This window comes from Elaeis guineensis, chromosome 13, assembly GCF_000442705.2.
Source record: "Elaeis guineensis isolate ETL-2024a chromosome 13, EG11, whole genome shotgun sequence".
Lineage (NCBI taxonomy): Eukaryota > Viridiplantae > Streptophyta > Magnoliopsida > Arecales > Arecaceae > Elaeis > Elaeis guineensis.
This window is the reverse complement of record NC_026005.2, coordinates 44,953,842-45,098,020: the sequence shown is the minus strand read 5'-3', so window position 1 is coordinate 45,098,020 and position 144,179 is coordinate 44,953,842.

Sequence of the window (144,179 nt, the reverse complement as noted above, 5' to 3'; positions counted from 1 at the left end):
TCTCATTTTGTTCTAACCCAATTTTTTATAAATTTAAGGTCTAAAACTTATCATAACACTTTCAAACGCTCTCAAGTGGATTCAAATCAATTTGGACACACTCAAAAACTTTCAAAAACTTCTCCAACTTGCTGAAACTTCAACTTTTGGCATACTTGATAAAGCTTTTCAAACCTAATCTCTTAGACTATCTGAAACATCACAAAAATAATCTCTAAAGATAGAAAATATATTAGTAGTCTCCTCAAATGATTTGTGATCATTAAAATCAATTCTTGGAGCAACAATAAAAAAAGATACATAATCATACTAACAAAAAAAATACAATGTGTAAAATCCCAATCCAGCAATTGCACGAATCCTAAATCATCTCAAGAAAAATTAAGGCCAACACATGCGGATGTTCTCTGCATGTGTTGGAAAACCTGACCATGATCAAACTCCCGAAGGAGTCTTTCTCCCCTCTTCGAATGAGACTTCGATTCCTTATGGGAATCGAAGTTTTATTGACTTCCACCATCTTGATTGGTCTTCTATTTAAAGGATGGACCTCTCTTGAAGTAGCCACTAGAAAGCACGCCGACCAACCTTTCTTTCTTGTTTCTCCTCTCAAAAAAGCCATTATTCCTGTTCCTTTTTGCTGTCGGCTGAAAATCAAAGTCACCAACTGCCAAAATTAAGGTAAAAACCATTAGTTATTTAATTGATCCTTTTTTCTATCTTTCCAAACCTAACAATCATGAATTAAGGCTGGACAATCACTGGATTTGATTGAAAATTTGGATGCCCTACTTAATTTGCCTATTTTCTTTGATTTTCTTATTATTTTCTTGTTATTTCTGGCCATCTTTGCTGTCGATCATTGGTAGCAGATTATCAATGGCACCACCATCACTCCAGTCACTATCGGCCATATCCATGATCGATGGGAGGTCCTCTATCTGGATAAGGAATGGGGGAATGTGAGTCCCCTATTTCGCCAAGAAGGAAATCAGAAGAAGAGGGAAAAAGAAAGAAAAAAAATTAAAGAAAAGAAAAAAGAGAAGAGAAGAAAAGAGAAAAAAAAAGGTGAGAGAGAGAGAAAGATTCTCTCTCCCTTCTCTCTCTTCACATGCTTCCACTATTTTCTCTCTCTAATTTCTCTCTCTAAAAAATTTTGCTTTCTCTCTTCAGAATTATTTCTCTCTCTATGAAATTTATCTCTCTAAGATTAATCAAGTAAAGTGCATTCTTTTGATGATTTTATTCATGCTTAGTGAAGGATCTTGATTCTCAATCACTGAATAGCATGCTGGCATCCATGTTGATCGGATCCGAGTACCATTAGATTTGATCTATTGGATCTCTATGGAGTCAATTATATCTTAATCTAATCTTGATTAAATAATATTATTTGATTAAATTGATCTTTGATCGTCGAGCACCATACTACCCTCCACCATGCCTCGACTCTTATGGGATACTATCGATTTGATCATCTTTGATTTCTGTTGAGCTATCTATATCTTAGTATGATCATTGATTAGATGAAGTTAGATGACCAACCAATCTAGACTGTTAGATGTGACTATCTATGAATTCTATCTTTTTTGATTATTCATATCTTTTCTAATTATTAGACTTAATTATGTATAGAAATGTAGTTGTCTTGATAAAAAGATATGAGCAGTAGGATACTGTGATATAATTTATGAATTAAAGATTTTGAAAAAAAATTTAAAGTTATATGAATTTATTGGAGTACATGTGAGATAAGTAATGTTTCACTTTTCTAGATTTATCGATAAATTATAAAATATTTTTTATATTAGATTATTCATAATTTATGGATCTGATACATGTATTTTGAATTACTGAATATATCATTTTTTTTAAATATTAGGTGATTTATGATTGAATGTATTGAATTTAATATGGATCATAGTGATTGATTTTGATGTCACATAACTTTATGAATTATTCAATTTGGAATCTAATTTATACATATATATATATATATATTAAAATGAAGGCATCTGCATTGGCAAAGCCTCTGTTCCCCTTATGTCCCTAAAAAACAAAGATCATGGGCTTCAAGTAGTGCACCCCACTGATGATCGCCATCCTTTACAGCAGCCCCACCATGCTCGCCTACATCCTGTCAGCTTGCCCCACCATGGCCCCTCACCACTCCCCCTCCAATGGCACCACCCCCTCCATTGTGCCACCTTTGGCAGCTCCCCTTTCTCCATTGAAATCATCAAGATGCTAATGGATGCCGCTACCAATGTCGATACTATCAATGCTATCAGGAATCACCTTGGCGACATCATCGCCTGCCACTTCTTCACCTTGACCATCCGATCCCTTAAAGTCATCCTCAAAGCCTCTTGCCCTAGGGTTTCATCCCTCAGAGGAGCAAAAGGAGAAGAGATGAAGTCCAATGAGAAGAAATACCCTTCTTGCATCACCCTCTCCGATATCAATAATGGGATATACGGCATGAACGAGTTCTGAACGTATAGCTTCAAGGTCAAACTTTGCTCTAGGGCCTATTCCCATGACTGGATGGAGTGCTCCTTCATCGACCTGGGAGAGAATGCCTGGCATCTCGACCCCTGGAAGTACCTCTATAGTTGCATCCCCCATCTAGAGTTTTGGAAGGGGTTGGGCTAGAATGGGGATGCCTGTGAGTATGCCCATGGGGCATTCAAGAGCTGATTTCTATCTGTTCTCTTTTTTTGGTTCGAGTGGAGCTTGCATTTAATCTTTTATTTTTAGAAATGCCTTCAAAATTATTATATTTATTTATCAAAAAAATCTATTTTTAAATATTAAGAAATAATTTTAATTAATATCAACTTAAATATTATTCTATTAATATTTATTCCATTAATGTCATCTTTCAAAAATAGGTCCATCTTAAATGCTAAAAAATAATTTTGATAAATGCTAGCTTAAATACTATTATATTAATATCTATTCCATGCATGCATTGTTTTTTTGGCTAGCCCAACCATCTGTCATAATCGTCACATTCTTGGGCCCTTTATTAGTTATTGACCATTAAGATTCTAATTAAGTTGATTCTTGATAAATCGAGAGTATTGATTATCATTTTCCTTTTAAAGTTATTGTGCTTCGATTATAGAAAATAATTTTAATTAATATCAACTTAAATATTATTATATTAATGTTTATTCCATTAATATCAATTTTCAAAAATAGGTTCATCTTAAATGCTAAGAAATAATTTTTACTAATGACAACTTAAATACTATTCTATTCATGCATTGTTTGTTTGGCTAGCCCAACCATTTCTCCTAATCCTCATATTTTCAAGCTCTTGATTAATTATTGATCATTAAGATTCTAATCAAGTCAATTTTTGATAAATTGAGAGCCTTCATTGTCGCTTTCCTTTTAATGTTATTATGCTTGGATTATGGGCCATCATTCTTAATGATGGTGTTTAGTCACTATAATATAGACTTAACCTTGATCCATGTGTACACATGATTAATTTTTATTTCTAAAGTTTAGAAAGCTTGAAATCACAAATCTGAATATTTTTTAATTATAAAAATACTTTTTTTGTTACAACCAATCACTGACATCATTGGAACTTCCTAGAAAAGAGAGCGGGCCAAGTCTCTCCATCTATCATATATATACATATATATAAAGTATTTAATTATATATAGAAATTTTCTTAGATGGAAAAAAATTTAAGGGAGCATATATACATATACACATGCCTTTGACAAAGCATTAGCATTTACTGCTACTTATTAGCATTAAATATTATTTTTTTAAAAAACCAACATTAATAGGTTAGAAATTAGAATAAAAAAATATTAACATTGAACTAGAAAAGATTTTGAACTCATCAAATTTGGTGGGCTATGGGTAAATATATTATGGCATTTTACAACAATAATTAAGATTAATGTGTTAATTTGGTGAACATCATGTTGCATGAAATATCAATAATAAAATTTTTTAAAATTTAAACTAATTTTATATGAAAAAATTATGCATATATGATAATTAAACAAATTAATCAACCATCGTGGATATATTTTTTTAAAGAAAAAGATAAATGAAAGAAAAGCAAGAATAGATAGATATGAATCTAAATGAGTCCAATGCAAATCAATTGAGTTCGAGTATTTCTCTAACTTTTTAATAATAATATATAAAAATATTAAAAAATAAAAATAATACTTGTTGTCTACAAAAAAATAAAGGTCTGTAAAAGAAACAAGGCCGGAGAACCCCAAATTTAGAAAAAAAATAAAATAGCTTATAAATAGCTTATAATCCACACCATATATAAAATATATTTTTAATTATTTTAATTATTTTTAAAGTATATATATAATAGATATTAATAAATCAATAAAATAAAATATTTTTTAAAAAAAAATCGCATCTCGTGCATGGCATAAGGTTATAAGCTAGTATAAAGTATATTTTGAGAAAAATGTATTGATTTAAGATAAATTTTGACTCACAGCTTGATTATATATGAATTAAATCCTACTAGTGAGGGTTAAATTCTAGTACTTATTCACTATTCTACTAGTAGAGTTTGTACATTGGCACTTCGATATCCTACCAATGAGGTGGTTAAATACTGGTACTTTGATATCCCACCAGTAGAGTGGTTAAAGGTTGTGTTGGTGTAAAAATCCGCCTGCACCGGAGAAGCTGGAGTTGAGGAGGCCGCGGTCGCCGCCGGGACCTGCAAGGAAAGTCTAAACCGGAGGTGGGGTTGCTCCGGCAAGACCCTCCGACGCTCAAGTCAGTTCTCTGCCTCAACAAGAATGGAGTGCTCGAACGGAGAATTTAGCAGAGTTTTGAGATAAGAGAAATGAGCTTAAAAAAATAACGTATCTGAGTCCCCCCTTTTTATAGGCGGGGGAGGCAACGGACTGATGGCGACGTGTGTAACCGTCTGGTAGTGGGCCGCCCACGGTCAGGGAAATTAATTGTGGAGAGTGGTGGGGTAGACTCGTGGCTGTTGTCATAGTCTGCCACGTATGGCCTGTTGCGGATAGTGGGGCGGCGTCCGTTGCCGCTAGCTGTCAGTGAGTAGTGGGATCGTGCAGCACCTGCCGCAGGGAGTGGGACAGAATCGTGGCCGTTTGCTACAGCCTGTCAGGGAGTAATGGGTCCGTTGCTGGAGCCGCGTAGAATCCGCTGTAGGACTTGGAACAGGATCATGATTGTTGTCGCGATCTGCCGAGGGGGTGCGGATCTGTCGATTGAGGTTCGGCTGCGGTTGGAGTCTGGCCTCCGTAGGAGCCCGGGCGAAACCGCTCTGATGTCGAAGGTGGAGCCCGGCTCCCATAGGAGTCCGGGCGGAGCCGCTCTGATGTCGAAGGTGGAGCCCGGCTCCCGTAGGAGTCCGGGCGGAGCCGTTCTGATGTCAGAGGTGGAGCCCGGCTCCCGTAGGAGTCCGGGCGGAGCCGTTCTGGTGTCGGAGGTGGAGTCCGGCTCCCGTAGGAGTTCGGGCGGAGCCGCTCTGATGTCGAAGGTGGAGCCCGGCTCCCGTAGGAGTCTGGGCGGAGCCGTTCTAATGTCGGAGGTGGAGCCCGGCTCCCGTAGGAGTCCGGGCGGAGCCGTTCTGGTGTCGGAGGTGGAGTCCGGCTCCCGTAGGAGTCTGGGAGGAGCTGCTGCAAACAAAGTCAAGGGTGAAGTCCGGCTCTGATAGGAGTCCGGATTGAGCTTACCAGCGATTGATATTGAGAGCGGAGCCCGGCTCCCGTAGGAGTCCGGGCGGAGCTGTTTTGATGTTGGCGGCGGAGCCCGGCTCCCGTAGGAGTCCGGGCGGAGCAGCGCTTGCTGATGGCGGTGGAGCCCGGCTCCCGTAGGAGTCCAGGCGGAGCTGTTTTTGCTGATGGCGGTGGAGCCCGGCTCCCGTAGGAGTCCGAGCGGAGCTGCACTTGCTGATGGCGGTGGAGCCCGGCTCCCGTAGGAGTCCGGGCGGAGCTGTGCTGATGCCGTCGGTGGAGTCCGGCTCCCGTAGGAGTCCGGGCTGAGCCTTTCTGATGTCGGAGGTGGAGCCCGGCTCCCGTAGGAGTTCGGGCGGAGCCGTTCTGATGGGAATTTCGGCCGCGGGTATTTTATACCCAACAGGTTGATACTTTGATATCCTGCTAGCGAGGATTGTGTGTTGGTATTTTGACATCCCATCAGTAGGATGGTTAAATACTAATAATTTGATATCTTATCAATGGAGATTATATGCTAGTACTTTGATTTAGTTCATAGCTATTGAGATTATGGTAATGTCATGAAAGAAATTGATTTGTGTATGAAAATAAATTTGTACGAATCTTATTTGATTAGTATTATATATTTTGAATTGATACATCTAATATACTTATTTTTAGTATATTATTATTACTAAATTTATCTAGCTAAAGTATATATTGCTTACTGGATTGTCTAGCTTATTATTTTATATTTATTATTTTACAGATTCAAAAGACTAGCTTGATTTGGATATATGAGAGAGTGAATTAGAAGCAAAATTTGATATATTTATTTTAGATTAAAATTTATTGAAGTTAATAAAAAATTATAAAATATTATTTTATAAAATTTTTGATTTAGTTATTTGAATTAAAGTTGAACATTAGTTATTTGAAATTTATTCCGCTACTACTTTATAATATTGTGATAAGATGCTGTCCATACTTATAGAAAGAGTTCTCCATAAATATGTGGCGATTGCTATGACCCCTAGCTTGTGATCTCAGATCAAAAGTATGATAAATTATGACATATAGAATCTAATATAGGGTGAGTATAGATGGTAGATATTAGAGATATTGGAAAGTATATCTATGATGATTGTAATATAATTTATCTTCATAATTTTTGGTTAAGCCTTCTGAGTATATATGAAAAGATCACTGAAGAATTATGATTCATATGGTTTGATATATGATGAATAATTTATGGATCGTGTTATGATTAGATGGATTTTGATCTAAAGTAATTGTAAGAGGATTAATCATTATGCAATGTTATTATTAATTTGATCATTAGTTGTTTAAGTGAATTGCAAGCTCAAATTTGATAAAGAATATTGTGATATTATTTTTGATTTTGAAGTTAATTATTTTGTGGCAAAATAAAAGTTCACTCACAAAATATTGTTTAAAGTTGGACTAAAAATATCTTTTATAATATTTGATTAGAATATTTTTCGAAGTTGAACCTAGTATGTAGATCATATATAAACCAGCATGTAGGAGAAAAGTATATTTAGGAATGTTACAAATAAGTCTATTTGTAATAAAGTATTAATTTTAGTAGAACCATTAATTATTATATTTAGATCCAAATGATAGATCTTATTATGTCTATCAAAGATTATATGGTATATATATGAAATTTCAATTCAAAGATTATATATCTAAGTTGATTGAGAAATTTTCTATCATTATTGTTAAGGTTGCTAGCAAAATCCTTGATTGTTATCTTTAAATCAAGATAAAAGATCGTATTTATATCTATTTGAGATTTTAGGACACGTGAAATTATAATTCAAAATTTTGGATTTAGAAACTGACCTGGGGAGTTTCTTTGCCATTGTTATTGAGATTGGTGTTAAAATCTAGTGTGGCATAAAGAATTTTATTTTAAAAGATTTGCATAATTATTGTAGAAAGTATTCAATAGATGTTAAAAGTCTTGAGGAAAGAAACTCTAGAAAAGATGATATAATTGGTTTTGCTTATATGTTTTGATTTAAATCTTAACTTGGTGGAGCAATCAAAAGATTTTTTTATTGATTTTACTTACAAAATTTTGTTTTAGAATTATCTAATTGAATTGACAAGAGAATTAAGATTTGTATGATAGTTTGAATGTGTTAAACTCAAGTGATGTGTTCGATGCATATAAGGATGATAACTTATATTGATTGTGATATAACTTAAAAATCTATATTTGACATCAATGTGTTGATGGATTTGAATCAGAGTTGCAATGAAAGCATAATAGTTTGAATTATTTTTAAGCTAATCAAAACAAGAATTTGGTTTGAAAGATATTATGATAAAAGATTCGATTTTGAAATTAGAGGATGACTATGACTTGGGGTAAAAGTAATTCTAAATTTTTGAGAACTTAAGTAAGAAAATTTTGAGGATGAAAATTATTTTTAGGGGGGAGGAATGTAATAACCCAATCTAGCAACTACATAAATCTTAAAGCAGCCCAAAAAAATTAAGGCCAGCATGTGCTCTACGTGTGCTAGGGAACCTAACCACAATCAGACTCCCAAAAGAGTCTTTCTTCCCTCTTCGATCAAGACTTCGATTCTGTATGGGAATTGAAGTTTTGAAGCTTCCACCACCTTGATTGGTCTTCTATTTAAAGGATCAACCTTTCCCTTGAAGCAGCCATCGAAAAGCACATTGATTGACTTTTCTTTCATTTTTTTTCCTCTCAAAAAAGCCATTGTTCCCATTCCTTTTTGCTATTAGAAATAGGGGTCGTGGCCGAAATTAAGGTAAGGACCACTAGTTATTTAATTAATATTTTTTTCTATCTTTCTAAGTCCTAGAATCATGAATTAAGGCTGGATAATCATTAGATTTGATCGAAAATTTGGATGCTCTGCTTAATTCCCCTATTCTTTGATTTTCCTATTATTTTCTAGATATTTTGGCCATCTTCACGATCAATCATTGGTGGCAAATTCTTGACGACATCACTGTCACCCTAGTAACTACCAGCCATATCCACGATCGACAAGAGGCCTCTATCCGGAGAAGGAAAGAGGGAACATGAGTCCCCTATTTCACCAAGAAGAAAATAAGAAGAGAGAAACAGAAAGAAAAAAAAAAGAAAAGAAAAGAAAAAAAGAGTAGAAAAGGAAAAAAAGTGAGAGAGAGAAAGATTCTCTCTTCCCTCTCTCCCTTCTCTCTCTTCGTGTGCTTCCACTATTTTCTCTCTACTTTCTCTCTCAAAAATTTTACTTTCTCTCTATGACTTTCTCTCTCTAAAATTATTTTTCTTTCTATAAAATTTATCTCTCTAAGATTGATCGAGTAAAAAATTTTCTTTTGATCATTCTAATACGTGATCATCGGACAATGTGCCGACATCCATCTTAGTCAAATTCAGATATCATCAGATTTGACCTATTTGATCTCTATGAAGTGAATTGTATCTTAATCTGCTCTTGATTAAATAAGATTATTTGATCAAACTAACCTCTAATCATCGAGCATTGTACTAGTCTCCATCTGACTCTTGTCAGATACTATTGGTTCAATCATCCTTGATCTCTATTGAACTACCTATATCTTTGTATGATCCTTGATTAGATGAAGTTAGATGACCAACCCACCTAGATTGTTTGATGCGACTACCTATGAATCTTGTCTTTCTTGATTATTTATATCTTTTCTAATTATTGAACTTAATTATATATAGGGGTATAGTTGTTTTAATAAGAAGATATTTAATAGTAGGATTATATAATATAATCTATGAATTGAAGATTTTGAAAAGAAAATTTTGAAATTATATGGATTTTTTGAAGTACGGTGAGGTAAGTAATATTTCACTATTCTAGATTTATCGATAAATTATAAAATATTTTTTATATCAAATTATTCATGATTTATGAATCTGATGCATGTATTTTGAATTATTGAATATATTGTTCTTCAAAATATTAAGTGATTTATGATCAAATATATTGAATTTAATATGAATTATATTGATTGAATTCGATGTCACATGGCTTTATGAATTATTTGATTTGGAATATGAAAAAAATTTTGAGGAAAGTATATTGGTTTGAGACAAATTTAGATTCACAGTCTGACAATATATCGAATCTCACCAGTGGGGGTTAAACATTGATAATACCCTACCAATGAGGGTTGTGTGTTGATACTTTGATATCATGCTAGTGAGATAATTAAATACTGATATTTTAATACATTACTAGTGAGAGTTATATGCTGGTACTTTAATATTCTATTAATGAGATGGTTAAATACTGATACTTTGATACTTTATTAGTAGGGGTTATACATTGGTACTTTGATATCTTACCAGTGGAATGGTTAAATACTGATAATTTGATATCTTGTTAGTGGGGATTATATGTTGGTACTTTAATTTAGTTTATAGTTATCGAGATTAGTATGATATTTTGAAAGAAATCAATTTATGAATGAAAATGAATTTGCACGAATCTTGTTTGATTAGTATTGTATATTTTGAATTGATATATTTTGCATACTTATTTTCAATATATTATTATTGCTGAATTTCTTTAGCTAATATGTATATTGCTTATTGGGCTGTCTAACTTATTACTCTATATTTTATTATTTTTACATATTCAAAGGATTAGTCTGATTTGAGAATTCTATATGGAAGAGTGAATTAGAAGTAGAATTATATATATATATATATTAAATTAAAATTTATTGAAGTTGATGAAAAACTATATAATATTATTTTATAAAATATTTGATTTAGTTATTTGAAATAAAATTGAATATTAGTTATTTGAATTTTATTTCGCTGTTACTTTATGATATCATGATAAGATACCTTGCGTGTATATGAGGAGAGTTCTCTATTAGTATGCGACGGTTATCATAACCTCTGACTCGTGATATCATATTGGAGGCATCACATAATGGGAACATATTTAAAAAAAAATATTATAGGTTGATATGTGATTCCTAAAATCATGCTAACAGGTTGAGCAATGGAATAGGCAATAAGTAATGGATTTTAAGTGTTAAAGGCCATAAAAATGTATATTACTTAACAAAGTGACCAAACAAATACATATAAACACAATCTTTATTAATAGTAGTAGTATGTGTTCAGAACATAGATTATGCCACTGTTCTTCTAACTACAAAATGTATTATAGAAAAGCGACCATCAAACGGTCATTAGTTATTGATACTCATTGGTTCATTTATGGATGAATATGAATAGGGGCTCAACATTGCAAATAGATATAACCAAATCCCATGGCTTAAAATAACAGCCATTCAGGGAGTGCTGATATGTTATAACCATGTATTAAAATAATGGCCATTCTATAACAGAAATAATGGCCATTTATATTTCTTGATGTCATATATGCCATTTTTATAGATAGATAAAATTATGTTTATATTCATTTTTTTAGCTGGAAGAGAATTTTTATTCAGTTAATAGCTTAAAAAATTCATTTCAACAGGAATTTTGGGGCAAAAGCAATGTTATTTCTCGGTTGTTGACAGTAATATTTTATTACAAGGATGAATAATAACCATTATAGTGATTAATTTTTAAACTTGAAAGATCCTAAACTAGTCTCTTGGAGTAATAATATCCATTATAAGTGTTATAGCAGTGATGGTAGACCAACAACATTACTGAAACCTTGGGAAGTGCATACAAAAGTCACACAATTGCCGGGATGTCTACAGCTTTGCTCCTACAAAAATGAATTGAATAATATCTATTTAGAACCATTTTCATATCCAAGTCTACCGAGATAAAGATACAAATTTTAGCATTCAACTGGCATCCATATCTTTAGTTATCCATTAGAGAGAACCAGAAATGGCAATGGATCCATGAACATCCAATCTGTTTCCACTTGTAGTCTTATTTACTCTCATCTTGCTTCCGTAATCCCCGAAAGGAAGTAAGTCACAGTATCTATATATCTAGATTTTTTGGATGATAAAAGTTTAGTTATATTATTTGTTATATTACAAATAGGTGTCATATGATAATAATACATTAATAATATATTACAATATTTTTTTTTTTGTATTATCATATTTTAATGATATAACATATATATAATAAACTATAAAACTATTATCTTATTAATTCTAAAATTCTATTTAGTATAGTTATCAAAAGAAGAAAAAAATATATTTCTGAAATATGTTTCTGAAAAAGCTATCTATGACAAAATTTGCTTCCATTTTCTTGAGAGAGAGAACAAAGTTTGCTTCAATGGGTCAAGATTATCTGTACTTGTTCAAGTATAGGAAATAAAATCAAAAACAGTTATTTGTAGTGATCCTAGAATGTTATCTTGGGAAGAGAAAACCCACTTAAGATTTTAATTCCTCGCAACCAGACATAGCCTAACAGAATTGAACTCTCACCTTTTAAATTCACTCTTAAGAGAGGATTGAATTAAAGACTTATTTAGTTAAACCATTATCCACTACAAGAAAAAGATGTTTTTGCAACGGACTTCTTTGCGACGGTTGATTTACCATCGCAAAAAATTTATTTGTGATGGCAAAAAACTTTCGTAAATAAGATATAAATTTTAATTACTATTTGCAACGGCAATCAAATTTTGTAGTAAAAAGTAGAGTTTTTACGACGGTAATACACCATGATAAATAATCTACGATTTTTACCACGACAGTAGACCGTGGTAAATAATTTATAATTTATATATATATATATATATATATATATATTTTTTTTTTTTTTTTTTTTTTTTTTTTTGAGATGGTATTTTACAGTAGTAAAAAATCAAACCATAATTTTTATATTTTTTTTGCGACGGCATTTTGTCGTGATAAAAAACCTCCCGCCTACACTTTTTAACATCGCGCCTAATTTTCTTTTTTGCGACGGCATTGCACCGTGGTAAAAAAATAAAAATAAAAACCAATCCCACTGCCCGCGCTCAACTCTCAGTTTCCCCTCTCCTACCGCAGTCTCCTCTTCTCCTCTCCAAACCCTACTGCGCCTCCTCCCCCTCTTCCGCTCCAAACCTCGGCGTGCCCCCCGATCTCTCCATCGTGCCGCTCCAAACCTCAGCGTGCCCCCCAATCTCTCCATCGTGCCCCTTTCCACGACGTGGCCCCCAATCTCTTCGGCGTGCCCCAGCTCGGTCAAGTACGATCCCTCCCTCTCCTTCTCGATCTCTCCATCTTCGATGTCAACCGAATAGAGAGAACAAATTAATGGGAAATATATAGTTTGTTCCATCTTCCAGTCTTGGTCTCCATTTAACCCTTAATTTTTCTATATATGGGTTATCCAGCACCTGTGGTTGCGGTATCTGTGTTGGATCAACAGAGATTAATTTGCTAGGTGGACATCAAATTTAACTTCGATCATGGTTTTGTCTTCTTCAATATGATTGGACTTGGGAATTCTGGATTTGAGTTTAGTGTGTCAAATTTCTCCCCTCTTTTTTCTTCGGTTGAAGTGTTGATTTGTTCTTGAAAGCAAAAGAGGCAGAGTGGAATGTTCATAATTAGCTGCCACCTCTTTGCTTATCATTGGGATTCATTTTTAAGATCTTTCTGTTGAAGAGGTAGGTAATTATACTCATATAACGAGGTACTGCTTGGTTGCTTGCATCTCAAAATGCTGTCCTTGGACCAGGGAAGTTGTACCATAGGTCATGGGGAATAGACTTCTGGCCTTCAATGTCCTCGTTTTTTCCTGGCGTCTTGTTTGAGACCTTCAGCTTAATGGGATTAAGTGGTAGAGTTAGGATGATGATTTCATTAGTTGGTGTAGTGAAGGTGGTTATAACATTCTTACATTTACTGACCCTGCAATGGAAGATGTTTCCATCCAGAAGCTTAAGCCAAAAATAGGTTTAGCAAATCGTTTGTTAAAAGTTGTTTAGTTTCAGACCTTATATTAATTGTCTATTAAAGCATAAGTATTTTCCTGTGTCACCCAATCTTTCACACTTTTGGGAGGGGGTAAACTATTGCTCCAGAATTGAACAAAAGAAAAACAAAGAGCAACTACACTTTTGTGGCTTATTCACTAAAGGTCATTCTGTGTTTCAGCTTTTGGTGCCACTTGTAATGTCAAGGTTCTTTTTATTATGCTAGTATGTGAAAGAGATTTACTAGTATATATTTTTTTTCTTTTGAAAGGTCTAAAATTAGACCCTCCTGCTTAAAGTTTACTTAGTATTTTATTCTTCTTTTATTTTAAGAGATCATCTTCATATTACTAAGAAGTTTGTATCTGTTTCGATATGTATCCTCGTAAATTTTATTTTTTTTATAAATTTTATTTTTTTTATATTTATAAAGAAATTATTGTATATGGTTTTCAGGGAATACATAACGATAACAGTATCAGTGGATAGTAGTTATGGATAAAAGTTGGATTGATTTGCGAGAAAGGACTTCACCTACATACATTGAGCAGGTCAATAAATTTTTAAACTTTGCATATGTTAATCAGACAGACGATGCAAAGATTTATTGTCCGTGTAAGAAGTGTAAAAATTATTTTCTTGAGAACCGATATGTAGTGAAACAACATATTATTACAAAAGGTTGCTTGACGACATATAAGATTTGGACTTATCATGGAGAGACGTACTATTCTACTAGGTCTAAACAAGACTGTGAAAGTAGAGATTTTTTTGATACGAAAGATGATATGGTTGGAATGATACAAGAGGCAACTGGAATCTTAATGTCAAATGTCAATATGAAATTTAATCATTTAATGGAGAATGAGGGTCACGAGGGGTCTAATCAAGAAATAAAAGATTTTTTTAGACTTCTTGAAGATGCAGAACGTCCACTTTATCCAAATTGCATGAAATTCACCTCACTGTCATTTATTGTTCGATTACTGCATTTGAAAGTGCTAAGTGGATGGACAGATAAGTCATTTATATTGTTACTAGAATTGTTGAATGATGCATTTCTAGAAGGAGTATGCTTGCCAAATTCATATTATCAAGCAAACAAAATCATCACGGATTTGGGTTTCACTTATGAGACATGGGATGCATGTCCCAATAATTGCATGTTGTTTAGAGGCAAAGATGAAGGACATGATAAATGTCAAATATATCAGAGCTCTAGATACAAACAATTTACAGAAGATTCAAATGATGATACTACTAAGAATAATCAGATTGCTGCAAAACAAGTGCGGTACTTTCCATTGAAGCTGAGGTTGCAGAAGTTCTTTATGTCGTCAAAAACTGCAGAGTTAATGAGATGGCATGAGGAGGAACGAACAAAAGATGGTGTTCAAAGACATCCTGCAGACTCAATTGCTTGGAGAACTTTTGATGAACGGAATCCATCTTTTGCTGCAGATTGTCGAAATATTAGACTTGGTTTAGCAGCTGATGGATTTAATCCATTTAGATCAATGTCTATAGCTCATAGCACTTGGCCTGTTGTTCTAATACCATATAATTTACCACCGTGGATATCTATGAAACAACCTTTCTTTATTCTTTTTGTGCTTATTGATGGACCAAAAGGATCGGGCAATAAGATTGATGTTTATCTACAACCATTGATTGAAGAACTAAATGAATTATGGGAGAGAGGGGTACTTACGTATGATGCATCAAAAAAAGAGATGTTTCAACATCATGCTGCATTATTATGAACAATCAGTGATTTTCCTGCATATGCAAATTTGTCTGGATGGAGTACAAAAGGTGAACTTGCATGTCCTTCTTGTTACAATCAAACAGAATCAACATGGTTGTCACATGGTAGAAAATTTTGTTATAAAGGGCATCGACGGTTCTTATCGAATACCCATAGATTTCAAAGAGATAGAATATCTTTTAATGGTCAAGGAGAATACAGAAAGAAACCTGTTAAATTATCAGGTTGTAATATACTAAATCAATTGAATGGAGTATTCACAGAATATAAAAAGAATGACCTCGTAAAGAGAAAAATTGAAGAAAATCAAAAAGACACTTCAGGTGGAAAAAAGTCTGGATGGAAAAAGGGTATATTTTTTGATTTACCATATTGGGAGCATAATTTGATTTGGCATAATCTTGATGTCATGCACATTGAGAAGAATGTATGTGACAATATACTTTGGACAATATTGGGGGTTACGAGAAAATCCAAGGATAATTTAAATTCTCGATATGATATGCAAGAAATGGGTATAAGAAAAGCATTACATCCACAACAACGAGTGTCTGGTAAGGCTTATTTGCCTCCAGCTTGTTTTACAATGTCCAAAGATGACAAAGATATCTTCCTAAAAGTGCTAAAAAATGTCAGAGTCCCTGATGGTTATGCATCTAATATCAGTCACTGCGTACATTTAAAGGAACGTAGTATTTGGGGATTAAAAAGTCATGACAATCATATTTTGATGCAACAGTTACTTCCTATAGCTGTATGCAAAGCATTAGCTAAGGATGTGATTGAGGCATTGATTGAGTTAACAAATTTCTTTAGACAATTATGCTCAAAGGTGAACAAGATGGCTGACCTAGATATTCAAGGTCGTATTGCTTTAACACTTTGCCAGCTTGAGAAGATCTTTCCACCTTCATTTTTTGATATAATGGAGTATTTACCTATACATTTAGCAGAAGAGGCACTCATTGCTGGAGCAGTGCAATTTAGGTGGATGTATCCTATTGAAAGGTAATATTATTTATATAAAATGAAGCACGTCATACTCTTTCAATTTCAATTTGTTGTTATATAAATTTTATTTAATTTATATCTATATAGGTATCTACTTACGCTCAAACTTTATGTGCGTAATCGAGCTCATCATGAAGGCTCAATTGCCAAAGGATACCTGATGGAAGAGTGTATGAATTTTTGTTCAAGATATTTACAGGATGGTGAAACTAGATCAAATCGATCGATTCGGAATAATGATGATGGAAATAATTCAGGTCGTCCCATTGGAAAGGGAGCCAAAATATATATTGATGAAGTCACATGGGAGCAAGCTCATCATTATGTGCTGCAAAATATTGATGCTATAACTCCTATTCGAATGTAAGTTTTATAATCAACTTGTAAGATATACTAACAAATTTATACTTATTCAAGGTATTGTTTATAATATTTATAAGAAGCACATTGAATATTTAAGAAGACAAATGCCTCATTCATCAGATGATCAAATTGAAAAGATCCATGTATCAACTTTCACACATGGTTGATGGAGCATGTAAGTAATCATATTTAATTTTTCTAACAATTCAAATTCAAAACTTTTATTTATCATTTAATTTTTATATAATTTGAAAGTTTAAAATATTATATTGAATATAGGTAAGAACATCTGAAATTCAGTACTCAGATGAAATTCAGCATTTTGCTAGAGGTCCAGATCAATTTGTACGACGTTATGGTGGATATATATCAACGGCTTTCGATTTAGCAAACTTGATAAGGATAACAAGAGAACCACTCAAAGCCATGGTATTGTTGTCAAGGCGCATACAAGTATTGGAGATATAACCTATTATGGAAGATTGATAGATATTATCAAGATTCGATATACCAATGATATGCAATTTGTGCTATTTAAATGTGATTGGATTGATGATATCAAAGGGAAGAAGATAGATGAGTTTAAGATGACACTTGTCAATTTTAGTCATCTTTTATATAATGACAGTGATGTTTCAAATGAATCATTCATTCTAGCAAGTAAAGCAGAACAAGTATGCTATATTCCAGATCCTGTAGAATCAGGATAGAGTGTTGTTCTCAAGATGACAGTTAGAGATTTGTTTGATATGTATTCAAAAGATGGTTCAAATAATGTTAAATCAGTACCTCAAGCAGAGCCTTTTAACGAGCAACATTTAGATGAGACAATATATACTCATGATGATGATGTTCATTGGATGAGAGAAGGTGTAGATGGAACAACTGTAGATGATATGAGATCCATCGAAGATGATGTTGAGATGGATGAAGATGAATGACCATTGTTAATTATGAAAATTTGTATGTAAGTTATTATTATTCATTTGTTAGTTATATTCTGTATATTTATTTTTTGTTAGTTATTATTGTTCATTTGTTAGTTAAGATGAAGATGATGCTTACTTTTTATATTTTATATATAGGATGGCTCCAAAGAGGAAACGTGGTGTATCCATGTTGGATAGATTATAGGCTTATTCATCATCTTAGTCCAATCATGATGAGCCACAGCAACAATCATTTTCAGCATATAATACTCAGCCACATAGACAGCGATTAGAGACCACATTATCTCAGCCACAGTCATTAGATGTTGCAGGTAAAATCACTTATTCTACTTATGTAAAGTTAAAATTATTGTACTATCTTATCTGATTATTGTATTTGGATACTAATTAGATATTTTGAGTCGGTCAACTTCTAGACGAAGAGGTCGAGGCACGGCTCATGGTATTGAGTTTTGGGGCACGGGTCAGAAAGTTTCTTTGGTATTTGATGCTCATATGCAACCTTGTGGGTCCAATGCAAGTAAGTTCAAGAGTCAATTAGGGGTAATAGCGAAAAATGGGACATATATCCCATTGACATATGCATCTTGGACAAAAATACCCCAATATATTCTAGACCACATTTGGAAAGAGATGCAGGTAAAATATATTTATAAATTTTATTTTATAATTATGTATTTAGTTGTAGATTATATTTGGAAGGAGATGCGAAATAAGTACTCTTATCCTTTATATTCATACATTTTATATGATTACTAATTTTGTTAAATTTTAATTTTGTAGGATAACACAGATGCCCCTAGTGAATATAGAGAAAATTGTTTAAGGTCGGTTGGTGAGATGTGGAGGAATTGAAAGTCTTATATCAAGCATCATTACTATGATGAGCACCAGAGGAAAGAAAATCTTATCTCTAGACCTCCTCCGCGTGTGAAAGCTGATCAGTGGGAGATACTTGTTCGTTATTGGGGACAAGAAGATGTCCAGGTACTTATTCTTTTATGATTAGTTTCTTTTTATATAATAAAATTATATATTATATTTTTAATTACATTAATAACTTTTGTAGGCACAGTGTGCACGAAACAAAAATAACAGGAAGATGTTGGGAGGCTTGCATAAGACAGGGAGAACTTCATTTTCTGTTATTAGAGCAAATGTATATTTAAAATATTATAAGTTTATACTAAATATAATTTTAGTATAAATTTTTATATATATTTGGATTATTTATGTTAATAGATGGAAGCAGAGGGATTAGAAACAGATCGACTAAGCGTGTTTATTAGAACACGTACTTCAAAGTAGGGTGTCATCGATGCGGATGCACAAGAGTGTATAGTAAGTACATAATTTAAATTCTCATTACATATAGTATATTTTATATATTAATGTCAATATTATAATTTTTTATTATAGGAGGAGATGAAACGATGACTTGAGGAGGTACCTGAGGATGAGCGCACACCAGAACTAAAAGATCGTATCTTTGTAGAGGTGATGGGAGAAGATGGACATGGACGGATGCGTACTTGGAGTTCAAGCATGACAAAGCGACGTTTGTATCAGCAATCTAATCAGGCACCATCAGAGGAGACCATTAGGAGGATTCAAGATGAGCTTCGAACTGAGTTTGATGATAAGATTTTCTACTTGGAGGCACAGCTCCATCAGATGCGTGCTCAGATGGCGAGTGGATCTTTTGCGCATAGCCCAGTAGGTACTCCTCGTTCGGTGCCATCCAGTAGTGGACAGGTATGATTTATTTATTTAGTTAGATTTATATTATATATTAATTGATTATTATTTATAATTAATTTTATATCTTTCAACTTTTTATAATATATAGGTTCCAGATGCATCTAGTGCTCATCAAACACATGCATCGGAAAATGAGAGATTCACTCAGGTGCCTGATGAAGTTTGTGATGATATTCTTGTTGTCTGGATTCTCTTTTCTTTCAGTGTGATGGTATTAAATTGTTTCTGCAGACTGGCAAACAGATACATACGCATACATATAACTTATTAGATTCATTTGTATTCATCCAGTGTGAAGGGGCCTTTCACCTTGGTGGATAGCTTGGTTACAATGGACGTGATGACAATTAATCTTGGGCCTTTTTGTGGCTGAAGTCATTTTGTGCTACCATTACCTACTATTTGTTATCTTCCATCAGCAAAACTATCCTCTTGACTCCATTGGCCATCAAAAGTGACAGGAGGTCTGCCATAACCCCACATTTGTGGCTCTTTTTATCTATATATAGATAAAAACAGAGACCAATTGTGCGGTGAATTTTGGTTATGTTGATTTACCTTGGTATGATATTCCAGTGTGGCCTTTGTTTTGTTTTGTCTGTTTGTTTCTTTTTAATTTTGCTTCTTTAGGGCTTAGGATTCATAGATCGCCAGATTAAAGTTTGGTTTCAAACTGTACTTCTAATTTATTGGTCCATGTTTTGGGTCTTTTGCTTGTTGACTTGGATTGATGTGAAGATTGGATCTTCAAAGTAATTTCTATCTATTGCGAGGGCTATGATTTTTGGAAAGCCTTTGCTTGGCCTGTGGCAGTATATAAGCTACAGTTACAGTTTGTCTTAAAATTTTCAGTTGGTACATCAACTAGTATGTCTTTATTAATTTAAATTTTACCTCAAAATTCAATTCTACTTTTGTTCATCATTGCTGCCCTTTTTATAAAACCTAAGATGCAGGTTCATTTCCAAATAGGAATCATATAGCAATTATGTCAAATTATAATTTCAGTATAGTTGTTGGTAATTTGCTGAGAAATCCCTGCTGATTGGCTGGATTTATCTTTTTCCATAGTTCACAATACCTGTCCTTTTTATAGGATATAGTCTCAGGTTCAATCAAGTGAAATGCCTTTGTCTAGCTCTACCATATGCAGAAAAGCCAAGCATCTGCACCTTTTATCGATTTTCTTTTATTCTATTTTGACAGTTGTGTGATTGAAATGTCACAATAGTAAGATTTTATAGTGCAACCATTGTTCTATCAACACTCCATAGCAGTTCAGATAACTATCAACACCATTCTTAAACTGAAAAAGCATGCATAACAGTAAGGTTTTATAGTGCTACCGACTTTGGTGTCGGCAGGGGGTACAAGATGATACTCGAATAGTTGTAGCCATTTTAATGAGGAAGATAATAAAAACTGAAATGTTATGCATGATTGGTAGCTTCAAGCTGGCTGCTAGTTTTAAAGTAAATCTGACCATTGTGTAGTATAAAAAACAATAATTTCTTGCATTAGACCTTTGTGCCAACAATATGAACATGTTCATATTGTTGGCACATCCTTTGGTACAGGAAGTTGGAAACTTTTGTTCTAAAAAATTTATTTTTGTTGATGATCTCATTTTATATTTTTTTTGTAATAATTTATTAAATTAATATATATTATTTATTTATTTTCAGGTTTAGGTACAAGTCCATGAAGACGAAGCAAGCGAATTTCTTGTTCTGTTTTGCTTTTTATTGTATTTTGGACAATGGATATGTACTTGAATATTTATGTTATGTTTGAGTAAAATCTGGATGAATTTTTAATATTGGGTAATGCATTTCAAGTTATTTTTGGTTGAATAGATTTATTTTTAATATTTGAGTATTATGCTTTATTTTCTTTCTAATTGATAAGCAGGTGTATCAATAATGGTTACAAGTTCATAGGCACATTTATATAAAAAGAATAAAAAAATAAATATAATTAATAAAAATATAATTTATATTTTTTGCGACGGTATTTGCTATCGTAAATAATGTATCGAAGATAATAAAAAAAGTTTTTTGCTATCACTATTTGCGACGGTAAAGTACTGTAAAGAAAAAAAAATTTTTGCTACCACTATTTGTGACGGCAAAATGCTGTAAAAAATAATTTTTTTTTGCTACCACTATTTGCGACAGTAGATTGCTATAATAAAAAAATTTTTACTACCACTATTTGCGATGGCTATAGTTGTCGTAAAAATAAAATACTTATTTGCGACGGCAAAATACGGTGGCAAAAAGTTATCTACAACGGTATCTTCTATCACAAATAAATGTCACAAATACATCTTATATGACGCTTTTTTATGACGCAAGCATTTACCATCGTAAAAAGTTGTCGCAAAAATTTTTTGCGATGGTATTCCACCATCGTGAAGTTTTTACTGCAGTCAAAACGACGACAGTTAAAATATCGTCGCAAGACCGTCGCAAATACGCTTTTGTGACGGTAAGTCATTATTAGCGACGGCAAAATACCATCGCAAAAAATACATTTTCCTGTAGTGATCCTAATCTAAAATACTATGTGAATTGCATGTGGTAGGATCAAAACAATGGATGGAATCATGTCTAACAATATTCATGTAAAAAGAAAACAATAGAAAATACTCTTTAATTAGATACATGGCATTTGATGAAATCATAATGTGCATATATATATATATATAAAGCCAATTGCAAATCTAGTTGCACAAGAAAAGCAATGCCAAAAGGTAACAAAGTTAGGATTAGCATGATTCACATCTAAAAATTGTTGTTTATTATGTCATAATCGAGCCTCCAACTTTTTCAATCAAATCACTAATTATGACCGAGATAACCCCATCTTTTATCCTATGTTTGGTTGAGATCATGAGAGAATGGATGGTTAAGGTTAAAAGGATAGATGGCCTTCATCTACCATTTGATTCAAAAAATTATAGAAAAGATAGATGAAAAAGAAAAGTTATCCATTCATTCTTTGTGTCCTCCTAAATTGGAAAGATAAAAGGAAAGATGGATGGAGCATTAATAGATGAATTTTTGTGTACAAAATTATCCCTCATTAAATTTTTAACAAAACTATAATATTTCTTCATTTTTTTCATTCATATTATTTATATATACTTTTATATATACTATTAAATTTTATTATTAGTTATTTTAATTTTAGTATATAACTTTAATAATTATAATTAAATAATTAGAATTATGTTCTATTTCTCTAGTTTTATTTCTTATTTTTAATTAACTCTTTGTATAATATTAATTAACTATTCAAACTAAATTTTAAATTTTAGCTCTTTGTATAATTAATACAAATATTTAATTCATTAATAATTAATTTATAAGATTATTTATTAAATTAAATTAAATATTTATTTAATTTTCATATAATTGTAGATTATAATGATTATAAGTTTATATATTGTTTATTTTTTTAGTATAAATAAGTGTTATAAATTGATAGTAGTAATATTTTTATCAAATTATAGTTTTATAAAAATATTATATAAATATCATCCTTTCTTTCTTTTATTTCTCCTATATCAAATAAAGGGAAGAATCATTTCTATTCATCCTTTTATTTTTCATCAAATATATGAAAGGATGGATCGATGGATGGAAGATCCATCTATTCTCTCCCTCATCTATCCTTTCTTCAATCTATCCTTCGTACCAAATAAAAAGTTAGTTACTGATCAAATAGAAGCACCATATACTCTAGCTTCTACAAAAAAGCCAACCACGTCTCATATAGTATCTAGAAGCCAGAAATAATATTATGTACACTTTTAGGAAACCTTTAGTATTTCCAGTATTGTGAAGTTATACATTTGTAGTTTTTCATGAAATATAGATTTGCACCGGATTCGTTATATTCATCTATTCTCATCTTTTATAATTGTTATCATTAGCATGCTTCACAAGTGTGCAGATTTTAGGACAAATTTGAGAAATTTTACAAGAGCTGTGGGCCATCATATGATATTCCTCGTGGTGGAGATGCATCCAATGCTTATAACTACTCAAGTAATTTTTATTTGGTAAAATAACTTCTATAGTAATTAGAATCTACTTTCAGAATGTGTAAAAACAATAAAAAAAGAAAGTGTTTCTACGGCTACTAGAACCAAGGATATGATAAGCGGTAACCAAACAAAACTATGTCCTAGGCTAGAAGAATCATCAGATGATCAGCATTCGTAGAACTAGCATGATAATGACATTTACCTACCTGATGAAACTTTCATGTGTAAGATTCCCCAAGGTGTAGTATCTTCTAGCATATGTTTAAATTCTTCCTGTGTTATCACCCCCCCATATCCAACAGATAATGCTTGTGGAATCACCTACAATATTCACACCACTCTCTGAGAATGGCTACCTGCGGCTGCTTTATACCATGTGCCATACTTTAGAATGCTTTGCTCAATCTTGAATCAGCAATAACTACAGGCTAAAAGGATGCTCTGCAAGAAGTCTTTGTTCTATTACTTCATAACAAACCTTCTTTTCTCTGTCTCTCCTTTCTTGGAGGAGCTCTCTTTAGACACTCTCTCCCCCTCTTTATTTTGCCTCATTCTAGGATTTCTCTCACACAGCCCTACCAGAACCTTAGGGCATCTTCTTTAGGATTACATAGAGCAGCAAGGTGCCAGGGTTTTCTTGGGGTGCCTCTACTTGGACATCTTAGGGTCCTATTCAAACTTAAATAGAAGAAAAGGAGCGCATAGTCGTTGCTCGGAGAACTCACTCCCATATGATGTCACATATTCCAATAGGAAGTGCACCATCATATGAAACATTATAGAGTGAAAGAAAGGGATGGTGCTATGTGAGTGATCGACCACTACTTAGACCCAATCCAAGTTAGCCCAAGTAAAGGCCCAATCTAGTCATTCTTAATCTGACCGAGCCTAAACACACAATTAAGCTATTCCTTTAGTCCAATTAGAGCTTAATTAATTATCCCATCAAATATGCACCTTTTATGATCCAATTAAAGATTATTTGCACAGAGAATAATTAACTAGAATGTTATTCTAATTAAGTTAAAAAAAGATAGCACATGCTAGATGTGTGACCAAGGTTGGTAAACTCAAATCTTGCTCACCAATAAATGCCCCTCCTGGTTTACTGTTATCAAACTTTTGTAGCTTGGTTCAGTATGGGGATATGAGGCCCATATCTTATTACCAGACCTAATGAGTCACGATTAAGTCAGTTGGTCTCCCTATTCTTGCACAAACTTGCTTTTGCAATCACTCTCCCATTTTTCTAGTAACCTTGCATGGCCATTGAGAACTAATGCATTATCGAACCCTTAGCCATATGATATAATAAGTCATTAGAGTCTAGATCATGGCTATTAAGAAGTAATGCATTATCAAACCCTTAGTTGTATAATATTATACCTCAATATAGTTCAGATCATGTTATATACTGTTTACCCTATATCTCGATTGTCCAGGAGGCGGCCGAGGGAAAGCACCATATGGATCAAGCTCAACAGGATTAAAATAGATGAGAACCATGTGACCCTTGCTGGAAGGGCTAGAGTTTGGCTATGAAAATTATACTAAGGGTGGAAGCAAAGTAATTTGGGTGAGACCTATATGTGTGATTCATTTCGAATACGAATTGGATTTTAATCAATAAGTACCCCACTCAAAATAGAGACAACCTGAAACTAATATACTATATTTCATATTCCATAATAAATTTAAGAAATTAACTTCCTCTAATAATAACTTTTAGCTTCCAATGTGTGTTGCTTGTAATGAATTATCTGTAGTTCTCCATCAAACTTTGTGTAAAAATGTTTTTGATAATATTTACATACTATTTGATTGTTATTTTATTGCATAGCATGTTTATGATCGAGTTTCTTATGGTTCTAACTAAACTATTTTTTACTTAATTTAAAAAATAACTAAACTATTTTTGATAATATCAGTTTCTACTTGGCTTCAAGAAAGTTCGAGCTTCCATTGTTCCGGAACTTGTGACTGATAGTCACATACAAGCTAGAGCAGTAGGCAGAACATCCATGATTGTAATTTGAAAAAGTTTAAATCCATCTTTCAATGAATTGGTCCGGATGTATTACTAACAGGCAGAGTACTCAAATGGTTTGCCGGTTTCTACAAGAAGGGATGCATATATGCACTGCTTAAATCAAACCATAACTGGTGAATGTTAACATTGTGGGATAGAGCTAAAATGGATCTGTAAAATGGCATTCCTAAATAAAGATTAAGATGGAAATGAAGGCCAAATTAGTTTTGGAATAAACTATCTCATGTTGAACCAGTGCACATAGTGAAGGATATCGATACATACAGGGGATGATTTCAGATATATACCCAAAGCTAGTGCATATGGTCCCAGAATTTTAGCAGGGAAAGAAACCTCTTTCCCTCTATGTGAGAATAATAGGATCATGAAAACAAAGCGACAACAAATACCACAAAGCAACTAAATAACAAGAGGCTAATTATTTTTACATGGAAAAGCGCAATGGGGGATATGGGACCAAGTCCAGATCAAGGTTTCAATATCACCAATGATCGGATTACAATGGTTTTTTTCTTCTTGGCCAAGCCAAGGATCATAATATTATGAGACCCCTCTTCTAGACCACAACCTTCTCCAGATCAAATTAGAGGCTATCAACATCCAGAGACAATCACTCGTGGCCAACCAAATAAATCTTCTCATTAAGTAATAGTGGATGACAACATATGATAGAGAGGAACAGACTCATCCAGGTGGAGCACTCAAAACCCGTCCAAGATCTTAGACTTGGAGATACCGAGAATTACGGACATGGGCTTGTGGCCAGATCTTCACAAATTTGCAGCACATCTTAATTCTTCTCATCTTCTGCTTCGAAGAAAGCTCTTCCTAATTTATGGGTTGCTAGGGCTTCATCAACAAGGTCTCCTACAGCTCAAAGTCTCTTTAGAAAAAATAAAAAGCAACTCCTGCAGATCTTATGAAAACAACCAAGTCCAATACCATGGAGTGATCCAAGTTAGTGGACATGCATATAAACCCAATATTATTGGTGATCCGTGTGTTTTGAGCTATGGGGACTTATGTTGGATGATATGGTTAGAGTGGTACAGTGTAGGTCAGAATCTGACTTAAGTCCGTGATGGGAGGGCTTATTAGAGTTTGTTTCATATTTGACTAGATTTCCTCTTCATTTCTTATAAATACCATGAGATTAGTTCTCAGGCTTGCCCTATCGAATAGTTGTCTTTTGAGAGGAAGCTGAGAAGAAAGATTTGATCTTCGGTGTTCGTCTAAGTATCCAAGTTTTGAGAATCAATGACGAATACAGATATGCATTTATGATTTTATGTTCTAATCTTCTGTATATGATCTCGAAAAAAATCCTTACAATTGGTATTAGAGCTTAATATTTTTATAGGAGATTAAAATAAAAAAAAAAAAGAGATAGGAGGAGGGGGGAAGAAGAAGGTGGACGGTGGCCGAGCGATAATAAGTTCTGTCGAGTTTCTAGCGGGATCTATGGATCCAAACAAAAACAAAAAAAATAATAAATATAAGTGGTGGCAAAAGAAAGAAAGAGGGCCAGCGGTTCTTCCCTGCTGTGCTCTCCTTCTCTTTCTATGGTCGCTCCCACGTGCATTTGTCCGGAACACCACCTACGGCGACCAGCGTCGGTTCCTCCCCATCGAGCCTGATCTTCCCCTTCCTCACATCCAACAAAAAAAAAAGGAGAAAAGGGTCGCTAGCTCCTTCATGCCGTGCCTTCCTTCTTTTCTCTTGCTGCCACCTCAGGCCGCCATCCGGAGAGGCGGCGGCGACTCTGACAAGCGTCAATGCTAGATGGGACTAGCCAGCTGCCTATTATCCAAACAAACAAAAAAAAATATGGAGACCATCAGATCTCAATAGACCGGCGATTTTTTCTTGATTGCTAGTTGCTATCGGTGGCTGGCGTCAGGGAGACGAAAGCAGCCCGCTGATTGGCCAGTTTCCGACCACCATCAGTTGGATTTTGGGGAGGAGGGCACCATTTTTCGCCACCCCTCTTTCCATAGAACTGGCAATTCGTGTTCACGGATCATAAACAGATCGTGTCGACTTGAGAGTATAATACAGATTAGCTCAACCTGAACACGATCCATTTAATTGAATGGATTGACCTGTAGAATACGAACACGACACGAACATATATGGATTGACATGATACAACCCGTTTGACATGTTTAATAATCATATTGGCAGGTCAAATGGGTACACGACTTGTCTAATGACCCATTTAACTATTTGATTTATTTACAAAATTTAATTAAAATAATAAAAATTTAATCAAAAATTAAAATAATATAAAAATAATTTGGTTACTTGCTATGCTAATTCACAGCTCTGAATTCCATTGTTGTTTGTTTTAGGTTAGAATTATAATTTTTTGATTTTCTTCATTTGCGCTCAAGTAATCTTAAAATAAATATGTTAAACATGTTTAAATGTGTCATATAATCTGTTAACATGTTTAACCCATTTAGTTAAATGGGTCAAAATGGATTACACAGATCAACCTACTTAAGACATGAATTTATCATGTCATAATGGGTCAATCCATTTATGATCTAAATCCATTTATTAAAAATCCAAACCTGCCTAAGTACGTATCATGTCGTGTTGAAAATTGCCAACCCTATTTTTGCTGCCCATCATGAGGGAGGAGAAAACCCAATAACAGGTTTCGGGTTCAGATTTTGGGTTCAATCTGAAATCCGAACCCAATTTGATAATTTGGTTACATTGCACTTTTGCATTTTAGTCCTTGTAAATATAAAATTTGATTTCTATCCTCAGTTATTTGCATTCCAGTCCCTATGATGTAATTCATTGTATAAAGATCCTATGTTACAGTTTAGCCCCTGTTGAAGTTTATTATTTCATAGTAGTCCTTAAAAACTTCAGTTTAGTCTTTGAAAAAGGTTTATTTCTGATGATAATCTTTAAAAAATTAATTTTTTGATATTTCTTTAATTATGTGATATAATATGCCATTTTTTGAAATATTTTTTGAGATATAATAGCTTGAAAAATTATTTTGGCATGTGATGGATCCTCTGATAATATGTACTTTCTCCAATTGTATATATATGTTACACTCAGCTTTTCTTTAGGAAGTTAAATAGGTTAAAACCTCATTATTTATTTGAGTTGTATAAATCTATTACTGTGATCTTGAAATACGATATTATGCTGTAATATGATCAGTGGGGTGCATGTTGTTAAGTATCCTATTTTGAACTTGATCATTTGTAGGCATACATATGGTTAAAGTATATCTATTTGTATTTATTTGGATATTTTATTTTCTGTATGGATAATTTTGTGAGTTGATGTGATTAGTTATCACCAAAGTGGTTTATTTGTATTAGTCCATGAAATTTTTCATCATAAGAAGGATATTTTCTAGTTTTAACAAACAATCATCTGCCCAAAGGGGGTTATTGTGTCTTTAAACTGGGGATTGCATGGAGCATTGTGTTGCGAGGGTACTCTAGCTTTTAGAATCTGTCTGTCCAAAAGGGATAGACTTCTGAATGATAGGGTATTTCTTCTTATGGCTTTATGTGTGGAGCATTTATGCATATCATATATTCTGCCCAAAGGAGAATATGTGATATTGTGTTTGGATTTTTGTTTATCGCTTATGTTGTTTATACATATGCCCAATTCACTAGTGTTTAGTATTCCTGTTATTTGATTATACAATCTCATTCGGTATGAACAATACTAATGTTGTTGTTGAGGGCTTGACTAGATCAAATTATAAGAGGTGGAAGCCAGATATGAAATTTGCTCTTGGGATTGCTGATATTGATCTGACATTACGTGAGAATAAACCTGATAATCTCAATAATCAGAGTACATCTGTATAAAAGAATTATTTTGTCAAATGAAAAAAGTCTAACAGACTTAGCTTGATTGCTATTAAAAGGTTTGTTTCTGAGCATCTATTGAGTGGTCTACTAAAGACTAATAATGCTAAAGAACTATTTGATGCTATCGAATGAAGATATCTTGTGTTTGGGAATGTTGAGTTTGGATGCCTAATGAAAAAAACTGACAACCATGAGATATGACAATGTTGGGGGCATTAGGGATTATATTCTGAAAATAATTCATCTCCCAACCAAGCTTAAGGATCTCAAAATTGATCTACCTGATTCTTTTCTTGTGCCTTATGCTTTGAATTCCTTATCTGTTGAATTCTTTCAGATCAAAACTACCTATAATACTCTGAATGAAATTCAGAGTGTTAATGACTTAATCGCCAAATGTATTATTAATGAAGAAAAGTTTAAGAAAGAAAAGAGTGAGAGTGCCCTTCTTTCCTTCCAATCCAAACCCCATTTTGGTAAAGATTCTGTGAATTAGAAAAGACGTAAACCTACTACTCATAGACAATCTTAGGGTGTTAAAAGATATGGTAACAACCCTGATCAAAGTTGTTCTATAGGATGCTCCAAAGTTATCATTAAAAAAAATATTAGATATTTTTATTGTAAGAAGAAAGGACATATACAAAGTAAGTGCCATAAGTTCAAGTCTTAGATAGAAAAGAAAGAAAAATAGGAAGATAAGCCCCTAGCACTTATTTGTTATGAGTCAAACATAGTCAATATCTCTGTTCATTCATGGTGAATTGATAGTGGTACCATAACTCATGTTGTCATTTTTTTTACAAGGGTTCATAAGCAAGTGGAAACTAAGTCTGAAGAAGGTCAAATCGAAAGTAGGAAATAATCTTGAAATTGAAGTAAAATATATAAGAGTTGTCAAGTTGTCTTTAGAATCTGATTTTAAAATTTTCTTGGAGAACACCTTTCATATACTTTATAGATGGAATTTGATTTCTGTTTTCTCTTTAAATAGGCTTGGATTTGGTTTTGATTTTCGTGATGGAAAAATTAATTTAATGTTTAACTTTTAGATTATAATATTTTGAATGATGGATTATATAAGTCATGTTTAGCTTGTGATAATCCCTATGCTTCTTTAAATGTTAAGAATGTAGTTGCAAAGCATTTTAGGATTAAAGATAGATCCTCTATATTGTGGTACAAGTGCTTAGGGTACATATCTAAGAAAAGAATTGATAGATTGATTAAGAATGATATCCTATCCACCTTAGATTTTAGGGACATGAAGACTTACATTGATTATATTAGGGATAAATTGACTAAAGACTAAAAAGAAAGGGATAATTCGTAGTTCAGGTCTTTTGAAAATAATTTACACTGACATTAATAGACCTTATTCTTCTACAATCTATGGTAATATATATTTCATCATATTTATTGATGATTTTTTTCAATACAGTTATCTTTATTTAATTAAAAAAATCAGATGTTCTCAAAAAATTTAAAATTTTTAAAATAGAAGTTGAAAAATAATTGAAAAAGGTCATTAAGATCGTAAGATCTGATAATGGTGATGAGTATTATGGTAAACATGATGTAGCTGGATAGCATATGGGTCTGTTTGTCAAATACTTACAAAATTGTGAGATTGTTGTCTAATATACTATGCCTGATAGCCCTGAGCAAAATGGTATGGGTAAGAGATATAATTGCACCCTTAAGGATATGATGAGGAACATGATGGGTAGGTCTAATTTGCTAGAATATCTACGGAGTGAGGCTCATAAAACTATCTTATACATTTTTAATAGAGTTCTCAGTAAATCTGTGCCAAAATACCTTTCGAACTTTAGATGGATAGGAAACCTAGCTTAAACCATCTTCGGGTTTGGGGTTATCCTACAAAAGTAATAATACATAATCTGATAGAGAAAAAAATTTGCTAGAACCACTCATTATTATTTTATTAGGTATCCAGAACATGCTAAAGGATATAGGTTCTATAATTTTGGAGGTAACAAAATTATAGAGTCATTGACTGTCAAATTTTTAGAACTTGATGTGACTGATGTTGAATCTTCTCAGACTGTTAATCTTGAGAGTAGTTAGATTCAGACTGTTTCAATTTTTATGTCCATATCAAATGAGAATGTAGTTCCTGCACCCATTGATAGAGTAGATGTTCAAGCCCTGATCCTCTTGCTCCTGTTGAGAATTTTCAACCGGTTCAGCCTATTGAGGAGGTGCCATTAAGAAGATCTGTCAGACAAAGAAGGCCCGCTATTCCTGATGATTTTTTGTCTATCTTGAAAAAAATGACTATAACATTAGACATGTGGTTGATCCAGTAACATATCATGATGCTGTGAGCTATCCTCAATCTGATTTATGGAAAGATGCTATGAAAGTAGAAATACAACTATGGCTAATAATGAAGTATGGGAGCTTGTTGAGTCTCCTAATAATTGTAACCTATTAGATGCAAATGGGTGTATAAGATTAAGAAAGATTCTAAAGGAAGAATTGAGCGTTTCAAGGCAACATTGGTTACCAAAGACTTTACTTAGAGAGAAAGAATTGACTACACTAAAACTTTTTCTCCAATATCCTCAAAAGATTCTTTTAGAATCATCATGACTTTAATGGCCCATTATGACTTAGAGCTTCATCAGATGGATGTTAAAATTACTTATCTGAATGGTAATCTCAGTGAGAAAGTGTATATAAAATAGTCTGAGGGTCTTTTTAGAAAAGTGGAAGAGAGCATTTAGTTTGCAAATTGAAAAAATTCATCTACAGCTTAAAAACAAGCATCTCGATAATGGTACTTGAAATTTTATGAGGTGGTAACCTCTCTTGGCTTTGAGGAAAATAAGGTTGATCAATGCATCTATCTCAAAATCAGTGGAAGCAAGTTTATCTTTCTTGTTTTATATGTTGATGACATCTTGCTTGCTAGTAGTGATTTCGATTTACTTAATGAGACTAAACAAATACTATCTAAGACTTTCGATATGAAAGACCTTGGGGAGGCAACTTTTACCTTAGGTATTGAAATTAATAGGGATAGATCACATCATCAGTTGGGTTTGTCATAGAGGGCATACATTAATAGGATTCTTGAAAGATTTAATATGTAGAATTGCAAACCATGTGATTACACATGTTGCCAAGGATGATAAGTTCAGTAGAGATCAATGTCCGAAGAATAAGTTTAAGAAAGATGAGATGAAGTATGTGCCTTATGCCAGTGCTATAGGGAGTCTGATGTATGCTCAAGTTTGCACCAGACTTGATATTGCCTTCATAGTAGGAGTTCTTGGTAGATATCTATCAAACCCAGATTTTCAACATTGGATTGTTGGAAAGAGAGTGATGAGGTACTTACAAAAAATCAAAGACTATATGCTTGTGTATAGAAGATCTGATAGCCTAGATTTGATAGGCTATTCAAATTCAGATCTTGCTAGGTGCCCTGATAATTTTAAATCAGCTTCAAGGTATATTTTTTATATTGGCTGGGGGTACAGTATCCTGGATGGATGTTAAACAGATCCTAACTACTGCTTGCATTATACAAGCTGAGTTCATTACTTGCATGGGACTGCTACTCAAGCTGTTTGACCGAGAAACCTTATTGCAAGACTTCAGGTTGTTCATTCTACCACTAAACCATTATCAATCTATTATAATAATTGAGCTATTGCATTCTGTATAAAGAACAATAAATCTTCTAGTAGATCTAAACATTTGGAGCTGAAGTACATGACAATAAGAGATCTTATAAAGAAAGAGAACATAATTATTGAGCACATAGATATAGAGTCCATATTGGCTGAGCCTTTGACCAAGGCTTTGAGGCCTATATGCTTTATATGGCTTGTTGAAAATATAGACATATTGAGTTCTTTTAATATACTTGGCCAGTGGGTGTGACTTTGTATTTATGATTTATTAATATTTTTTTGTTGTGGACATTTTTCATCTCACACACCTAAGATAAATATTAATATACATTATTGATATGATAAATTGATGGTACATTTATGTTAGTTCTTTTGGTTATATGTATATATTTGTTTTAGTACACTTGGAGATATCCCTTGTTTATGTACCTATCATATGAAACCTGAGACCAGATGTCAAATCTCAGATATGTTGTAATATCTTATCATTAACACCATGTTGAGTATGTGAGACAGAATGGCTTGTTGTTGAAGCCGTTAAATTTTTTCTTGCTTATTTTGTATCAAGTATGTTGAAGAGAAATTGGAGGACCGATAATGAAAATAGCATGCATTAGGAGCACTTTTGGATGCTATTTTATTACTATACTAACACATCAAGACTCATGTCGATAGTGTTAGTGATGCTCATAACCATAGTGGGTCTTGTATTAAATAAAGGATGCAATGACTCCCATGATTCAGCATGATTGTTACTATTGGATCGAGTCAATTTTAAGGTACTGTCTATGGATCATATATTTTTCAAAAATCATAGCTACATATTGTGTTTTCTATTGTTCCACCTAAAAGTCATTTTCAAAATAAAATATTTTTAAAATTTTAAAATCATAATTAATATTGCCCAAGTGGAAGAATATGAGAATTTCTTAATTATGGGCTATCATTAATTATTTATTTTATTTATTAAAAATAGGTTGATTATATAATTCGGATTAGTGGACATACATGTAAGCCCAATATTATTGGTGATCTGTGTGCTTTGGGTTATGCAGACATTATGTTGGATGGTGTGGTTGGGGGGGCATAGTATATGCTAAAACCTGACTTAAGTCCATGATGGGATGATCTATTAGAGTTTGTTTCATATTTGGTTAGGTCTCCTCTTCACTTCTTGTAAATATTATGAGATTAGTTCTCAGACTTGTCCCATCGAATATCCATCTGTTGAGAGAAAATTGGGGAGAAGGATTTGGCCTTCAGTGTTTGTCTGAGCACCCAAGTTTTGAGAATCAATGGTGAATACAAGTACGCATCTATAATTTTATGTTTTAATCTTCTACATATAATCTTAAAAAAATCTTGACAAATCCGACACTAATATAACAGTGTAGTGTATCAATTGTTTATAGTTGTCTCTTTGACATACTGTAATATGGGGCTTCAAAGGAGCTAAGGCCCATAGCTAAAAGGTGAGAAATTCTTTGTGCACTACGAACGGTATAGAAAATCCGACATGGAGCATACCATTTTATGCAATTGGTCTACATAGCCACCACTTTCCGACGTACATTTAATGCTTGTAATTTTATTTTTTTATTTAAAAATTTTGTATGACGAAAATACCCCTACTCTTTGAAAAAAATTATAACGTCACGTGGCATATTATGACTTTCTACATATAGTATGTCATAATATGGCCTAGAAAATTATGACATACTGTGGTATATTATGATATCTTATGTCAAATTATAACTTTCTGCATGCAGTATGTCATAATATGGTCCAGGATGTCATAATATAGAAGAGGTATTTTTGTCTAACTACTTTTCAATGCATATTTAATGTCTGCAGTTCTATTTTTTTATTTAAAATTTTTGAGTGACGAAAATACTGCTGCTCTTTGAAAAAAATTATGACATCCTGTAATATATTATGATATCTTACGTCAAAATTATGACTTTCTGTATGCAGAATGTCATAATATAGACACAATATATCATAATTTTTTTTCAAAAAGCAAGGGTATTTTCATCATTCAAAATTTTCAAACAAAAAAATAGAACTGCAAGCATTAAATGTGCATTGGGAAGTGATAGCTATATGAACCAATCACATAAAGTGATATACTCTACGTCAGATTTTCTGCACCACCCGCGGTGCACAAAGAATTTCTCATTTGTTATGTTCTTTTTCATTAGATGGCTTGTTTGTATTTTTATGAGGCTTATATGTAAGATATCAACTATTGGTTTCTAGAGGATGAATACACAAAAGGCATGGATGGAGAGGCCATGAGTTAATATTTTAGGCCTCACAGTGGAACTTCCTTATTTGTCTCGACCAATGGATATAGCTATTAAGCCAAATCATGTAAATCTTTATGTTTTGCTTGAGTATAATATGTTTATCATTTTTGCTCTTTGCAAGAACTCTAGATGAAGGGATTTGTTGTAATCAGCAATCACTCCATGACAACCGCCTGCTTCGCCACCCCCAACATCCAAAAGGTTACTAAATCCCAATGATGATTCAATCATAACTAAAGTATCATTGAGCAATATTTTTATCCAATATAAATAGCAATAGGCCAATAAAAGCAGCATCTTGGCTCGCAAAGGCCATCCAAAAGAATCTACAGTCCAATTCTAGGTGAAAAGCATAACCCCTATGCCCCTAATCCTAAAAATTGTGTTGAGAGGTGCATTCTTCACGGAATTATATAGCTGTAGAAATTTGCTGCGAAGAGGATCTTATCTTCCTAAATCACTAGCAAATGTTAGACAACCAATCAAATGGTGCAAAGTGGGGGTAGAGGGAGGACAGGAGAGGCCAGAAATTGCATGAAGATTTTAAATTTGATGTGTGATCTATCGTTGGGCTCTTAACAAAATCTCCATTGCCTGCTCTTTTTATTTTTATTTTCTCTTTTAAGAACTAGTAAAAGAGAAGCCCTGTTGAGATGAGTTGAGGGAGGATGCTGACCCTAGCCTGGTATCAATATCAGGTGACTTTGCCAACCAAGCCAATGGTACCACTTATGTCATGGTCAAGGATTAGAATGATTGGAAAGACTGCATAGTAGTGGTTAAGAGAATCAATTGAATACATCAAAAAGAAAAAGTAAAGGAGGATATGATGTTCACCATTTATCATATTCACTATATCTTTTCTTCTTACTCTCTCACTTTGTGTGCCTGTCCAATCATAAATCCTTTTTGGCCTTTTTTTTTCATGATTAAGGTACATAGTTAGGCGGATTAGATAAGGTTTGAGTGTTTTGTTGTGACCCAAACCCACCCACCCAACCAACCTCATTTCAGTTCCATAGGCCTAGTAAGTATTGCAGGTGATCCCAAGTCCTACCAAGTAAACCACTGAGCCATTCTAAATTGATCTTGTGATATCTATTCTCATAGATCTTGCCTTTTGCATACACAACCTATTGTGAAGCTAATTATCTTTTTAGTGCTCTATGATGAACTCCATTATTTCCTTGAACCCACATTCTAGTGCATATAACTTTTAGTAGGCCCATGTGAGTCACCATTATGCCCAAACCTGCCTTAATATATCCAATTCTAGATTAAGCTTTGTTTTGTTCCTGACTTCATCATACATTGGGTTGCCTACAAGTTAGGTTTTTCTTTTAAAGAAAATAGATATTGTACTATGCAGCAAAAGATACATAGAATGCCTAGAAGTTAAATTTAAATTGCTTTAGGGCTTTTTGGGTCAAGAAAAAATATTGAGAGGAGCTCATTAGTGTTCATGGGAACCAACTAATCCGTAGTTGTGAATCGGCTTAAGCCATGAATTCTCACCTACAGCTCTCAATCAAATCTTGATGCCCCCCAACCTCTCAACAGATAATCATCTTAAATAATCAACAAATGGTTATTAGGATGGATGAAAGGGGAAATTATTGTCTACTAGAAGTATCTTGGTTCTTGTTAAGTTGGTGCAACTATGCTACTATGTCATTTCTTTCTCTAAAATTTGATTACGCGCTGAAGAAAGTGTATGAGATCCATAACAATTTTGTATTTAAGATACTTATCAACTAAATAATCCTGTTTGATTATTTGCATTAGTATGCATTTATATTTATATGTAAGATTCTAGGTTTCACGGGAAGGGATTTATTATCCCAAACATTTGGTTGTTTTGTGGGATCATAACTAGTGAGAAGTAGATCAGAGATGCAATTTAATAATCTAAAAGTACAGTTTTATTTTTTAGAAAAAAGGTTTGCAAGTTGGCTGATATGCAAATCTTAAAACTAATTAGCACCTTACAATTTTGTCCTAAAGATATGCATCACATCAATACTATAGGTACAATTATGAAGAAAGCATCAAATTCTAGCGATTAGACATTTTGAACATCTATTCACTCCGACACAGCCAAACATGGCCCCTTAGAATCTATGCTAACACAAACAAAAAAAAAAAAAAAAAAAAATCCTGGTCATGTCAAAATATTAGTAGTATGTTGTTATAATAATCCATTGACATTGTCTGATAAAGACTTCATTGTTTGACCAATTACAATTGCACTTGTTATAAATAGCTATAGATGACAACATAATATGATCCGGAAAGAGAATAATTTTCTTAGTACACCAACCAGTGTAGCAAAATGAAAAACAATAGGCACTATTTTTGATCTATGTCGATGCTAATAAGCATTGTAAAGCAGACACGTGAAGCATCGTGATAGTATCGGCTATGAAAGTATAAAAATATCGCTTGCCAACATTTTTAAAAAACATCCCCAAGTGACGAAACTTATAAGTGTCACTTAATGATGACAAATAACAATGCTTGATTGTGTTGCTAATTGACGGCGTAATAAGCATTATCATTTTGAAACTTAACGACACCTATAAGCGTCGTTAAGTTTCAATAGAAGCATCATTAAGTTTCAAAATTATCATTAAAAAATAATTAAATTATGATTAAAAAATTTATACAAAACTTGTATCACATCACATAAAAATTATATAATAAATCTGTATATCCAATAAAATTTATTTATATATAATAAATATTGAAAAACTCCAAAATTTCTTGTTATATAATAAGAAATCACAAAATAACATTTATATTACATATCAAAGTGATAAGTTTTTGCATTATCTAAGATGAATGAATGTCCATTATAACTGAAAGAATTTATAAAAAAATATAAAATGATACATCATATATAAAATATCGAAAAAGAAAGAGGGCTATCACTTGTGCATGATAGCATCATCGTCATCTCTATGGCTGCTGGAAGTATCGGGAGCCCGTAAAAGTAGAAATTTTTTATAAAGTATATATGATAATTATGTAAAATTTAAAAAGTATATGCAGCTAATTATCTGATGCAAACAAAATCATGTAAAAAAGATATAATTATAGGCCATGACTCTATCTCAACTCCTCTATCTATAGGCTATGATTCTATCTCAGCTCCTCTATCTATAAGTTATAGCTTTATCTTATCTCCTGTAACTATATCTCATGACTGTCTCATCTTCTATACCTCTATCTCTAACCTATGAACCTCTATAGTACTGCTACTCTATCTCCAATCTTGAGTATATCTATGCACTATAGATAACTGAGTAGGCATGACTCTAACTCTATAATCTTTTATTAAGTTATAACATTCCGATCCTATAAGCTCGGTGAAAATCTAAGCCTTAAGATGACTATATTCCATAAATGATGATGACTCACAAATATGCTCTGCAATTAAATTTATTACTCTATCCTGTATATTTAAGAAATGACCTGCATTTAATGATAAAAATTTGATATTATAAATCATTGAATAAATACATCAATATATACAATCAAATCTTTAGACTCTTCTCATACAAAGCCACCATCTCTGTCGATATGAGTCATCTTATAGAACTCAACCTCACCAGGCTCTCTCCTATGCTCTTCCATCGACAAAAAGGAAATTAGTTTATGTTGCATAATATATGGTCCATCATACATGATATATAATTCAATATACATGGTTCATGCATGATACACATTATATGAAGCATGAAATATAGTAGATATGTACCTGTCTGATCTAGTAGGTCAAGCACACACTTGGAAGACCTATCCAGCTTCGATGTCAATTCGTGTATGAGGATATTGAAGACATTCCTAGTGTGGTTGATGTTGCAAAAAGGCTATTCATACATGAGGTAAGGATTCAGGTGAACTATACATGCCCAAGCGACCTAAATGATGACTGCAGCTCTTCCCAAGGCGACGATCATTGTGTATTGGATGAAATATGAAGATGAGATGGACTTTTGGTTGTGATCAACAGGCCAAACTGTAGATCCTGGGAACCTTCACCAACACCAACACCTCTCCAGCAACATCTCGCCGAAGAGTAGAAACCCTTGCAACCGAGGAAACTTGGTCTTTGATGATTGTCGTCAGGCCATGTGTGCAAAGCCCCAACCCTCCCTAGCCCCCTATACGTGCCCAACTTCCTACACTCCCCAAGGCATAGACTCTCTATGGATCTTAAGGGAACCACTGCTACCCTACTACTACACATCACATCCCCCAGCTACTTCATCCCTCCAGTCGTCATATCCATGGCCCGTTATCCTACACCCACCCCAGCATCTCTCTTGGTTTCAAATTCAAATGTGGGCACTCTTCCACATTATGAGAAGTGTATAGCTCCAAATGTAACCCCTGATTTTAGATGGCCACCTACAGGTACCCTAACCATCACGATGTGATAGACAAATAATTTGCTAAACATCATAATTTAATGGCTATGAAGTAGGCTTTCGCCACCATATTAAACCACTTTAGCCCAGCAACACAACTTGACACCATTGTCCAAGATCAAAACCTCACTCCATACACTCCACCAACTAAAAGAAGCCCTAGACTTTGAAGGAAGAAGATCAAAGCGCTTGATTTAAAGGAACAAAATCTGAAAGAGGACATTTTGTTCATTAACTCCTTAATGGCTAGCGACTTCATCCAACTTGACTATAAGTGTGGCATTAAGATCTAACCATGAGCCTCGGCAAATCCCATTCTAAAGTTGAAGAATCTAGAACCTTAAAATGTAGGAAGTGAATTTGTACCACAATGACAACGACTGCAGCTTGAAGAACTCTGCACTTTCCTGATTGTTACCTTTTATAACCACTCTTTCTGGCTGGTTGAACAAAGTTTGCAGAATGATAATCACAAGGAGTTCTTTTTGTAATATGTTAGAGTTGGCTTCGTTGGCTAATGTCCTCTGCTTTCTACATGTGGTTGCTTCTGTAAGCTCTCTCACGAAGCATCAAAAGAAAAGTGTTGCTATCATTCAACATAACATCTTTATTGTTTCTCTCAATTCTGTCAACTGCCCCCCTCCATATAGTTGCTTACCATCAATGAAATGATTGTGCTTTGTTGGAATGTAAGAGGTTTAGGACAAGCATCCAAAAGAAGAGTAATCAAATAAATGATCAAAGAATCCAAATACTACATCACTTGAGTTAAGGACCATTGGTCATGAGCTTTTATTCTCGACCTGTGACACAAGTTTGGACAAATGGCAAATAAGAGAGACCAACAAATCTTCAAGAGACATATTTACATACTAGAACAGCTAAGCTTAAGTGAATTCTGCATTAGCACTAAGTTCATCTTACCAAGCAACAACTTTTAATGACTATTACAAACATTTATGGGCCGCATGATCAGCAGGACCATCGGGTGTTCTTTGAGGAAATCCAATCACCAAAACAGATTGTTAAGGAACCATGGCTAATTATAGTTGACTTCAATATCAATAGACGACCTTCAACAGATTGAGTAATGAACTTGAAGTTATTGAAATCAACCCATCTAGCAAAAGATTCACCTGGCCAAACTTCAAAGAGAAGGTGAGCTTAGCAAGACTGGATCAATGTTTTGTTGATACTAGATGGCATTGTCAATTCCCATTCACCTCCCTCTCCCTCCTGGTGAGGGTGACATTTGATCATATTGAAGGGAAGTGTGGTAGTTTTGTGCATGCATTACTAAAATTTTACAGCAGAACATACATAAATTATACAATTTAATCTACAATACATGCATAGATCAAATCTAAAATTACCATACAGAATCTACGACATAAACTGATATGTATGTATGTAAATCTGAAATCTAGAATATAGCAAACATAGATCACATCTATATCAAATTAGATCATATTTAAATTATAAATTGAGTTCAAAACTCTATATCTGAGCGTGGATAGCAGATCACCACAGTCGAAATCTATGGTAGTTGGATCTTTATGATGTTCAGCAACTGCATACGTGTCCGACCTCTACAGGTATCCACACAAAGTTCTTGTGCTGATCGATCTTTTTGGGAGTACTAGCTCACAAAGATATTTTTTATTGGCTGATCTAAAAGGAACATGAAGAAGATGAAGAGAAAGAAGATCCTCTCTTTTTTTTTCTGGATCCACATATCAGATCTCTATGATAGAGATCAAGAGAAGAATCCTTTCTTCTCAATCTTCCATGCACAAGAGAGAATATTTCTCTCTTCCTTTCATGCCTTTAAGAAAAATTTTTCTTCTCTGACTTTTCATGATAAAAATCAAATCTAATATGATTTCTCATATAAAAAATTACATAGAATCTTAAGCCATAAAAGAACCAAAAGAGAGACCCAAGAGAAGAATCATTTTTTTCTTTTCTTCTCCCTTTTTCTTTATGATCTAGAGCCCTAGGAAGCTCCAAATGCCCAATCAAATTTTTTTAATATTTCTTCTCTAAATTCTCATGCTAAAAATTAGATTTAATTTAATTTTTATATTAAAAAAATTTAAAAAAATCAGAGAGAAGAACTCCTTCTCCAAGGCTGCGCACTAGAAAGAAGATCTTTCTTCTTCCTTCTCTTCCTCTCGTTGGAAAGAACCTTTCTTTCTTATTTTTCTACTGTAAAACTAGCAAGAGAGGCTCTCTTTAATGCCTAAGAATCAGCAAGCAAAGCTCTCAAAAATTTCTTCCAAACAGGCATGAGATGAGAGCTTGGCATGTGGGATTTGGGGCGTCCAACTCTTGGACGCCCCCTTCCTTCCTTTTGGCCACTTAGAGAGGAGAAAGGGTGCCTTATTTTTCACAGAAGAGAGGAGAGGGGCGTGACATCTTGATTTGGGGTGTGGGTTCTCATGGTGAAAGGAGAGGAGGCGTGGACAATATATGATATATGAGATTTATGAGTTAGTTGTCCTATTCCAAATATGACTCATAATTTTTGATCAAATTCTAACTAATTCTTGGACCCAATTCTAACCAACTTAGGAATTAGTTATAACAAACTAACTAATTAGATCTTAGCCCAATTAGAAAATCAATTAGACCCTAATTCAATTAGAAAATTAGTTAAGTAAAAATTTCATCAATCTAGAGATTGATTCATGGATATAAGATCATATCATAATCAATAGGGCTGATCCAATCAAGTCTATTATCCAATAGGATTTGATCCAATCAAATCTAAATCAAATTAAATTGAATCATTTTCAATTAAATCTAATTTACATCCCCAAGATCAATTGGAATAAGTCTTTATTGGAAAATGTGTCCTAAAGTCAATCATTTGACGATTGTACTAATTATAAATATATATGAATTAATCAATAATAAAAAATATTTGATCTTTTTCATCATAAATTTACATCTTCTAATGAACTCCTATGTTATGATGAAATCCTTAGGACTACTTTGATCGATAAAAAAAGATTTATCGCATAGTCCTTAAACTTGTTCGCGATCAAACAATATGCTATTACTAGGATGATAGTGATATCAAGTGTAGATCATTGTATGCCATATGCATTGGTTGTCCTTATAACCAAATGATGTGGAGACACTGGTATGATATGCAGGTGAGATATAGGAGTACATCGTCATGGAACATGACTAACTGTGGAGTACTCTGCTGTCAAGAGTAGCTCCTGAAAGGTATGGGTATAAGTATCCCTTTGACCTGAGATCACCACGGTGACTTACAAGCAACTCACTGTACTTTGGTGCCAGACTAACTGAATTTTTAATTCGGTAATAAAATATTTTTGAGTACAGTCAAGTACTTATCAAGTCGGTGTGTGAGTCAAGATAGAATTGACCCCTCCGAATTAGTAAGAGTTAATGAATCAATGTGTTTTAATTTAGAAAAATATGAGCTTGGATAATCCATGTGATGGATTTGCAAAATTGAAATACAATGTGGATAACTTATCTAGGATTGACAGTTAAATCCTAAGTCTTTTTTAGCATTAGAGTCAAAAGAATGAATTATACGATAATCATATGCCAACAGGTTCTTGAATGTTACTTCATCATCATTCGACCTATCTAGATATCGGATCATCATTATTAGATCGTTATATCGATTAGTTCAAAAATTTATTTCTATGCTACTGACTTAGGTTTGAACCTATGGGGTTATACTCCAAAAAAAATTCTGACTGATTATGTGGTTGATCAATGATTGAGAATCATTCAAGGGTTTAATCGTCAATTCGATTAATGATTAACCTTGTGCAAAAGTTACAATAAATTTATTTACTAAGTGTTAGTGAATTAATAAAAAATTAATTAGCAATTAGATTGCTGATTAGCTTAATTTGATGGAGCAAAAAGATTAAATAAAATCTAATTGAATTAGATTCAATTAGGTTTGACCCGATTAGATTATGAGATGACCTAATTGCTAAAGGAGAGTTATCCTTGATTTGATCAAAACTTTGGTTCAATCAATTCTTAATTTGATTGAGATTTGATTAAGAATTTATGAGCCTAACTAGATTGAATTTTATCTATTTTATTTGAGCTAAACCAGATGTGATTTGGTTTGGATTTAAATAAAAAAATTAAGAGTCCATATTAGAATGGACTCTTCTCCCTTGCGCCATCAATTTTCAATGCCCACCTTTCTCTATGCCATAAAGCTTTTTGTGTGAGATTTTTTCATGCTAAAGAGTCTTTTTCTTTCTCTATCTCAAGTCCAAATTTGGCTAAAATCTAATTTTAAATGGTATGTTCAAATCTGATTTGAAATAGGATATCTTAAATGAAGGAAAAATGGATAGTTCAAAGCACGTATTTTTAAAATTTTATAGAGGAATAATAAAAGATTAAATACTTTAATCTTCTAAATATGTATTAAATCAGATCTAAATTATTATTAAATATCTATGATATAAAAAATTTATATATAAAATATGATATAAAATAAAAAACTACATCGATCACATCGATGCCCTGAATCTGATCTAACCTTTAGATCATATTGGTTGAGTTCAGAACTTATCACCTTTTTGTAGGTTGATGATCTCTACTATTGGTAGGCATGGTATGAAGCTCTCACTGATGTCGAGCAGCTGCACAGATTGTCTGACCTCTACAGATCATCCACTCAAAGCCCTGATCGGATCTTCCTTCGTAGGAGTACTAGCTCGCATCGAAGGCTCTGGATGGCTGATCCAAGCTTCTTTCTTTGGATCTTCCATATATTTTTAGATTAAAAAATGAAGATTTACAAGAAGATGATGGTGTGAAAGATTGAACAAGACTCACTCTTGTATTTTCTTCTCACAAAACCTAGAGTTGAAACCCTAGAACTCACAGCTCATGCCTGAGAGGAAGAATACTTCCTCTGTTTTTCACACACGAAAGTCCAACCCACTCTAAACTTTTCACGTCCCCACTCTCAGATTTCTCATGCCAAAAATTACTCTTAATCTCATACAAAACTAATCCTCTTTTAAGGTTGGTGTCCTATGGAAGATAAGGATAAGAAAAAGGTAGTTTCGGTTCAAATTCAAATATTGGTTGATCCTTATCACCAATTCAAATCAAATTTGAATTAGATTTTGGATCAAACTTTATCCTCATCTTATAAACCTAGAGAGAGATCGACTAATATCAAAATAGCATAAAAAATCGCATGCAAAAATACTTTATGCATGGAGAAAGGAGGTGGCATGAAGAGGAGAGTCCAACTCAATTTGGACTCTAAGTTTTCATTTAAATTCAAACCCATTTAAACTCAAATTTAAATCAACTAATTTTTAATTCAAAAAGAATCAGATGAGAATGTGAAAAAAACTTTTGAAAATGAGAAAAATCATATAAAAATATTTTTCATGTGAAGAATAAGAGGATGCAGAGAAAGGAGGTGCAAGGGATTCGAATTCGAATTATTTTCTCATCCAATTAGATTCTTGACTCAACCAAATTAGATTAAACCCAATTGAACCACAAACCTAATCTAATTAGGTAGCAAATAGCTTCAATTAAATTTTAATCAAATCAAAAATTAATCGAGCTCAAGTCTTGATCATATCAGGAATTGAACATCCTTAGTGATTAGGTCATCTCATAACCTAATATCGGATCAAACCAAATTGAATCTAATTCAATTAGATTTGATCCAAAACTCAATGCTCAATCAAATTTAGTTAATTAGCAATTAATTACTAATCAATCCTCCTACAATTCATCAATAATTAGTGAATTAATTTATTACAACTTTTGTATAGGATTAATCATCAATTGAATTGACTATTTTATCCTAGAACGATTCTTAATCGTTGATCAGCCATATGATCAATCAAAATTTTTTTTTGAGTGTGACCCCATAGGTTCGAACCCAAGCTGGTAGTATAAAAATAATCTTTCTATACCAATCAAAGTGACCATCTAGCAATGATACCTGACGTCCAGATAGGTCGAAAGATTGTAAAGCATCATTCAAAAACCTATTGGCATATGGTTACCGCATAATTCATCCTTTTGATCTAAATGCTCAAGGTGATCTAGGGTTTAACTGTCAACCCTGGTATGGTCATCCATATTATATTTTAATTTTTAAAATCTATCACATGGATTATCCCAGTCAAGATTTTATTGAATTGAAACACACTGATACATTAACTCTTACTTATTCGGAGGGGTCAATTCCATCTTGACTCATACACTGACTTCGCAAATACTTGACTGTGCTCAGAAATTTTTCATCATTGAATTAAAAATTTAGATAGTCCGACATCAAAGCACAGTGAGTAGCTTGCTAGTCACCATGGTGATCTCAGGTCGGAGGGACACTTATACCCATATCTTTTAAAAGCTACTCTTAACAATAGAGTGCTTAGCAATTGGTCACATTCAGTGAGATGTACTCCTACGTCTTACTTGCATACCATGCCAGTGTCTCTACACTTCTTGATTAAGAGGACAATCAATGTACATAGCACACAATGACCTATACTTGATATAGCTATCATCTTAATAATAGTATATCATTTGATCGTGAACTTAAAGTTTAAGGTCTAAACGATATATCCTCCTATATCGAATAAAATAGTCTTAAAGACTTCATCACATAACAGGAGTTCAAAATAAAATGTACACAGTGATGAAAAAATCAAATAATATTTTTTAATTTAATAATTTATATACAATTATAATAATAAGCTCAATCGTGAACAGACTGACGATTGACTTTGGGACATAATTTTTAACAACTTTCACTTGGACTAAAACCAATCGGTACAGTATCGTATATCCATCTTTGATTTGTAGTCTTTGAACTCCTTGACATCGAGGGCTTTAGCAAAAGGTCGGTCAAATTCTTCTTTCTGTCGATCTTCTAAAGCTTGATATCACCTTGATCCACGATCTACCAGGCCAGGTGGTAGCGACGTAGAATGTGCTTGGTCTGCTGATGTGACTTCAATTTCTTTGCTTGAGTAATGACACTAGTGTTGTCGTAGTACAACAAGATGGGGCCATCAAAAAAGGGTGCCACTTCAAGCTCATTGATTAACTTCTGTAACCACATAGCTTTCTTTGCAGCATCAAATGCTGCGATATATTCCACCTCGTAAGTAGAGTTGGCCACAGTGTGCTATTTGAAACTTTTTTAGTAGATTGCTCCACCATTCAGGATATAAATATATCCCGACATGCTCTTGCTGTCGTCATGATCCGACTAAAAATTAGAGCCTGTAAACCCTATAAGTTTTAAGTTAAATTCTCCATAGATAAGCCACTGATCCTTAATATTTCTCAAATACTTAAAGATGGTCTTTACGACCTTCTAGTGATTCTCATCTGGATCGAACTAGTATCTGCTCATTACTCCTAGTGAGTATGCCACATCCAATTGCGTACATGTCATGGCATACATAATAGATCTTACTATCGAAGCATATAAAATTCTACTCATACGCTCTCTCTCTCTTGAGGAGTTGTCAGACAATCACTCTTCAAGAGAGAAATTTTTTGGCCTATTGAAAGATAGCCTTTCTTAGAATTTTCTATGTTGAATATTTTCAACATAGTATCAATATATGTCGACTAGGATAATCTAAGCAGCCTTTTAAATCTATCTCTATAGATCTTCATCCCAAGGATGAAAGATGCCTCTCCTAGGTCTTTCATAGAGAATTATGATGACAATCAAACTTTTATTCCCTGTAATGCAGGGATGTCATTTCTGATTAAAAGAATATCATCGATATACAAAATAAGAAATACTATCACCTAGAAGTAGCTTAAATTGGGGCACCACATCTTATTTTAACACCAATTATGAAGAGTCCAAGTTGTGAAGGACTCTTGGCACAAAACAGGTTCTGCGTATAAGTGTTGGCATGGGCAGAAGAAAAGAGTCCTTCTGGCATGGGATTAAGATGTGTATGGTAGCCCATATCATCCTCCATCCTCTAGTTCATATCTCAAAGCATGAGATGTATTTTTTCTGAAATTTTGGGATGGATAAAAATTAGAAAAAGGAAGGAAGTCTCGCGCGCGTGCAGAAGCATCGCATCTCTCTAAGATTTGGAGAGTCTTTCTCCTCATCAAATGCTTTCAAAATAGAACAATTTTTGAAGATAATATTTCATATTTGATAATATATTTTTAATAATTTTTTTTGAAATTTTTTGAGACTTATCTGGATGCCAAACAGATGCCATAAGTTCCTCCTTATGCCAGCACGCGCGGTGATCAGACTTCACATAAAAGGATGTGAGAACACATCCATTTGTGAGAATTTTTATCTACTCATTATATGTTCTAGAATTAGGATTGAATTTGCTATCCAAATAGATTTTTGAAGATTTTTTTGATTTGATAAGGGACACGAAAACATCTCTTCTCTGATCGTGCACGCAGAGTAAGGTACTGATCGACGTATCATTGACAAGAGTCCTTCTGTTTGAAGGAACTCTTATCTTTAATAATTAGATTAGATAGGCTTCTTGGATGAGATGCATCCCTCTCTTTTGGCATCTCTCTAGTGGCTATAAATTAGCCGGGGCACTGTGAAGGAACTAGATCTAGGGTTTCAGGGTTAGATCTTGAAACTTTATCAAGATCAGGTAGCGGAAGATTAAAATAAATCAAAATTTATTTTATAAAATCAAAAAATTCTTAGATCTAAAATTATATTATATGATTATTACATAGCATTAAATTAAAAATTAAAATATATAGAGCATGAACTACATGTTGATCATATCAACATGTTTCTATACTACATCTAATGTATGTATTAAACAATAGATCAAGTCTATTACCTTGCAAGTTAGACATTCTAACCTTGCTGATCCAGGCTTGAGGATGATGTTGCAAACCACACATGCATCCAATCTCTAGGAGTTGTCCACACGCGCCCACGAATCTCGACCAGAAGTCTTGCTTCAGGAAATCAGCACAGTATGCTAGTACTACGCTGATCCTTCTTCGATGGTTGATCAGGTATCTCCTTCTTCTTAATTTGGACTCTTCTAAAGATGAAAAGTAGGACAAAGAGTTTTAGATCTGAGATACTCTTAGAAAACTCAAGATGGAGGAAGGAAAGAGATGAAACTAACAACCCTAGAAGAAGACCCTCTTCTTCTTCTCTTTACTCTCTCCTAGACATCCTGTCTTTTGTCTATTATATCTCCATGATCCAAAGGTATTTCTCTTCAATTTTTGGATGCCCTAAAGGTATCTTAGATCTCTATATTCTTTGAAAATTTCATGAAAAAACTCATTTTATAGAGAGAGATATGATAGAGTCCTTGTCTAGGTCAAATATCTAGTCAAGGCTTATCCAAACATGGCAAGATAAGGGGCACCCAACTCTTGGGTGCCTCCTCCTTATTTTCATGCATGGACCATCAGCAAAGGGTGCACAATGTGTGCCCTAAAAGCCATAAAAATTTTAAAAAAAATTCAGATAAATTCAGTGCAAAAAGGAAAGAGTTTTGAATTTCTAAAACTTTATCTCATAGAATTTGAAATCCAAACTTATTCCTACTTTGATTTGATCCACAACTACTTTCCATGTAAGAAAGAAGAGAGAAAACCTTTTGGATGTGGGAAAGATCTGGGAGAGGGCTTTTGTCGCACAAAATAAAAGAAAATTGATGTGGAATAAGAGAGAGGGTGTGGGGAGGGCTTATGTGGCGTAAGGTGGAATCCTAGTCTTACTAGGATTCTATCTTATGACTTGTTTTAATTTAGTTTCTCAAACCAAATCAAACCAAAATTAGATTAACCCAATTAAAATAGGTCTTAACCTAATTAAGAATCTAATTTAATCAGATTAAATTAGATTTAAATCTGATTTAATTTTTTAATTAAATTAAAAATTAGGTTGACCCAAGTCCTAATTGAACTAGGACTAGTTTTTTTTCTTGCACTTGGCTATCCAATAAACCAATTAGACTTGATCCAATCAAGTCCAAACTAAATCTAATTAAATCATATTCAATTAGACTTAATTTCAGTCCATTGGCTTAATCAAATTAAGTTAATTAGCAATCGAATTGCTAATCGATCCTCCTGCAACACTTGTACTAGGTTAAATATCAATCGTATTGATCATTTAACCCTAGAATGATTCTTAATCGTTGATCAACCATCCGATCGGATCATGAACTCTAATGTGTGAGACCTCATAGGTCTAAATCTAAACTGGTGGCACAAGAATAAATTTCTGTATCAATCAAAATGATCATCTAGCAATGGTACCCGATAATCGGATAGGCCGAATGTGTAGAACAACATCCTTAGAACCCATGCAGATATATAGTTTTCATATAATTCATCTCCTTGACCAAAATGATTATAGGACACCTCAGAGTTCAACTGTCAACTCTGATCAGGTTGTCCACATTATATTTCAAAATATTAAATCCATCTGATGGATTATCCTGGTCAAAGTTTTGCTAAATTGAAATACAGTGACTCATTCTTCTCCAACTCTTGAAGTGGTCAATCCCATCTCGATCACACTCTGACTTCACAAGTACTTGACTATGCCCAAAAGCCTTCCGTCACTGAATTAAAAATTTAGTTAGTCCAGTACCAAAGCACAGTGAGTTGCTTGCAAGTCACTGAGGTGATCTTAGGTCTAAAAGATACTTATACCTATATCCCATCAGAGACATTCTCGACAGCAGAATGCTCTGAAGTTGGTCACGTTCAATGACGATGGATCCTTACATCTCACCTGTATGCCATACCAGTGTATCCACACTCTTTGGTTAAGAGGACAACCAATCCATATGGCCTACAGTGACCTATACTCGATAGAAGCTGTCGTTCTTATTAACAGCCTATCATTTGATCGTGAACAGTTTTAAGGACTAATCGATAAATTCTCTCTTTATCAAATCTGAATAGTCCTAAGGACTTCATCATAACAACAGAGTTCATTAGAAGATGAAAGCTTATGATCAAAATACTAAATATATTTTATTTATTAACAAATCAATTACAATACTTGGTTGCTCAACCGTCAACTGTTTGACGATTGACTTTTGGGACATATTTTCCAACAACTCCCCCTTGTCCTAAAGTGACTCGGCACAGTATCTAATACCCATCTTCGACTTGTGGTTATCGAACTCCTTTATCTCTAGGGCTTTAGTGAAGGGGTCGGCCAGTTTCTCCTTTCCGTCGATCTTCTGAAGGTCGACATCACATCGATCCACGATCTCCCAGACCAGATGGAAGTGGCACAAAATATACTTCGTCTGTTGGTGTGCTTTGAGTTCCTTCGCCTGAGCTATGGCACCAGTGCTGTTGCAGTAGGGCAAGATCGGACCATCGAGGCAGGGTGTTAGTTCGAGCTCGATGATGAATTTCCTCAGCCACATAGCTTTTTTCGTGGCATCCGATGCTGCGATGTACTCTGCTTCACAAATAGAGTCTGCCACAGTATGCTGCTTGAAACTCTTCCAGAAGATAGCTCCACCATTCAGAGTAAAGATATAACCTGACATGCTTTTGCTGTCACCAGGGTCAGATTGAAAGATGGAGTCTGTGAACCCCACAAGTTTCAGATTTGACTCGCTATAAACCAACCATTGGTCCTTAGTATTTCTTAAATACTTAAGGATGGCTTTAACCACTTTTCAGTAGTTTTCTCCAGGATCAGATTGGTATCTACTCACTACTCCTAGTGAGTATGCCACATCTGATCTTGTACATGTCATGGCATATATGATAGATCCTACGATCGAAGCATATGGGACTTTACTCATACGCTCTCTCTCTTCAGGAGTTGTCGGACAATCCTTCTTAGAGAGAGAAATTACATGGCCTATCGATAAATAGCCCTTCTTGAAATTCTCCATACTGAACCTCTTCAGCACAGTGTCTATGTATGTGGATTGGGATAACCCAAGCATCTTTTTAGATCTATCCCTATAGATCTTCATCCCTAGGATGTAAGATGCTTCACCTAAGTCCTTCATGGAGAACTGTGATGACAACCAAACTTTTAATCCCTGTAGTGTGGGGATGTCATTCTCGATTAAGAGAATGTCATCCACGTACAAAATAAAAAGTACCACAACTGGATCATTTGCCCATTTATAGATGCAGGGCTCTTCTCCATTCTTGACGAAGCCATACGTTTTGATCATCTTATTAAAATGCATGTTCCAACTCCGAGAAGCTTGCTTCAATCCATAAATGGATCTCTGAAGCTTGCACACCTTGGACTCATCTGTGGATGTAAACTTCTCAAGTTGTATCATATACATCTCTTTGGTCAGCTCTCCATTCAGGAAAGCTGTCTTTACATCCATTTGCCAGATCTCAAAATTCAGATGGGCAGCTATTGCAAGCATTATCCGAATGGATTTGAGCATTGCCACAGGAGAAAATATCTCATCATAGTCAATACCATAACGCTGACGATACCCCTTGACAATCAGACGGACTTTATAGGTCTCCATCTTTTCGTCTGCATCCCTTTTTCTTTTGAACACCCATTTACACCCAATGGGTTTAACCCCTTCAGGTGAGTCAACCAATGTCCATACATCGTTGACCTTCATGGACTCTATTTTGGATTTCATGGCTTCAAATCATTTCTCGAAATCAGGTCTCTGCATTGCATCTATATAGGTGATTGGATCCTCATCGTTCTCATCGAGTTCGATGGGATCACCATCTCAGACCAAGAAACCATAGTATTTATCTGACTGATGCGGTACTCTATCAGATCGTCTTAATGGTGTAGGTACATTGAGTTCCTAATCTGATCTAATCAAATCCGACTCAGGTTCAGCTATTGGTGTCGATCCTTCTACCTGTTGAACTTCATCAAGTTCAATCTTAGAGGCAACGATTCCTTCACCAAGAAACTTCTTTTCTAAAAAGATTTTCTTAAGGCTGACGAATACCTTTTATTCATCAGCATGGTAGAAAAAATATCCTTTGATCTCTTTGGGGTACCTGATGAATGTGCATTTGTCAGACCTAGGTCCAAGTTTATCTGTGACTAATCGTTTGACATAGGCCGGACACCCCCAGACCCTAAAGTATGAAAGTGCTGGCTTACGTCCTGTCCATATCTCATATGGAGTCTTAATTACAGACTTACTTAGAACCCTATTTAACAGATAACAGGCCGATTCGAGTACATATCCCCAGAAGGATATCGGCAAGCTGGCAAAACCCATTATGGATTGGACCATGTCTAACAGAGTCTGATTTCACCTTTCAGACACACCATTATGCTATGGTGTTCCTGGAGGAGTCCATTGGGAGAGAATCCCATTCTCTCCTAGATATGTGAGAAACTCACTAGAAAGATATTTTCCTCCTCGGTCATATCGAAGAGTTTTAATACTCTTCCCAGTTTATTTTTCTACTTCACTTCGGAATCGTTTGAATATTTCAAATGAATCCGACTTATGTTTCATCAGATAGACATATCCATATCTGGATAGATCATCCGTGAAAGTTATGAAGTAGAAATATCCACCTCTAGCACTTGTGCTCATGGGCCCGCATACATCAGTATGTACTAGGCCCAAGAGCTCAATAGCTCTCTCACCTTTTTCAGTAAAAGATGACTTGGTCATTTTACCAGGATGATAGGACTCACAAGTTGGAAGTGATTCACAATCACTGACTTCGAAGATTTTTTCTTGAGTCAACCTATTTATTCTGTTCTTGTTTATATGACCTAGCCTAAGTGCCATAAGTAGATACCTGACACACTATCTAATCTAGGGTGCTTGCCAGTAGAATAGACTCTTATTGGGCTTGATCTTTCTGGTCTGGCCCTGCACTGATATCCCAGCCTGAACTTGTATCTTTTTCACTTTTTTCTTCTTGTTCTTCTTCCTTTTCTCAAAGAGTCAAGAACCAGAAGATGAACCTCCCACTAAGTTCACCGACTCCTTATGGAGTTGGTGATCCTTCTCAAAGTTCTGAAGCAACCCCAGTAACCCGTGGTAATTTACTTCAGACTTTGTCATTCTATAATGAGTGAGGAATGGGAGATAAGACCTGGGCAGTGAGTTTAATATTGCATCTTTTTCAAGCTGCTCATGCAAAAGAAAGCTGAGCTTGCTCAATCATTCCATCAGCTCGATCATGTACAATACATGATCAGTGACAGAGGCACCATCCCGTATTTTGGCGTTGAAGATGGCACAACTAGTCTTATGCCTCTCCACATCATCGGGTGTGCCAAAGGCATCCTCCAATACTTGAAGCATATCCTTTGGCTGAGCCGTCTCGAATCTGCGATTGAACTCGTCGCTTATGGCAGCCAGCATGATACAGCGCACCATGGTCCGATCACTGAGCCACTTCTGGTAAGTGTCTCTGACTATTTCACGTACATTGGCAGCTAGCTCCTCAGGTGCAGGATCCATTATCACATATAGGATCCGTTCATGCTCCAGGACTATCTTCAACTTTCGATACCAGCTACCGAAGTTGGGTCCCACCAACTTATCATTGTCCAACAATGATCGAAGCGATAGAAAAGTGGCCATATTTGCTCAAAAGAAAATCATAACCTAATTAGTAATTGATTCATTAAACCTAAAGATTTAGACTTTAATCAAAAAATTTCTCTCACTATTGTATTCGAATTGGTAGCCTCTACCTCCAATTTAAGGAATTACCCTAATTCCTTAGTGGGTACTGGAATCCACTTAGACTGCACACAAGCCCAACTTTGATTGGCCAACCCATGTACATCTAAGGATAGGTTCATAACCAATTATTTCTCTAAATAATTTTTAGTAATTTTAATTTTATCCCAAAAACCTAATCAGTAGGCTTTGGCCTCCACTGTAAGGATCCGATTAGGTCCAACCATTAACATGACCATACTTGGTGCATCTAACCAACGAATGATTAAGTCTAACTTTAGTTGGCTCACCCAACCACCATTAGAGAGATACTTTCAAGTCGTCATATGATGAGTGATAATTCTATTAGTCAACAAGCACCAGGCCTTTGGGTCTGCAATGATTATTGAGTTAATGGACTCATTATCAAACACCTTAATGGGAGGCTATGACTCAGTTATCTCCATAACTTTATCATTTTAAGGACCTAATAATTTTAGAAGATTTAAATAATTTAGAGGATGAGGTCAGATGAACCAGCTTATCATGATCCTCCCACTGGCTTCACCAAGTCAGCTTAAGGGAGACCATTAAAAGGACTGGTCTAGGAGCACCTAAATCAGTCACACTGATTTACCTAGCTGACATGGGTCAGCTCGAATAGTCAAGTAATCCGATCAAAATATAATTTCACCAAGAGGCCAGGTAAGTTTGATCAGTGGGAGGGTCGGCCAAAGCTTGCCTTAGTCACCATCAAAAATGGCCAGGTAAGCGGGCTCCCAATTAAAAACCACCAGTCTGATTTACCTTAGACACCAACTAGTTTAATTAGTTTCGATTAGATCAACCTAACAGTTCGTGCTAGACCACTTAGCCAAGAATTAAATCTATTTGGTTCTCGTTAAAGACATGGACTTGACCAACTACAACTATTGTAATTGATCTAAAGAAATCCTTGATCTAATCTAAGACAATAATTGATTTGATTTAGTCAATTCTCTAATTAAGTCCATCTTTAATCTAACCATAGGTCTAACCCAATTAATGGATCTAATTCTCACTAACCCATTAACCCAATGTGTTATGGTTTGTGTCTTAGGTTCTTCAATTCACAATCCTAGAACCTAATCAAACAACTTCTTAATTCTTAATTAAATTTTGGGCTGAGAGTTGGGTTCGGCTTTTCAAAAATAATTTTCATGTTTATAAAATAATTTTATAATATGATTCTACCAATCATATTGCATATTTGATTCATAACCAAGATGCAAATGAAATAAACATGAAACTACTTTAGATCTAATCTAAACAGGTTCATGTAATTGAAACAATTTCAACTTTAAATAATTTCTTTGCACAAAAATTATTAACAAAAAATTTTATTTTAGATTTAAATACCTTTTAAATCTAATAAATTATAAATTTAATCTAGATCATATCTAATAAATTTATGATTAAAGATAGATCTACATGAACTAGGACAACCTTTGCACTGTAAGGGGTAAACCTTATAGTAGGACAACCTTGCAGTTCGTGATTGATCTAAAATTTTAATTTTAGATTTAATAATCAGATTATAAATTAGATCTAATCTAAAAGATAATCTAAGTATGTATAAATAATCATGTAATAAACAACCTTAGGCTCTGATACCAATTGAAGGAACCAGATCTAGGGTTTCAAGATTAGATCTTGAAACTTTTTCAAGATCAGGCAGTGAAAGATTAAAATAAATTAAAATTTATTTTTTAAAATTAAAAAATCTCTAGATTTAAGATTTTATTATATGATTATTATATAGTATTAAATCAAAAATTAAAATATATAGAGCATGAACTACATGTTGATCATATCAACATGTTTCTATACTACATCTAATGTATGTATTAAACAATAGATCAGATCTATTACCTTGCAAGTTAGATATTCTAACCTTGCTGATCTGGGCTTGAGGATGATGTTGAAAACCGCACATGCATCCGGTCTCTAAGAGTCATCCACACGAGCCCATGAATCTCGATCAGAAGTTCTGCTTCAGAAAATCAGCACAGTATGCTAGTATTGCGCTGATCCTTCTTCGATGGTTGATCAGGTGCCTCCTTCTTCTTGATTTGGACTCTTCTAAAGATAAAAAGTAGGAGGAAGAGTTTTAGATCTGAGATACTCTCAGAAAACTCAAGATGGAGGAAGGAAAGAGATGAAACTAACAACCCTAGAAGAAGACCTTCTTCTTCTTCTCTTTACTCTCTCCTAGACACCCTATCTTGTGTCTATTATATCTCCACGACCCAAAAGTCTTTCTCTCTGATTTTTAGATGTCTCAAAGGTCTCTCAAATTTCTATGTTTTTCAAAAATTTTATAAAGAAACTCATTTTATAGAGAGAGATATGATAGAGTCCTTGTCTAGGTCAAATACCTAATCAAGGCTTATCCAAACATGGCAAGATAAGGGGCGCCCAACTCTTGGGTGCCTCCTCCTTATTTTCATGCATAGACCACCAGAAAAGGGTGCACAATGTATACCCTAAAAGTCATAAAAATTTTAAAAAAAAATTGAATAAATTCGGTGCAAAAAGGAAAGAGTTTTGAATTTCTAAAACTCTATCTCATAGAATTTGAAATCCAAATTTATTCCTACTTTGATTTGATCTACAACTACTTTCCATGTAAGAAAAAAGAGAGGAAACCTTTTGAATGTGGGAAAGACCTGGGAGAGGGCTTTTGTCGCACAAAATAAGAGGGAATTGGTGTGGAATAAGAGAGAGGGCATGGGGGGGCTTATGTGGCACAAGGTGGAATCCTAGTCTTACTAGGATTCTATCTTATGACTTGTTTTAATTTGATTTCTCAAATCAAATCAAATCAAAATTAGATCAACCTAATTAAAATAGATCTTAACCTAATTAAGAATCTAATTTAATCAAATTAAATTAAATTTAAATCTGATTTAATTTTTTAATCAAATTAGAAATTAGGTTGACCCAAGTCCTAATTGAACTAGGATTAGTTTTTTTTCTTGCACTTGGCTTATCCAATAAACCAATTGGACTTGATCCAATTAAGTCTAACTAAATTTAATTAAATCATATTCAATTAGACTTAATCTCAGCCCATTAGCTTAATCAAATTAAGCCAATTAGCAATCAAATTGCTAATCGATCCTCCTGTAACACTTTCACTAGGTTAAATGTCAATCGTATTGATCATTTAACCCTAGAACGATTCTTAATCATTGATCAACCATCTGATCGGATCATGAACTCTAATGTATGTGACCTCATAGGTCCGAACCTAAGTCGGTAGCACAAGAATAAATTTTTATATCAATCGAAATGATCATCTAGCAATGGTACCCGACGATCGAATAAATCGAATGTGTAGAACAACATCTTTAGAACCCATACGGATATAATTTCCATATAATTCATCCTCTTGACCAAAATGATCATAGGATACCTTAGAGTTCAACTATCAACTCTGATCAGGTTGTCCACATTGTATTTCAAAATATCAAATCCATCTGATGGATTACCTTGGTCAAGATTTTGCTAAATTGAAATACAGTGACTCATTCTTCTCCAACTCTTGGAGTGGTCAATCCCATCTCGATCACACTCTGACTTTGCAAGTACTTGATTATGCCTAAAAGCCTTCCGTCACTAAATTAAAATTTTAGTTAGTCCAGTACCAAAGCATAGTGAGTTGCTTGCAAGTCACTGAGGTGATCTCAGGTCTAAGAGACACTTATACCTATATCCCCTCAGAGACATTCTCGACAGTAAAATACTCTAGAGTTGGTCACGTTCAATGATGATGTATCCTTACATCTCACCTTGTTGCTCCTAAATTGATTTTGATGATTATAAAGCAGATTGAAGGGGTACCAATATTTTTTATTTGAAAAAGTCTTTGTACTCTTCAGAGGCAAAATCATAATTTTACCAAAACCCTGATTTAATAGTATCATTTGGTAGAACAAAAGATTTGTGATCTATTGGCGAAAATTTTATTATTTTTGGACTTGTATTTTTGAAGTTATGCATGTTTGAAAACCATGAGTCGACTCATGAGTCAGCTCATGGCACAATGAGCAGTTTGGCACGCTGAATTTTTGGCTTGGCACGGCCTGTGAGTCGACTCATGAGTCGACCCTCAAGGCATGAGTCGACTCATGAGTCGACTTCTGCTGTTTTAGGCCAAAAGTTGCAGAAACCTATTTTCTGGTTGCTTCAACAGAGGTCGACTCATGAGTCGACCCCTGAGGCATGAGTCGACTCATGAGTCAACCCCTGCGACGAGATTTTTCCGCAATGGCTAGTTTTTAACCCATTTTAAGTGCTTTAAATGCTCATTTAATGTGCTCTAACGGCTCTTTTTCTGCCTAAAATATTTTTCTCTATTTCTTAAAGCTATAAAAAGGATTCAAAAGGTGGGAAACAAAAAGAGATTAAGAAGAGAAAGAAAGAGATTTGAAGAGCATTCAAGAGAGCATTCAAGAGCATTCAAAAGAGAAAGGGTTTCTCAAGCCAACTTTTCAGCCCTAATCAAGAGCTCATTTAAAGCCTTCAAGAAGCCATCAATCAAAGCTCACCAACTCCTCAAGCGCTCAATCAATTCTCCATCCACTTTGAGAAAATCCAAAAGGAGCTTCTTCTCTTGAGTAAAGTGTATTTAAAGTTATATTCGCTCATTAAAGGAGCTTTTCTTGTACTTATTTGTGCTATAAATTGTTTTACTCATTTTGAGTAATTGTTTTTGTTTTGGAAGGGTTTCAAAATAAGGGAAGGTTGATCCGAACCTAGAATCGGAGTGTATTGGGTTGGCTTGTACCCAGAAAATAAGTGGACTAGCTTGGGATAGCTAGTGTCGGAGTTTCCGACGTTTATATTTGGGTTGAATACAAGTTTAGTGGATTAAAATTCCCAAGTAGGAGCTTGGGGAGTGGATGTAGGTGCAAGGTTGGCACCGAACCACTATAAATCCTTGTATTTGTGGTGTGCATAATTGCTTCTCTTTAACTCTTCATTATTTTCTTGTATTCTTGCTTTAGGCAATTAATCTTGAACTAAGGTTATTCTCCTCATTCATTTAGCTATTGACAAACATTTTTCATAAGTCATTACTTAAGCTTAAAATTTTTAGAAACCCAATTCACCCCCCCTCTTGGGTTGCATAGCTGGGCAACAAGTGGTATCAGAGCCCAGTGCTCTAGCCCGTCTTTGATCTAAACAATCAAAGAGCCAAAGATCTATGGCAACCCACGTCGGTACTTCTCTAGCCGAGGGGCAATCCACCAACCGACCTCCACTTTTCAATGGGTCTAATTACACCTATTGAAAAGCTCGGATGAAAATATTCATACAAGCACTCGACTATGATATGTAGAGTATCATAGTGAACGGTCCTCACACACCCACTAAAATTATAGATGGTGAGGAATCAACCAAACCCGAGAAAGAATGGGATGAGGTTGATAAAAAGATGGCCCAATTAAATGCTAAAGCAATGAATGTACTTTATTGTGCTCTTGATGCAAACGAATTTAATCGCATTTCTACTTGTTCTTCTGCTAAAGAAATATGGGATAGGTTAGAAGTAACCCATGAGGGAACCAATCAAGTAAAAGAGTCTAAAATAAATATGCTTGTGCATAAATATGAATTGTTTAAAATGGAGCATGATGAGTCCATAACTGTAATGTTTACTCATTTTACTGATATAATTAATGGTTTAAAGAGTCTTGGTAAGTCCTATTCTAACAGTGAGCTTGTAAGAAAGATTCTCAGGTCATTGCCAAGAACTTGAGAAGCCAAGGTGACTGCCATCCAAGAAGCGAAGGACTTGAACACTCTACCTCTAGAAGAGCTTCTTGGATCTTTGATGACTCATGAGCTAAGCATGAAGCAACATCAAGAGGAAGAAGTCAAAAAGAAAAGAATCATTGCCCTCAAATCCACGGCTCCACCAGATGAAGAAACTGATGACACTGAGGATGAAGAACAGGATGAAGAGATGGCTCTCATCACCCGAAGATTCAAGAAATTTTTGAGAAAAAGGAAACAGGGGATGAGAAAGAGGCCATTCACAAAAGGGGAACAAAGCAAAGAAAAAGAGAAAGACCAACCCCTTATCTGCTACGAGTGCAAGAAGTCGGGACACTTCAAATCCGAATGTCCACAACTGAAGAAAGGTCCCAAGAAGTTCAAGAAGAAGGCCATGATGGCCACATGGAGTGCGAGTGATGACTCAAGCTCCGATGAGGAAATCTCAACCGAACAAGCCAACCTGTGCCTTATGGCACACGAAAATGAGATAATTTTCGAAACCCCTAGTGATTTTACTTTTGAAGAATTGCATGAAGCATTCTATGATTTAGTTGATGAATTAAAGAAACTAGAGATGAAAAACAAAGAGCTGAAATTGAAAAATCAATCCTTAGTGAAACAAGCTGAAAACTTTTCAATTGAAAAATCCACCTTGCTTCAAGAAAATCAAAGCTTAAAGAATGAAATTGCCAAGCTAAAATCAATAGTAGAAAAGTTCACCTTAAGTTCAAACAAACTCAATATGATTCTTGATAATCAAAAAGCCGTATATGATAAGGCTGGACTTGGCTATAACCCTTTGAAGAAACAAAAATATCTGAAAAATATTTATGTAAACTCTTTAAGTAACAAGTCTACCAATATTACTTATTTCAAATGTGGTAGAGTAGGACATAAGTCATATACTTGCTTCTTTGACAAATCTGCAAACTCAACTATAAAGAAAATATGGGTTCCAAAAGAAACTATTTTGACTAACCAAAAAGGACCCAAGAAAGCTTGGGTACCTAAAACAAAAACTTGACTATTGCTTGCAGGTGTGTCTAGCATCCCAAGGAGGAAACAGGAAATGGTATCTTGACAGTGGATGCTCGAGATACATGACTGGTGATGAATCACAATTCATCACGCATGATGCTAAGGATGGAGGGATGGTCACCTTTGGAGACAATGGCAAAGGAAAGATCATCGAGATAGGTAACATTGGTATCACTCCCTCCAAATACATTGAAAATATTTTGTTAGTTAATGGTTTAAAGCATAACTTACTTAGCATTAGTCAATTTTGTGATAAAGGGTATAAAGTTATTTTTGAATCATCTGTCTGCATAGTAACTAGTCCTATTAACAATGGCATTAAATTTATTGGACATAGACATGGCAATGTTTATATGGTAGATTTAAATGATTTAGCCAAAATAAACATGCAATGCCTAGTATCCTTGAATGCTAAAGTTAATGAGACTAGTTGGCTTTGGCATCGTAGACTTGCACACATTAGCATGCATTCTCTTTCAAAATTAATTAAGAAAGAATTAGTTCTTGGTTTGCCTAAACTGAATTTTGAAAAAGATAGAATTTGTGATGCATGCCAACTAGGTAAACAAACAAGAGTTTCATTTAAATCCAAAAATATTATTTCAACTTCTAGACCTTTAGAGCTTTTGCATATGGACTTATTTGGACCAACTAGAACCACTAGTCTAGGAGGAAAATGATATGGTTTTGTAATTATAGATGATTACTCTCGTTTTACTTAGATTTTCTTTTTAGCACACAAAGATGAAACTTTTCATATTTTTACTAAATTTCACCGAAAAGTCACTAATGAAAAAGGATTTTCAATTCAAAATATTCGAAGTGATCATGGAACTGAATTTGAAAATCAAGACTTTGAAAACTTTTGTGATGAAAATGGAATTGACCATAACTTCTCTGCTCCTAGGACACCCCAACAAAATGGGGTAGTTGAAAGGAAAAACAGAATCTTAGAAGAAATGACCCGTACCATACTTTGTAAAAGCAACCTTCCAAGATATTTTTGGGCGGAAGCAATTAACACAGCGTGTTACATTTTAAATCGTGCTTTGATTAGACAAATTTTAAAGAAAACCCCCTATGAACTTTGGAAAGGAAGAAAACCAAATATTGCATATTTTCATGTTTTTGGTTGCTGATGTTTTGTATTAAATAATGGTAAAGAAAGACTTGGTAAATTTGATGCAAAATCAGATGAAGCAATCTTTCTAGGTTACTCCTCCACTAGTAAAGCTTTTAGAGTTTTTAACAAAAGAACTTTAGTAGTTGAGGAGTCCATACATGTTGTTTTTGATGAATCTAACGATCTTCCTTCAAGAAAGAATGAGGGTGTTGATGATGCAGATCCTCTAATAGAAGGTTTGAAGGAGATCACTCTGAAAGATTCAACAACACAAGAGAACGAGGAACAAGAAGACAAACATGATGAGAGAGGTGAAGAAATTCAAGAACAACCTCAAGGTACAAATGACCTACCCAAGGAATGGAGGTATGTTCACAATCACCCTAAGGAGTTGATTATTGGTGATCCTATGCATGGGGTAAAAACTCGTTCTTCACTTAGAGATGTATTTAATCATTGTGCTTTTGTATCTCATCTTGAACCAAAAACTATTGAAGAAGCTGAAAATGATCATAATTGGATTAATGCAATGCAAGAGAAACTTAATCAATTTGAAAGAAATAATGTTTGGACTTTAGTATCAAGACCTAAAAATTATTCAATAATTGGCATAAAATGGGTCTTTAGGAACAAATTAGATGAGCATGGTAATGTAATTAGAAATAAAGCAAGACTGGTTGCTAAAGGATATAATCAAGAAGAAGGAATTGATTTTGATGAGACCTTTGCACCTGTTGCTAGATTAGAAGCCATTAGACTTCTACTTGCATATGCTTGCTTTATGAAATTCAAATTATTTCAAATGGATGTCAAAAGTGCATTTTTAAATGGATATATTGCTGAAGAAGTCTATGTAGAACAACCCCCGAGATTTGAAAATCATGCTTTTCCTAATCATATTTTTAAATTAAATAAAGCTTTATATGGATTAAAACAAGCACCTAGAGCTTGGTATGATAGGCTAAGCAAATTTTTACTAAATAATGGTTTTTCAAGAGGTAATGTAGATACAACTCTCTTTATTAAAAGAAATCAAAATGATATGTTAGTAATACAAATTTATGTTGATGACATAATTTTTGGATCTACTAATGAATCTCTTTGTCAAGACTTTGCTAAGCTCATGCAGGGGGAGTTCGAGATGAGCATGATGGGAGAACTTACCTTCTTCCTCGGACTCCAAATCAAACAAACAAAAGAGAGAATCTCCATCACCCAAAGTAAGTACACCAAGGAACTACTCAAAAGATTTGGAATGGAGAACTCCAAACCAATTGGCACACCAATGAGCCCCTCATGTAAGCTTGACAAGGATGATGAAGGTAAATGTGTAGACTTAAAATACTATAGAGGTATGATTGGCTCTCTATTATATTTAACTGCAAGTAGGCCTGATATCATGTTTAGTGTTTGTTTATGTGCTAGATATCAATCTAATCCTAAAGAATCTCATTTGAATGCTGTTAAAAGAATCCTTAGATACTTGAATGGTACTCAAACTCTAGGGTTATGGTACTCTAAGGACTCACTAATTGATTTATTAGGATATTCAGATGCTGATTTTGCTGGATGTAGATTAGATAGAAAAAGCACAAGTGAAACTTGCCAATTTCTTGGAGTTAACCTAATCTCCTGGTTTAGCAAGAAACAAAATTCGATAGCACTGTCTACGGCTGAGACCGAATACATTGCAGTCGGAAGTTGTTGTACTCAAATCTTGTGGATTAAGCAGCAACTCGAAGACTTTGGAATCAAACTTAATGAAACACCAATAAGATGTGACAACACAAGTGCCATAAATCTATCTAAAAATCCAATTCAACATTCAAGGTCTAAACATATTGAAATTAGACATCATTTTATAAGAGAACATGTTCAAAACAAAAATATAATTCTTGAATATGTTTGCACTAAAAATCAATTAGCTGATATCTTTACAAAGGCCCTTAGTAAGGACAGATTCTGTGAAATTAGGAGAAATCTAGGAATTCTTGATCCTTATGCCTAAATATTTCTCCAATTCTAAAGTTTTGATGTCAAAAATTCTTTGAGCTCAATTTTTATCATCTCTCTTGGTCCAAATGCTCAAGATTATCATTCTCACAACTTGTTTTTGAGCAAAATTCTTTCTCCCAAAATTTGAAATTTTTCTGGAATTTATTCATATTTTTTCTGATTTTCTAAGTTTCATGAGTCGACCCCCTTGAGTCGACCCTATGGCATACTTGTAATTACTGCCAACTTCCCACGGGCTCTTTCTTTTTATTTGGAATCCTGTTCGTGAGCCGACTCATCTCTTCGTCTTCCTCCCTCCAAGAACCGCCATCCTCATCCTCATTCTCTCCAAAACCAAGGATCTAGCTTAAGGTTGTTCTCCCTTCTCCTCTCCACCACAAATCACCGCCTGGGAAAGAAGATTTTTGCGTCTTTTCTTTTTGATTGAAACGGTTGGAGCATGCCCTAGCCTCCACCGTTCTTCTCAAAACCGCCTCTTCTCTCTGCCAAAATCCCTCTCCATTCTTTTGTAGCCCTTCTTCCACTCATCCTCTTGATCCTCCAAGTCTCTCTGCCTGCTGCTGTGTTGAGAATGGCTCCGAAGATGAAGCTCCCTCAGAGAAGAAAGTCGGTCCGTGAGCTAGAAGAAAATGTCCGCAGAAAAAGGCAAGCTGCTCAGTCCTCCACTGCTCCCACTCTGGCTTCTGTGTCAGGTCAAGATCCCTCTCAGTCTTCCCTTAGCCCCAGTAAGATCCCTCTATCTGATAGGAAAGTTGAAACTGGAAAGAATGTGGATTTTCGGTTCTTTGAAAAAGAGGGTTTCACCTTTGGAACAAAGATTAAGAACCAGGGTTGGGGTTTCTACTGCTCTCTTAAGGAAGTCACTTTTGTAGACCTAGTTAGAGAATTTTATCAGAATTTGCAATATGGGAATGGAACAGTGACTTCAACAGTAAAGGGAGTTGATATTTGTCTGGATCCTAGTATATTGGGAGAAATACTTCATTTGCCCTGTGAGGGTTATTCTTACATGGAACTCCCTGTGAAGGAAGAGGGAATCAGTGTGATTTTAGGGGGAACCTACTCAGGAAGTTTAAATAAATTGGAAGCCAAAATTCTGTCTATTGAGATGAGGATCTTACATCAGTTAGTGACGAAGCTCTTCTTCCCTAGGAGTGGTAGGCATGATCTACTTTCTAGCAGAGATATTTGTATTATGTTTCATGTTATCACTCAAACCCCCCTAAACCTCCCTGCATTAATGATTGAGGCCATGAGAGAGACACTGAACAGATCCAAGGCACATTTGCCTTTTGGTATGGCCCTTACTCGAGTTTTCAGGAGGTTTGGAGTCAGCTTTGAGGGGGAGGCATCTACTAAGCTTTCTCACGTAGATACCTTCAACCAACACACTCTGCACCGCATGGGATTTACAAAAACTGATGGTGGTTGGATCAAGGGTTCTGAGGAGAGAGCTGAGGACAGAGTAGAAGATAGAGCTGAAGAAGAAGGTCCCTCATCTCCTATCCATGACTTCAGGGCAGCATCACCTGATATCCAGTTTATTCCAGAGCCAGAGGCTGGCCCTTCAGAGTTCACCAGGAGGCCCACACCAGTACATCAGCCAGAGAGCAGTGCACCTTCTTCAGAGTTCAGACTGGCTGATGATCAGATCGAGTAGATATCACAGCGTGTGGCTTCCTTACTATCTAGACAGTGGAGCACTACTACATTTACACCAGGGGCCACTTCATCTGATCAGACTTTGACTCCCCACATCTCCACTGTGTTTCAGTTGATCTCAGATCAGTCTATCCGGATTCAGCAGCTTGAGGACACTGTTTGGAGACTGACTGGGAGAGTTCTTGACTTGCAGGGGCAAGTCCTAGCTTTGGCCCATCCTCAGCCACAGGAGTCCACTATTGAGGTCACAGACCTTACTGCAGAGGCTGGCAGGCTCAAAGGTGCATTGGAGGGTGGCTATGAGTTATTGAGGAAAGAGATCAGAGGCTCGAGTGAGCATGCATCTACTCAGTTCACTGCTCTACTTCAGTCTGTTTCCAGAGTACTGAACGTTTTTGATTCCATCAGACTCACTCTTTCTGTCCAGTCCTTGGCCTCGCAACGTTCTCAGCCTCCTAGTTCATCTCGCTCACCTGCTCGTGCCAGAGGCAGATGGGGTAGAGGACGTTCTTCTGGTCGAGATCCATCATCTCCTCACCCTATCTCTGATGACTCTGATCCTTCTAGTCATGATCTTTACTAGATCCTAGGTGTTAGTCTCTTGTTCTTTCTAGGATCTGTATTTTGGGGCCATGTAATGATATTAGCTAGCTGACTTTTATGTTATGAAATTTGTATTGAAACAATTATGGTTTTAATCATCTTTTACCTATATATCTACTTTTTGTAATGATGTCAATCATCTTTTTAGTTATATATATTCTCCTTGTTGAAATATCTTCTCTTTATTGATGATTGCTGTTAATGATTGCTGTATTGAGGGGGAGCAAACATTAATGATTAGCACTAGAAGTTTGAAGAAGTATTAAAGAGAAAATATATTCAGAAAAAGAGGGGGAGTTAACAATGTTTGATGATGTCAAAAAGGGAGAGAAATTAAAGAAAAAGCAACCCATCAAAAGTAAAACTACAAATTATGAGAAATTAAAGAAAAAGCAACCCATCAAAAGCAAAATTACAAATTATGAGAAATTAAAGAAAAAGCAATCCATCAAAAGCAAAACTACAAATTATGAGAAATTAAAGAAAAAGCAACCCATCAAAAGCAAAACTACAAATTATGAGAAATTAAAGAAAAAGCAACCCATCAAAAGCAAAATTATAAATTCTTTGAAATAAAATGAATGAATTGGGGAGAAATTAAAGAACAATATCAAAAGTAACATTATTAAATGACTTAAAAATACAATGAGTAAATTGCTAAGTACAATGCAAATGAGCAACCTTTAAAATTACTTCTTTAAACATGCTCTGATATGTTTTAAAATTTTTTACTTGCTCTGATACATCTTAAATTTAACATGCTCAAATATACTTTACAAATTAACTCTTAGACATGCATTGGTATACTTAATTATTTTTACTCTGATACTAAAACTAAACAATCAAATGAGAATGAGCAAATTTTCAAGATACAACTTGCTCTGATAACAAAAATAAATTTTCTGCTCTAACACCGAAATCACATAATCCACTGAGCAAATTTTCAAATCTTCAAGCAAATGGGCAAACTATTTATGCATATGACCATTTGTATCACATGCCAAAAGAATCAATATTCTTTTCAAGCATATGCACCTATAATGCATCCTTTTGAAATTCATGATTCACATAAATGCTTTTGTTCAAGTGTTTTGTCATCATCAAAAAGGGGAAGATTGTTGCTCCTAGATTGATTTTGATGATTACAAAGCAGATTGAAGGGGTACCAATATTTTTTATTTGAAAAAGTCTTTGTACTCTTCAGGGGCAAAATCATAATTTTATCAAAACTCTGATTTAATAGTATCATTTGGTAGAACAAAAGATTTGTGATCTATTGGCAAAAATTTCATTATTTTTGGACTTGTATTTTTGAAGTTATGCATGTTTGAAAACCATGAGTCGACTCATGAGTCAGCTCATGGCACAATGAGCAGTTAGGCACACTGAATTTTTGGCTTGGCACGGCTTGTGAGTCGACTCATGAGTCGACCCTCAAGGCATGAGTCGACTCATGAGTCGACTTCTGCTGTTTTAGGTCAAAAGTTGCAGAAACCTATTTTCTGGTTGCTTCAACAGAGGTCGACTCATGAGTCGACCCCTGAGGCATGAGTCGACTCATGAGTCGACCCCTGCGACGGGAGTTTTCTGCAACGGCTAGTTTTTAACCCGTTTTAAGTGCTTTAAATGCTCATTTAATGTGCTCTAACGGCTCTTTTTCTGCCTAGAATATTTTTTTCTATTTCTTAAAGCTATAAAAAGGATTCAAAAGGTGGGAAACAAAAAGAGATTAAGAAGAGAAAGAAAGAGATTTGAAGAGCATTCAAGAGAGCATTCAAGAGCATTCAAAAGAGAAAGGGTTTCTCAAGCCAACTTTTCAGCCCTAATCAAGAGCTCATTTAAAGCCTTCAAGAAGCCATCAATCAAAGCTCACCAACTCCTCAAGCGCTCAATCAATTCTCCATCCACTTTGAGGAAATCCAAAAGGAGCTTCTTCTCTTGAGTAAAGTGTATTTAAAGTTATATTCGCTCATTAAAGGAGCTTTTCTTGTACTTATTTGTGCTAAAAATTATATTACTCATTTTGAGTAATTATTTTTATTTTGGAAGGGTTTCAAAATAAGGGAAGGTTGATCCGAACCTAGAATCAGAGTGTATTGGGTTGGCTTGTACCCGGAAAATAAGTGGACTAGCTTGGGATAGCTAGTGTCGGAGTTTCCGACGTTTGTATTCGGGTTGAATACAAGTTTAGTGGATTGGAATTCCCAAGTAGGAGCTTGGGGAGTGGATGTAGGTGCAAGGTTGGCACCGAACCACTATAAATCCTTGTGTTTGTGGTGTGCATAATTGCTTCTCTTTAACTCTTCATTATTTCCTTGCATTCTTGCTTTAGGCAATTAATCTTGAACTAAGGTTATTCTCCTCATTCATTTAGCTATTGAAAAATATTTTTCATAAGTCATTACTTAAGCTTAAAATTTTTAGAAACCCAATTCACCCCCCCTCTTGGGTTGCATAGCTGGGCAACACACCTGTGCACCATACCAGTGTCTCCACACTCCTTGGTTAAGAAGACAACTAACCCATATGGCCTATAGCGACCTATGCTCGATAGAAGCTGTTGTCCTTATTAACAGCCTATCATTTGATCGTGAATAGTTTTAAGGACTAATCGATAAATCCTCTCTTTATCGAATCTGAATAGTCCTAAGGACTTCATCATAACAACAGAGTTTATTAGAAGATGAAAGCTTATGATGAAAATATCAAATATATTTTATTTATTAACAAATCAATTACAATACTTGGTTGCTCAACCGTCAACTGCTTGACGATTGACTTTTGGGACATATTTTCTAACACACTGGATGTCCGATGCATTCAGAAAGAGTTTCTAATTTTATCTTCGTTGCTCTCTTTTCTTTCTTATAACATATCTTAGTTTTAGGACAAGGCTTTGGGATTTAAGACAAAGCCTTATCTGATCTTAACAAGGGTTGTGAGGGTCCTAAAGAAGAAGGATCAGAAGTCCAGAGTAGGTTCTGAGAGGATGGAGTCAGTTTCTTGAAGAAATCTGATCGATATGAGGCTAGTCGAGTTCTAGTGGCTAGAACTCTTGAAGCAAGGTGAAGAAGGAGTGCTGTCCTTAGTTTAGTTTTCGTGTGGATCACCATTGGAGGGTGGACACTTGGATGTCTTATGAAAATTGATATTAGCACTATAGATATTCTTCTTATCCTAATTTATATTTATTGTACTTTGATTATTATTGTCAAGAATTTTTGGGTATTGAGATTTTCGGTGCATCGAATGTTTTGAATAAAAATTTTAAATACCTAACCCTTCCACTGTGCCATCAGAACCTAACAGTGGTATTAGAGCCTACCTTGATCTATATAATCAAATGTTAGAATGTTGTCTTGATTGTGATCAAACATGAATTTTTGGTTTGGTTCAAGTCAGATCAAGGGTTGAACCTGATTGAATATCTAAACCCTCGCATGTCTTAGAGATATATTTTTAAATATAAAATGCAAGATGCATATATAAATTTTTTTTTAGTAGCTTAGTACTCTAATTAGGTTCATCACCAAGCTGTCCGGTCATAAGAGCAAGTAGGGTTTAGAGATCCTCTCTTCCTATTCAATAGGGTACTCTTATGGCACGTAGGGGTGCCATTGTGATTTTCTAAGAAGAGAACCATAAAAAAAATATTTTGTATTCATGCATATTATTAGAATTTAATGCATATGTGATATGCTTAAGATGCTTAGTTATAATCATATTGAATGATTATGATTTCATACCTTAGAGATATGAATAGATGTCATGATTAGTTGTTATGATTATTAAGATATAACTATAATAGTGCATCATTGTGATTGAATTAGGATGTGCTTGAGACCATTAAAGCCCTCATAAAAATTATATTAAGTCGTAGTGTTATGAATCAGTAGCTGACCTATTTCTTGAATCGATTAATCAATTAGTGTCTAAGGAGTGTTTCAAGTATGGTGGTTATTTAATTGGTTCCGTTGCTGGCTTGGCCAATTTTATTGGTGTCTAAGAAAAGCAACGGAGGGACCCCACTAATCTTAACACTTTTCTGGCCAACTAGATTAGTTCGAATCTTGAATGAAAGTAACTCAGTATTTAGAACACTACATATGCCTTCCTTCATGCCTAGTCAATATCCTGTCAAAAACCATAGTAGATTTATTGTGATATCCACAAGGCTTGCTATGGAGATTGATGTGGATTTGTCTTGGTGCATATTATATGCTTTACGGCATATTTGGATATGTTACTTTATTATGATATCCACAAGGGCAGTATTTTTTAGATACGACTGTATAGAAATGAAGAGTCTGATTTAACTAAAAATACTGTAGTTTGTTGTGATATTCATAAGACTATGAGTATTTTTAGAGGCAGATTATGTTGAGAGTTATATGAGATGCAATTGGATAGATTTTTCTATCTTTGAACTCATTGAGATTTGTTGTGATATCCATAAGACTTTATTGAGGGATTAGGATCTCAACCCTATTAAAAAATTAGATTAGGATTTCTCATTTACCATAGGAGCGGACTACGGTATCCAATAAAATAGTGTGAGACATAACTAGTTTAAAAGTTCTCATCTAGTTATGTATGTCAAATATGAGTAGTCTGCTTATACTATTATTCTTTATTTATGCAGATTTAAATCTATATTATGACTTCTTTATTTTTACTGCATAACATCATAAATAAAAATATGTTGACCGATCCAACTCTATAGATTGGTTGAGGAACTTGCAAATAAGGTTCGTATCGGAGAAGAACTTCAATGTTCTAGATATTTCAGACCTTGGGATGGTCAATAATAATGAGAAGATAAAAGATGTCCATATGAATATTAACTATTTATTTTGTGGCAAGTTTGAAAATTGAGAGTATAATTGCAAGAATAATCTTGCAAATTTGAAACAGAGTGCAAGTATAGCACCAAAAGATGTGTATATGATACAAACTTATTTTTCATTGAGTGGCTCAAACTCTGATACTTAGGTATTAGATACCATCTGTGGATTGCATATTTGTAATTCATTATAGTGACTATAGAATATCAAAGATCTGAAAAGAGGTGACCTCGAGCTCTATGGTGCAAGTGGAGATTCCATTAGCACTGAGGCTGTGGAAATCTTTATGCTTGATTTGTCTTTGAACAAAATTTTAAAATTAAAAGACTGTTATTACATGCCAAAGGTCATTAAAAATATTATTTCTACACCTTTGTTGTAAAAATAAGGTTATGAAATAAGGCTAATGAAAAATGGAAGCTCTATTTTTTTTTTTAATGAATATTATGGCAGTAGTTATATTGATAACAATCTTTTAATTTGTTCATTGAATAAAAATATTTTTTATATTAAAAAAATATGAAAAGAAAGAGAAAAGATGTGAATGTTACATATCTCTGATATTGTCACCTTGGTCATATTAGTGAGTCAAGGATTAACAAATTATACAAAAAAGAATTTTTTGACCTATATGATTGTGAATCATTGGAAACTTATAAATCTTATCTTATGGGTAAGATGACCAAGACTCCATTTTTTGGATATGGAGAGAGGACGAATGAGTTGTTAGCCTTAGTACATACAGATGTATGTGGACTAATGATAACTTAGGCTAGAAGAGGATACTCTAATTTTATCACCTTTACGAAAGATTTATCAAAGTTCGGATATGTGTATCTTATGAAACATAAATTCGAAGCCTTTGATAAGTTCAAAAAGTATCAATGTATGATCGAGAAACAAACTGAAAAAGATATCGAGGTTCTTCGATCTGATCGAAGAGGAGAATACTTATCTAATAAATTTTTTGATCATCTTAAAAGTAAAGATATTCTCTTTGAATGGATCACTTCTTATACACTCCAGTTAAATGTGAAAGGAATATGCCCTATAAGCCAATCAAAATGTGTAATTTGATGGATATTCTTTTATCTCCCGACAACTCATGTACTGATGTTTTAAATAAATAAAGGCATTTAGTTCATCATATGCTGTCTTATTTTTTGATTATGATGAACTCCATAAATTAGGGCTATAATTTTAGGGTTATGATGCGATCATACCAGTGAGACCTAAAATCTTAAAACCCTAATTTTAAATATTCCTTGTCGATGGAACATTGAGTAGGGGATCAATATTTTTGGTAAGACTGATACATCCTGTGTATGCTCGGTGGAGAGGGTAATTGATCTCACAATTACTTGTGTATGACACTAATAGAAGGATGTAAGTATTCATTGGAGATTGAGTTCACTGAATTGATCCAATTAAAGAACATCTAATGGAGTCTTATCTACATGTCAACAGATGTTTCTCATAGTGAAAATTGTGCATGTAAATCTTTTGACCTGAGACTACCATAGAACCTTATAAGCATGAATCCATATTTTGGATCATACTCATTCATGATTTAATCATGTATGGGGTGTTCTGGATATGGTAGATTGCTTATGAAGGTTGTGAGTAGGTCAATATGGAAACGATCACTCCTAGTAAGAGGAGATCGCATCCTATCTGCTTCGATCGAATAATGATTCAAGAAGACTTTGATCAGAGCATTATAAAAAATTAGAAATGATTTCTAATATTTCATAAATCAAATCATTATTATTTGATCGAGAGAAATATGAATATAAAATTGGATTTGATATTTTTTCATACCCAAACTTATATTCGGGATGCAGGATGATCGTAAGATCAAGTTGCACGGTAATTTTTTACTGAAGGATATTTTTGGTATTTCTATCAAAATTTTATATCTTTTAGGTAGACATGATACATTGCTAGACATCAATCATGTCTTATGAGTTTGATCGAATTAAAGAGTTTAATTCGATCATTAATTAGAAGCTGTTCTGATTGATCGAAATGGGTCAGCTTGATTTGACCTAAATCGGCTCGGTTGTGTTCTAACTAAATTAGGTTAAATTGCACCCAGACTCACTGCTGGCTAGATGTGAAACCAAATGGGTCACACACAAATAGAATTGATCATGGGTTTAATTTGATTAAACCATGTTTGCAAGTTGAACATGCTAGCACATGTTGCAAACCCTAGCATCTAGATTCGAATCGGGTTCCGATTTGGGCTAATTTAGAACCAATTTGAGCCAAATTGGATTTGGTCTTGAAATGGGTTTGAAGTATTCTGATTGGGCTTGCTGTTGGGTGTCAAAAAACAGGGAACCACATGCCTAAGAGTCTCTCTCTTGGCGTGTGGATTTAAATCCATGCGCATGTGCCACATGGCGCATGGATGGGAGTTGGCGCCCCCTTGACTTGGTCTTATCTATTTTCTCCGTAGCTTTTATTCTATGAAAGGTTTTCAAAACTCTTAGGAGGTGCCTAAGAGTCCTTCTGAGTATTAAACTCTTCATAGAATAGTTAGGAGAAGAGATAAGGATGAAGCCATGCGCCACCCTTTGGAAGCGCCCCTTGGACCAAGTCAAATCTCAAGGTTGTTTTGACTTGTTCCACGCCCCTTATCTCTTGCGCCCTTCCTGAAGTTGGTGCCCTCTATCTTGGCCATTGGATGGGCTTCCTTCCAGATCCAAAGGCATGGGTTGATGGTGCCAATAAGAGAAGCATTGCTACTTCTCATGTGAACACCGTAAGTTGAGTTCGAAGAGTCCTTCTGCAATAAGGCACCTCTTCAACCCAACTTTGATGTCCACATGGATTTTTCTCATCAAATGGGGTGTGAGAAATTGAGAGGAGGTGTGAGTGGGTGTGAGATGCTTGGTTTGCACCCCCTACGTGCAATATAAATAGGGGTGCACGCCAAGGAGTCATTGCTCATTCCAAACTCTTCCTTCTTTCTTACAATAGGCTCATCTTGTCCAATTCTCTTTATTCTGATTCTCTAGCCTAGATAAGGTCCTGATAGAGAACATGAAGTCTTTCAAAAGGCTTAGAGAATTATAATAAAAATTAAGGTGACAAGGAGCAAGAAAGGAAGGCAAGAAAAGGTCCAACAGGGTGACAGCAAAGCCAAGAAAGGAGGTTCTGCCCAAATAGCATTTAAATTTTGATAAATTAGAATTTAATTGCAAAAAATTTTTAAATAGATGCTAGTGGATTGATCGAGTCCCCGTGTGGATCAATGTTGGAGGGTGAATACGTGGGTACCTGGTAGAAACCCTGATGGACTGCTGCCGACGATCGAGCACAAATTAGGGCTTAGCGATAAGAGGTATGTTTCTATACCTTATATTATGATATTAATGCATATTATATGGTTTAAATTCTGATAAGATGATCTTAGAGTTAGGTTTTGATTTTATAATTTCATAATAATTGCTTTGAAATCCATGCTTCCGTCTTGACACCAAACCTTACAAAATGGTGTAGCAGAAAGAAGGAATCGCACTTTGATGGATATGGTGCAGTCCATAATGTGCTTCACTGATCTTCTAATATCTTTCTAAAGATAATACCCTAGAGACTACCACATACATATTAAACAGGGTACCTTCAAAGTCTGTTACAAGCACACCATATGAGATATGGAAGGGAAGGAAGCCTAATCTTAAACATCTTAAGACTTGGGGCTATCCTGCTTATGTCAGAAATATTTTTAGACATAAGCTTACTGCTAGATCAGATAAGTGTAGATTTGTAGGGTATCTTAAGGAAACTAATAGATACTACTTCTACCACCTACTAAATAAAAAGTGTTTGTTAGTAGACACGCCACTTTCTTGAAAAATGAACTTATCCAAGAAGGAGGCAGTGGGAGGACTATTAAACTTACTGAAGTTCATGATCTACAAATTGATCTAGAAATATCAGTGGTTGGACCATAAGAAGATCCTCAATTAGAAGTACCTAAAAATGAGGTACATCCATAATACACACCTCCTCTTTGAAGGTCAGATAGAGTGCATCATGCACCTCTGAGATTTGATGACAATATGATCAACATCATTCAGGATGATGATCCACTAACCTATTCGGAAGCTATTATGAGTAGAGACTCAGATAGATGGCTGAAAGTCATGAAATCTGAGATGGACTCGATGTATATCAACCAAGTGTGGATCTTGATTGATACACCTAAGGGTGTGATCCCAATAGGGTGCAAGTGGATCTTCAAGAAGAAGATTGGAGTAGATGGCCAAGTAAAAACCTATAAAGCTAGGTTGGTAGTGAAGGATTTCAGTCAAAGCTAAAAAATTGACTATGATGAAATCTTCTTACCAGTGGCTATGCTCAAGTCCATCCAAATTTTGCTTGCTATAGCGGTATACTATGACTATGAGATTTGACAGATGGATGTCAAGACCATTTTTCTCAATGATAATCTAGAGGAAGAAGTCTATGTGACTTAGTCAGAGAGATTTATCTCAAGTGGGAGGGCAAATTAAGTATGCAAACTAATGAGATCCATTTATGGATTGAAGCAGACTTTGAGGAGTTGGAACATCCGATTTGATATGACAGTTAAAGAATTTGACTTTATCAAAAATAAGGATGAACTATGTGTGTATAAGAAGATAAGTAAGAGTGCTATTCTCTTCTTGATTTTGTATGTCGATGACATACTGTTCATTGAGAATGATATCCGAATAATGCAATCGATCAAGATTTGGCTATCGAATAAATTTTTCATGAAAGACTTATATGAAGCATCCTATATATTGGGTATAAAGATCTATAGAGATAGATCTAAAAGGATGTTAGGCTTATCCCAGTCACGGTACATAGATCTCATATTAAAGAGATTTAATATAGAGGCTAGTAAGAGAGGTTACTTGCCTGCAAGTCATGGTATACGTCTCTCCAAAAAAATATATTCTAAGATATTAGAGGAGAGAAAGAGGATGAATGAAATTTCTTATGCTTTGGCTATGGGATCAATTATGTATGCCATGCTATGTACCAGGCCTGGTGTAGCTTATACTTTGGGTATAGCTATCAGATTTCAAGCTGATCCAAGGGAGGATCATTGGAAAGTGGATGATAGCAAATCGATATCAGGATATATGTTTACCCTAAATGATGGGGCAGTGAGTTGGAAGAGCTCCAAGCAGTAGATAGTATCTGGCTCAATTATTGAGGCAGAGTACATCACTACTAGTGAAGCCATTAAGAAAGCTGTCTAGATGAAGAAATTCATCATGGATTTAGGAGTCGTTCCTAAGAATGAAGGACCAGTGTCACTCTATCATGATAACACTGGGGCCATTATTCAAGCAAAGAAACTTAGGTCTCATTATAGATCCAAGCACATCCCCAGAGCTTCCATCTCATTAGAGACAAGATGTCCTTGAATGAGTGGACAGAAAGAATAATATAGCCGACTCATTCACTAAGACTATACCAAAGTAGCTATATAATCGCCATCTTATGAGATATAAAGGTGATTGGCTTTAGTGCAAGTGGGAGATTGAAAGAAGAGTGCCTATAAGCCAATCATAAGTGTGTTGCGATGGAATTTTTTTTTATAATTTTTCAACTCATAAAATGATATTTATTATTTGAGATATTGATTTATCATATTAGCTGCATCTTATTATGTTTAAGATTATGATGAACTCCAAAGACTAGGACAATGAGTTTAGGAGATATGAATGGGTCATGCTAGTGAGACCTAAAATCCTAAAATCTTAATCTTAAACATTCCTGATCGTAGGAGCATTGAATCGGGGATCAATATTCTGAAAAGATTGGTACATCCTATGTCTGCCTGATAGAGAGGGTGGCAGATTTCACTAGTCACTTGTGTGGGACACTAATACAAGGATGTGGGTGCTCATTTGAAAAATGAGTCCACTGAATTGACTTGATGAAAGAGAACATCTTATGAAAGCCTTACTTGCATGTCAAAGATGGTTCTCTAAGTGAAAATTGTGCAAGTGATCCCTAGATCTAAGACCACCATAGAATCTTGTGCACATGAATCTATATTTTAGTTCACACTTAGACATGGCATTAAGATATGTACAGGGTGTTCTGGATATGGTGGAGTGTATATGGAGGTTGTAAGTAGGTCAACATAGAATCGATCACTCCTAGTAAGTGGAGATCGCATCCTGTGCATTCTCAATTCTAGATGACTTGAGAAAAGTCTTTTGGCCAAAAGCAGAAAGGAGATTAGAAAGAATTTTTAATACTTCTTCATTGAAGTCATCAATGGTTAATTGAGAATCGATATAAATATGTGTTTGAGTTTGATATGATTCCATACTCATGAACATATTCAGGGTGTAGGGATGATCAAAGGATTGAATTGTATGGTAATTTATCACTGAAGGGTATATTTGATATTTTTATCAAAATTTTATATTTTTTAGATAGTCATGATATATTGTTAGATATCAATCTTGACTTATAGATTTTTGATCGAATTAAAGAGTTTAATTCGATCGCTAATTAAAAAGGATTATAATTGTTGAACTCGGGTTAGCTCGATTGGACCTAAATCGATTAAATTGAAATCTAATCAAATTTGATCAACTTGCACCCAGACCTACTACCAGCTAGATGTGGAACCCAATAGGTCACACATATAAAGATTGGCCAAGGATCCTTTTTGAAAAAGATTGATTGGAATTTTAGATTCAATCAGGGCTCCGATAAGCATACTAGGACGTGTGGAACCCTTGCTCCTTTGGAGGTTAATTTGGTCTCATCCCTTGCTAATTAGCTAGGCCAATTTAGTGGGTATTTGGGATAGGTCATGCCACCTGGAAGCAGCTCAAATTGGGGCACCACATCCAACTTTAACGTCAATTATAAAGAGTCCAAGTTGTGAAAGACTCTTAGCGCAAAACAGGTTATGCGTACAAGTGTTGATATGGGTAGAAGAAAAGAGTCCTTCTGGCATGGGATTAAGATGCGTGTGGTAGCCAATATTATCCTCCATTCTCTGGTGCATATCTCAAAGCATGAGATGTATTTTTTCTAAAATTTTTGGGATGGAGAAAAATTAGAAAAAGGCATGCATGCGCAGAAGCATCGCATCTCTCTAAGATTTGGAGAGTCCTTATCCTCATCAAATACTTTCAAAATGGAATAATTTTTGATAATAATATTTTACATTTGACAAGATATTTTTGATAATTTTTTTAAATTTTTTTCAGACTTATCTGGATGCCAAACAGATGCCATAAGTTCCTCCTCATGCCTGCACACATGGTAATCAGACTTTGCACGAAAGGATGTGAGAACACATCCATTTGTAAGAATTTTTATCCACTCATTATATGTTCTAGAATTAAGATTGAATTTTCTATCCATGTAGATTTTTGAGGACTGTTTTGATTTGAGAAGGGATACAAAAATATCCCTTCTTTGGTCACGCGCACAGAGCAGGGTGCTGATCGACGTATCATTGATAAGAGTCCTTCTGTTTGAAGAAACTCTTATCTCTGATAATCAGATCAGATAGGCTTCTTGGATGAGGTGCATCCCTCTCTTTTGGTATCTCTCTAGTGGCTATAAATTGATCGGGACACTGGGTGTCCGATGCATTCAGAAAGAGTTTCCAATTTTATCTCCGTTGCTCTCTTTTCTTTCTTACAACCCATCTTAGTTTTAGGACAAGGCTTTGGGATTTAAGACAAAGCCTTATCTGATCCTAACAAAAGTTGTGAGGATCCTAAAGAAGGAGGATCAAAAGTTTAGAGGAGGTTTTGAGAGGATAGAGTCAATTTTTTGAAAAAACCTGATCGGTATGAGGCTAGTCGAGTTCTAGTGACTAGAACTCTTGAAGCAAGGTGAAGAAGGAGCACTGTCCATGGTTCAGTTTTTGTGTGGATCACCATTGGAGGGCGGAGACTTGGATGTCTTGTAAAAATTAGGATTAGCACTACAGATATTTTTCTTATCTTAATTTATATTTATTGTACTTTGATTATTATAGTCAAGGATTTTTGGGCATTGGGATTTTTGGTACATCGGATGTTTTGAATGAAAATTTTAAACACCTAACCCTTCTACTGCACCATCGGAACCCAATAGTGATGAAAAAATCAAATAATATTTATTAATTTAATAATTTATATATAATTATAATAATAAGCTCAATCATCAACAGACTGACGATTAGCTTTAGGACATAATTTCTAATATTAGAGATAATATTTGACAATATCTACAACCTCTCCACGCCACTTCTTTTTATTCCATTATTTTGTGTGACAAAATTAGAGTTCTTCACTGTGGGAAATTAGATAGGATCTGGTTTCACCATGGAAAAATAAAAGAAGGGGCGTCACATATTTCTTTTGGGTGTGGGAATTGAGAGGAGGTGACAAAAGGCAAATATGAGTCCAAGAACCCTAGAACTCTTCACCTAACTCATTACACACCTAAATAAAAGGGGTTTTATTTTGGTTTTGTGCATGTAAGAAAGAATAGAGAGTGCTCTTCATGTTTGAGGACATGAGCATGAGTTCTTAGCATGAAAAAAAGGAGAGGAGAGTCCTCTCTCTTGGGGTGTGCGCAAAATCTAGTCTTCTAGGGTTTTATTCCTCAGGATTTGGGAAGAGAGAAAAATTAAAAAAAAATTATTTTCTTCTCCATCTTTCTTCTTCATCTCCATCTCCTCAGAAGTCCATCTTCAATCTCTAAAAAGATTTTAGAAATTTAAAAAAAGAATCCAGATCAGCCAAGAAGAAGGTCTTCATATGAACCGGCACTCCTGAGAAGATCGATCAGATTGAAGCTTTGAATGGACTTTCATAGAGGCTGGACGCATGTACGGCTGCAAACAACTGGTAAGGATCATCGTCATTATGTTTCTCAATAGTGGCAAATATCGACTCGCGATCAGATATCGAGTTCGAAACTCAGATAGGTATAGATTTGATCTACCACTTATATCCATGCATGCAGATTTTATCATATGATTATTTCAGATTTTATATGCAACATATCATATTATAGATCCTAGAGTAGGTTGATTTGATGATTAGATCATATGCATATTAAATTAATATGATTAATCTAATTATTTATCACTGTATTTTATTTCAAAAATTTTTAAAATACATGCATGAAATCGTCTATGTTTTCCAACAGTGATATCAGAGTCAGATTTGTTATGATATATTATATATGTATATTAAATTTGAAATTTAATTTTATTTAGATCTAATATGTGATGTCTTAAATTTAAATTTAATTAATGATAAATCATACAAACTGATATAAGGTTGTCCCACTATAAGGTTTACCCCTTATAGTAAAAAGGTTGTCCTAGTTTGTGCTAATCAGTGATAAAATCTGATTTTATATATTGTATGTAATATTTATGATCTGATTTAGATGTGATCTAAGATTATGATCAGATCTAATATAATTTAAATTAGATCTAAATTTAAGCATATATAATATGTGATTAGATTAGATGATCCAATTAATAAGCACTTGGATTGGATTGATCATCAGGCCATCCGATCATAGGAGCAAGAAGGGTTTAAAGGCCCTCTCTTCATATTCGATGGAGTGCTCTTATAACGTATATGAGTGCCATGTAATTAGATCCCATGAAGAAGAATGCGAAAGAAAAAAATTTATTTTTCTGTAAAATTCTAGATCTTGAAATCCTAGGTCTATTGTATGTGATACAAAATTGTATGAAAAATAAAATATCTAATCTATATGATTAAAATTATTTTAATCATGAGAAAATAAAATTTTGAATCATAAAAAATTTTAGATATGATCTAAAAGGTGTTCTTGATTAATTTTATTTTAGGATTATGAAAGATTTTTTAGATCTAAAATATGCTCACATAATTACTGAGCCGATCCAATTTTGAACTGACTTGATCCAGTCCCCTTGTGTAGCCGACTCAATGTTGTTTGAGTCAACCCAATTTTAGAATAAATTTTTTTTGCATAATATTTATTGTAAATTATTTATAAAATAAAAAATTAAAATTATTTCAATCCTAAATCTAAACCCATGTTGATGCTAAAATTTAATTAAGAATTAAGTATAGAATCAATTAGATCTAGAATTATGGTTTAAGATCCAATGATATTGCATAAAATATGGGAGCATAGGTTAGCTCAAATTATGTCCTTTTAATTAGATTAGACCTAAAATTAGAATTAAAAAATTAATTGACCATATAGAGAAATTGATTAAGTCTAACCCAATATTGAATTAGATTAATCAAAATTTTTCTAATATAATAGTTGTAGATGATCAAGTCTATATCTTTGATTAGACCAAATGGATCTTGATTGTGGCTCAATGGTTGAATCCAAATCATTAGATTGGTTAAATTGAAACTAATTAATCAATTGGTGTCTAAGATAAGTTCGGCATTTTGACCGATGATTTTTAATTGGGAGTGGCTTACCTGACCATTTTGATGGTGTCTAAGACAAGCTTAGCAGACCGTCCCATCGATCTCGCTTACCTAACCAATTTGATGAATTATATTTTGATTAGACCACTAAGTGATTTGAGTTGATCCATGCCATTAAGGTTGATCAGTGTGACTGATCAAGATGCCAGTTCGATCAGCATGACCTTAATCCAATTTAATGACTTGGTGAAGTCAGTGGAAGAATTATGGTTTATTGGTTGATCTCTTCTCTTTTCTCAATTCATAAATTAAATTTTTTAAATTATTAGATCCCTAAAATGAGCTGGTTATGGTGATAATTAGATCATAGCCTCCCATTAAGGTGAATGGTAATGGATCCATTATTTCTGATTGACATTGTAGGTGCCATCCGTCTGGTGTTCTCTCTAAATGATGGAATTATCATTCATCATATGATGACTCTGTTGTACTATCTGATAAATAGTTGGGTTGATCAAGCCATCCTTAGATCTGATCATTCATTAGTTAGAATCACTGAGTATATTCATGTTAATGGTTTAACCTAATCGAGACTTTCAATAGAGGCCCATCGCCTATTGAAATAAAATCTAGGGCTAAATTAACTACTAAAAATTATTTAGAGAAGCAATTGGTTGACAACCTATCCATAGATGCATATGGGCTGATCGAGCCATCTTCAGACCTGTATACAGTTTGTGTGGATTCTAGTACCCACTAAGGAATTAAGGTAATTTCTCAGATTGGAGGTAGAGGCTACCAATTTGACTAAAATAATGGGAGAACCTTTAGACTAAAGTCTAAGTCTTTAGGCCTAATTAATTCATAAATATACAGGTCTTGTGTTTTTCTTTCAGTTATGGCTAGATATTCGTTACTCCATTCACTGTTTGACAGTGGCTAACTTATAGGATCCAATTTCGATAGTTGGTATCGAAAGTTACAAATAGTTCTAGAACACGAATGGATCCTATATATGATTATGGATCCAGCACCTGAAGTTTCTATATCCAACATATATGATGCAATCAAAGACACTTATCAAAAGTGGCCACATGATAGTATCACTGTGTGATGTTTTTGAGAGCAGTGAAGAACATAAATTTAGTTATAAATTTGATGATGCTCAGTGGGAGAAAATCCTTTAAATATTGAAGAAGTTCTTTTGCACTTCTGAAGATGTGTCTTCAGTAGAAAAATAATCTTTTGAGAAAAAATAGAAAAAGAAGGTGCAAAAGAGTCATGCTTGGGCTGAGGAGCCTGAACTGACAAAAGAGTCTAAAGTTAATTTAGTCTGGCAGAGTCTTTTGATCCAAACAGGCTAAGAAAGAGAAATCAGCAAAGGATTATGGAACAAGGTACTTATATGATAACACTTTATGATTTTTCTATCGATAACACTACTACCTAAGTATTGGATATCAGAAGTCCATGCAAATTATTACAACGACTTCAGGTTAGTAGAAGGATTGAAAACAGTGAGAGATTCTTAAACATTGGAGATGAAAGTTATGTTCCAATCCAGATTTTAAAAATCATCGAGCCTATTTTCAATTCTAACAATATCATTTTAGTGATTGTCACTATTGTCTAATGATTTTTGTGATATTATTATGAATTATGTCAAAATCATATGAATAACTGAGAAATAGCATTTATGAATAGTCACAGCCTGTTAGTGTACTATACACAATAAATAAACTCCTTAAAGTAGATTATGTCATGGATTCCTATCTTTGACAATTTGGGCTCAGTCATATAAATAGAAATAGGATCAATAGAAGATAATTCTCAAAATCAATGATTATGAATCATGGTCAACCTATCAATCCTATTTCTTTAGTAAGATGACTAAGTTATCTTTTACTGGAAGAGGTAAACGAGCCAATGATATTCTAAATCTGATACATACTGATGTATTAGATCTATAAATATATTTATCATAAATTTAGATTATTTAAAATAGTTAAATAATTTCATAATAAGATAGAAAAATAAATTAAAAAGAGCATTGAAACTCTTCGATCAGACCAAAGAGGAGAATGCCCTTCCAATGAGTTTTTGATATATCTAAAAGAGAATAGGATTCTCTCTTATTGAAATGGACTTTGTTAGACATAGTTCGATCTATGATGGGGTTTACAAGTCTGTCAGTCTTTTATTAAGATTATGCTCTTGAGACTACTTGTCATATTCTCAACTGGATTTTGAATTAATTAGTTGCAAAGACTTCATATGAGATATAAACTAGGCATAAATTGATACTTTCTTATCTTATGATTTGGGAGTATTTATTTTATGTCAAGCATTTGTAGATCGATTAGCTTGGATCTCGATCCTATAAATATTATTTTATAGGATAATCTCAAAGAATCTAGGAAATATAACTTCTATCTTGTTAAAGAGTAAGAGTTATTCGGTATTCCTTTTAGAAAAAGAGTATCTTGATAAAAGAACTGATGCCTTTAATGTGAAACTTATGAAGTTCAACAGGTAGAAGAACCGACATAATCTAGTAAACCCATAGAACCAAATTTGATTAGATCAAATCCGAAATCCATTGTAGAGGTACCATTAAAGAGATCCGATAGAGTACCACGTCTATCAGATATATACTTCGATTTCTAGTTCTGAGACGTGATCTTGTTGAACTCGATGAGAATAACAAAAATCTAATCACCTATATGAATGCCATGCAGAGGTCCGACTCTGATTAGTGGCTTGGAGCCATAAAGTTTGAAATGGAGTCCATAAAGGTCAATAGTGTATGGGCACTCGTTGATCCACTCAAAAAGATAAAGCCCATAGAGTGTAAATAGATCTTCAATAGGATCAGAGAGCACAGACGAGAAGGTAGAACCTACAAGGCTCATCTGGTTGCCTAAGGATATTATCATCATTATGGTATTGACCATAACAAGATATTTTTCTCTTATGGCAATGCTAAATATTTCAGAGTGGGAACATGTATTTTGATAAGTGATCAAAACGTATGGCTTCATTGAGAACGAAAAAAAATTCTGCAAACACAAATGGGTTAATAGTTCTATGAGTGTATTTCTTATTTTGTATATGAATGAAATTCTCTTAATCGAGAATGATATTTCTTATATTACAAAGAATAAAAATTTCGCTATTATCATTGTTCTCTATAAAGGACTTGAAAAAAGCATCCCTCATTCTAGGAATGAAGATCTATAGAGATAGATCTAAAAGCCTGCTTAGGTTATCCAGTCTATATACATAGAGTGTTTACAAGTAAAATTTATTCTATCATATACACCATGAACGAGATCGGATATGGTATACTTACTAAGAGTAGTGAGTGGATACCTGTAAGATCTAGATGAGAATCACTGAAAGGTCGTCCTTAAGTATTTTAGAAATACTAAGGATCAATGGCTCAGTTATGGAGAATCTGACTTAAAACTTATAGAGTATGACTATAGTTTATAGTTGGATATAATAACAGCAAGAATATATCAGAATAAATTTTTATCCTAAATAATGGAGCAATCAGCTGAAAAAGTTTCAAGCAGAAAAATTATAGTCAAATTCAAATTGTGAGGCAAAATGCATTACAGCATCCGATGCTTGCAAGAAAGCTATGTGATTGTATAGGTTCATTGACAAGCTAGGAGTGGCACCCTCCGATGATAGTTCTACTGTATTGTACATACCGAGCTATAGCTCATGCTAAGAAGCCGAAATCCCATTAGCTTATCAGGCATTTTGCATCACTACCATCTTATTCAAAAAATCTGTTAAGGTGACGTTGAACTTTAGAAGATCGACGGAAAGAGAAACCTAACCAACCCATTTACTAAAGCTTTGGTATCTAGGAGTTTTGAGATGATAAATTAAAGATGGATATATGATACTATATTGATTGGCTTTAGTCTAAGTGGGAGTTGTTGGAAAATGTATCCTAAAGTCAATCGTTTGACGATTGTATTAATTATAAATGTATATGAATTGATCAATAATAAAAATTATTTGATCTTTTTCATCACAAGGTTACATCTTCTAATGAACTTCTATATTATGATGAAGTCTTTAGGACTACATTGATCAATAAAGGAGGATTTATCATGCAGTCTTTAAATTTATTTATGACCAAATGATACGCTATTACTAGGATGATAGTGATATCAAGTGTAGGTTATTGTGTGCCATATGCGTTCGTTGTCCTCATAACTAAATAGTGTAGAGATACTGATATGACATGCAGGTGAGATATAAGAGTACAACATCATTAAATGTAATCAACTGTGGAGCACTCTGCTATCAAGAGTAGCTCGCGAAGGGTATGGGTATAAGTGTCCCTCCGATCTGAGATCACCACGGTGACTTACAAGCAACTCACTGTACTTTAGTATCAGACTAACTGAGTTTCTAATTTAGTGATGAAAGATTTTTGAGTGTAGTCAAGTACTTGTCAAGTCAGTGCGTGAGTCAAGATAGAATTGACGCCTCCGAATTAGGAGTTAATATATCAATGTATTTCAATTTAGCAAAATCTGAGTCTGGATAATTCATATGATGGATTTGAAAGATTGAAATATAATGTGGATGATTTATCTAGGATTGACAGTTAAATTCTAAGTCTCCTTGAGCATTAGGGTCAAAGGGTTGAATAATACGGTAACCATACGCCAATAGGTTCTTAAATGTTGCTTCGCCATCATTCGACCTATCTAAACGTCGGGTCACCATTGCTAGATGATTACATCAATTGGTTCAAAAATTTATTTCTATACTACCATCTTAGATTCAAACCTATGGGGTCACACTCAAAAAAAGTTTCTGAATGATCATGTGGTTGATCAACGATTGAGAATCGTTCAAGGGCTTAATCATAAATTTTATTGATAATTAACTTTGTGCAAAAGTTGTAATAAATTTATTTATCAAGTGTTAGTAAATTAATGAAAGATTAATTAGTAATTAGATTACTAATTAACTTAATTTGATTGATTAAAAAAGATTAAATAAAATCTAATTGAATTAGATTCAATTAAGTTTGACCTGATTAGGTTATGAGATGACCTAATCGCTAAGAGAGAATTATCTCTGATTTGATCAAGACTTTAGTTCAATTAATTTTTAATTTATTAAAATTTGATTAAAAATTTATGAGCCTAATTAGATTAGATTTCATCTATTTTATTTGGACTAAACCAGATGTGATTTGGTTTGGATTCAAATAAGAAAATTAAGAGTCCATATTAGAATGAACTCTTCTCTCTTGCGCCACCAATTTTCAATGCCAACCTTTCTCCATGCCATAAAGCTTTTTGCATGAAATTTCTTTATGCCAAAGAGTCCTTTCCCTTCTCTATCTCACATCTAAAAGTTAGCTAAAATCTAGTTTTAAATGGTATGTTCAAATCTGATTTGAAATAGGATACCTTATAGATAATGTTTGACATTAACTACAACCTCTCCATGCCACTTCCTTTTATTCCATTATTTTGTGTGACAAAATAAGAGTTCTTCACTGTGGGAAATCAGATAGGATCTGGTTTCATCATGAAAAAATAAAATAAGGGGCATCACATATTTATTTTGGATGAGGGAATTGAGAGAAGGCGACAAAAGGCAAGAGTCCAAAAACCCTAGGACTCTTCACCTAACTCATGACATGCCTAAATAAAAGATGTTTTATTTTGGTTTTGTACATGTAAGAAAGAAGAGAGAGTGCTCTTCACATTTAGGGTCTTGGGCATGAGTTCTTGGCATGAAAAAAAGGAGAGGAGAGTCCTCTCTCTTGGAGTGTGCGCAAAACCTAATCTTCTAGGATTTTATTCCTCAGGGTTTAGGAAGAGAGAAAAATTATTTTTTTCTCCATATTTCTTTCACATCTTCATCTCCTCAGAAGTCCATCTTCAACCTTTGAAAATATTCTAAAGATTTGAAGAAAAGATCCAAATCAATCAAGAAGAAGGTCTTCGCGCAAGCTAGCACTCCCGAGAAGACTGATCAGATCAGAGCTTCGAGTGGATTTTTGTAGAGACCGGACATGTGTGCAGCTGCGAGCAACTAGCAAGGATCATCTTTACCATATCTTTCAGCAACAGTAATCATCAACCCATGATCAGATATCGAGTTCTGAACTCAAATAGGTGTAGATTTGACTACCGCTTACATCCATGCATGCAGATTTTATCATGTGATTATTTCAGATTTTATATGCAACATATCATGTCATACATCTTAGAGTAGGTTGATTTGATAATTGAATCATATGCATGTTAGATTAATATTATTAATCTAATTATCTTTTACTATATTTTATTTCAAAAATTTTTGAAATACATGCATGAAATCATCTATATTTTCCAACAGCCCTGTTATCCATTAGGACTAGATCCAATCAATCCAAAGCAAATCTAATTGAATCCAATTTAATTAGATCTGATCCAATCTCCATTGCTCAATCAAATTAAGCTAATTAATAATCAAATTATTAATTAATTATTTTTTTAATTTATCAATCATTAGTAAATAATTTATTACAACCTTTGCATAGGGTTAATCATCAATTACATTGATAATTAAATTCTTCAATGATTCATAATCGTCGATCAGTCTTTTGATCAGATAGATATTTTTATGTGTGTGACCTCATAGGTTCAAACCTAAGCTGGTAGTATAAGAATAATTTTTGTACTAATCAATGTAACCATCTAGCAATGAGATCCGATGTTCGGATAGACTGAATGTATGCTCAGTGACACTCTAGAACCTACATGGATATAATTATCATATAATTCATTCCTTTGACTCTCGATGCTCAAGGACAATATAGGGATAAACTGTCAACCCTAGATGAGTGGTCCATATTGTGTCTCAACCTCAAAATATCCTCTGACTCCTTAGTAGGACTACTCTGGTCAGAGTTTTACTAAATTGAAACACAGTGATGCATCATCTTCAATTTTACTTGGAGTAGTCAATCTCATCCTGACTCACACTTAGACTTTCATAAATACTTGACTGTATCCAAAAATTTTTCATCGTCGAATTAAAAATTTGGATAGTCTAGAACCAAAAGACAGTAAGTTGCTTACAAGTCACCGAGGCAGTCTCAGATCAGAGAGACACTTATATCCATATCCCATCAGAGTAACTCTTGATAGTAAAGTGCTCCAGAGTTGGTCATGCTCAGTGAAATATACTCTTATATTTCATTCATATGCCATACTCATGTCACCACACGTCTTGGTTAAGAGGATAATCAATTAATATGGTACACAACGATCTACACTCGATATAATTATCATCCTCGTAATAATTGTATCATTTGATCACGAGTAGAAATTAAGAACCACATGATAAATCTTTCTTTATTATTTTCAAAGTAGCTCTAAGGACTTCATCACAATATATGAGTTTTATTTAAAAAGACGTATTCTTTATAATGAATCTATCAGATAATATTTATTATTTAATAATTCATATACATGTATGGAGCACAATCATCTACAACCTAGATAATTAGTTTTAGTACATATTTTTCAACAACTCTCACTTGGACTAAAGCTAATCAAATCGGTATTAAATACCTATCTTTCATTTGTGATCATCGAACTCTTTAGATCTAATTGCTCTAGTCAATGGATCGGCCAAGTTTTCCTTTTAGTCGATCTTCCTAAAGTTGACTTTACCTCAATCCTTTCAGACAAGGTGATTGCGATGCATAAAGTATTTGATTCTCAGATGGAACATCGATTTTTTATCTTGAGCTATGGCTCCAGTACTGTTGTCAATACAGCAGGACTAGACCATCAATGAAGGATGTCACTCCAAGCTCGCTAAATGAAGTTTCATAACCAAACAACTTTTTTACCAGCATCAAATACCGCAAAGAACTCCATATCGTAAATAAAACTGACTACTAAATACTATATAAAATCTTTCCAATATATCGCTTCTCTTTTTAAGGTAAAAATATAACCTAACACAATTTTATCATTTCAATCCAACTAAAAATTGGAATCAATATTCCATAAATTTTAAGTCAGATTCTTCATAAATGAGCTACTTGTCCTTAGTATTTCATAAATATTTAAGAATAATTCTTATAACCTTCCAAACCTTTATGAAAAATAGAGATGACAATCAAGCTTTTATTCCTTGTAATGTAGGGATGTCATTCTCGATTAAAAAAATTTTATTTCAAGCAACACAAAGATTACTATTACAGAACTATTAGTCTATTTATACATACAAGATTCTACTTCATTCTCAATGAAGCCATACATTCAAAATATATGTTCCAACTCCGAGAAGCTTGATTCAATCTGAATAGACTTGAGAATTGACAAAAGATAAAAATATCTCATCATAGTCAATACTGTAATTTTGATAAAATCTCTTGACAACCATATGGGATTTTATGGGTCTCCACCTTTCTCTCTATGCCTCTCATCCATTTGAAAATTCACTTATACCCTATGGGTCTTACCTCTTTAGGTGAATCAACGAATGTCCATACATCATCGATCTTTATGGACTTTATTTCATATTTAATAGCTTCAAGCCACTTCTCAAAGTTAGATCCCTGTATGACATCCAATGAGAGATCAAATCTCCATCTTGAATCTAAAAACCAAAGTATCTATTCGGTTAACATGGTACTCTACCGTATCTCCTCAAGGATGCCTTTACATCAAGCTTCGGATTTGATCAAATCAAATCTAGTTCTATTGGTTTATGTGTCAAAGTCAGCTTCTCTACCTTTCAAGCTTCACCCAGCTTATTCTTAACAACATCAATTTCTTCACCAAGGAACTTCTTTTCCAAAAAGAAATCCTTAAGACTCATGAACATCTCATGTTCATTTGGAAGGTAGAAGGAATATTCCTAATTTCTTTGGGATATCCTAAAATAATATTTATCAGACCAAAATCTAAGCTAGTCAGTTTATGAATATTTCACATAAATCTAAAACCTCAAATCCTAAGGTAAGAGAGCATCGAATTACCAAAGTTCATATTTCATATGAAAATTTGGTGACTGATTTGCTTGAAACATTCTTGAGCATATATCCAGTAGTCTCTATTGCACAATCTTAGATAGACCAGCAAACCCACAGTGGACCAAACCATGTCTAACAAAGTTTGATTCTTTCTTTCAGACACCCTTTTAAACTGTGATATCCCAAGAGATGTCTATTGAGATGGAATCCAATTCTCTCCTAGATATGTCTAAAACTTACTGTAAAGGTATTCACTTCATCGATCAAATCGATAAGTTCTAATACTCTTTGCAATTAGTTTTTCTACCTCATTACGGAATCGTTTGAACAGTTCAATCGATTTGAACTTGTGCTTCATAAGCAAGATGCACTTATACCAAGATAGGTCGTCTAAGATTTTAATAAAGTAGTAAAGTCCTCTTCTGGTACTTATGTTTATGAGTGCAAATACATCAATATGTATCAAATTCAGAACATTACTAGCTCATTCACCCTTTTCAATAAAAGGTGACTAAGTCAACTATGCCAAAGGTAGGCTTCAGTGATATTATCTAATCTAGGGTGCTAGTTAGATGTGTATATTACACTAACAGACCGTGGTACTGGGTATATGTCATTTTCAATTGTTCACTCATTATTGCATCATTCATAATGATGTCGCAATAATCATTCTTATTGACACTATCAATAAGATTGGACAATAGTGACAATCACTTAAAATGACATCGTCAGGATTGAAAATAAGCTCGATGATTTTTAATATTAGGATTGGAACAGACTTCCATCTCTTACATTCAGGAGTCTCTTATCGTTCTCAAACCTTCTACTATTTTGAAGTCTTTGCTACTAATTGCAAACATGACTTACACTATCAGTATCCAATATCCAAGTTGTAGTATCATCAATAAAAAAATTTTAAGAAGTTATCATATAACTATCTTAACCAGCAACCATTTACTGATTTCTCTTTTAGACCTGTTTGAATTAGCCTTAGACTTCTAGGTCAATTTAGCTCAAAAACTATGCTTAACTTCTGATACTGTCATCGAAGTTAGGTCCGATAACATTGTCACTATCTAACAGTAGACAAAGCAATAATATTCTAGTCATTTTTGAAAAAAAAATAATTGACCTATTAGTATATGAACTATTTTAAGCCTAAAGACTTGGACTTTAGTCTAAAGGTTCTCCCACTATTTTATACGAATTGGTAGCCTCTACCTCCAATTCGAAGAATTACTTTAATTTCTTAGCAGATACTAAAATCCACATAGACCGCATACGGGCCCGAGGAAGGCTCGGCCAATCCATGTGCATCTATGGATATATTCTTAATCAATTATTTTTTTAAATAATTTTTAATGATTAATTTTATCCTAGATTTTATTTTAGTAGGCGATGGGCCTCCACTGAAAGTCCCAGTTAGATCCAACCATTAACATGAACTTACTTAGTGATTCTAACTAATGAATGATCAGGTCCGAGATAGGCTCGACCAACCTGACTACCATCAGAAAGACTCAACTAAGTCATCATATGATGAATAATAATTCCATCATTCAGAGAAATACCAGACGGATGGCGCCTGCAATATCAATCGTAATGGACCCATTACGATTTATCTTAATAGGAGGCTATGATCTAGTTATCCCCATAACTAGCTCATTTTATAAATCTAATAATTTAAAAGATTTGATTAAATCTTTTAAAAGACATCAGTCAATCTGCAAGTCATAAATCCTCCTACTAACTTCACTAAGTCATGCTGGTAAATTATAAATCCTCCCACTGACTTCAATAAGTCATGAGAAGGAATAGAGACAAGTCGATCAAGGACATCTATATCAGTCACACTGATTAACCTCAATGATATGGATCAACTCGAATCACTTAGCAATCTAATCAGCCCAATGACTCAGGCTCAATCACCGAGCCTCAATCAAGATCCATTTGGTTAAATAAAAGACATGAATTTGACTTTCTACAATAATTGTGTTTGATCGAGAGTATCCTTGACCTAATCTAAATCAACTATTGGTTAGATTTGATCAACTACTCTTTTTAGTCTATTAATTCTTTGATTCTAACCTTAGATCTAACCCAATTAGAAAGATCTGATTTAAGCTAACCATGTCTCATGTTTTATGCAATGTCATTAGATCTTTAATCATAATTCTAAATTTAAAATATATTTTTTAATTTTTAATTAAGTATAACATTAACATAGGTTAAGATTATTAACTTAAACCATTTTAATTTTGTAAAATAATTTTACATCATTTTTATATAAAATTTTTTGATCTAAAAACTAGGTCGACTCACCCTTAAACTAAGTCTGCTCATTTTAGTGGATCCACTAAGTCTGATACTTAGTCGACTAACTAATCATGAACAGTAATCATTATTATTCGATTTGAGATAATTGGATCGATTCAGTCAGAACTGAGCTGACTAAATCAGGAGACTGGGTCGACTCAGTTCAAAATTGAGTCGGCTCAATTGGCATGCCAACAGATATCATATAGTTTCAGATCTAAAAATTTTCATATAAATTAAAATAAAATCAATCATAACGAACTTTTAGATCATATTTAAATATTTTATAATTTTAAATTTTATTTTTTATGATTAAAATTATTTTAATTATATAGATTAGATGTTTTACTTTTCATACAACTTAAGCTTTGTATCACATACAACAAATCCTAGGATTTCAACATCTAGAGTTTTACAGAAAGTAAGTTCTTTCTTTCATATTCTTCTTCATGGGATTAAATCACATGGCACCCCTATACATCATAAGAGCACCCTATCGAATAGGAAGAGAAGACCTTTAAATTTTTTTTGTTCCTATGACTAAACGGCCTGGTGATCAACCCAATCTAAGTACTTGCTAATTGAAATATCTAATCTACTCACATATCATATATATAAAAATTTAAATCTAATCTAAATTATATTAGATCTAATTTTTATATTAGATCATATCTAAAATAAGATCATAACATATCTCATGCATTACAAAAATTAAATTTCAAATCTACATGCATATACGTTTATATCATAATGAACCTTCACTCTGATACCAGTTAAAAGGAAGCATGATGATTTTGTGCATATATTTTTAAAATTTTACAGTAGAATATATATAGATTTAATAATTTAATCTACAATGCATGTATAGATGAAATCTAAAACTACCATATAAGATCTATGACATGAACTGATATGCATGTATATAAATCTGAAATATAAAATTCAGCAAACATAGATCACATCTATATCAAATTAGATCATATCTAAATTATAAATTGAGTTCAAAACTCTATACCTGAGTATGGATAGTAGATCATCATATCTAAAATATATAGTAGTTAGTTCTTCATGATGCCTAACAGTCACACACACGTCTGACCTCTAACGATATCCACATGAAGCCCTTGTGCTGATCGATCTCTCAGAGAGTATTAGCTCGTAAAGATACCTTTTGTTGGCTGATCTAAGAGAAACATGAAGAAGATAAAGAACAAAGAGGTTCTCTTCTTTTCTTTTTGGATCCACGCATCAGATCTTTACAATAGAGATCAAGAGAAAAATTCTTTCTTCTCAATTCTCCCACGCACAAGAGAGAACATTTCTCTCTTCCTTTCACTCCTTTAAAAAGAACTTTTCTTATTTAATTTTTTATGATAAAAATAAAATCTAATCTAACTTTTTATGTAAAAAATTATATAAAATTTTAAACCCTAGAAGAAATCAAAAGAGAGATCCAAGAGAAGAACTGTTCTTCTCTTTTCTTCTCCTTTTTTATTCATTATCTAGAGCCCTAGGAAGCTCCAAACACCCAATCAAATTTTTTTGATATTTTTTTTTAAATTTTTATATTAAAAATTAGATTTAATTTAATTTTTATATTAAAAAAATAAAAAAAAAATCAGAAAGAAGAACTCCTTCTTCTCCAAGACTATGCACTAGAAAGAAGATCTTTCTTCTTCCTTCTCTTCCTCTCATTGGGAAGAACCTTTCTTCCTTATTTTTCTACTGTAAAATCAGCAAGAGAGGCTCTCTTTGATGCCTAAGAATCAGCAAGCAAAGCTCTCAAAAATCTCTTCCAAAGAGGCATGAGATGACAACTTGGTGTGTGGGATTTGGTGCGTCCAACTCTTGGACACCCCCTTCCTTCCTTCTGGCAACTTGGAGAGCAGAAAGGGTGCCTTATTTTTCATGGAAGAGAGGAGAGGAGCATGGCATCTTGATTTGGGGCATAGGTTCTCACAGTGAAAGGAGAGGAGGCATGGAGAATATATGATATATGGAGTTTATGAGTTGGTTAAGTCCTACTCCAAATAGGACTCATAATTTTTGATCAAACTCTAACTAATTCTTGGATCCAATCCTAACTAACTTAGAAATTAGTTATAATAAACTAACTAATTAGGTCCTAACTCAATTAAAAAATTAATTAGATCCTAATCTAATTAAAAAATTAGTTAGATTAAAATCCCATCAATCTAGAGATTGATTCTTGGATATAAGATCATATCATAATCAATAGGATTTGATCCCATCCAGTCTATTATCCAATAGGATTTGATCCAATTAAATTCAAATCAAATTAAATTGAACCCTTTTCAGTTAAATCTAATTTGCATCTCTAAGATCAATTGAAATAAGCCATGTTATCCATTAGGATTGGATCCAATCAATCCAATACAAATCTAATTAAATCTAATTTAATTAGATCTGATCCAATCCTCATTGCTTAATCAAATTAAGCCAATTAATAATCAAATTATTAATTAATTATTTCTCTAATTTATCAACCATTCATAAATAATTTATTACAATCTTTGCACAAGGTTAATCATCAATCACATTGATAATTAAATCCTTCAATGATTCATAATCATTGATCAACCATTTGATCAGATAGATACTTCTATGTGTGTGACCCCATAGGTTCAAACCTAAGTCGATAGTATAAGAATAATTTCTGTACTAATCGATATAACTATCTAGCAATAAGACTCGATGTCCGGATAAGTCGAATGTATGCTCAGCAACACTCTAGAATCTACATGGATATAGTTACCATATAATTCATCCCTTTGACTCTCGATGCTCAAGGATGATATAGGATTAAATCATCAATCCTAGATGAGTGGTCTACATTATGTCTTAACCTCAAAAAATTCTGTGACTTCTCACTAGGACTACTCTGGTCAGAGTTTTGTTGAATTAAAATATAGTGATGCATTATCTTCAATTTTATTTGGAGCGGTCAATTTCATCTTGACTTGCACTCAAACTTTCACAAGTACTTGACTGTACTCAAAAATTTTTTATCATCAAATTAAAAATTTGGATAGTCCGATATCAAAGTATAGTGAGTTGCTTGTAAGTCACCGAGGCAGTCTCAGATCAGAGAGATACTTATACCCATATCCTATTAGAGCAATCTTTGACAGCAGAATACTCTGAAGTTGGTCATGCTCAGTGAAACGCACTCCTACATTTCACTCATATGCCATACTTGTGTCACCACACGTCTTGGTTAAGAGGATAACCAACTAACATGGCACATAATAACCTATACTCGATATAATTATCGTCTTCATAACAATTGTATTATTTGGTTGTGAGCAAGATTTAAAAATTACATGATAAATCTTCTTTTATTATTTTGAAAGTAGCTCTAAGGACTTCATCACAACATATTTCTATTTAGAAAGATATATTTTTTATGATGAATCTGTTAGATAATATTTATCTTTTTATAATTCATATACATATATGGAGCACAATCATATACAACCTAAATGATTGACTTTAGTACATATTTTCCAATAGATATATCCTTGCATCTGTCTCACTAGTCAAAAATCCAAAAGCAAACTATATTGTAGAAACCATTCAGATTTGAACATTATTGATATCAATATCCTAGCTTCAATAATCTAATCAAAACTTGGTGGGTGACCGCTCCAAGCTCCATAGACCCTACTATAAGACTCATCTACAAGCTTCAATTTTTAAGAAAAACCTTAGATAATGGAGCAACAACAATGTTGGTAACATATTCAGAAAGAAGAAAGAGCTGTCTCTCAAAATTGACAAGTAGGATAAACAGGAAGAAGAAGATGGCCTATCAGTAGATGAGCATAGACAAAGAGACAACCTCAATATTTTGTTAGAGAATCACATCTGCCAAGGGGCGATATATTGGAAACAACACTCTAGAAATCAATGGTTGAAGGAGGAAAATCGAAACACCAAGTTCTTTCACATCTATGCAAGAAATCAAAGGAGGAAAAATGAGATCTTGGAAATCTTCGATAATGGGAAGATACTCAAGAACCAAAACAATCTTCATGAAGCCTTTCCAACCTACTACACATCCCCTTTGAGCTCAAGCAACAAAGAGCAAGTTTAAGCTAATTGGAATAGACTATATCCAAAAGGACCCATGGATCTTAAATCCTTAGATGTTGATTCAGTTTGGCTAGGGACTGTTAGTCTAGATAGAGAAGGAGAGGAGTATTTGTAGACATATAATAGATGAAGAGAGTAGACCTATTAGTAGAAGAAAACTTTTAACTTTGTTTGAAATTTCTTTAACACTTTTGATCCAAAATGACTCAAGTACATTTCTGTATATAGAGGATTTTACGACCCTTCAACTTCCTTCTACACAAAATACTAAGAGCTATATTTCTAATTTTTATATAAGCAACATTTTGGTTTTATATATGTAGAGAAATTTTAAGTGAATTTCATAGAAAATACTAAAGGTCATTGCTAATAACAAAAAAATACTAATTTGGTTTACAAATTCCAACATCCCCTCTTAAACCAAAGTTCTTGCTATCAACCATTCCAAGCAATATCTTCATTTTGTGAGATAATTCTGAATTAAGGGGCTTGGTGAAAATATTGGTAACTTGATCTCCAGACTTGATGTACTCCAATTGAACCTCCTTTTCTTTTGTTTTATCTCTAATAAAATGAAAGTGAACATTGTTGTGCTTGCTTTGTTCATGATGAACAGGGTTGTTCGCTAATGCTATTGCTGACTTGTTATCCACATAGATCTTTATAACTTTACTTTGAGGATATCAAATCTCCTTCAATAACTTTCTTAGCTACACGGCATGGCATATCCATGAAGATGTAGCTATACATTTTACTTCATATGTAGAAAGAGCAACTATAGATTGTTTCTTTGAAAGCCAAGTGAAAGCCATACCACCTATATAGAACATGAAGTCTGTTGTATTCTTTCAGTCATCAAGATCTACAACCCAATCGCTATCTAAATAGCCGACAAGTTAAAATTTATTAAAGAAAGAATATAAAAGGCTATAACTTAGTGTACGTTTGATGTAGTGAAGAATTATTTTGGTGGCTTTGAAATGCATTGACATGGGCTCCTCTATATATCTACTCACTAGCCTAACACCATATAAAATGTCTGGCCTCGTATATGTAAAGTATCTTAGGCTTCCGACTAAACTTCTGAAGTAAGTAGGATCAACCAGTTTGCCATTATCTTGGTTCGAGAACTTAATGCCACATTCCATTGGTGTACCAACTAGTTTATCATCTTTTATTTTAAATATTTTGAGTACTTCTTTTGTATATGCTTCCTGTGAGATGAAGATATAGTCTTTACTTTTCATCACTTCAATATTGAGAAAGAATTATATAAGCCTGATGCCTATCATCTCAAATTCACAAACCATAGTTTTTGAGAATTCTTTAGACATATGTAAATTATTATCTGTAAATATAAGATCATCTACATACAAGCAAGCAAGTAAAATATCACAATTCTCATTTAACTTCATAAAGAGGGCACTTTCATATGGACATTGGATATATCCATTTTGCTTAAAGGAAGCACCAATTCTTACATTCCATGCCTTGCATGCTTGGTTTAGGCCATACAAAGACTTTTTAAATTTATAAACTTTTGATTCTCGTCTCTTTTTTAACATACCCCTAGGGTTGTTCTACATTTATCTCTTCTTCAATATAGCCATTCAAAAAAGTGGATTTAACATCTATTTGAAAAATAGACCAACCATTTTGTGTGGTAATTGAAATAAATGAATTATTTTCATTCAAATAATAGGAGCGAATACCTCATCATGGGTGATGCCAAACTTTTGCTTGGACCCTTTTGCCACCAATCTTGCTTTGTACTTCTCAACTTGGCCTTGCGCATTCGTCTTTACCTTATACATCCATTTTACTCTCATGACCTTTGGTCCTTCGAGGAGAGAAATCAACTCCTAAATATGGTTCTTCTCTATTACTTTGATTTCTTCGTTCATAGTATCTTTAGCATTTTGTCTTGTATGACATCTTCAAATTTTAAAGGCTCACAATCTATAAAGAGACAAATAAGATAAAGTTCATTGGCAACCATATAGAGTTTTCTTAAGCTTCTTGTCTTTTGGTTCGACCTTGAACTATCTTCTCATGATGATGATGAAACATAAAGTGTCAGTGAAGATGGTGGTGACGGCTCTTGAAGCTCCATGTTCTTCTTCTTGGATTTCTTCAATCTTGTTGTGCCAATCCCATGCTTCTTTTTCATTAAACTTCACATCTCTACTTACAACAACTTTAGAATTATATGGGTCAAATAATTTGTAGGCTTTAGATTTAGAATTATACCTAATGAAGATGAATTTAGAGCTTCTATCATCCAACTTGGACCTCCTTTGTTTTGGAACATGTGCATAGGTGATGCACCCGAAAATCTTTAAGCGAGAGATATTTGGCTTCTTATTGGACCATACTTCTTGTGGCATCTTCTTCTCCAAACTTGATGGAGGGCATCTATTTAGAATATAGATAGCACAAGCCACTGCCTCAGTCCAAAACTCCTTCAGCAAATTCTTACTTTTAAGCATACTTCGCACCATGTTCAACATAGTGGGTTCTTCCTCTTAGCCATGCCATTTTGTTGGAGAAAAAAAAGTTGCTGTTAGTTGATGCTGAATACCATATTCTTTATAAAATTCTTTAAATACTTTCAAGATGAACTTGCCACCCCAATATGATCGGATAGATTTGATGGAGCAACCATTTTCATTCTCTACTATCACCTTGAACTTCTTGAACATGCTAAAAACTTCTAACTCTTTCTTCAAAAAATGCATCCAAGTCTTTCTTGTATAATCATCAATAAAAATGAAAAAGTATTGATGTTTACCAAAAGATGTTGGGACAATGGTCCACAAATATCCATATGAATCAGTCGGAGCGGCTGACTTGCCCTAATTCATGCCTCTAAGGAAAAAATCCTTCTTGATTGTTTTCCTAGCACACACCCTTCACAAAGTTTCTTGGGATAGTCTACGTGTGGCAAGTCATACACCATCTTTTTGCTTGACAAGATGTTAAGATCATCAAAGTTGAGATGTCTAAACCTCAAATGCCATAGCCATTAGGAATCTTTGATACAGCTTTTCAAGCATTTTGCCAAGAGGTTAACATTCTATTTTTTAACATTTCTACTTGGGATATCACATTATTTGATCCATTTTTAATACAAGCTTTTTGTCTCTCATGTGAACATCATAACATTTCTCTAATAATTGGTCTAGGCTTAATGTATTTATTTTTATTTTTGGCACATAATAAACATCAAAAATAAATTGATGGCTTTCATCTTTGAGGCGAATAAAGATTTTATCTTTACCTTTCATCAGAATTTTTGAAGAATCACCAAAATAGACTTGAGTTTCAATCAACTTTTCTAGCTCCACAAACATGCTTCTATGGCCGTGCATATGGTTACTTGCTCCCACATCCAAGTACCAATTGTCATACTTGCTTGCTTCATTTTCTTTGTAAGCTATCAACAAGAGAGAATCTTGTTCTTCATTCTTTTCAATAAAGTTGGCTTTCTCTTCATTTTAATTATCTTTATTATAACAACTTTCAGAAGCATAATGGCCATTTTTTGCAAACATAATAACAAACTTTAAATTTGTTGTACCTCTAGCCTGCTATTTCTCCTCTCCCTTGTCCACCATTTGGGCTATGACTACTTTCTTAATATCTTTTTCATCCTCCATGACCATGACCATGGGTATGACCATAGCCACGGCCATGTCCACGACCTAGGCCTCGACCTCAATCATTAGAACTCTCATCGCTTTTAGAAGCTTCTTTTCTGTCCTTCAAAGATAAATCAGATTGGAGGACTTGCTCGATGATATATTCCTTCTTATTTTTTCTTTGCTCATATGCTGTCAATGAGCCAATAAGCTCATTTATAGACAAACACTCTATATCTTTTGATTCTTCGATGGCCATAATAATATACTCGAACTTGTCATTCACTGAGCGTAGAATTTTTTCGACTACACAAATATCCTCCAATTTCTCGCCATTCCTCCTTAGTTGGTTCACCATGGAAAAAACTTGGGTGAAATAGTCTGCATTAGTTTCAGACTATTTTGTCTGCAAAGCTTCAAATTTAGCTCGAAGTGTTTGCAGCCAAACCTTCTTTACCTTTTCTACATCTTTATAGGCATTCTCAAGGATCTCCCATGCTTGTTTTGGAGGTAGTGGCACCTGCAACCTTCTCAAAGTTTGCTTCATCTAAGGCTTGATAGATGAAGAAAAGCATCTCCTTCTTCATCTCCTTGTCCTTCATCCTCGACTCATTGAAAGTTTGATTTGCTGTGGTATTTGTTTCATCTTGAGGCTCCTCATAGCCTCTCTCCACCACATTCCAAATATCATGGAAGCTGAACAGCACCTCATCTAGATGCTCCAATTCTTATAGTTCTCATTGGTTAGGTGAGGTATTTGAAGTTACAACCCACTTGCCATCTTTCTTAAAAGTGCTTCGATACCACTTTGTTGTGGTAGATAGAGGAGGTGAGGAGTATTTATAGGCATACAATAGATGAACAGAGTAGACCTATTAGTAGAGAAACTCTTCAACACTCTTGATCCAAAATGGCTCAAGCAAATTTTTTTATATAGAGAATTTTACAACCCTTTAACTACCTTCTACACAAAATATTAAGAGTCATATTTCTAATTTTTATATAAGCAACACTTTGGTTTTATAGATGTAGATGAAGTCTAAGTGAATTTTATAGAAAATACTAAAGGTCATTGCTAATAACAAGATAATATTAATTTGGTTTACAAATTCCAATATAGACAAAGCTCCTAGATCAAAAGGTTTCCCAACCTCCTTCTATCAACATTTCTGGGAGACAATTAAAATGGATCTGATGAATCTCTTCCATGCACCAAGCAATAGAACAACTGATCTCTCCAGGCTAAACTACACCCACATTGTCCTCATCCCAAAAAAGAATAAAAGTAACAACATGAAGGGACTTTAGTCCCATTAGCCTAGAAAATGGGATCATCAAGATGTTCTTTAAAGTTATCTATCAGACTAAGCAAAGTTACCAGCCACCTGATAGCTCCCTCACACATGGCCATTATTAAAGGATGTCTTATATCTGAAGGTTATATTATAACCAACAAAGTCATTAGCTACTACAATAGATCCAGATCAAAAAGGACTCTAATCAAGATTGTCTTTGAAAAAGCATTCAGCAGCATCTTCTAGGATTTTTTATTCAAATTGCTAGTGAGGAGAGGCTTTGGAACCAAATCAATTGAATGATATTTTATATTCTCAAAACCTCAAGATCTTCTATTATCATAAACAGAACTATGGGCAAATGGTTTCCTAATAAAAAGAGACTGAAGCAAGGTAATCATCTATCCCCATTCTTGTTCATTGTTATTGTTGATATGGTTGATCGTATTCTTGGACTAGCTATATCAAAAAATCTCATTATCAATATTAGTCCTAAGGAGTCTAAGGGCAAAATTCAATGCCTCCAGTTTGCGGATGATATGGCAATCTTCTACCAAGGCTTAAAAGAATACCTCGATGCATTGAAGTTCATCCTTTATTATTTCGAGATGCTATATGGACTAGAAATCAATTTCCACAAAACTAATTGCATTGGACCTCTCACATAACAAAACATCAGGATGTACTTCAATACTATGATTGTTACCTATGAAGCTTCCAGTGCAATATCTTGGGATGCCACTCCACCGAAAGTCCTTGAGACCTAGAGAATTGGAGGTTTTTGCTCAATAAAATTGAATATAAACAAGCTGGATGGAAGCTATGTGTCACCTTCTTGTCTGGATGACCCGTACTTGTAAATGCTATGCTCAAGAACACTCCAATCTACTAGATATCTACCCTATGGATCCCTACTTCCATCATTATAGAATCAATATGAAATGCCAAAGGCAATGTAACAGACTCAAATATCTCACAAATTGGACTCAAATATGCTGCCCAAACAAGTTTGGTGGCTTGGGAATCATCTAAAGGTATTCAAGCTCTACTCTTAAAATGGTTGGGTAGATACTACTCTGATCAAAACCAACCATGGAGGGACCTAATACAGAGGATACACTACCATTGATCAACCCCAAACCCCACATCCCCCCACTTGCAATGCACTTTCTCACCATTTTGGAAGAGCATCCTAAAGCTCGCCAACTTGTTCCTATCTGTCTCAATACCAATGATTGGAATGGTACACAAACTTCAATCTGGCATGATACATGGGCAAGTGACTGACCATTACACTCAATCTTTCCAAACCTCTGCTTCCTCACCCATAACCAATCATACAGTATTGCCAACTTCATAATGAAAATGGGTTGGTCGCAAACTTTAGAACCCCTTGCCTCATATTGCTCAAGTTGAGCTTCAAATTTTGAGCAATATCTTTAGCAACTTTCATTTAAATGAAGAAGGATGGAAGGATTTGGAAATGGAGCAACAAACAACCATTTTCCATGTAAAATGCTACCAATTCTTAATGCATGGAGGAGTTATCTCTTACTTTGGCAATCTCATCTAGAAGCTGCCAATTCCAAAAAAATACAAGATATTCAATTGATTGTACTATAATAACAAGCTTTTGACATCTGATATTCTAGTGTATAAGCCAACTATATACGTCTATGCAATAATGATGGCAAAACTCTTGATCCCCTGATGCTGGGTTGTAGGTACTCAAAAAATCTGAGTGTACTATCGCAAAACCTGCAACTCTAGCAGATGCCGAACATATTCATGACCTTTGGCATTCATGGAGGCACGTGCAGTATGAAGCGAACAACAACCTTGCATTTGATATACTACTCACCATCTCGCTTTAGTGCTTGTGGAAGGAAAGGAACAATAGAATATTTTAGTACCAAGCTCTGGCTGCTATCGAAGTCACTAAAATGGTGGGCTTTCTATTGAGAGTCTAGACTAAAATGTAGTGCTGCTACAAGATTGGTATGAGGCAGATGTTGCTAAGGTTGGACACCTTTCGAGTTGGGAACTTGGTATCGACCTAAGAGATGGGACGTCATTGGGAACCTACAAGAAAAGTCCACCTTCGCCAGGGGTTCTCCAATGGAGAACCCTCCAATTCTTAAGTCAATAGGAGCTGGAGAATAGTAGAGGAAAGAGCGTATGAAAGAAAGAGGGAGTGAGAGAACAAGGGCATTCTCTAGTGTTGAGTTTATCTGAGGGTTTCCTTATTATCTCTTTATATAAAGATGGTTTGATAGATTGTCACATCAGAATCTGGTAAGCCATTTGTCCCTTAATCCTTAGGTTGCTAGGGCACAATCTGACAGACCGTTGGGATAAGAAATCCACCCACTAAATCAAGGGTCGGGGTTGTTATTCATGGGTATCAAATATGGATCGTGCCATGTTTTGCTGGAAGATTCTAAGGATCTCCCACATGGACGAATAGTCCAATCTCATAAGGCAGGTGCTAAGCCAAGATTCTATCTTGAGTTGGCACCTGTGTAGGTTGTTGGGCTATGTTCACCGTCGTTGGTAGGATCTCAACCTCGGGATCAATAAATGTCTGTTTAAGAGGTTGGACAGAAGCCAACAATGTACAATTGCTTCATCGTGGTCCTTTGGATCTTCCTTCGATCTCTAAGGCTGCTCCATCAGTGAGTGCTCGATTGTAATCTGAGGAGGAGATGTTAGGTTAGATGATGAATAACCTCCATAATACTTGCCCCCACTCCCGAGTCCGAAATGATTCTGTCATTTCGAGTGAAGAGGGTAGTTGATCATCAGACTAGTCTTTAATCATCAATCTGACCTTCTCTCTTAGGTATTTAATTGCTAGTATTCGATAGAAAAAATCTTGGGACGTCATTAATGTGTCGCTTCATGAATCTCACCACACTTATGGGGGATGGGTGGCTCGATATATTACACCAAAATGATTTAAAAAAGGAGGTTCGGAGATTACCTCTATTGGGTTTTAGTGCCTCGAGTTTGACCCATAGTAGAAAAGCCCATAATAGAGAAGCCCAAGATGGAAAAGCCCAGTAGACTAGGCCCACAGATGCAGGCACGCAAGCCTACAGGCATGGCCCGTAGGCTCGATCTGTGGGCGCCCGGCCCGCTGGCACCCACGGCCCACAAGTGCACATGACCCAGCATTTTGCGAGGCCCAAAGTGGTCCACCACACAAGAGTCACGGTCCACATGTGATGCATAGACCGCCACGATCCAGGGGTGATGTCATGTGGTCTATGCACTATCATAGCCTATTTTGCATGATCAGATGGTCAGAAAGATTTATGAATGCGATTGAACGGTTCAGGATGCATGTGGGGTTAATCTAACAGCCAAAAGGATATTTTGAGTTATTGCCTAGCTAGACAATCCAAGATGGAGGTGTGAATTGGATTTTAAAAATTTTAAACAGATATGTGCACTAGCAGTGAGCTAATTTAAGTATTGTGTAGTGAATTTAAGCTAAGGTAGATGCAAGACAAAAATGAAAGATGCACACACACAAATATAACAAGTTTATAGTGATTCGGTGCACTCCAAGCACCTACGTCCACTCCCTAAGCGATCACCTTGGAAATTTCACTATAATCTTTCAAAGATTATAGTTGGATAGTTTTGATGGGTTTACTATCTAAAAATTCAATTGGTTTTAAAACTGATGCACCAACTTCAACCTTTACAAGCCTTAACCCAAGGCACCCAATCTAATTTAAGGGCTGGATTCAACCATTTCCTCAAGTTTCAATTTCTCTGAAACTTGTTAGTGCAAATCAAGAATAAAGAAAAGGTTACAATAAATGTGCTCCCAAACTGAGCTGATTTGTTTTCAATGATGCTTGAATGAAGAAGCTTTGAATATTTTCACTGATTGCTCCCTTGCTTCTTCTTAATTGCTCACACAAGTCTCAAGAAAATATTGAATGGAAGTAGTTGAACTCTCTTTAATGTAGTCAATGCAAAAGGCTAAGCTTTTATCACTTGAATAATTGTTCTTTATTGTTTCCTTGATTTTCTTTTATATCTGACTGATTCCCATCAAGTTTACTACCATTTGAGCCCAAATATAGTCATTTTTTATTGTTAGAGATCGAAAATAGCCGATGGGAGAAGATCTGGATAAAATCTGGGATGTTACAGAACTAGTCATTATGGCTATTAGAACTTCAGGAGTCAACTCGGACTAACTTCGAGTTGACTCGGTTAGTCTTTGACTCGACTCGATTGGTCTTTGAGTCGACTCATTCTCAGTCAGCAGAAATACGACTCTGTATGATTTTTTATCCTTTGAGATGGAGTCAACTCGATTTTGCTTGGAGTCGGCTTAGTTCCACTTCAAGTCGACTCAAAAATATTTGGAGTTGACTCGGTCTCAAATCGCAGAACTAGTCTTCTATGCTCTGAGATGGAGTTGACTTGATTTGGTTTTTAGTTGACTCGATGCCATGTCAGTCCTGTGTGCCATCCCAAAATGTGCCAGAGTCGACTCATTTTGGGCCATGAGTCGAATCGACCTCTTCAAATGGTCTTTTGCATGAAATTTAACTCCAACTCTTGTCTCAATTGGCTTCTACTTCTTTTTCAATGGTGCTTTCTCTCTACATAAATAATATTAAAGAAAACTTGAAAGATATTAGTATATTTTTATGCTCTAATGTTTGGTCATCATCAAAATCATTCCTGAGGTCAATCATCTTCTCTTTTTTGATGATGACAAAATATTGAGCACAAGTAAAAGAATAATCAGTTTAAATAAGGTATCAGGTAAAATACTTAATTTTGCACAATTTGTATAATTAACTACAAGGGAGTGATAGATAAAGAAATTTCAAATATTCATTATAGTGCTCCCCCTTAGATCGTGCTAAGAAATTTTTCAAGTTTGTGTTATTTTATTTCAAATTCATAGTGCTCCCCCTTAGATCGTGCTCCCTTTTTAAGTTCTTAAGAAATTTTCAAATTGTCTGCACTGTGCATTTTGCATTGTGGCATCTCATATTGTGCATTACCATAAATTCTCCCCTTTTTTGTCATCATCGAATAAAGAACCAATATGAAAGTAAAGAGATAAACATTGCATTATGTCGTGATCCAGGTGGTGTGCCCAAGGCCCAGGGGACCAAGGCTAAGGCCAAGGTCCATCATTCATGAGGGATTCATGGAGGCTCTAGGGCTAGTTGGGCCCTAGGTTGAAAGGCTGTGGGCCTTTCGGGTTCTTGAGGTCTAGGTTATGTGGGCCTCAAGGGACCAACTCTTTATGGATCAGGTCTGGGCCCAGAATATATGAGGTTAGGTCGAGTCATGGGTGTACATGAGCTTGGGTTAACCTAATCTCCCATAGAGTTGGTCAAGGGAGTTTTGGGTTTGGGTCACTTGACCCTGTGTTTATATATACATGTACTTGTATAGGTTTGATTAAGCCAAAGAATACAAGAATCATTTCTCTCAAGTCTCTCTCTCTCTTCTCCCTCTCTCTTCAGCCATTCTCCATGCCCCAAGAGCAAGAAACCCTAGGGTTTCTTGTCGCCAGTCCATAAAAGGAAAGAAAAGAAGGGGAGGCGCTAGCCCCCTCCCCCTTTGTGCCGCCAACTAGATCCCTCTCTCCCTCTCTTGCAGCCATCCAAGCATCAGGTCCAGGATCTAGAATCTCTTGCGAAGAGATTGATACAAGTCTCTCTCAGATCTGGAGTTGATCTGAGGTCGTTTGAGGCACGGGTGAGATCTCCATCAACAGATCTACAGGAAAGGCTGCAGCAGGATAGATCTGCAAAGTCTATCTCCATCTACCTTATTCCCTATCTAGAATACCCCGATTCGAGATCTACAAATTGAAAGACCTCGGTCCAGGCCTGATCTAGTTGGGTATCAGATCTTGAATTTTTTAGAGGTGTTTTCAGAGGCGTTCTTCATCTGGAACAAAAGGCTGACGAAGAAGACAGCAACCAGACTGATTTCGTCAAGAGCCTTAGATCGTGTCCAGAAGTCTCCAGATCTGTTCGTTGCTGGTTCTACTGCACCCAAGGTCCGTGGGAGGAGCAGGGATCGTGCTCCAACAGTTGGTATCAGAGCCACGATGGTGAGGAAGCGGTTCCAAGCACGAGAAGTTGAAGATCCCAAGTGCTGAAAATTTTCAGCAAGGTACCATCAAGGTATATTCTACACTTCTTGATTTTATATTGCTTGTTTGGCTTGGATCTAGTCATGGGCAGCAATATGAAGGTCGATTTTGAGAAGTTTGATGGCAAGAGAAATTTTTTCATGTGGAAAATCCGAGTGGAGGATCTTCTGGTGCAAGCAGATCTGGATCAGGCTTTGGATGAGAAGCCTGAGGGAATGACAGATAGACAGTGGGCATCGTTGGAGAAGAAAGCATGCTCGGTGATCAGAGGATGTTTGGCGGATGCGGCGTTGTATTTGGTGCTGGAAGAAAAGACCCCGAAGGGCCTTTGGTCGAAGTTGCACACCATGTATATGGGGAAGAATATGTGCAACAAGCTGATGCTGAAGAAGAAGTTGTACAGTCTTCGGATGTAGGAGGGATCTGATGTGATTGGCCACATTCAGAGGTTTGACCAGTTGTGCACGGAGTTGATGAATATCGAGGTGAAGCTGGATGAGGAGGACAAGTTCCTATTGCTTTTGTGTTCACTACCAAGATCATATGACTCTTTGGTGACTACACTGCTCTACGGCAAGGAGACTCTGGAATATGAGGACATGATCTCGGTGCTGAGGTCTAATGAGCAGAGAGAAAAGTTGACCAGAGATCGGGCTCCCCAGGAGGGTTTGGCAGTAGGGGAGAGGACAGGTAGAGGCAGAGGCAGAAGCAAGTCCAGGGGGCGGTCCAAGTCCAGGAAGGGAAAGAAAGAGGTGAAATGCTTCAAGTGCAACGAGTTCGGGCACTTCAAGCGAGAATGTCCACTATGGAAGAGCAAGAAGGGAGAAAGAAGTGGCTCAGAATCAGTGAGTGCAGTTGCTGGGCAGCAGGTGGAGGATGATCTACTTGTGGTATTAGATGGTCACAGACATTACACAGAGGAGTGGACACTAGACTCTGCGTGCTCACATCACTACACACCACACAGGTCTTGGTTTGCGACATACACCAAGACAGATGAGGGATCAGTGACTTTAGGCGACAATCATCCTTGCAAGGTGGCTGGGATAGGGACAATCAGGGTGAGGATGTTTGATGGGATTGTGAGGACATTGACAAATGTAAAGCACATCCTGGAGCTAGAAAAGAATCTGGTGTCACTAGGCTACTTGGAGCGCAGTGGATACAGCTTCAGCAGTAGGGCTAGAAGCAGAGTATTAAACATCTCCAATGGAGCTATGGTGGTGATGAGAGGCAGGAGGTTGGACAATAATCTCTATCGCATGGAGGGATCTATGGTGACCGGAGAGTCTGATGCAGCAGTTGCAGCACAGGACTAGCAGGGGGCTTACAGGATGTGGCAATACCGCCTAGGCCACATGGGTGACAAGGGGCTGAGGGAGTTGAGCAGGAGAGGACTCATCTCTGATCTGGAGGATGGTGCTACAGGGGAGATCTGTGAGCCTTGCCAGATGAAAAAGCAGAGGAGAGTTCAGTTCAACATCAGTACAACCCGCAGTGCAGTCCCTCTAGAGTTAGTACACACGGATGTGTGGGGACCAGCCCCAGTTTTAGCTAGGAATGGGGTCAGATACTTCATGACCCTGATTGATGATTTCTCAAGAAAACTCTAGATTTACTTCATGAGAGAGAAGTCAGAGGTCTTCACCAAGTTCAAAATCTGGAGAGCTGAGGTGGAGAAGGAGCAGGGGAGGAGTGTGAAGTGTCTGAGGTCAGACGATGACGGAGAGTACACCAGCAGAGAGTTCCAGGACTATTATGAGGAGTGTGGGATCAGGAGACACTTCTCAATTAAGGGGACTCCACAGCAGAATGGGGTGGCCGAGAGGATGAACAGAACACTTTTGGAAAAGGCACGATGCATGAGGCTGCAGGCAGGACTTCCAAAGGAGTTCTCAGTTGACGCAGCGGGTTACTTGATCAATCGGTCACCTCACACCAGGTTGGATGGCAGGCTTCCAGAGGAGGTGTGGTCTAGGAGGACAGTTGGGCTGGGCCATCTACGGGTATTTGGGTGCACGGCCTATGTGCACATTGGAGCTGGTGAGCGGAGCAAGCTAGATGCCAGATCATGTAAGATGGTGTTTCTAGGCTATCCGCGAGGAGTTAAGGGATACTGGCTGTGGGATCCCTTGGAAAAGAAGGTCATCATTAGTCGGGATGTGACTTTTGATGAGGAGTCAGTCCTACGGAGGCGAGCAGGCATGGAGGAGCAGGAGGAGGTCCAGTAGGGTGCTGCTGGACAGCTTACCTCTTTGATTTTACCTCTTGCAGGTACTACGAGAGGACATGACATTCAGGTGGAGCACCTACCTAAGGTGTCTCCACAGGTGAAGAGGACTCAGACAGATGATTGAGGCGAAGAGATCCAGCAGGAGCGAGCTAGATCGAGGACTAATATCGGTGTTGCCCTACACAAGCCCAAAAGGACCATCAGGCAATCGGACCGATATGACTTCGAGGAGACACTATCATATGTCCTGATGACAGTGAATGGAGACCCATATACATATCAGGAGGCTATTGAGAGTCAGGACAGAGAGCGGTGAGTCCAAACGATGTCCGAGGAGATGCAGTCTCTCCATCAGAACCAGACGTGGCGATTGGTGCAGTTGCCACAGGGGAAGAGGTCCATTGGCTGCAAATGGATCTACAGTCGCAAAGAAGGGCCTTCAGAGTAGGGAGGTATCAGATTCAAGGCAAGGTTAGTGGTCAAGGGATCCTCAGAAGGAAGGCATCGACTTCAGCGAGGTCTTCTCTCCCATCGTCAGACATACTTCCATCAGAGTGTTGCTGAGCATTGTAGCAGCTCAGGATTTAGAGCTGGAGCAGATGGATGTCAAGATGGTGTTTCTCCATGGGCATTTAAAGGAGAGAATTTACATGGAGCAGCCACCCGATTTCAGGGATCCAGGATCAAAGGGAAAGATTTGTTTGTTGCAGAAGTCGCTGTACAGGCTGAAGCAGTCATCGAGGCAGTGGTACAAGCGGTTCGACTCCTATGTGCGCAGTATTGAACTTTTCAGGTGCGAGTTTGATCCCTGTGTTTATGTTCAGTCTCTTGAGGATGGTTCTAGAGTGTTCCTACTCTTGTATGTGGATGACATGCTTATAGCATGCAAGAGTAGGAAGGTTGTGCAGGATCTGAAGGCATCCTTATCTCGGGAGTTTGAGATGAAGGATTTGGGCCCTGCAAGGAAGATCCTAGGCATGAAGATTTTCAGAGACCGAGCTCGGAGGGTGCTGCATCTATCTCAGGGAGGCTACATACAGAAGGTCTTAGAGAGGTTCGGGATGAAGGGAGCAAAGCCGGTGGAGCTACCACTTGTCGGTCACTTCAGACTCTCGAAGACCATGGCGCCACAGACTGAGGTGGAGGCTCAGGAGATGGAGACGGTTCCTTATGCTTCAGGAGTTGGGAGCTTAATGTATGCGATGGTCTGTTGTAGGCCAGACATCGCTCATGCAGTGAGTCAGGTTAGCAGGTTCATGGCGCAGCCTGGCAGGGAGCACTGGAGAGCTCTGAAGTGGATATTCAGATACTTGGCGGGTTCAGCTGGAGTTGGCATCTGCTACAGACAGCGAGGAGGTGCAGTGGGTTACTCTGACATGTCCAGGGAGGCTCAGGGGCTGATTGGCGGTTATGTAGATGCAGACTTCGGTGGAGATGTGGATACCCGGAGGTCTACGACAGGCTTCATCTTTAGCCTGTATGGAGGTCCTATTTCTTGGAGATCGATTTTGCAGCCTATCACGGCCCTATCCACTACAGAGGCAGAGTACATCGGGCTGACAGAAGCAGCTAAGGAGGTAATTTGGCTGAAGGGTTTGGTGACGGAGATGGGCCTTACTCAGGAGGCCATTAGAGTGCACTGTGACAGCCAGAGTGCACTTCTATTAGCATAGAACTCAGTCTATCATGCAAGGACAAAGCACATCAACATTTGATATCATCAGATCAGGGAGCTTGTGGAGGATGGCGAGGTGGAGCTGGTAAAGGTACACACCAAGGAGAATCCAGTTGATGCACTTACGAAGGTACTTTCATGAAATAGCTTTCAGAGATGTGTTGAGCTGATGCGGCTGATGGATAGAGTGGAGCTGGTTGAGACCTTGGGACACCAAGGTGGAGATTGTTGTGATCCAGGTGGTGTGTCCAAGGCCCGAGAGATCAAGGCTAAGGCCAAGGTCCATCATTCATGAGGGCTTCATGGAGGCTCTAGGGCTAGTTGGGCCCTAGGTTGAAAGGCTGTGGGCCTTTCAGGTTCTTGAGGTCTAGGTTATGTGGGCCTCAAGGGACCAACTCTTTATGGGCCAGGTCTGAGCCCAGGATAGGTGAGATTAAGTTGAGTCATGGGTGTACATGGGCTTGGATTAACCTAATCTCCCATAGAGTTGGTCAAGGAAGTTTTGGGTTTGGGTCACTTGACCCTGTGTTTATATATACATGTACTTGTATAGGTTTGATTAAGCCAAGGAATACAAGAACCATTTCTCCCAAGTCTCTCTCTCTCTTCTCCCTCTCTCTCCATCCATTCTCCATGCCCCAGGAGCAAGAAACCCTAGGGTTTCTTGCTGCCAGTCCATAAAAGAAAAGAAAAGAAGGGGAGGCGCTAGCCCCCTCCCCCTTTGTGCTGCCAACCAGATCCCTCTCTCCCTCTCTTGCAGCCACCCAAGCATTAGGTTCAGGACCTGGAATCTCTTGCGAAGAGGTTGATACAAGTCCCTCTCAGATCTGGAGTTGATCTGAGGTCGTTTGAGGCACAGGTGAGATCTCCATCAACAGATCTACAGGAAAGGCTGCAGCAGGACAGATCTACAAGGTCTGTCTCCATCTACCTTCTTCCCTATCTAGAACATCCCGATTTGAGATCTACGAATTGGAGGACCTCGGTCTAGGCTGATCTGGTTGGGTACCAGATCTTGAATTTTTTAGAGGTATTTTCAGAGGCGTTCTTCATCTGGAACAAAAGGCTGACGAAGAAGACAGCAACCAGACTGATTTCGTCAAGAGCCTTAGATCGTGTCCAGAAGTCTCCAGATCTGTTCGTTGCTGGTTCTGCTGCACCCATGGTTCATGGGAGGAGCAGGGATCATGCTCCAATACATTAAATTCATTCCATACATGTGTGCATTGTTTTACAAAAAGAAGCTTTAAACAATACACAAAAGTTAGTCTAAAGCTACAAAAAGTAAGAAAAGGCTGAAAACAATAAATACTAGGATAGGAACGAGTCACTAAAATCTGAAATAGGATAACTAGTCCTCATTGGAGGATGGAAACTCTATCACTAGAGAACCAAATGATGAGGGATGGGCTACTGTCCTACTTTGGGTCCTTCCAGAGGGCCCGATGTTAATGAGAGGGAAATCAGGCCAGCCTAGCAAAAAGGAACTAGAAGGAGGCCTAGTGGAGGTGGATGGCTAAGGTTAAGAGGGATGCCTAGGGGGACTAGGAGGTGCATTGGGCTAGTAAGGTGGCATGCGAGCTATTATGACTCCCATCTAACACTCCAACTGTAGCATTTTCAATCTTCCTATTCAATTTAGCTAACTCCTAAATTATGAAAATGATATGATCTAAAGGATCAGCTCTATGACTCTCAACTCTCTCCAAACTCTCAAGTCACAGAGTCAGTCTAAGCATGTTACCACGAAGCTGCTGAAACTGTGACTGAGTATGCTCCCAGAGCTCATCATAGCTCTGTAAGATCTGAGCTCTAAAGTCTGCAAATATGGTCCCCATCCTATCCATGATCTGAATCACAATCTCCTCTGTGGAAAAGGTCTGATGCATCTGTGGGGTGTGGGGTGAAGCTACAGCTGGAGACTATTGTGCTACTGCTGATGCTAGAGGGGGTAAAGGTGAGCTTGGGGATGACTCGCTAGGTGACTCACTAAGTCCAACCTCATCATCATCCTTGGCAGGCTCCTACCCTGACTCCATGCGTACCATCTACCTTGAACTTTATGAATTCTCATACGATGTAAGGACTTAGCATTGAAGTGATCTGTGTGCATCAGCTCTCTAAAATCCTCTCCCTCAAGTCTGACTTCAAAATCTTTGAAGATCAATGTGAACACCATACCATAAGGGAGACATGTTTTGGATCTATTTGCAATATCTTTGATCTGCTGGGGAGGTTCATGGGAGTTCCCTAGATCAAATAATACATCACTGCCAGCTCCCTTTTGGCTACCCAATCATGATGCCCAGTCTTTGGGAAGAAAATGTGGCTCACAATACTATGCAACAGTCTTATTTCTACTAACAACTAATTGGCAGTGAGGAGCTCAATATCTAAAATATCTTTCCTTTTTAGTACATGCTTCAAACCTTCAATCCAGTCATTCAAGTCAGGGTAACAAATGCCTGACCTAGGAACTTTCAAAATTTGCCTTAATTTTCTCTTAGATAAGGAGATCTGAACACCCTTCACCATGGACTCAACATCAAACTCTCCATCAAGCCTCAAGTTCTCAAAAAATTCACACACAAGATTGGGATAAATGGGTACCTCTAAAGAATACATCTTCTCCCAACCCTGCTAGCGGATCCAAGAGCCAATGCGGAAGCGTTTAGCCTCCCAAATTGAAAATCCATCTTCTGCCTAGCGGTAACTACTCTGATTGCCGTGAATAGTCGAGGAGGAGGAGGAGGAGGAGAGTGGAGAGGAGATGACTACCCTTCGGAAGCTTTCTACCGGCATTTAGTCCTCTTTTCGATAGATTGGGAGTCTCTTCGATGCTTAGCGATGGCAAATTTTGATTTGGAAGCCATGATGCTCGATTCACCTAGAAAAATAAGATGGAATAGGGATTTGAAGGGGTTTGGAGGGAGAATGAAGAGACTTTTGAGGGTTTGGATGGAGAGGACTCGAGGAATAGTGAAAGAAGAAAGGTATGGGTCCGTCGGATCATTCGTTTAAAAATATGGTCCTGACGGATGAGTCAACTTGAAAACTCTTGAGGAGTCGACTCGCAGCTCCCTGTTGAGTCGACTCAAGCACAGTCTCATAACAAAATGGCTGAAAAATTTTTTAAAATAGTTTCAAGGTATTCTGAGATGGCTTGAATCAAATGAAATAGCATGTAAGTGTTGGAAAAGGTGCAGGGTTTTATGCATGAATTTCAAAATATTTTTGAAATATAACGCAGCGGAATATGTAAATTAAATAATTTAATCTATAAATATATATAATCAAATTACTAAACCCTACAATTAAGACCTATATCATGTCATATTGTATTTATAAATCAAAAAATAAAAGCTTTGGTATTGATCAAATCAATATCCTAGATCTAAAATAGTTTTAGATCTAAAACCTAGATCACATCTAGATAAGAGAAGAGATCAGATCTCTTACCTTCATGCAGGTCAAAAACTCTGTGGTTAATTTTTTTTGTTACCTTTGGAGCCGCACATGCATCTGACCTCTACAGATGATTCACTCGAGGCTACAACAAAATTGGAGGTTTGTCAAATGAAGATCCGCTCGAAGTGCTAGCTTCTTGTAGATCCCTCCGGATGGTTAATTTAAAAATATTCTTCGGATCTCTTGGACATTCCATGAGATGAAAAATATGAGAAGGAATAAGAGAGAAGTCAAATCTTTTGATCTTTTTAAAATCAAAAATAATAATATAAAAAAAAAAATCTTAAGAGAAGACAGTTCTTCTCTTTCAGTACATTAACGATTGATGTCCTGAGAACATCTCTATGCTAGGACATGAGAAGACCTTCTTCTTTAGATATTTCTTTAACTTCCAGATCTTATGATGTCTGATTTTTTTCATAGAAAAATCTCATGATTTATAGAAAAGAAGAGTTCTAAAAGAAACCTTAAGAAAAGACCTTCTTTTCTTCTTCTTCTCTCATCAGAATATGATCAGATCATGTCCAAAATAAGATCACCATGCCCCAACTCATTGGAGCATGAATCCACCACGCCATCCCTCTTTCTCTCTAAGATTTTTATCACATAAAAATACAAAATAAAGAAGAAATAAACTGAAAAGAAAAACAATAAGAGAAAAATATCTTCTCTCTTACCTTTTATTTCTACAAGACATCAACTTTTGATCTCTTGATAGAAGACTCTTCTCCAAGAAATTTGATGCCTCAAACCACCCATTCCATCCTCCTTCTCTCTCAAATTTTATCACATAAAAAATACAAAAACAAAGAGAGAATAATATGAAATAAAAAATAATAAGAGAAGACAATCTTCTCTCTTACCTTTCTCTCTACAAGATATCAACCTTTGATCTCTTGATTGAAGACTCTCCTCCAAGGATTTTGGTGCCTCAAACCATCCATGCCATCCTCTTTTTCCTCTAGTTTTTTATCTAAAAGTCACAAATTTTTGACTCTTTTTTCATAGCATATGAGGCAACAACTTTATAGATGGCAAATTAGGTCAAAAGACCTAATCAACAAGGAGTCCATGGGGTGTCCAACTCTTGGATGCCCCCTCCCTCATAAATTTTATGGAGAGCATGAAAATAACATCACAAAAGGGGCTACAAAAAGAAGGGATAAGCTTGGAGAAAGTTGGCGCAAGAGAGGAGAGAAGAGTCCTTGTGAAGAGGGACTCTTTCAAAAAAAGGATAAACCTAAACCACTTTCCATAATTAGCCAAATCACTTTCCATATTGAATCAAATCAAATCTGATTCAAATCTCTAGAATAAGTGATGTGAGATAACATTCCTTGGACATGGATATCATAGAAAAATATCTAAAAATTAATTAGTGGGTGTGGGCTTGAGATTTCTTAGGTGGCGCAAGAGAAGAGATGGAGTCCTAGTCTAACTAGGATTCTTATGTAGATTAGGTCAAATACTTTGAACCCAATCTAAATTAATTGCAACCTAATTAATGATGATCTTAGTCCAACTAAAATTTTAATTAAATCAGATTAAACCATATTTAATTCTGATTTAAATCTTAACTTAATTAAGAATTAGGTACATACAAGTCCTAGTCTAACAGGGACTTGTTCTCCCTTGCAATTGGCTTTTCCAATAAATCAATTAGACTTAATCCAATTAAATTTAAACTAATTCTAATTGAATCAAATTCAATTAGACTTGATCTCAGCCCTATTGCTCAATCAGATTGAGCCATTTAGTAATCTAATTGCTAATTGATCCTCCTGCAATACTTGTATTAGGTTAAACATCAATCACATTAATCGTTTAACCTTAGAACGATTCTCAATCATTGATTAACCATCTGATTAGATTACAATCTCTTATGTGTGTGACTCTATAGATTCAAACCTAAGTCAATAGCACAAAAACTAATTTCTGTACCAGTCGAAGTAACCATCTAGCAATGGTTCCCGATGTCCAGATAGATCGAATATATGCAAAGCAACATTCTAAGAACCTTGACCCATGGTTATCGTATAATTCATCCTTTTGATCAATAATGCTCAAGATGACTTCAGTATGCTGTCAACACTCATATAAGTCATTTCTATTCTATCTCAAAATTTTGCAAATCCCATGACTCCTCACGAAGATTATCCAGGTCTAGATTTTGCTAAATTGAAACACAGTGAGACATTCTCTTCCTGAAGTTAATCAGGAGTGGTCAATCCTATCTTGACTCACACACCGACTTCACAAGTACTTGACTATATCCAGAAATCTTTCAAACCTATATTGAAAATACAGGCAGTCCGGCACCAAAGCACAGTAAGTTGCTTGCAAGTCACCGTGGTGATGTCAGGTCGAAGGGACACTTATACCCATTGGCCTTAGCTAACTATTCTTAACAGTAGAGTATTACATTGATCACGTTCAATGCTGATGTACTCTTACATCTCATCTGGATGCCATACCAGTATCTCCACACTACTTGGTTACGAGGACAACCAATGCATATGGCATACAGCGACCTACACTTGATAAGTTATCATCCTTGTTAATAACTTATCATTTGATCGTGAACAATTTAAGAACCATCCGATAAATCCTTCTTTATTGATTGATTGTGGTTCTAAGGATTTCATCATAATTTAGGAGTTCATTTAAGGAAGATAGAGCTTTTATGGTGAACCTACCAAATAACTATTATTATTAGATAATTCATATACTAATTTAAATCATCTACCACTTAGATGATAGGCTTTAGGACCCATTTTCCAACAACTCCCACTTGTACTAAAGTCAATCAGAATGATATCAAATATCCTATCTTTCACTTGAGTTCGTAGAACTTCTTAGTTCCGAGGCCTCAGCAAATGGGTCAATCAAGTTCTCCTTTTTCATCGATCTTCAAAAAATTGATGTCACCCTGATCTAAAATCAAAAGTGATAGCAATACAGAGTATGCTGGTCCTTCGATTCTTTAGCCAGATTTATGGCTCCAGTGCCATGATAGGACTGGACCATCGGTGGAGGGTACCACTCCCAACCTGCTAATGAAGCTCAGCAATGACATGGCAGCATCATATGCTACGATGTACTCTACATCACTAACTTAGTAGGCTAAAGTATCCTGCTTGGAACCTTTCCAGCAGATTGCTCCTACAATTAGGATATGATCTGATACTTTCTTATTGTCATCTTGATCTGACTGAAATCGAAACATCCACATGTTTAAAGTCAGTATTTCCATAATTGAGTTACTAGACTTTAGTATTTTTCAAATACTTAAGGATTGTCCATACAATCTTCCAGTGGTTCTTACTTAGATCAGATTGGTATCTGCTTACTACCATTAGTGAGTATACCATATCTGGTCTTGAACATGGAGAAATTAGATGACACCCAAATCTTTATTCTTTGCAATGCTGGAATGCCATTTTCGATTAAAAGAATTTCAGCCACAAACAACACAAGGAATAACACTATAGAACATTTTACCCACTTATAAATACAGGATTCCTCTTTGTTCATAACAAAGACATATGTTCAAAATGTATATTCCAACTCTGGGATAATAGCAAAAATGAGCTTTATAGATCTCCACCTTTCCGTCTGTGCTACTCTGATCTTTTTGAAAAATCTATTCACACCTAATGGGTTTTATCCCTTCAGATAAATCATCTAGTGTCTATACACTATTGATTTCCATGGACTTCAATTTGGATTTAATGGCTCTAAGCCACTTCTCAGAGTTAGACCACTGCATTGCATCCCTATAGGTGATCGGATCCTTGTTAATCTCATCGAGCTCAATAGGATCACCATCCTAGACCTAGACACTGAAGTGTCTGTCCAGCTAATACAGTACTCTACCAGATCTCCTTAAAGGTGTTACTTTAATGGGCTCCGAGTTTGATCTCATCAAATCTAGTTCTGTAGGTTTACTAGATTATGTCAGTTCATTTTCTACCAGTTAAACTTCCAAGTTCAACTTGATAGGCATCAGTTCCTTCTCTAAGGAACTCCTTTCCAAAAGGAATGCCCTACTGCTGATGAGCATCTTATGTTCTTCAGCATGATAGAATTAGTAACCCTTAAACACCTATTGGACCAAGAACTAAGTTTATCTGTATGCAAACCTTTGACATAGGCCGATCAACTCTAAACCCAAAGGTGAGAGAGTCTAGATCTATGCCCGTTCCATATCTCATATGGGATCTGCACACAGACTTACTCAGTATATTTTCAAAGTCAAACAGATAATCACACAAGAGCACAATCCTGAAACAGACAGAGAAGTGAACCCTATTATGGATTGAACCATGTCTAACAAAGTTCAACTTCTCCTTTCAGATACACTTTGCTCTGAAAAGAAATCCACTAAGAGAGAATCCAATTCTCTCCTAAATATGTCACAGACTCACTGGATAAGTATTCGCCTCCTCGATCTGATCGAAGAGTTCTAACACCTTATCCAGTTTGTTTCAATCTTTCATTATTGAATTATTTGAACATTTCAAATGATTCAGACCAGACGCACCCATACCCAAATAGGTCGTCTGTAATAATATTAATATCTTTCTCTGACACTTAAGTTCACAGGTCTACATACATCACTATGTATGAGACTTAGAACTTTATTAGCTCCTTCAACTTTTTCATTAAAAGGTGACTTTGTTATCTTTCCAAAAAGACAAAACTCACAGGCTATCAATGATTCTCAATCATTGATGTCGAGATTTTCCTCTCAAGCTAATCCGTTTATTTTGTTCTTGTCAAGGTGACTAAGCCAAAGATAGACATCCATGACATTATCTAACTTGGGTGTGTACATTACACTTAATAGGCTATGTAAATGTTAAATGTCATTTCCTTATTGTCCATGTATTATTGTAACATTATTCATAATAATATCACAATAATCTTCCTTTATTAATGAATGATGATCGTCTTTGGCTAAAAGGCCAACAAAGATTACATTCATCATAAATAATGGATAATAGTAACAATTACTCTAAATGACAATGTTTGAAAATAAGCTCTACAATTCCTAAAGTTAGGATTGGAATAAGACTTCCATCTCTAACGTTCAAGAATTTCTCATCATTTTCAAATATTTCACTTACTAGCAACAAATTGCATAAGACTATTGGTATCTAATACCTAGGTAGTAGAATTACATAGAGAAACTTTAAGGTGTTATCATATAACATCCTTGATGAGCAACTCTTGCTTTTTTCTCTTGTTCAGCCTGTTATGGTCAAGGGAAGCAAGATAATTCTTCTTCCTATGACCCTGCTTCTAACAGTAGAAGCAACATGCCTGATTTGGATCGATTTTGGACTAATTATTTTGACTGGACTAAGAAGTCTCAATACGAACCCATTCGTACTGCTAAACCAAATTCAACTTTCAATATTGGGTCCCATAAGTCATCACTGTCTAACAGCGATTGGAGCAATTAAGGTTTAGCCTTATTTTGAGAAAAGAGAACAATGACCTAATGTATATGAATTATTTTAAGCCTAGAGACTTGGACTTTAGTCTCAAGGTTTTTCCACTATTTTATTCAAATTGGTAGCCTCTACCTCCAATTCAAAAAATTACTTTAATTTTCTAGTAGGTACTAGAATCCACATAGACTACAGACAAGCCCGATTTTGATTGGCCAACCCATCTGTATCTACGGATAGATTCATTAACTAATTATTTCTCCAAACAACTTCTAGTAATTTAATTTTATCCCAGAAACCTAATCAGTAGGCTTTGGCCTCCACCGTAAGGATCCGGTTAGGTCCAACCATTAACATGACCATATTTGGTGTATTTAACCAACGAATAATTAAGCCCAACTTTGGTTGGCTCACCTAACCATCATTAGAGAGACACTTCCAAGTCATCATATGATGAGTGATAATTCTATTAGACAACAAGCACCAGGCCTTTGGGTCTGCAATAATTATTGAGTTAATGGACTCATTATCAAACACTTTAATGGGAGGCTATGACTCAATTATCTCCATAATTTTATCATTTTAAGGACCTAATAATTTTAGAAGATTTAAAATTATTAATGATTTAAGGATAGAAAGGACATGGATCAATTTGCTCCCACTGACTTCATCAAGTCAAGTCCTCCCACTGACTTCTCAAGTCATTAACAAGGACTAGGATCAAATTTGATCCATGGGCACCTAGATCAGTCTCACTAAATGAAATCAGACTCACTGATTTTCTATGTGATATGGGTTAGCACGAATCAATGAGCAACCTAATTAAGACCTGATTAACCACATTGGCCATGTAAGTATGATCGGTGGGAGGGTTTGCCAAAGCTTGCCTTAGACACCATCAGAAATGGCCAGGTAAGCGAGCTCCCAATTAAAAACCACCGATCAAGTTTATCTTAGACACCAACTAGTTTATCAGTTTTGATTTGGTCTGCCTAAAGATTTGGACTCAGCCGTTGAGCCACGATCAGTGTCCATTTGTTAGATATATGGATTTTGATCAACTATAACTATTGAAGTGATCTATAGAAATGACCTAATCCTAATTAACTTTTAATTAGGTTTGATCAATTTCTTAACTTAGTCTATATTTACTCTAACCCTAGGTCTAACCCAGTTAATGACCTGATCAAAGCTAACCCATTACCCTTTAACCCATGTTTTATGAAATTGTCTTAGGATCTTTAAATCACAAACCTAGATCCTAAACAATCACTTAATTCTTTTAATTAAATTCATGATTGAGGATTGGGGTTCGGTATTTTGAAAATCATTCTCAACTTTTGAAAGATTTAATACAATTTAGTGTTGTTTCACTAAATAGATCGACTCATTTCAAAAATGGGTCGACTTATTTCACTAACAAATACTAACAATTAAAATCGGTCAGAAAAATAATTCAGTCAACTTTTCAGTCGAGCTGACATGCTGGTCGAGTTGGCCCAATTTTCAGACGAGCCGGTTCGATTAGCAAATAGAACCTTCACAAGATCCTATTCTTGGCTGATTTTAATCTATGTACATTATATAAAAATTTATGAAATAAAATAGACCTAATCTAAAATATTCATGATAAAATTTATTTAAACTCTTTTAAATTTTTTAGATCACAACGTACCAGGACAACCTTTGTACTGTAAGGGATAAACCTTACAGCAGGACAACCTACAGTCCGTACGATCATTATTTTATTTTTAAATTTATTTTAATATAATTATGAATATGTTATAGAAGAACCTAGATGCTCTGATACCATTGTTAGAAAAGGTGCAGGGTTTCATGCATGAATTTCAAAATATTTTTGAAATAGAACACAGTAGAACATGTAAATTAAACAATTTAATCTATAAATGCATGTAATCAAATTACTAAATTCTACAATTAGAATCTATATCATGTCATATTATATTTATAAATTAGAAAATAAAAATTTTGATATTGATCAAATCAATACCCTAGATCTAAAACAGTTTTAGATCTAAAACCTAAATCACATCTAGATAAGAGAAGAGATCAGATCTCTTACCTTCATGCGGGTTGAAAACTCCACAGTTGATTTTTTTTGTTATCTTTAGAGCCACACATGCATCTGACCTCTATAGGTGATTCACACGAGGTTGCAACAAAATCAGAGGTTCATCAAACGAAGATCCGCTCGAAGTGCTAGCTTCTTGTAGATCCCTCCGGATGGTTAATCTAAAAATATTCTTCAAATCTCTTGGACATTCCATGAGATGAAAAATATGAGGAGGAACAAGGAAGAAGTCAAACCTTTTGACCTTCCTAAAATCAAAAATAATAATATAAAAGAAAAAGTCCTAAGAGAAGACAATTCTTCTCTTTCAGTACATCAACGATTGATATCTTGAGAACATCTCTATGCTAGGACATGAGAAGACCTTCTTCTCTAGATATTTCTCTAACTTTCAGATCTTATGATGTCTGATTTTTTTCATAGAAAAATCTCATGATTTATGGAGAAGAAGGGTTCTAAAAGAAACCTTAAGAAAAGACCTTCTTTTCTTCTTCTTCTCTCATCAGAACATGATCAGATCATGTCGAAAATAAGATCACCATGCCCCAACTCATTAGAGCATGAATCCACCATGCCATCCCACTTTTTTTCTCAAATTTTTATCATATAAAAATACAAAATAAAGAGAAAATAAACTGAAAAGAAAAACAATAAGAGAGAAACATCTTCTCTCTTGCCTTTTGTTTCTACAAGACATCAACTTTTGATCTCTTGATAGAAGACTCTTCTCCAAAGAATTTGATGCCTTAAACCACCCATTCCATTCTCTTTCTCTCTTAGATTTTATCACATAAAAAACACAAAAACAAAGAGAGAATAATATGAAAGGAAAAATAATAAGAGAAGATAATCTTCTCTCTTACCTTTCTCTCTACAAGATATCAACCTTTGATCTCTTGATTGAAGACTCTCCTCCAACAATTTTGGCACCTCAAACTACCCATGCCATCCTCTTTTCCTCTAGTTTTTCTACCTAAAATCCATGAATTTTTGACTCTTTTTTCATAGCATATGGGGTGGCAACTTTATATATGGCAGATTAGGTCAAAAGACCTAATCAACAAGGAGTCCATGGGGCATCCAACTCTTGGATGCCCCCTCCCTCATAAATTTCATGGAGAGCATGAAAATAACCTCACAAAAGGAGCTACAAAAAGAAGGGATAAGCTTGGAAAAAGTTAGCACAAGAGAGGAGAGAAGAGTCCTTGTGAAGAGGGACTCTTTCAAAAAAAGGATAAACCTAAACCACTTTCCATAATTAGCCAAATCACTTTCCATATTGAATCAAATCAAATCTGATTCAAATCTCTAGAATAAGAGGTATGAGATAATATTCCTTAGATATGGATATCATAGAAAAATATCTAGAAATTAATTAATAGGCATGGGCTTGAGATTTCTTAGGTGGCGCAAGAGAAGAGATGGAGTCCTAGTCTAACTAGGATTCTTATGTAGATTAGGTCAAACACTTTGAACCCAATCTAAAGTAATTGTAACCTAATTAATGGTGATCCTAGTCTAACTAAGAATCTAATTAAATCAGATTAAATCATATTTAATTCTGATTTAAATCTTAACTTAATTAGAAATTAGGTGCATACAAGTCCTAGTCTAATAGGGACTTGTTCTCCCTTGCAATTGGCTTATCCAACAAACCAGTTAGACTTAATCTAATTAAATCTAAACTAATTTTAATTGAATCAAATTCAATTAGACTTGATCTCAACCCTATTGCTCAATCAGATTGTGCCATTTAGCAATCTAATTGCTAATTGATCCTCCTGCAATACTTGCATTAGGTCAAACATCAATCACATTGATCGTTTAACCTTAGAACGATTCTCAATTGTCGATTAACCATCTGATTAGGTTACAACCTCTTATGTGTATGACCCTATAGGTTCAAACCTAAGTCGATAGCATAGAAACTAATTTCTATACCAGTCGAAGTAACCATCTAGCAATGATTCCCAACGTCTAGATAGGTCGAATGTATGCAAAGCAACATTCTAAGAACCCTGAACCATGATTATCGTATAATTCATCCTTTTGACCAATAATGCTCAAGACAACTTCGAGTATGCTGTCAACACTCATATAAGTCATTTCTATTGTGTCTCAAAATTTTGCAAATCTCGTGACTCCTCACGAGGATTACCCAGGCCTAGGTTTTGCTAAATTGAAACACAGTGAGACATTCTCTTCCTGAAGTTAATCAAGAGTGATCAATCCCATCTTGACTCACACATCGACTTCACAAGTACTTGACTATACCTAAAAATCTTTCAAACCTATATTAAAAATACAGACAGTCCGATACCAAAGCACAGTGAGTTGCTTGCAAGTCACCGTGGTGATCTCAGATCGGAGGGACACTTATACCCATTGGCCTTAGCTAACTACTTTTGACAGTAGAGTATTACATTGATCACGTTCAATACAGATATACTCCTACATCTCACCTGGATGCCATACCAGTGTCTCCACACCACTTGGTTATGAGGACAACCAACACATATGGCATACAGTGACCTACACTTGATAAGTTATCATCCTTGTTAATAACTTATCATTTGATCGTGAATAATTTAAGAACCATCCGATAAATCCTTCTTTATCGATTAATTATGGTTCTAAGGATTTTATCATAATTTAGGAGTTCATTTAAGGAAGATAGAGCTTTTATGATGAACCTGCCAAATAACTATTATTATTAGATAATTCATATACTAATTCCAATCATCTATCACTTAGATGATAGGCTTTAGGACATATTTTCCAACAGTAAGGGGATAAAAACATATCAAAAACTTAAAATCAATCAATTCTAAAAGGGGTCACATATTCCAAATTCACCTTTAATTCTAGAAAAACTATCTTCATTTAATGGTTTAATGAAGAGATCAGCTAATTAATTTTTAGTTGAAACAAATTCAAGCATAATATTATTATTTTGAACATGATCTCTTATGAAATGATATCTAATATCTATATATTTTATTCTAGAGTGTAAGATAGAATTTTTTGTCAAATTAATTGTACTTGTGTTATCACACTTTATTAGAATTTTATTCTGTTTAATTCCAAAGTCTTTGAGTTATTGTTTAATCTAGAGGATTTGAGCACAGCAACTCTCTGCTGCAACATACTCAGCCTCAATCATAGAAAGTACAATTGAGTTTTACTTCTTACTAAATCAAAAAATTAAATTCAACCCAAAGAATTGGCAAGTTCCAGAGATATTTTTTCTATCAATTCTACAACCACCATAATCAACATCAGAATATCTAATTAAGTTAAATGAAAAGTGTTTAAAGTACCATAATTCTTGGTTTTGAGTGCCCATTAAATATGTAAAAAAAAATTTATAGCAAGCATATGAGATTCTTTTGGATTTGATTAGAATCTAGCATATATGCATATACTAAATAGAATATCAGGCCTACTAGCTGTAAGATAAAATAGAGATCTGATCATATCTCTATAAAACTTTTAATCTACACATTTACCATTTTCATGCTTTTCAAGTTTGTGAGATGGGCTCATGGATGTTTCAATATCCTTTGCATTCTTCATCCTAAACTTCTTGAGTATCTCTTTAATATATTTAGTTTGGTTACTGAAGATACCTTCTTTTGTTTGCTTAACTTGAAGCCCAAGGAAGAAATTGAGCTCTCTCATTATGCTCATTTCAAATTCACTCCATATTAGCTCAGCAAACTCTTGACAAAGATTTTCATTAGTAACTCTGAAAATGATATCATCAATATAAATTTGAACAATTAGTATGTCATCATTTTTTCTTCTTAAAAATAGAGTCGTGTCTATATTGCCTCTATGAAAATTATTTTTAAGTAAGAATTTGCTTAATCATTCATACCAAGCCCTAAGTGCTTGTTTAAAATTATATAATACTTTATTTAGCCTAAAAATATGATTAGGGAATGCATGATTTTTAAAATCCAATGGTTGTACAACAAAGACCTCTTTAGCTATATAGCCATTCAAAAATATACTTTTCACATCTATTTGATATAATTTAAAATCTATATAGTAGGCAAATGTAAGTAGTAATCTTATTGCTTCTAATCTAGCTACAGGTGTATAAGTTTCATCAAAATCTATTTCTTCTTCTTGGTTATATACTTTTGCAACTAATCTAACTTTATTTCTTACTATATTACCATGTTCATCCAATTTGTTTTTAAATACCCATTTAGTTCCAATTATTGGATGGTCAAGTGGTCTATATATAAGTGTCCATACTTTATTTCTTTCAAACTAATTTAGTTCCTCTTGCATAGAAGCATCCAGATAGAATCTTTTTCAGCTTCTTCTATATATTTAGATTCAATTTGAGATACAAAAACTAAGTAATCATGAGTATCTCTACGAGAGGTTCTAGTTCTTATCCCTTGAGAATAATCACCTATGATAAGATCTTCAGGATGATGGTGTGTATACCTCCATTCTTTGGATAAATCACCTTGCTCCTTGTTGGTGTTTTCTTCTGAATCCTTTTCTTGCTCTTTACCTTTTTCTTCTTTCTCTTCTTGACTTGACTTCTCCTTCAAGTTGAGTTCCTTTATTTTATTTTCAAGAATCCCTGCATCATCATTAATAGTATCTTTCTTTCTCGAAGAAGAGTCGTTAGCTTCATCAAATATCATATGTATAGATTCTTCAACAACCAATATCTGTTTGTTGAAGATTATATACACCTTGCTAGATGTGGAGTATTCTAGAAAGATACTTTCATCTGACTTGACATCAAATTTTTTTAAGTTATCTTTTTCATTAATCAAAATAAAACATCTACGTCCAAAGATATGAAAATAGTTAATGTTAGGCTTTCTACCTTTCCAAAGCTCATAAAGGATTTTCTTTAAAATTGGTCGAATTAAAATTCTATTAAGAATGTAACATGCTGTGTTTATTGCTTCAGTCCAAAAATATTTAGATAGATTCCCTTCACACAATATAGTGTGGATCATTTTTTTAAGGATTCTTTTCTTTCTTTCAACTACTCTATTTTGTTGTAGAATTTTTTATGCTGAAAAGTTGTATTCAATATCATTTTTATTATAAAAATCTTCAAAATATTTATTTTCAAATTTAGTATTGTGGTCACTATGAATACAAATTACTGTTGAATTTTTTCCATTCAAAATTTTTTTATAAAACTTAAAAAATGCTGAAAAAGTTTCATCGTTATATGCCAAAAATAAAATCTAAGTGTATCCAGAAAAATCATCTATGATCATAAGTCCATATTTCTTCTCTCCTAGGTTTGTAGTCCTAGTAGATCCAAATAAGTTCATGTAAATTAATTTAAGTGGCCAAAAAGTTGAAACTATATTTTTAAGTTTGAAACACTCCCTCATGTATTTTTCAAATTGACAAGCATCACAAATACAATTCTTTTCAAAGTTTAATTTTAGTAATCCTTTAACTAAGTCTTTTGTAACTAATTTTGAAGTAGTGTTCATGCTCGCATGACCTAACCTATGATGCTATAGCCAACTAGTCTCTTTGACTTTAGCATCTATTGCGACAAGACATTGATCACTCTTCATGACTATCTCATCAAGATCAACCATGTAGATGTTTCCATATCTATGTCCAATGAATTCTAAGTTGGCATCAAAAAGACTAAAGATAATGCACATGGAAGATTCAAAAGTAACTTTAAAACCTTTATTACATAATTGACTAATGCTAAAAAGATTGTGCTTTAAACCATCAACTAAGAGCATATTTTTCATAAAAGTAGAGAGAGTGATCTTTATTTTACCAATGCCAATTATCTTTCCTTTGCCGTTGTTGCCAAAGGTGACCACTCTTCCTTCTTTTTTCTCAAGGATAATGAATTGGTCCTTGTCACCCATCATATGCTTGAATAGCCGCTATCTAAAAACCATCTTCATTTAGTGCCATGGGCTGTAAGATATTCATGCAACATATTCAAGTGATAGATTTAGGTATCCAAATTTTCTTGGATCCTTTAGGGTTAGTAGTCATGGTTCCTTTTGGAACCCAAATCTTCTTTACTATTTTTCCATTAGATCTCTTAACATTGCATGCATATGCTTTGTGCCCTAGTCTACCACAATAAAAGCATGTAATATGGAATGAAACATGTGATGAAGTACTAAAAAAGTTTTTCAAGAACTTTTATTTTTGATTACTTAAAACCATTTGTAACTTATCTGAACTGCATGTGAATTTATCAACGAGCAATTTCAATTTATCTATTTCATTCTTTAGATTTTTGTTTTCTTCTAAAAGGAGTTTGATGTTTTGTGCAGTATCATTTTTTTTTTATTAAGCATGCATTCACCTTTTTCATATCCTTATTTTTCTTACTTATCTTTTTGAATTTATCTAATAACTCACAAAATACATCTTGAAGTTCTTCAAATATAAGTCTGAAGGAAGTTCAGATGTTACCTCTTCTTCTTGTGCCATTAGGCACAAGTTCACAACTTCTTGATTTTCTTCATTTGAGGTAGAGTCATCGCTGTCGCTCCATATGATGATCATGGCCTTCTTTTTGAACTTCTTGAAGCTCTTCTTTAAATTAGGACATTCGGCCTTAAAGTGCCCCGACTTTTTGCATTCGTAACAAAGTGGCTGCTCCTTCTCCCTTTCTTTATCCTTACTTCCATCTCCCTTGATTAATTCCCTTTTTCTAAATCCTTATCTCTTCTTCCTCATGAACTTCTTAAATTTCTTGTGATTAGTGCCATATCCTCATCATCCTCATTGCTTTCGGATGACTCCGCATCACTCTCATCCTTCACTGTAGATTTGAGGGTGATGATCTTTTTTTTTCCTTTCTCATCATTGTTGTGCTGTCTCATTGCCAGCTCATATGTCATTAGTGATCCAATCAGCACTTCAATTGGCAGTTTGTTTAGGTCTTTTGTCTCCTGAATTGCAGTCACTTTGGCTTCCCAAGTTTTAGGTAAAGATTTGAGAATCTTTCTCACTAAATCATAGTTAGAATAAACTTTACCAAGACTTTTGAGCCTATTAATAATGTCAGTGAAATGTGTAAACATATCGGTGATTGATTCATTAGGATCGATTTTAAATAGTTCATATTGGTGTACAAGCATATTGATTTTTGATTCTTTAACTTGACTTATCTCTTCATAAGTTACCTCAAGTCTATCTCAAATTTTCTTTACTGAATTATAAGTAAAAATTTGGTTGAACTCATTAGCATCAAGGGCATAATATAATATATTCATTGCCTTGATATTTAGTTGGGCAAGCTTTTTGCCTATTTCATCCCAATCTTTTTCGGACTTAGGTGAAGCAATGCCATCAACAATGACTATAGGTGTGTGCGGCCCATTGATTATGATACTTCACATATCATAATCAAGAGCTTGTATAAAAATATACATGCGAGCTTTTCAATAGGTATAATTTGACCCATTGAAGAGTGGTGGCCTGTTGGGGGATTGCCCTTCGACAAGTGAACCATCCAATTGAGTCGCCATAACCTTTTACTCTTGATCATTAGATCAACTTCTAGCTGAGTACCAAGTTCTGATACTATTTATTATCTAGCTAGACAACCCAAGAAGGAGGGTGAATTGGATTGTAAAAATTTTAAACAGATATATGCACTAGCTATGAGCTAATTCAAGTATTGTGTACTGAATTTAAGCTAAAGTAGATACAAAATATAAAAATAAAAGATGCACACACACAAACACAATAAGTTTATAGTGATATGGTGCATTCCAAGCACCTATGTCCACTCTCCAAGCGATCGTCTTGGCATTTCACTATAATCTTCTAAAGATTATAGTTGGATAGTTTTGATGGGCTCACTATCCAAAAATCCAGTTGATTTTACAATAGGTATACCAACCTCAACCTTTATAAGCCTTAACCCAAGGCTCTCAATCCAATTTAAGATTTGGATTCAAATTTTTCCTCAAGTTTTAGTTCCTCTGAAACTTATTACATACAGCAAACCAAGAATAAAGAAAAGGTTACAACAAAGATGCTCCCAAACTGAGCTGATTATTATCGATGATGCTTAAATGAAGAAATTTTGAATGCTTTCATTGATTGCTCTCTTGCTTCTTCTTAATTGCTTACATAAGTCTCAAGAAAATATTGAATGGAGGTAGTTAAACTCTCTTTAATGTAGTCAATGCAAAAGACTGAACTTTTATCACTTGAATAGTTGTTCTTTATTGTTTTCTTGACTTTTCTTTATATCTGATTGATTTCCATCAAGTTTACTAGTGTTTGAGCTCAAATCTAGCCATTTTTGACTATTAAACGTCGAAAATAACTATTAGGAGGAAATCTGGATAAAATTTGAGCTATTAGAGAACTAGCCGTTATGACTGTCAGAACTTCAGGAGTCGACTCAGACGACTTTGAGTCGACTCGAGTGGTCTTCGAGTCGACTTGACTGATCTTCGAGTTGGCTCATTCTCAATCGACAGAAACATAGCTCTTTGTGATTTTTTATCCTCTAAGATGGAGTTGGCTCGATTTTGCTTGGAGTCGGCTCAGTTTCACTTCGAGTGGACTTGAAAATATTTAGAGTTGACTCAATCTCAGACTGCAGAAACTAGTCTTCTATTCTCTGAGATGGAGTCAACTCGATTTAGTTTCGAGTTGGCTCGATGCCATACCAGTCCTACGTGCCATCCCAAAATGTGCCAGAGTCGACTTGTTTTGGGCCATGAGTCAACTCGACCTCTTCAAATGATCTTTTGCATGGAATTTAACTCCACCCCTTGTCTCAATTGGCTTCTACTTCTTTTTTAATGATGTTTTCTCTTTACAAAAATAATCTTAAGAAAAACTTGAAGGATATTAATATATTTTTATGCTCTAATATTTGGTCATCATCAAAATCCTTCTTGGGGTCAACATAAGTCCTAATAGGTGTTAGATTTTGACTAGAACTTGATTTTGACCCTTTAAAAGAGGCCTGACGACCTGTAGAAAGCAAGTGAGCAGTAGGTAGTAGCTTGAAGTGAGCCTAAGGGTCTTAGAGAGTGACTTGGAGCAGTAGAGAATGGCTTGGAGCAGCAGGTGGTGGCCAGGGAGTCCTTTTAGGGATTCTTTGAGAGCTTTGTAAGGGAGGATCGAGAGCTTCTTGTTGAGAGAGAAGTTGATGTACAGGGTTGAGAGTGTTTGATCTCCTCTTATATTTATTTTTTCTCATGGTGAAGCTTGCATGCCCCATGAAAGGTAAACCTTAGGCTAATCCATGTATTTGATTATATCTTTTTTGTATCACTTCTTTCTTTCTATTGTGGTATCGACATCATCATCTGAGTTAACGATCTTGGATGGAGGATCTGTATTCCACACTCATGAGAGATCCTTTCCCATAAGTGATATAAAAGTCAGGTTGTGGTAGTATTGATTGAGATTGAAGAAGATGAAGAAGATAAGGATAAAAATTAACCAGTATGATGGAAAGAGCAATTTCTCCCTATGGCAAGTGAAGGTGAAGGATGTGCTCATCCAATAACGGTTGATTGATGCTCTCTTGTACGAGGACAAGCTGACTACTATGGAGGAGAAGATTTGGAGATGGCTCCAAATGCAGGTGGTGAGTATGATCAACTTATACTTGATGGATGATGTGGTGATCCATGTACTTAGCAAGATTTTTTCGACGGTGATGTGGATAAAGTTTGAGGAGATATACATGGTGAAGTCAATCACCAACGCTCTCTTCCTCTAGAAGTATTCTACCAACTAAGGATGAGTGAGGGACAGAGTGTGTAGAAGCATCTTTGTAATTTTCAGAAGATCCTCACTGATCTCCTCAATATTGGTGAGAAGGTCGAAGAGAAGACCAGGGTGTTGGTCTTGCTTTCATTACTTTTCTCTTTTTTTAAATCTTTGGTGACTACTCTTCATGTGAGAAAAAGTACCATCAAGATGGATAAAGTCATTTCTGCACTTCTTTAGAATGAGATTCTCAAGCAGAAGAACCGAGCTTCGAGTTTCGATAGTGACTCAGCTATGGCAGTGACTGGAGGTGATGGTGATAGAGGATGAAGGGAGAAAGGATCGCAAGGTAGGCAGTCCAAGTTCAAGTCGACAGACTACAGCAAGATCAAGTGTTATAGGTGTGATGAATTAGAGCATCGAGTCAGAGATTACTCACAGCTCAGAGATTAAATGAAGGCTACCGCAGCATCAGTCCAAGATAGTGATGCAAAAGAAAGTGATGATGTTCTTCTGGTTATTGATGAGGTATCTACTTCTTCACCATAGTGGATTTTAGATTCTGTATATTCGTATCATATTTATTATAGAAAAGAGTTGTTTGACTCCCTAGAGAGCAGTGAGGGCATTGTTCATCTATCGAATAGATCGAGTGTGAGATCAAGGGTATTGAGACTGTCAGTTTATAGGCTCATGATGGACCAATAAAGAAATTGGACGAGATCTGATATATACCTAATTTCAAGAATAATCTAATTTTATTAAGCAGACTAAATTTAAACAGCCACAGGTGGAGTGCTGATGATGGAATCTTGAAGGTTCTGCACGACAGTAGGATTATGAAGAAGGAAAAGAGATATGGAGGACATTACCTCTTGGCAGGGAGCTCAGCGTGAGGTAGAGTTTCAGGAGCCAGTGGGAGCTTAGAGCGAGGTGGAGCTTCAGATTGTTGTGAATGTGTAGTGCTCCCAAGCTTTGGGAGGTTATGAGAGGAGTCACAGTGATGGCTTCGGGAGGCTAGGATTGGGTATGAGTCCTAAGGCTAGGACAGGAGAGGTCGTAGGATGAAGGTTTGTTTCTGCGGTAGAGGAGCTGACTCAGATCTGAATGGAGTCAACTCAGACTGGGACAAACCAGCTTCGGACTCTAAGAGAGCTGGCTCGGATATAGAATAGAGAGTAGGTTTCGCTGGCATGCATGGTGGCAAGGTTGTCGAGCCAGCTCGAGATATGATCAAGCCAGCTCAAGCTGGGAATAGATCGGTGCGTGGATTTTGGTTTCGGCTAGGATTGGATTTGATCTTAAGGGTCTTGAGGCCTTATTTAGGAGGTCTTAGGGGGTTAACTCAAGGGCTTGGCCTGAGATTAAGTCCAAGGGTGAGAGCATATGAGACATGGATGAGACATAGTTCGATGGGTGCTTTCATATATTTGGTTGAGCTAAGGAGAGTTTTTGGTTGGGCCTAATGGCTGTGTATAAATATACATAGGTTGTATTAGGATTTTACATAAAAATGTAATTGAGTAAATAAAGATCTTTTCTTTCTAACTTTCTCTCCCTCTCTAGTTCCAACGTCAAATCCTAGCATCCTTGTCTCTTCTTTATCGATTGCTGGAGTAACATCTAGGTTTCATTTGAGGTATTTACGATCAGGTATGGGTGGGTCATATCGGAGTTTCTTCAATAATTGGTATCAAATCCCGATTACATGGAGAAAAGAAGAAGATGCCGAAATCAATTTTCAGCCCGAATTTCTACAGTGACCAGATTTTCCTAATTTTTTCCTGTTAGATCCTTGATTATGGTGATCTCCTAATTAGGTGGAGGGATTTGGACACAAGGAAGGGTTGGAGGAAGGTGGAGAAGATCTGTTTCAGATCTGATCCGATTTTGGGGTTATGAGGCATGGTATTGTAGAAAGATTTAGGGCTGGCTGGTTGCTTGAAGGATGCGATGGCTTCAAGCAGGTTTAAGGTAGAGTTCAAAAAGTTTGATGGTAAGAGAAACTTCACCTTATGACAGTAGCGGGTGAAGGATTTGTTGGTGCAGTAGCGAATTTATAAGATTTTGGTACGAGAAAGATCAAAAAAGATCTCTACTGAGGATTGGGAGGAGCTGGAGGAGATTGCCTTCAGCACGATCAAGATATGCTTGGTGGATCAAGTGTTAAAAAAGGTCAGCATGGAGACCATGGTGAGAGGTCTTTGAGAGAAGCTAGAGAAGATGTATATGGGGAAAAATATGACAAATAAACTCTGACTAAAGAAGTAATTATATAGCTTACGGATGTCTGAGGGAGGTGATCTGGTTGGTCACATCCAGAGGTTTAATCAGGTGTGTTATGATTTGTTGAAAATAGATGTGAAGATCGAGGAAGAAGATCGGGCGTTGTTTCTATTGTGCTCACTCCCATTGGTGTACGATCATCTAATCACAACCTTGGTATACAGCAAGGAGTTCTTGGAGTATGAGAAGGTTGTGGGTGCCCTGAGATCAAATGAGCAGCGAAAAAAGATCTGTAAAGGAGACTCTACTTCAGAGGTGTTCACTATTCATAAGAGGCGAGGGAGGCCTGGGAAGAGAGAGAAATTCAGAGATAAAATGGAGAAGGTTCTGAAGTGTTACAGGTGGTATAAGACAAGGCACTTCAAGAAGAATTATCCATTGTGGAAGAAAAGAGGAGAAGAGAGGGACTCAATCGAGACAATCGCTGAAAGCGAAGGGACGGATGATCTCTTGGTAGTTTTGGATAGGTCCGTAGAGTACGAAGGGTCCGAAGAGGCAACGATAGAGTTCGAGATGCAGCTGGGATACAGACAGCTACGGGATGCAACAGAGATACGATCAGAGATAGATGGTTGTGGAGTCGCGGCACGGATGCAATCGGGATACCTGAGACATAGGCGGCTGCATGGAATGGCACAAAGGTAGCTAGGATACAAATAGCTGCGGACCACAGGAATAGCTCAAAGATAGCTGAGAGACCGACAGCTACAGACTGGAGGCACGGCACTAAGGTAGCTAGAGAACAGACAGTTGCAGACCGCAAGATGGATGCAGCCCAAATACAGGTGGCAGTATGGGGCTGCAATAAAGGCACAACCGAAGAGAGGTGATTGTGGAGCTATAGCGTAGGCACGACCATAGAGATAGACAATCATAGACCGCAGCACAGGTGTAGTTGGGGAGACAGACAGTTGTGGAGCCACGATAGGGGCACAGTCAGATATAGATGGCTGTGGGATAGAAGCGCATCTGGACTATAGGCATTACGGGATTCTAGGATTCAAGTGGAGGTTGTAGAGTACCAAAATTGAGGAGGCTACCTTGAAGGGCACAAGCTTCGAGTTTCTTGGTGGTCGAGGTACGCAGGGTGCAGGGATGATGCACAAGGCGTGGTGCACAAGAGATCCACTATGGCGGTAGTGGATGCAAATGTGTCGAATGTATAAGCATGGAGTACTGGAGGACAACAGGACACTGGAGGGTGCCCAGAGACAAGCAAGATCATGCAGGTGGGTTGTGCGGGGTTTGCCAAAGCTTGGGGCACCAAGGTAAAGATTATTGTGAATGTGTGGTGCTCCCAAGCCTTGAAAGGCCATGAGAGGAGTCACAGTGATGGCTCCAGGAGGCTAGGATCAGGTATGAGTCCTAAGGCTAGGACGGGAGAGGTTCTAGGATGAAGGTCTGTTTCTATAACAGAGAAGCCAACTCAGATCTAGATGGAGTCAACTCAGACTGGGTCAAGCCGGCTCGAGATCTTGAGAGAGCCAGCTCGGATATAAAACAGAGAGTGGGTTTCGCTGGCATGCACGGTGGCACGATAGTCAATCCAGCTCGAGGTCTGATCGAGCTTGCTCGAGCTAGAAACAGAGCAGTGTGTTGATTCTAATTTTGGCTAGGATTGGATTTGATCCTAGGATTCTTGAGGTCTTGTTTAGAAGGTCTTAAGGGGGTTAACTCAAGGGCTTGGGCTGAAATTAAGTCCAAGGGGTGAGAGCATGTGAGACACAAATGAGACATAGTTTGGTGAGTGCTTTCATATATTGGATTAAGCCAAGGAGAGTTTTTGATTGGGCCTAATGGTTGTGTATAAATATACATAGGTTGTATTAGGATTTTACACAAAAAAAGTGATTGTGTGAATAAAGATCTTTTCTTCCTAACTTTTTCTCCCTCTTTGGTTCCAACACCAAACCCTAGCATCCTTCTCTATTCTTTGTTAATTGCTAGAGTAACATCCAGGTTCCACGTGAGGTGTTTATGATTAGGTACAGGTGGATCATACTGGAGTTTTCGCAACACAGGTATAGGTGGATTGGACACGAGATGAGAGACTCGAGAGGATAACAGGCAACATCGCAAGGTAAAATTTTTATTGCTACAGGAGGCTACCCTGAGCAGATCTCAAGTTAGACAAGTCACAACACATGACGAAGATGGTATCAAGCGGTCTGACCTGACTCTCATGTTTATCCATCCATGAGCAGTCAAGCATATACCCCAAGATATGGGGGTGAGATCATCCAGAAGTTCTCAAAATTATGTAGAAGCTGAATGTCGAGTTGAGGTAGAGTTTGTTGGATTTTAGTACTTCGAATTCGACCCACAGAAGAAAAGTTCAAGATGAAGAAGTCCAACAGATTAAGCCCACATACGAAGGCATGCAGACCTATAGACATGGCCCACAGGCTCGGCCTATAGGCGCCCAGGCCCACAAGCGCGCTGGGCCACACACACCGCCCAGCATTCCATGCGGCCTAGCACGATCCATCATGCAGGAGTCATAGTCCACATGTGATGCATGGGCCGCCACAGTTCAGGGGTGATTTCACACGGTCTACATGCAATCATGGGCTGTTTTGCATGATCGAGCAGCTAGGAATAGTTGAGGACACGATCAGATGGTTCAAGATGTGTGCAGGGTTGATCTAATGGCCAAAAAGATATTTTGAGTCATAAGTCCATGTGTGATGTGTGGATCGCTACGGTCCAAAGGTGATTTTACGTGGTCTACATGCGATCATGGGCTATTTTGCACGATCGAATGGCTAGGAAGAGTTGCGGACGTGATTGGATAGTTGAGGATGCGTGTGGGGTAGATCTAATGGCCAAAAGGATATTTTGAGTCATAACAGGAGTTAGATTTCAATAGGACTTGATTTTGGGCCTTTAAAAGAGGCCTGACAGCCTGTAGAAAGTAAGTGAGCAATAACTAGTGGCTTGAAATGAGCCGAGGGCCTTAGAGAGTGGCTTGGAGTAGCAGAGAGCGGCTTGGAGCAACAGATGACAGCCAGAGAGTCCTTTTAGGGGTTCTTTAAGAGCTTTGTAAGGGAGGATCGAGAGCTTCTTGTTGAGAGAGAGATTGATGTACAGGGTTGAGAGTGTTTGATCTCTTCTTATATTTATTTTCTTTTATAGTAAAGCTTGCATGCCCCATAGAAGTAAGCCTTGGACTGATCTATATATTTGATTGTATCTTTTTTATATCTCTTCTATCTTTTTATTATAGTATCGACATCATCATTTGAGTTAATGATCTTGGATGGGGGATCTATATTCCGTACTCATGAGGGATCCTTCCCAATAACCTCCAGGCTTGCTAGGGCTTGTCATACATCGGATACCAATAGGTCTTGCACCGTATCCCATGGATTGTCTTATATGGCTCAGTCTAAGGGTGGTGTGTCAAAGAGTCATATGATTTGGTGGTTTCAACACATGTGATCTTTAATATCATAGTCCCTGAAATGATATTTTGCTAAAAGGGGCGGATGGGGCACCTTTTCCTGTAAGGCACAACCTCCATGGTCGTTGGGGTCATGACACCTGGCGCATGACCAAGATGGTGATGGGGCACATTCCCACTGAGGTCATCTATAAATGGAGGGGGCCCATTGTTTAGAGCTGAATCCATCCCCTCCAACCTTCATGATACCACTACTATAGTTTTCTATCGGGAATCCGAGGGTTGCCAACATCCACCTTTCCATGGAGGGGTTTTCTCCTACCTCCGAGTGGCCTAGGGTGCCCAGAAGAAGTGCGATTGCAAATGTTTTGATTTGGCATGAGAGGTGTTAATGTAAGACTCTGATTTGAGGTAGATATGGCTGAGGTTGAACTCCTTACGACACAAGAACTTGGCACTGACCTGGGGGATAGGATGTAGCAAGGAACCTACAAGAGAAGTCCACTCTCGTTGGTTCTCCAATAGAGGACCTTCCAATGCTTAAGTTAGTCAGAACTTGAGAATAGTAGAGGAAAGAGAGCGTGAAAGAGAAAGGGAGTGAGAGCACAAGGGTATTCTCTGGAGTTGAGCTTACTTAAGAGTCCTCTTGTTATCTCTTTATATAGAGATGGTGTGATAAGTTATCACGTCAGAATCTAATAGGCTGTTTAGCCCTAATCCTTTACATTGCCAGGCCACAATCTGATAGGCCATTGGGATGAGGAATCTATCCACTAATCTGAGGGCTAGAATTATTAGTCATGGGTGTTAGATGCAGATCATGCCCACATTTCGTTAAGAGATTCCAAGGATCTCCCATATTGATGAATAGTCCGAGGTTGGTGCTAAGCCAAGGTTTTGCCTTGAGTCAACATGCATGTGGGTTGTCAAGCTATGTTCATTGTCGTTGATAGGATCCCAACCTTGAGGTCGATAAATGTCCAATTAGAAGGTCAAACAGAAGCCGACCACATATGGTTGCTTTGTCGTGGTCTTTTGGATCTTCTTACAGTCCCTGAGGCTGCCTAGTTGGTGAGTGCTTGGTTGTAATCTAAAGAGGGGATGTCAGGTCAAACAGTGGATAACCTCCATAATAAGAGGTAATAGAAAATTGTCGTTGCTTTGGCTATGGTATCATGACCGACATTAGTGCTGCATTGGTTTCTAGTCCAGACGAGGTGTGAGCAACCACAAAAGGGGGACTTCTCAGCACTGAGTCCCTTAGGAAGGTCTTAAAGTTTTCTAAGGGGCTGTCTTTTGCCCCCAAGCTAACTTCTTGGGGGTTTTTGAAGGAATATCTAAGAGATAGATGAGTTCTAATGAGGGAAGTCGGCTATGCCATCCCTAATTTCCTTCGATATGAACCAGCAACCGCTAGGGGTATTTTCTCTAAATGGATGTTGTCGGGAACTCCACCGAAAAAGGTTCAACTTTATCGCCACACATGGGGACATCAATCGAGCTTAAGTTTTTAACTTTCTTTCTCATTTTAACAACTTTCTTTGAATGAAATCAATTTGTAATGAATTTTGTTTGAATGAAATAAACATGAACCTTGTTAAAATGAGATGAATTTCTTTGTTGTCTCTTGTATTGGATGATCTCAATCTTTGGGATCGGCCATTTGCTTGTTCTGTGTGGTTGTTGGCTTGGTGAACTGATCAAACTAATGGCAAAGTAGAAATTCTTGGTTGTTACATCTAAAGTTATAGTATTCGAGGTCGGTCCCTAACTGGTCCTTGATCATAAATTTTGCCTTTGCCAGGTTAGCAACGTCATCTTTCCATGATCATCAATGTGTGATTGGGAAGAGACCGACAAGGATTTATCTAGAATCGATCTAGGGTCATTTTACGATAGTATTCCTACAAATTGCTATGGTCATCCTTAACTTCTGCTCGACTCATCCGAGGATGAGGAGTACCGATTAGCCATGAGAGATCCTCGAAGGATTAGACCCATCTTCGTCATTGATAGGGTCAAGATGCTGTCGTTAGAACACCATGATTATCAATCAAATTTTGACTTCAATAAAAATTAAAAATATATAGAAAGTAGTGAATCAGATCGAATCTACAAAGAAGACAGGATTTTGATTTGAAATCTTTGATTTTATAAAATAAAATAAAATTTTGGAGAAAGCAATTTAAATCAGAAAATAAAAATTAAAAGTGTGAAAAATAAATCAGGTACTAAGATCTACTAACTAGATCCTAGCATCTATTTATAATAAAAATAAATAATAAAAATTTAAAAAATATAAAAATAAATTAGGTACTAAGATCTACTAAATAGATCCTAGCATCTACATGCAAAAAATAAAAGATAAGAATTTAAAATACAGAAAAATAAATTTTGCATTAATTAAAATTGAAATTTAAGTACAAAAAATTTAAAAAAAAATAATAAAATAAAATAAAAATAAAATTGTAACAAAGATCTGAAGTTGATCAGTCAAGCCTCATCAGGAAGATGGTTGATGATATCTCCATCTTTCGTCATACTCTGTAGAGCAAACCAACTTCTCTCCTTTTTCTTGGATCCCTAAAGCTATTTAATTTTTTTTTATTTTTTTCTACACTTTCTACTCATTTTTTCTACTCTCAAAGCTTATTTCCGGATCCTCTATTTATAGATGAATTTTTTATAATTTTTTGATAGAAAAAAGAATCCTAAAACCCTTAGAAATCATATTAATCTCCTTAGAAATATTCCTGACCATCGGATGAAGCTTGAACCGCCCAGATCTGCCCAAAATCTATTATTTTAATCCTTATCAAAGTCAGATCGAACCACAACCGTCTGATCGAACCTGAGATTGGTTCTGAACCGTCAGATCATACTGATAATCTCTTATTCTCAGTCGCGAGCATCCTTAGCCGTCGGATCTCATGATGGATTCATTTTCGATCGTCCGATCATGCAAAAAATTCTCTTATAAACCAGCAACGAACAGCAGCCGTTGGATTGATCTTCAGATTAAATCTCAGTCATTGGATGGTGCAAAATAGCTTTCGCTGCCCGTAGACCGCGCCTGTGGATCACGTAGCATTTTCGGTGGACCGCACCCTGGCTCTATGGATCGAGCGGCCGGTCCACCGTACATCGAAGGCTATTTTTTTTATTTTTTAGGATATTTTAGCTCCATTTTTGCTTCGATTTTTATCTAAAAAATTTAAAAAAATATGTATTAAATTTTTCAAAAAAAAAATTTCTTTTTGGTACTTAAATTGCTTAATTAAATTAACATATATTTTTTATAAATATATCTAATTTCATATTTTTTCAAAATCACTTATTTTTTAAGAAAATTTAATAAATTTATGAAATTAAAATTTTTAAGAAGATGTTAGCATCATAAATTATCAAAAATATCTACAATAAATATAAAAATATATCACTTACCACACTCCCTAATTTGAACTTTGCTCGTTCTCGAGTAAAGAAAGAATTTAGAATTAAGTACCGTTTAACTTAAAATTTTAAATTTCACCAAATAATTTTCAAAAAGACCACTGATGTTCAGTAGAGTGTGAATAAGATATGTCATTGGGGTATTAATACTAGTCAATATGAGAGTTAAACTAAGAACACTAAACTTTTTCTATACTTTTTCAAATTATCCCTACCTTTATCTCCAAATCATTCACCTTTATATGGACAAGTATATTGTTACTTCCATCCTTCATTTATTGATTAATTTTTTTTTTTAAATGTTGTACTGCTATTGAGTGTCTTAACTTCTTAAGCTTTTTTTTGATCCATATAGCAAGTTTTCAGTCAATGACTCCCAAACAAGATGGCTTTAGGGCACTAGGTATAAAATACCTCTCCAACCTACTTGCTCGAATCAAACATACTATGAGTTAAAACTTGTTTTACAATAAAACTTCTTTGTCCTTCATATCTTTTGATGTGAAACTCAATACTTTCTATGGCAAAGAGGCCTAGTTACTCAGCATGAAGTACTTGGAAACTTTTTTTTTTGAATATATGAAGAAATGTATAGTTACTTTACACAAGCCCATAAGAAGTAAACTCTTCTTTGATGCTGGTAAAAAAATTTAGAAATACTCAAAAAAAATTATTTAAGTTCTAAACTTAACTCTTTATTGAGTTTTCTTAATACTTGATCCTTCAATATCTCACAAACTCTCTGATCTGTACATCAATTTTTTTTAAAAAATGCCTGATTTAACTTGATTCTTAAGTATAATCAGATGCTTAAATACTAAATACTAACTTACTTGAGGACTTAAAAATTTAAAAATTTTTATTATCCCCCCCAACTTAATCGGCATTGTCCTCAATGGAGTAGAAAAAATGAAGGGTGCATGCAAAGAGAAAGAAAAGGAGAGATATCATCTGATCCAGAAGTCTTTTCAAAATTAATTCTCCCTCCAACTTAGCCAAGATTATCTTCAAATCCCTACAAAAGATACTAAGTAAGACTTGATTGACTTAAACAAAATATAAAAGATAGAAAAAAGTATAAAATTAAAAATTAAAAATTGGGTTGCCTCTCAGAAAGTGCTAAGTTTACCATCTTCAGCCAGACCACGCTGATTCTCTCACCTATCCTGTGTCGAATAATGGATTGATAAATTCTAATGATTTTGAATTGCCAATTTTAAGAAGATGGCTTTTGATAAATTTTAATATTTTATTACCAATCTTCAAAAAGTATTTCACATCCTCATTTTTAATTTTAGAAAGATAATTCACAAACCCTTGTTTTTTGAGAATTTCTCCTATTTGTTCTTCTAAAATGCTCATGAATTGAGTTTTTGGGTTAGGAACTAAGTTTGAAGAAATAAGCACTGGAAGGATATCATTTGATTCTAAACATGTATTGTCAAGTGTGACTGAGGACGATTTCAATTCTGGAGGGGATGGTGATTCTAAAGAAGAAGAACCGACTTCTAGGGCTGAAAAAAATGAAACTTTTGGTGGATATATCTCGGGTAGCTCATCAGCTCTCTTCTCAGTATCAATTTCGGGCTCAGATTCTTCTATTGAGTTAGCTTTAGTACTAATCTTTTTTTCTAAATTTTTATTTTGACTAGCATCAGTACTAGCCTCTCTCACCTGGTCTGAATATGGATCCTTAAGAATCCTATTACTTTTAAGCTCAAAGATTACTTTATCATTTTCAAATTGAGGATTCTTAGGCTGGACATTGGATTGTTGACTAGGTCCAG